The sequence below is a fragment of the Agelaius tricolor genome, unplaced genomic scaffold, assembly GCF_023055355.1.
Source record: "Agelaius tricolor isolate 1412-34295 unplaced genomic scaffold, bAgeTri1.0.p SCAF_1, whole genome shotgun sequence".
In the NCBI taxonomy this organism is placed as follows: domain Eukaryota; kingdom Metazoa; phylum Chordata; class Aves; order Passeriformes; family Icteridae; genus Agelaius; species Agelaius tricolor.
The window spans coordinates 72,085,188-72,229,366 of NW_027269261.1; the positions used below are offsets into that span (position 1 = coordinate 72,085,188).

A 144,179-nucleotide genomic window follows, 5' to 3' on the forward strand; every position below is an offset into this window, starting at 1 on the left:
AATTTGGTTAGAGTCCTCCCGAAATATCTTGAGATTTCTTCAGCTCTGAGCAGTAGACAGTGCTTTTACACCCAAGCATAGTTAGGAAAAACCTCTGCTTGATAAAACATATTAAGGTCATGCTGCCATGACCTAAACAGGACCTGTCTTAAGCCTTATGGTTGCTCCACTCCACAGACTTCAATCTATATGTCTCATTACTCTCTGGTGTTTAGACTTTCCTGTGGCTTGGACATCTAAAGGAGAGTTGAGAAACCAGAGAGATCTGAGTCTGGGCCTTTGTTTCCATCAGTGGACCAGACTAAGAGCAGAGCCACAGCAGCCCAGAGCCACCTTCTCCCAGGCAAGTGCCCCAACTCCTGTGTCATTTCAAATGAGCACAATGACTACACAGCCAACACACTCAGTGCAGCAGATCTCACAGGGCATTTGGATGCAGAGAGTTTCTTCAGTTATTCACAGTTTTGAATCTTTAATATCCAATACTGGCCATTGCTATATACTCAAGAGACATGTAAGCACCTCTGAAGTAAGGCTGAGAATCATAAATAGGAGATTTAAGATGCGCTGATCCTTTCCCTACCTACACACTAAAATTGTCTGGTGTTTGTTATCCCCCTGCATGCCTGAATTCCCTTCCTCTGTTCTTTTAATATTTGTCCTGTCTGCTGAACTTGATGGTCAGTCTCTCTGAGTGGTGGCCAGGCACTAGACACAATACCATTTCATGATGTCATGCCCAAACAAAGCTGCAGAGATGGAGTTTTTCCCTGCTTTTTCTCCCCACCAGCTCTGAAATGGGCAGAAAAAACACACTGCTGTCCTTTCAGGCACGTTGGAAATGTTCCATTTGCAGAGCACCCCAACACTCCCATGACCTGCAAAGAGGATGAAGGAGTGATTGCAGCCATGACTTTGATAGGGTGTTGGCACTCAGATCCAGAAAATGAAGCCTGAGGAAGCAGTATCTGCAAAGAAACACCTCATAACCAGGTTAATGCTCTGGTTCCAGCAGTCATGGAACCAGAGCATGTAACCCTGTTATCATGCTAGCCTTCCTGGGGGACTCAGAGGTGGCTGTCAGCCCTCATCCTGCTTTTGTTTTGAATGCCTGATCCAAACAGACTGGAGGGCTTTCACAGACCTTGGGGAGGCAGGACAGCTCCTCACTAACAATATTCCTCTGCCACACCATCAGTCTCCATGAGAGAGGAGTGGCTGGAGAGGTTCCATCCCTGAGTGGTGGCAAAGTGCTCCATGCACACCAGCTTCCCCCATCCTGCCAGTCTCTCACAGCCCCAAAACCTGCTTTGGACACAAGATGTCCTTTTTCCTCTCTGAGCTCAGTGACTGATGGCTACAAACTCCAGCAAGCAGTGATGGACCCTGGTCCCACCGAGGGCCTCCAGTGAGTTGGTCAGCATGGTGCCAGGGAAGTGAACTCAGGATTTCTGCTTCTCAACTCTTAAATAAAAGGAAAATCTCCTGTGACGACTTTCATAACAAGCCACTTTCAATTAATTAGGACAGCTACTGCTCAGGGACAGAAGTCTCACCCCATGGGCAGGGCCATCACTTGAAGAGGGTATTGATAGCTCAGGGTATTGATAGCTCAGGTCATTGATAGCTCAGGGCATTGATAGGGTACTGATCAGGGTACTGATCGCCCTATGCTGTTTCTGGGTTGCTCTATCACCATCGTGTGGGCCAGAGCACACTCTGCACTTAGCCCATGGAAGACACTCAGTGTCACACATTATACATTTAGCAGGAGCTGTCCAGACCATCTAATACCCCTTTCATATCACTTACATCAAGACCTTCTCTGAATTTGTACCTGATCCAGAAGGAAGAATGTAATTCAGAAACCCCCTATGCTAATTAAAAATTTCACATAGAAACAATCACACGTTAATTTCTTCCAATCCCTAATTTTTGCTGTTATTGAAAAAGTCTAGTTTTATGTCCAGCCTGACTTGTAGAAATGTGTTAGAATAGCTTGATATGAATTAGAAATGGCCCAAATCAAAATGGCACATTCTGAAACTATTTACTCCTTCATCCTTTCACTGGAGGAGATCTGTGTGGGTGTATTAGACATAAACACTGACTGCTCTCACTGCTGCTTTTGCTTTTCAATGGCAATTTACAGTAAGGAAGTAAATATAATTAGTTCACATTCAAATGGCATTTTTCCATCCTGGAAAACTGAGCATATTTCATTGCCAGTGTATAAATAAATCTGTGGTAAATCACATCCCACTGGTTGGCCATACAGCTCCACCACACCAAGAAGAAATGAGATTATTCTTTTTGGAAGGTAGAGAGGACTTATTCCTCACCAGAAAATTTTTTATTGCTGAAAGTTATCATCAGTCAGGGGCTGTGTACAAATCACAAGCGGGACGGGACCGCTGAGGAATGCGTCTTGAGCTGGTTTATTTTCCAGCATCAGTCTCATTACTTGGTTATGACAGTAGGAAGATGCCATCAGCCCACATCCCAGGCAGCAGACCAAGAACTTAATGTTACAACTTACTTTCAAAGTTTTTTGACCAATCACACAAAGCAAAAGCATATTGACAGTAGTTCTATCCAACCACTATAAGGACACGTACCTTTGGTTAAAACAATGCTTGCTTATTTCAAATACAAAACCTGCTTGTAAGCCTTAAAGCACAATGCACAGAGCTCTATTATTAAGTTTGGACTTCTTAATATCTCACTAGATAAACTTTTCTGCAGCTTAGGGAGTTTTTCTAGACAAGCGTTAATACACAGACCATTCTATTTGTCCTTACTTTTCCACTCCTTACATAATTTTTCTGCTGACCAATCTCATGGCTACTGCTTAGCTCTAATCACAGTTCTGTTGTCTCTGAGGCTTGCCTTTTTGCAGTTCTCCCAAAACCTTTGATTTTAAGGATTCCCACAAAAGTGGCTTATGTTCTGGAAATAAAACTTTGAGGCTTGAGCTTTCATCCAAAAGGAACAAGCAACCTAGTGGAGACTGTGCCATGGCCTATGTCACCAGGCAAAGAAGCCTCCAGAAGGAGGGCTATAGCTGGGAGGGGTTTTGGAATGCTCGATGTTGGGGAGAGGGACCTGGGAAGCAGAGTGCTTAGATTCAACAAGTTCTCTGCTTTCTCAGACCTCTCCTCTCCTCTCCTCTCCGCACCTCACCAGCAAGCCAGAGTCCATTCCCTGGAGGCCCCCAGCCCTCAGCAAGATCTGGCAGAGGTTCCTCCTCACCAGCCTCATCCCTGCCTGTGCTGCTGCTGTTTGTCCTCCCTGGTGCACAAGGGATCAGCACGTCTGGGGCTGCAGCCCTGACCACAGATCCAGGCACAAGAGCCTGCTGAGATGCTGATTTACTACAGGATGGATCAGGGGAGTATCCACAAGCACTCCAAGATTGTGAGTGGCAGCTTTCAGGGTCTTGTCAGACAGCATTAAACTTTCCTTCCCAGGAAAAGCATCCTCTGGAGCTGCTGTTTGGGGAAATGTATTGTCTTCAAGGCACTATCAGTAGCAATTACTTTTTCTGCTTTTTCAGTCAGTTCTCAGAAGAAAACTTGTCATTGCCAGACCACTTCCAGTTCCAGGAGAAAAATCCTGCATTGGTTTGGATGCAAAGTCACCCGTTCTGACTCACATTGGTTTGCTTGATCCCGCTTGAACTTTTTCTCTTAAATTGTCCTTTTAAAAGATGCTAGGAATGCACAGATACATTACTGGTGCTGTAATCACTTTGGGAGCTTGGACACCCAGGAGACCTGTGGCCTGAAACAGCAACACACAGAGGTCCAGTTGGGTCTGCTACTTCAGAGCAGCCAGCAACAAAAGAAATTAATACAAAGAACAATTCTGAAAAACCATCAGATGCCTCTGAACTCTGCTGATCATGGGTGGTCTAGAGGCTTCAAAAATGTAGGAGGAAAGAGAACTACTTCTGTCCCTTCTAAACAATCCATTCATTTAAAAAATCCCCTCACACCAGAAATGAGGAGAGGACCATTCCTCATAAAAGGGAATTTCAAAGACTTTTACAAGAAATGGAATGTACAAATTACTGCCTTTTCAAAAGCCAAAGGATGTTTTTCCAGCATGGCACTGCATCCCCATAAAGTGCCTGGGGGAGTTTTGGTTTCACTCATGATACAGAGTAACATCAGACTCCAAACACCACCAGAAAATAAACAAGCCAAATGAATGCTCTGTCAGAAACTGTAAAAAAAGATATTCAGATGTCCCATTTCAGGGCTGTTAAATGCCAATTTCCATCCATCCTTATAGCTCATATTTCTTCATGAAGTCATAATGCAAAGGGAAAGGTGTTTGCATATAGCTCAAAGAAAAAGGAACTTGACTTTTCTCCCCATCCGCTGTCACTCTTTGTCCTCAGAAAGTTTTTGCTTCAGAAACATAAACTTATTATGCAGGAGAAATGACTGAAGGTGCCAAAGGGGCAATGATTGCATTTGGCAAAGGACACAAAGCTTGGCAGAAACAGGTTCCCCCCAAGACTGCATTTCCCCTGTTCAAGCTCAGAGGATTTCCTCTCCTTCTCAGCCACCCAGCTTTGCTCAGAACGATGTCCTTCATTAGAAAAAAATATCCAAATCCAAGTTTTGATTTTTTCCCTTCCACCACCACCCCTGCCCCCAGTCCACATGTTTTTCGACAGAAAAGTGGCAGATGAACTATCAAAAGCCAAGCTCCATCCCAGTGCCATAACTCAATGTTTCCTCAGCAGCTGGCAGAAAACAGGTAGCACAGGATCCCAGCCACCTAGGAAAAGTAAAGGATGAAAAATCAGCCACAGGAATGTGGTCTGCCACAAATTACAGCCCTAGCCATACCTGGGCAATCTAGGGGTGAGATGAGAGAAGGACTCTAAGAGGTTGCTCAGGAAAGGAGTAACATAGGAGGGACTGGGACACGTAAAATTAAAAATACTTCCAAAGAATGGTGGATTGGGCACTAACACAGTAGCATACCCCTCTCTACTGATCAGAAGTTCCTCTAGTAGTACAGCTGATAATAAAACATCATATACTCTTCAAAGAAATCTCTTTTAAAATGAATGCCTTTAAATCAAAAAGAATAAAAATCCCCACAGGAATACTTTTCCAAGCACTTTATTTAGATTCTATTATTGTAGAATGAAATAAAATAAAATACACTTGCATTGGCTTGAACCTTGGGAGGGATCCTGAGGCTTTAGTTTTACCAATTCATTTCTTCATTAGGGTAGAAGGTGAAAAGACAAAGCAGGTGTAACAAAATATAAAATCAGGTGGTGAATTTCTGGAATTAAAAATGTATCCATATTGGTGAAGGCTCTCAGTCTAGGAGGAGCAGCAGAGGTCACTTGGTCTGTTCAGCCTGGAGAAGAGGAGACTGAGGGGAGGCCTCACTGCAGCTACAACTTCCTCAAGAGGGGAAGAGGAGGGGCAGGCACTGATCTCTGCTTTGTGATGACAGTGGCAGGACACAAGGGAATGGCCTGAAGTTTTGGCAGCGGATGTTTAGGGTGGTCATTGGGAAAAGGTTTTTCACCCAGAGGGTGGCTGGGGACTGGAACAGGCTCCCCAGGGCAGTGGTCACAGCACCAGCCTGACCGAGCTCAAGTGTTTGGACATCACTCTCAGGCATAGGGTGTGACTTGTGGGTGTCCTGTGCAGAGCCAGGAATGAGGCTTTGATGATCCTTGAGTCCCTTGCAACTCAAGATATTCTATGATTCTATGACTTTGAAATGTTTTCTGGATGATTCTGACAGTCCTGGGTGGTTTGGGAAGCAGCCACATGTTTGCAAGTGCCCATGTGCAGTGTGAAGCCATCACTGACACATACATGTAGGTGGGCAACTTACCACCAGTCTACTCCCACCCCCCAAATTAGTGTCTTCTCTAGCAGACACTTCTCTTAGCACCAAAAAATCAGACTGTCCCTCCTGTCCCTCAGGACCTGGTCCCAGAGGAGCAGGCCAGGAAACCTTGCCATTTTTGGCAGGTTGCAGTAGGAGTGGTGGGTGTCACATTTGCCTGGCCATGCCCATGGTCCTGACCTCAGTGCCCAGTACTGTGTCAACAGCCTTTGGTCATCAAAGAGTGGCCCCTTTCCCCTGGCTCCTGGTGAAGCCTCAGCCCCAGGGAGCCTTGTTTGGGGGTTACAGGTGTGGTAAATCAGCAGCAGGAGTCCCCTGTCCTTCACTCCCAACCATCAAGGGGTCTCATCAGAGGTTCAGTGTGGAGAACATTGGTGCAGCACGTCCCTCCTTCTGGGGACCTTCCTGAGCTCCCCACCAGTGATCAGACAGAGGGAAAAGAGAATCAGTGTTGATATCCATTAAACCTGACTCTGGAGGAGTTCTGTCCATATTTCCAGGAACCTGAACAAGGAATGTATCTTACCCCTCCTCTCAGCAAACACAGACCTCCCAAGGGAAATCATGGGCCAGTTGCACTTGAGTTTATTTTGAGGACAAAGCCATCCATCCTTCTGGAGAGATCCACCTGGGGAACTGGCCGGCTCTCATGATATGAGCAAGTGTGCCCCTAGAGCACCCATGGCACACACCCCTTCAGGCAGCTTCCCTGGTCATGGTTCAGCCCACACATCATTCCCAGGGACATCACCCCACTCCCTGGTGACAGGGATCCAAATGGTGACATTATATCACTGTCACTGGAATAGATCCATTCAGTGCCCCGCAACTGAAAACCCCCAAAGCAACTGATTTGCCTAAATATTTGTTTAAATACTACTAAACCACCACATCACTCAGAGTAAGACAGGCCCTTCAGCTCAGGGGTGTAGGAAAGCAAACAATGGTGAGCTCCCCTGTGAGGAACCAAAACCATTTCTGACTTTTGGATTGGTTGTGTTTAACTGAGAGTCCTTTAGACAACCACAAAAAATAGAGGAAATTGTGTGAAGGAGCAAGCTGCATCACTTCTAATGAGTGTACAAGCAAAGGCAAGCAACACTGGGAATTTTTTTTTTGGGGTATCTAAGGACAGTAGAAATTCAGATCAGATTATTAAAACCTCACTGTGAAAAAACCTCCACAATGCTTCTGAGCAGAAGGATTTCTGGGCCAGTCTTAGATGATTAATTGCTTGTGACACCTCCAGAAACTTGAGATGCTCCATGCAATACAAAAGGAAATTCAGATTCCCTGCAGCACCACAGGCATATGCTGTACATCCTGGCAGCACCATGGCTCAGGGAGCTCATTTTATTTGTGTAGCCCCTGGGGTGCTGGGAAGGATGGCAGGCAAGGGGTTAAGTAGTGGCACCGTGGTTTCTGGAGGGGAAAGGCATGCCTCATTAACCAGCTGGAATTCATCGAGGGTATGAACACCAGGGTGGACATGGGAAAGGCAGCAAACACCACATTACTGAGATTTTCAGGGTACATTGAACACAGGTCCTCATAGGAGGTCAGTGCCCATGGCCGGATGGTGGCAGGAAGGGAAAACGGCCCTGAGAAGTCAGGAGCCATGGGAAGAGAGTGGACACCAGGGTGGTTGGAGCAACCTTCACTCTGCCACCTCTCCATGCACAGCCATGGCTTCTGTAACCATTTGCTCCACCAGACAGGAGGACAATGAACGTGCAGTTGAGGCTCTGAAAACCTGACTCATCTCTTCCAGGAGTGCAACCCTCAGATTTCCAGCCCATCATACTCATTCACTAAGGTAACATGGTACAACTGCATGGCTCTGTGGTTACTAATCCAAGTATCCTGCAGCTCCAAAGAGGTGTGAAAGAGTTCAGCACAGGCACTTCACTGCTCAAGGCTCACCTGCCCCAAGCCTTGGGTCCAGCAGACAGCATGTGGACAGCAGCTGCAATGCTGCTCCTTTAAATATAATGTCATGTGTTTCCCACTATGATCAAGTCCAGGATTGCTCTATTATCCCCATTATAAAATTCTACAGTTAAACTGAGGCACAAAAACCAGATCCACATGGAAAATGAATTCAGCATCTCTTTACCCAAAATGTAAATTAGGAATTTCATTCAGAAAAGAGGAAAAATTTATTTCAACTCCTTTATCTGTCCTGGTGAATTTGAAGAGTGTTATTCTGGAAATAATATTTTATTTTAATGTAAAAAATCAATTTAGCATGGAAGGAGGAGAGCAGAGCTATGCATAACCTCCTACAAGAGGGATTCACAGTAGCACAGTAGGCTTGTAGAAAAGCAATTGTTCTCTGTTCCCTGGCTCTATGAGTGATTTAATGTTCACATGGCACATTGAGCACAACAATGAAGGTGGAAACCAAACAAGTCCAAACCTCCATGTGCTTAAGAAATTCTTTTGCAGGGTAAGAAATACAGATTTGACCCCACCCCCAGTGAATCCAGCTCTTCCATATTCCAGGAGACTGATTTTGCTCCATTGCTGGAGCTAAAGACAAACCATCAAACTCTTGCCCCATGAATTTTGGTTGTTTTGTTCCCCAGACAAACTATTGAGCACTTCTGATACAAACTGAGAAATAGTTACCCAATGACTTAAAGTCTTTTCCATAGCTCCAAGAATTGCAGTTTTTCTTTTTTTTTAGTCAAAGTTTTCTTAGAAGTGCAAGTCCCTGACACAAAATAGGAGCTAGAAAGTACGTGAAGGTATTGCTCATGGAGTGAAGACAGTGAGACTACTTGTATTACATTTTTTTACCTAGGGCAAGGCTATGATGGGTTTGTCTGCTCAACCCTGCTCCTTTTTATTTCAAACTTCATCTGGAAGATTTACAGCAGCACTAGCAATGCTAAGGGAAAACTGTTCATCCATTTACAACTCAAGTTTGGCTGTGATTTACATTTGAAGCAGATATTTTAATCCCACAGTTGCATATCAGGTATACTTAGATTTACCACAGTTGTTCTTTCCTCTGGTCAAACAAAAAGTCATTTGGGAAAATCATACACATAAATCCATTCATTTATAACATTTTCAAAATCAGTTTTGCGAGCTATGTCCCAGGACAGAGCATTCTAAATCTGAAAACATGCTGTCCTTGAATCACCAGGGTTGAGGGACTGTGTCATTGTAGGGGAAAACACACGGCCAACAGAACTGACCCCTCTGACCTCACCCTGTCTTTGCTCCTCAACACCCTCATCAGAGTGTGTTCAACATTCCAGCTAAAGCACCTGGATTGGGACCTGCCTCTTGCTTTATTTCTACATATTAGATGCAAAAATAATATTCCATTCCAACACTGAGCCTTTTCATTCAAATCTTCACAAGACCAGACCAAATAAACACTCCACAGGGCTCAAATTGCCTTCCCAGGTGAAGCCTCCTCTGACCAGCCAGCCTGACCTCAGACAGTGCCAGTGCCACCAGCTGCAGGTACTCAGCTTTGCTCTCACCCTGCAAGAGCCACGAGGAGTATTTAGGGTACTCCCAAACACTTTTCCTCATTAAGGGAAAAGTCCCAGTGATCCCAAAGAGTGCCAGGAAGGCCCCAAGTGCCAGGGGTTTGTCCCACCATGCAGCTGTTTGGCACAGCACACCATCCCTCATAACATCCTGTCATCTTGTGGGCAGGTCCACCCATTTCCACCTCTCCTTAAAGCTTGGGAAAAGCTCTGGGTAGTTAGAGCTTTTGATCTTTATTTTCCTTGCAAACCCTTAAGATTCTGGAACTAATATTTCCATGCCTAAATGACAGAGGAGCAGACCCCACAGCCATGCAGGCTACAGCAGAGCCATGCAGATGTGAGAAACACCAAGTTCTTCAGCTGAGGTGATGTGAACTGCTGCTTGGGGAGTGAAGAGGGTGGTGACATCCCATTAAAAACTCCAGGGTATGACTGAAGAAGCACTAAAACATTTAAAACATTGCACCTTTTCTTCCACACTTTTTTTTCCCCAGTTCATTTAACATTTGCTTCTGGCCCAGGTATGATGTGAGTGCGGGGACAGACTCAAAGCATCATGATATCACGTTGAGGTGACCCCTTGAGTAACCAACACGTTGCTCAGCTCTCCTGCCCATGTGCACCACACAAGTTGACAGATGGGCTGCAGCTGAAAAAAAAGGTGCTGCCAGTTCCCCGCATGCAGAAAACATCAGCCTTGATTGCTTGCAGAGGTGTGCCACTCTTCCAGAGATCTCCCTCAAGCAACACCTATGCCAAAAGTGAGGATGCAAATTCAATTGTATTGAAGGAAACCAGAGTTTATTTAGCATTTATTACCCATTTTGTTGTCAGACATGGCTTCTTCTGTGTTGGTTTTCCTCTGGTAAACACAGAATTTTTTTAAATTTTATTTTTTTAATAAAATATATAAAACATTGTGCATTGCTATCCATAGGAAAACTGTAGTTTAACAACAACAACAACAACAAAAAAGAATAAGGCACATTCCTGTGCAGCATCTTCAAATATATATATATATATATATTTAAAACAAAAAGAAAACCTTTTTCAACCTCTTTGAGGTTGTTAACTTCTCACTAGTGACTGACACATCTCTTATATTACCAGAATTTCACTGTTGGAGATGGGTTGGGTTGTGTTTGACAGGGGCCAGCAGGGAGAGCAGACTCAAAAAAATAATAGGATTTTATCCCTGAGGTGTCAGTAAAAAAATTAACTGTTCCCATTGAAAAGGAAGATGAAAAGACAGCCATAAATAACTGAACACACTATGGCAAACATCCAAGCACCGAGATGATTTCACGATGGAAGAATCCCCCTCCCTCCCATCCCCCAGTACTTAACAAGTCCTATTTGCTGTTGGGTTGTAATTAGGTTAATCTCATGGCTTCTGAAGTCACAAGACAATCAGTCAGGATGCACCTCCCCCAAATCATCTTTCCAGAGTTGTCATTTTGTTCACAATTCTCCCGCAGTCCTCGGGAAAGGGAAACCAAAAAACCCTAAATGAAGGCTCCTGGAGAGCCTCCTTGTCCAGCCAAGAAAGGAGCACTCACACCAGGATGTGCCCAATGCCACATCCCACACGGGAGAGCTGCCATTGTCTCCTCCCTGCCTGCTGCTCGGAAATGAAGTTGGCAAGTTGGCACTCACTTCTTTGAAACCAGAAAGTGTCCAGGAAGAGGGGTGATACCAATATGTCAGGGAGAGATCTGGGGAATCATCACGGCTGTCCATCCACGCACTCCAGGTGGCACGCCTGATGGGAAAAGGGGAGATGCCGGTGTTGTATTGTCCCCTCCCTCTCCTCCCCGAGGTGTGGGGCAGCCCCGGGGAGCAGGGCAGGAGCACGGAGCCCCCATGGCTCAGTAGTAGCGGTTGAGGCTCCTGGTGCCGGGAATGTCGGGCTGCCCGTTCATCCAGATCTCGCGGATGATGCGCTCCCGCTCCTCCAGCCGCTGCGCCCGCTCCAGCTCCTCCGCCGAGGTGAACACGTTCATGTTCAAAGTCCTCTCGAACCTGCGGTGCCTGCGGGCGGACAGGTCCGACGTGGTGTCCGAGTCGTCGTCACTGTCGCTGCTGTCGCTGTCGCTCTCCCGCTCCCGGGGAGGTTTTTTGGAGGAGGAGCGCTTGCAGTCCGTCCGGCAGGACACCCGGAGCACCAGGGCCAGCAGGGTCAGCACGAGTCCAATGCACACTCCGGACACGAAATACAGCGCAGCCCGCTCGGGGTTTTCTGCAGGGAGAAGGGAAATGATGGAAGAAAAGAACCCTTTAAAGAGCAGAACACACGCGGCCCCTCCGTGCACACACCACAACACTTTCTGGAGGGGCCGAGTTTCCAATGGCTGCTTTTACTTCCATGCCCTCCTCTCTCCTCCCCCCAGGGCAATCAGGAATTTAAACCCTGGAATTGCTGCCAAGGCATTTGCCCACATGGAGAATGTGGGTTTGCTGCAGTTGTGTTTTGAAGTTGTCGGGAAGGGAAGGGAAGGGAAGGGAAGGGAAGGGAAGGGAAGGGAAGGGAAGGGAAGGGAAGGGAAGGGAGCAGCCCCCAGAATTAAATCTGATTCCCACGGGGTTGCTGCACAGCCAGCTGCCGGTAAGTGCATCTTACTGTGGCATCCTCTGCCTGCACACCAGGCATAAGGATGATTGCAAAACTTTATGTGCCCTGTGCTATGGCCCAGCTGAAATGGAAGGCTTGGCAGCATGGCAAAAATGCACATTATTTATTCATAGACTTCATTTGCTTATCTAAGGCAAGAGTGCTGGCTCCCTGCCCAGACCACCAAAATATCTACCTGTGCTCCACAGGCAGAACTGGAGTCAGTGCACCAACAGGATGAGTCCTGCACAGCCACATTTCTGAGGTGATATAACGAGACTCCAAAGGATCCACAATGCCTTTCAAACTAGGTCATCTTGTTTATGTACCACCTCCTTAATTTTTTTTTAGCTTTTTTTTTGGTTCATGGGACTACTTAGATGTGTAATTATGATAAATGGTGTTACTGCCATTCCCCTGGGCTGAATCATCCTAGTTTATTGGTGCACTAAATGAGTAAAGGTGAACTGAGCAGAAGTGTCAAGGCCAGCTCTACTCTGCAGTGTCTGCTGAGTGTCTTGAGCTCAAGGATGGAGTCAGTTCCTCAGATGAGTTTTACTCCCTTGAACCCAGAGATGGATCTGTAACAGCTTCTGCCAGCTGAGACCCTGACATTTGACCCAAAAGATCTCTGTAGCTAAAAGGCTTCACTTCTCTGCACTGTGCTTTTAGAAGTGCCCTTTCCAGCCAATCTCCTAAAGCAAAGTTTGTCAAAGGTGAACTGGAAACTATTTGGAGATGTTCAAAACTCAACAGGGAAAGACCCTGCTCTAATTTCAAAGCTGGCTCTAAATTAGAAGTTAGCCATGCTCTGACCAGGGGATTGGACCTGGTGACCTGCAGAGGCTTTTTCCAATCTAAATTATTCTTTGACTACATGGTCAGAGCCCAAACACTGGCTTGTGCTGTTCTAAACCAGCCTGTAGTTCCAGGCCTGTAGGTGCTCATGGAGCAGTTAAAGAGATTAAATGCCTTTGTGCTCTTCACTTCTCTTCCAAATGAATCTCAGAGGTGACTGATGAGCCAAAGTGGAAGAAGATGTCAAGACAGTCTGAAAATTGGCTATTAAATCATTAGACTGATCCAAAAGTGGTTGGTGTGGATGATATGGGGAAAAAATCAGGCTGAAGACAGGACAAAGAAAGATAAGGAAAGTGCAGCAGATAAGTAAAAAAAAAAAAAAAAAGAAAAGGGTGGACCAGCCTCCTGCAAACTCAGCTGTAATGCAAAGAACAAGCAGGACACTGAACTGAATGTGCCAGTGGGCCCATGACAGGGGGTTAAAACTGATGGCCTTCAGGTCTTCAGATGGTCTGTAAGGTATCTTCCAGCCAAATATTCTACAAAATGCAGCAGTAGTTGGAAGGTCATGTAAGACCAAAGCCACAGGCTTTAAGCTAAGATATTTTGACAAAAGACAGCAAAATTCCAAAGGTAAAAAAGATACTGGAGCAGGCATGGAGAATGTGCCAATGGCCCTTGCAGCAGCCTGGCTGAGTGGAATCCTGCCTCCATTGGAAGCAATGGCTACTCTGAATGCAAGGGTCAAGACTCAAATTAAAACTGCAGCCTCCTTTGTGCAGTAGGAGGAAAAAGCAAAAGATGCTGCTGTCCATCCAGTCCTATGTAAACAGTAAAGAAAAAAAAAAAAAAACAGGAAAAGCAGAGTCCCTACCTGATAACACTTTTACCTCTATGTGCAATTTAACTGAGGACAGTAATCACCCAGCTCCCCTTGTGGGCAGCCCTAAGGGCTCTGGGGCCACCTGGATCATGGGAGTGTGAGCAAATGAGCAGAACTGGGGTGTTTGTCCTGGAAGGCACTGGGTGCAGTCTGCCTTGGCTCTGCCTGGCTGAGAGGATGCCATGAGCACTTCCCTGAGCACCAGTCCTGCACACACATGGGCTTGATTTGGTTGCATTAGTTCCACTGCTCGCTCCTTTAGAGCAACTCATAAAAAAAACATAGATTGGAGCCTGAGACACAGACACATGTGGATTCTCTGCCCCCAATTTTGCCCTTGTCTTGCCTTTCCTTTCTCCTCTACACTCCTTTTTTCATGCTACTGTATCCAGTACATGAACAATTTTACCTCCATTGCTCCTTAAGCAACCATTTTTCTTCCTCTGCCTGTGCTCATCCGTTCAGCCCTTCATGCAGTGCAAGAGCTGTAATTGAATTTTTGGGCTCCAGTGGCATTTATGAGCTCCTACAGCTACTCTGTCAACATGTGAGACACTGAGTGGACTTCCTCACAGAGATGTAACCCTGTGTTCAGCTGCAGTCTTGACATTTATCGTACATACAATCCACTTGCACAGCAGCATCTCTTTTTTTTTTTTTTCACAGCAAAAGAGCAACTTAAGCTAAAAACCACAGGCTCTGCTTTTTCTCACTTAAAGTAGCCAAGTCAGCAATAGCCTAGCTTTGGGGGTTTGATGGCTGATTGGTGATTTTGAGAGCCTAACCCAGTGCATGTTCTACTTGTAAAGACCAAAACCAGGCACCTTCTTCAGCAAATGGATGCTCAGCAACTTCCAAAAGCTTGAAGGTGGCCCAGATTCATCACATCAACAGGGAAGCTTCTCAAAACACTCATTATACTGGGAAAAGAAGTTCTTTTAATGTGTATTGGCATGAGTATCAGGAGTTAGCACAATTTTGATATGCATTCTTGTGTGCTTATGTGTGTTTACACTCATTAAAACATAGATTTTGACCACTGAAGCTTTTTCTTCCAATGCTGTAGATGACAGCTCCCAGCTTCCAGCAGAACCCAGTCTCTGCCAATCTCTTTGGCTGGGGCTACGTTTTTCCTTCCTTGTATTTCTCTCTCTGGAGTGGAAGGATTGATAAAAATGTCACTGATTTAACCCTAAAATTAGTCCATGCAGACAAAAGATATATGCTCTACATAACCCTCTACACAAAAGCCACTATTTTCTAGGTACTCAAACTGGACAAAAAATTAAAAACACATTTTATTTTATTTTTCCAACCAAACCAGCAGCAATTATGGAGCTTGTTTCCTGAGGTCTAGCAATCTGCTGGGAGCATCAGCCCAGACTGCCATTAATTCCCCAGGAAATGCCCCAGGCCAAGGCTGTTATTGCTATTATAATAAATTGTTTCAATAAATAAAAAACAATCTAGGCATTAACACTGCTGGCTTCCTGTAATGGCTTCATGCATTCTGTGGGGAGGAAAATTTCAGAGGGCCCCCAGTAAAAGGTTCAGCACTAAGCATGGCCAGACAAACAGTAGGAGCAATATCTTCTAGGGAATTTGCAGTCAGCCCCACAGGCTGCTGAAATCCCCTGACAGAACAGAGGAAGCTCTCCAGGAGCCCCTTATTAATAAGGCTCAGGCCAACCAGTCTAAAATTTGGAATGATCTCCCCTGGGCTGTATTTTGGAAGGCCCTTGTTAATAACTTGGCAGCAAAGCTTTGCTTATGAAAGAAGAATAAAACAGGAATTTCTGGAGGTCTCCCTCCAACTGCTTCATCCTAAATGCAGTGTCAAAAACTGGATAAGTCTCCTGTCCAAAAGGAGGCACTGGAAGAGCTCTGATACATTTTGAATGTTTAATATTTATATAATCATGAGGGACATTTCTGGTCTTGATAGTCTGTGACTGCAAGGACAGTTCCAGCTGTCACTGAGACTGGTGAAGACTTTCCAAACACTCAGGAACAGGACCACAACAAATTACAGGTCTGAGGTTTGTAGGCAGAGATAGCCTCTAATTAAAAACCTAATTTTATAAAGAAAATCAGCTTTCAAATAAAGAGTGTCTCTGAGTCTTTTGCAAGACTAAGCTCTAAATAATATTTATCTGTTGGATCAGCTACTAATTTCATTCCTCATTGACATTATTCACACTTTCTCCCTGTTTCTGAAGAAATAGGTTCTGGAATCTGTGATGAGACTGACACCTAACCGGCTCTGATACTTAACCATGACAGCTGCAAATCAGGACTCTTTTGCTTCCTGCTGTGATTTTTACTATTCAGCTGTCCATAGGAAGATTCCCAGCTCTTATGTGGGAATATCAGTCCAAAAGAGGGTGGAAATGAGCACAGAGGCTTTTGCTAATACTGGCACTTCTCTGTGCACTGCAAGACTCTGCATGTGTGAGTGACTGAGTCTGCACACTCTTCACCTGCAGCTGCCCACCCAAAAACTGCCATTTTGTGCACAAAATTTGAACACCGTTGAGCATAGAAGGGATTCCACTATTTGTGGATGCTCTCCCCAGGCTAAAAAACACCCTGCTGCCAGGAGAGAGGAAAGGCAATAGAGAGGATCATCCTTTCAAGCCTGCACTTTACCCATGAAATAGCAAAAACCCACAGCTTCATTTCCCTGCAGTGGACCTGAGAGTACCCACCACCCTCTGCCCAAGAGAAAAAACACTTTTTTATATTGCCCCTGCCTATTTACAATTTTCTTTTGCAAACTCCTATTCTGAGACAGCTCATCAGCACAGGAAAGCCCCGAACGCAGCACTTTCAGTCTGCAGAGAGCACCTGAGGGATGTTGTCAGTGTCATGGAACAGAGCAGCTCTTGCACTGCTGTTTCTCTTTGGCACCAGACTGTGGTCAGGAGCAGTGGGAAGATGTGTGACCCAGAACCAGCCCTCCCTGGCTGCTCAATACCTTGACTTTCCTGAGCCACTATAATGGATCTTCTATGGACATCAGCTGTGGCTTGAGCTGCCTTCAGGGCCCCAAACTCAGGCAGGCACAAAAATAAAAAAAAATTCAACTGCTTTGCTGTTCAAAAAATGCATTATGAAGAGGGATGGCTTAGCAGTGCTCTAGTTTTATGTAAATTATATTTGTGTCCTGTGACACAGTTTGTCTTTGAAGTCATAAGCTGAAACATCTCCATACTCACATATAACAAAATAAATCATGACAAATCCATCATTTCAACTAAAAGCAGAGGCTAAATTGCATGCAGCAGATAAAGATGGTTTAGGACATCTGCTGTTTCAATCCATGGGTCAGTCATCAAATATTTTTATAATAAATCACAAACTGGACATATATGTCACTGAGACTGAAACCCATCTAACAGCCATGGTGAGGAACATGGGAACCAGCTGATCCTTAAGGGCTCTTCCAACTAAAACATTCTATGGTTCCATGATACATATTGGAAAACATAAGTCCTGAACTCAGCATGTGAAACCAAAGTCTTGAGATCTGAGTTTACCTATTTGACATCCAGTGGACATGAACACCACACAAGGAAACCATGCAAAGACAGGGCAGACAAATCCCAGAGCAACAGGACAGTTGAAGCTGTTTGTGCTGCAGTAAAATCTGGAGGCTTCTGCCAAGGCTGACACCTTGTGACAGGGATGAATCAACACTTTGTGCCCCAAAACCAACATAGAGTCAAAGAGCTCTGCTATGGTCAGTGGAAGCAAGGTCCATGGAGCATTGTCAGCAGCCCTGAATCACAGTTCCAAATATCCTGGACCATTAATCCTACAGCTTTCTCTGCCCATTACTGTTCAGATGGGGAACACAATATTAACAGCATTTTGTTTTATAGTAGGGATAGGAAGGTAGGTATTCTCATGTTAAAACTGGTAGCTGTAGGTAAGGGGGAAGAAGTGGGATAGACAAAAGACTCCTTTAAAGCCTGTTTGTTTAACTTTTCCTTGGAGATACCCATGCAAGAAAACAAATCTATCCTACTCAGCTATCTTCTGTGAAGAACTCTACTAATTCCATTTAATCTGCCTGACTCTGAGGGCTGTCATGAAAAAATGCATCCTGATGACAGCACTGGATATGTAGAAGAGCAGAAATTTGTATAACCTTTCATGGTCCTTTTAGAAGAATCCTTTACTAAATAATATGCAGAAACACTCTTATTAATCTACTCAGTGGTTCCAAAGCGCAAAGCCCAAGTTAGCTGCTTCAAATCCAAATACTTGGATTAGCAGCATGGGGGCATCTCAGCAAGAGCAAGAGCATGGCAGCAAGAATGCACACTGTTTAATGAATTAGCAAAACTGAATGAGCTGGCAGACATGAAAAAGTAGCTCACAAATTCTGGAGTTTTAGTTAATATGGCCTTGAACACTTCCAGGAATGGGGCAGCCACAACCTCTCTGGGCCACCTGTGCCAGTGTCTCACCATCCTCACAGTAAAGAATTTCTTTCTAATATCTAATCTAAACCCATTCTCTTTCAGTTTAAAGGCATTCCCCCTGGTTCTGTCACTTTTCATTCACCTTTTAACGTGAATTTTTTTAGAAGACTGCTCCCCGTTACTTGAAAGATACACGTGGGTGAAAGATAAACTGTGATCCAAGGAAATCTCACTCTAAAGTAGATTTAAATGTACAATTAAGTAGACTCTCAAGTTACTTCATCTTCACACTTCTACTGAAGATAAGCCAAATTCTCTTAAGCAGTGTAAAGATTTGAGTGCTGCTTATTTTCCAAATTACAGGACAACAAACTTGCCTCCCTAATGAGCCAGGCTTTGATCTCCAGGAAAATGAAGCATTAGGAATAATACCACATGTAAGATTACATTGTGTTTAACTGCAGATGAGAGCAGAGCCAGTGGAAAGCAGTGCACAATAAACTCAGTTATACACTGCCTGCTAGAGCTGCCCCGGTCAGGCCTTCCAAGGGAGAATTCACTGAGAGAAGAATGAAATACACAAACAGTTCAGAGAGGCAGATTTATCCCCGGGTACCTGTGAAAGGAGGGTCTACAAAAAGCTTGCAGGAGCTCAGGGAGGTGTGAGACACCAGACAAACAGTACCTGTGATGAAGGCATAGGCTGCCAGGATGTTGCTGAGCAGGGCCATCTCCGTGCCGACGCCCACGGGCTCCATGCTGCTGCTGCTGCTGCTGCTGCTGCTGAGCCCCGGCGGTTCTGTCTCATCCACAGGGAGCAGGAGGGGAGTGTTGTCTACAGGGTAGAAAGTGGCTGACCTCCCCTTCTTCTTCTCTGCTTTGACACAGAAAGGGAATGAGGAATGAGGAATGTAGAACGTGACCCAGTCCGACCTCGCCTTATCCCCAGGTCAGCATCTGTGTTCAGAAATTTGGAGCTGCTCGACAGGGAGCCACCCAAATTTGCCCCTTTTTGGGGGGTAACTAAACCTTCTCAAGCAGCTTCAGCTGAGCACATACCTCCTCTGCATCCAGGCATCATCATCTCTCCCCCATCTCCTGCTCTTTCATGTCACCGCTTAAACACACCCACCTATGCTACAGCAAATATATAATCAGGTTTCTTTTCTCTTATGTAAATCAAAGGAGCCTTTATCAACAGTGGGTTCAGCTAAGCTTGTAAGGAGGACTGGAAAACACAGGCAGGGCCCACAACCCTTTGCTGGTGTGGTGCTGTAGTGATCCATCCACAGCTGGCAAACAGACGTGCTTTCTCTCCAACCTTGGTGGGGAAGGGCAGACCTGAGTTTATGACTTCCTTCAGAAGCCTGCTCGTATTGTGTTTCACCCAGACACCATTTCCGCTCTGGAGAGGTGAATGAACATGGGTTAATGATTTGATTTTATTTGTTGAGGACTAGAGCTAAGGAGGCAGTTCATTCCAGGAGGCTCAAAGAGACCCTTTCAGACCTTATCAGCTCGCTGTTGAGGGCTCCCCACACCTTGATCTGCAGGCAGACACCCCCACTACTCACAGAAGAGTAATTGTTTTCAACACAGGAAAAAGTCAATGCACAGGATCCAGCTCCATCATCCATGTGAGTTTTTAACTGTAGCTATTATAGATTTCCAGGCTCCCTTCTCTGGGTGTCTAGCTCTGGCCAAAAGCAAGCACCACTCTGTAAAATCACAGACTTGCACCTGGCTTCTGCTTATCTGCAGGTATTAAATTCAGAACACTGCCAGCTCCATCTCCAATGATGCCACCAGTGCCATGCAGCAAAGGCATTCTGTCAGGAGTGGTGATGTGAGATGGTCTCTGTTCCTTGGCTGCTTGATCCATCTCCTTTCCCTGCAAAACCAGCAGAGTGAGACATCGCCTTCAGCTTCCCGATGTGGGTGCCAGGAAGCAGCTCAGCCCAAGGAAGCAGTAACAGAAAGTGAGGGGTGTCAAAGAGAACAGGTAATACTGGATGGAGAGGGACTGAGGGCAGGAATGTGTGTGCAGTGATGCCAACTCCTGATCTGCCTGGAGGAGAACCAGCGGGGATGGATGTCCAGGTGTCACTGTGAGGGACCAGCCCCAAGGAATGTGGGCACAGCTGCACCTCTGCCACTGCATAGCTGCATGGCCTTGGGAAAGCCACATGTTCAAGGTTACCACGGTGTTAATGACTGGACTCCAAGCAAAGTGTTTAAACATGAGTGCTTGGGTGTCATATCCCAAAGAGTAAGATATCCCAAGAGCCTCTTGCTTTAGGAGAATAGAGGTTACTGCAGACCCCTTGTGCAAAATGGACACAGAAGGTCCAAGGGCACATTTGGCAGGAAATCAATAGCAACATTTCACAATATTTTTTAGTTCAGAATTTTTTAAAATTCACATTAACATGCCCTCTAATATCTCCTTTATCCTCCCTGTCTGGTAAATCTGCCTGTACAAGTGTTAGAATTTTTCCCTACTGCTGTTCCAAGGAAATCCAGAGATGCATGGTAAATATTTAACTTCCAAAAACTGAACCTAAAACTTGGATATTTCAGAGCATCTCAAGTAGCACCATGGATCTAAACTAAGGCAAGAGAATCCTGCTATTAGTTGATGGATAGCAGAGAGTCATTCAGCTCTCCCCACAGCAAACACTTGAAGCTCAATGTATTTGCTCATACAAAAACATCTAAGACACCCCAGGGCCAGGAGGACATCCATGCAAAGTTGGCAGGTATGAGAAGGGATGGAAGGGAAATGCCCACCCTTCTAGAAGCCAGGTGAACACCGCAGGTGATCACAAATGACACATTTGTATGGGGGTAACGGAATCCTGCCCGAGATGTCTCTGACTGAGGTCTAGCTCTGAGCTAGTTAATGTAAGATCCCTTCACAATTGAGGAAAATGAAGGGCACCACCAGGAAATAATCTCATACATATTTCCGATGTCAGAGGGACACCACTCTGTTGGGTGTGGAGCAGCCCTTGTAAACCATGTGCCACAGCGGTGTCTTCAGGAGGCAGAGTAAGGGATAACTCCTCTCGAGATGTGAGGTATAAGAAGAATCCCTTTTTTTTTTTTTTTCTCTTCTAACTTGTCAAATGAACAGATGCAATCAAACATGTTTTTAAATTAATAGTGGCCTGCATACCCTAAACTCCAGCAAAGAGCACCACAAAACCACAGAACTGGTTTTATCATTGGCAGGATTGTACAAGCACAGACACAGAAGGCAGAAAATGACTGGACTTATGCAGGAAGGAAAAAACAAACACACACAATTTCTCAAGGGCCATGTGTTACTACACTATGGGGTTCCCTGGTCTGCCATTTCTTTAAGGATCATACTAAAAGATATTCCCTTTCCTCCCGGCTGGCTTTGGAGACTTTTCAATGCCTAATCAGCTCGCTACTACTGGTTTTCTCCTTACCACCCTTTCTTAGCTGTTGCCAGTTACCTGAATGATTTCTCTGTGAGTTTACACCAAAGCTGAACAAAATTCTTTCAGCCAGCAGTAAATTTGCCCAACACCACAGTATAAGCACAGGAGAGGTTATTCATGATACCAGGCTGACGTTAGCAAATAGTTTTAACAAAAGAAATAAAACAGGAAAAGAGATTACAGAAATTTTCAAGTATTTTGTTATTTTTGAAACATTCTTCTAGGTTTTAATTTCAAAATGACATCTTCGTTTGAAAAGTGGTGCATATTTTGAAAGTGAATGAATAAACTATGTGAAAACTAAACAAAAGGTGTCATTAGTACAAGTTAAAATGTTTAGATGAGTGGAAATGAGTTCAGGATATTTTTCCTTGCTTAAAAGAATCTCCAGGATCACAATATTTATTTGGAGCTAACTTAAAACTCTTTTCCTTGACAGTTTTTCAGTAAGACCTCCAAACTGACAAACCTGTTATTGCCAGTTCTTGTTTATTTTTGAATTGACTATCCAAGCTGTAGATTAACTTTGCCAGAAGTGTAGACAAAGACAAGCTCTGCCCATACCCACCCTCAAGCTGAATCTCTGGGAGCACAGACTGGGATTTTCAGTAGTGTCATAAACCATCTCCTGCATATTGGGAAACAACACAAAACCACAGAGGAATCCAACACGTGCTCACCTGTTCTTTTCCTTTATTCATACACCACCCCTTCCTCCTACTCACCTATCCCTAGAGATGGCTAAGATCTGACTTCATTCATATCTTTTCACTTTGCATTTTATGAAAATAGCATTGTATTTCAAAGCTCAGTTGAAAACTTCTCTGTCACATGAGGCAGATCTACTGCCTGTTTTTTTTTTTTTTCCTTTGCCACTAGACAGGTCTGGAAAGTATTTCTGTGATGAGTTTGAACAGGCATGGCCATGACTGCTATCCCAAGAAACCCAGTGTTTCTTGAACAGTTCCACTTCAGCCCATTGCTGGTCACACCTTGAAGCTGTCACAACCCTTTCTGACTGTGACATGGATGGGATTTAGGAGCAATACAGAAATCCAGAAAAGAGGAGATGGGAAGGAACAGTTAACACAACACCCTTAGGTTTGGCCAACATGACAATGGTCACAGCTACCTGGGAGAGCTGGCTCTATGTTGGAAGGAGAGACATCCGAAAGGAGCACGCCGTCCTCTATAACATTGGGGTCAAACACTCTTGGCTGCAGTGGAAAATGTGGCTTCTGATGCCCTTGTTGATTGGTTGGTCCTGCCTGAGTTTCATGCAGAAGCTTCTTGGGAACTGAAAGAGAGGAGCAAGAAGAGCACAGTTGTTAGAGTGAGTTATTTCAGCTGGTCAGAATAAGAATTGTCACGTCATGCTACAGGCTCAGCTGATAGTTAATTATACCACGTGCAGCCCAAACAGACACTGATTTTCCACTATGATGAATGCTCTCCAAATGCCAGCACAGAGACATTCAATGAGAGAATGCTGGAAACCATAAAGTGATTAAGATACAGTTTATTTACAATTAAGCCTTGAGACTAGGCTAAGGATCAGATTCAGATGTTCTATTTAGACACTCATCTCAGAAACTGAAACAGAGGTTAGTAAGCCAGGCTTTGGCCTCAGTTCTAGGCTTCAAAGCACTCCAGTTAGAGCTCTCTGCTCCTACCATGACAGCAGGCTGGACAGGATGCCCTATAGCAATGGGAGCTATAGCCATGCCTGAAATCCTGCCTCTCTCGGCCATCAAGCTGCTGGCTCAAGACTGAACATCAGAAGTTTTTGTCCACTCCACATTCACAAAACCAAACTCTAGAGGATGCTGTTCATGTAAAATCATAAAGCTTAAACAATCCACCACAAAAATAAGTTCCTGCTGTAAGAAGCCCTCCCCACTCTGTGAGATCCAAAATACACTGTTTCCCATTGAGTTGTAGGCTGTAAGATGGGAAAGGCCCATTCCCACCATCCCGAGGAACATGAAGACTCAGCTAACCCCTACTGCTCTCTGTTTTGTCAGCCACAGCATGAGCAATATGCAGGTGGAATGATGCGTTAATATTTGACAGATTTTTTAGACATCTCTAGTCTCTTCTTTGGACCAAAGCATGCCCTAATAACAGGAGTGTTTTCTCCTCCTTACTGGCCAGTTCTTCAGCTGTATAACCAGGTAAAGAAATCAAAGCTGGTGTAGCTATCTCAGTGTACACCCACTGAAGGTGAATCCACACAGTGAATTCACTAATTTCCCCTGTAGGGACAAAGAATGGAGTCATCTATGAAGCTGAACCAGTTCTCTTCCTCAGCCACAGCCAACACCTCAGGCTATTTCAGAGCAAAGTGCTTCTCCATACAAAGAGAAGAAATATGTATACAGGTCATTCTCTTCAGAAAGTAGAGGAATTGAGTGACGAAAGACAAAAATAAATTAAAATTTCCACAGGAGAAAGATTTATTTTTCCTGTCAGTGACTATACATTAATGCCTAGCAGACAACCAAGACTTTAGGGTTCTTAAGACACAGACTGTTGAGCACTAGGCACAAGTTCAGAAGACTCACATGAGCTTCAAGAGAAGATTTCTAGGATGCCCATTTCCCCTTTCTCCAAGTCTAAGGCCACCTTCCTCTCTCATTTCAAGCAGGCTTCCCCCTCTTAGTGCCTCAGTTTCCCCAGGGCTCCACTTGGGATCATGCTATCTCTCATCTCCACCCTCACAGGGGCGTGAAGAAACACAATTAAAAATGCAAAGCACTTTGAGATGTTTGGCAGAAGTTTGAAGGAGAACTTGGAAAGAGGGCAACTCTGGATCAGAAAGGAAATTCCTGCCTGCCCCCTGCAGCTAATCAGCTGCCAGACTGGAACAGGAGATTTAATCACATCCATTAAATTTGCCTGCATCACCCACCACATTACTGGTGGGTGAAGTGATCCAACCACTTTGTTTACATTATGTTTGACTTACTGTCTTTGCTGAGGCAAAGAAAATTGTAACTAGATTTACAGACTGACCTCCTGTATTAGGCTGCCAGGACATCAGCACTGAAGGTCTTGCATTATTAGAAGAGTCATGCTAGGTCAAGAAACACACAGAAAACCCCTCAGCTTCTGAATATCAAAGAGCCGGCACAGAGGTTTCTAGTGAAACCTGAACTGGCAACAGTTGGAAGGCAGCAAAAAAACACATCCCCTGGTAGGAACCAGACAGGAATGAGGGGGATACCTGTGCCAGGGAAATATCAGAAAGTCTGGAGAGGGGGTGAGTAGAACAGACATTATCCTGCAAACCACAGCCAGGGAGAACTGCAGCTCTGGGTGATGAATTTGAGGCACCCAAAAGGACGCAGAGCACATAGGGCTCAGCACCCTCCAAAAATAAAGTCCTATTGCTGTATCTCAGACTCAGGACCTGATAAGTATTTAAAAGACACAGGACATTTTCCTTTATAAACTTTTCACACAAACTGCATCCTAATAACCTGTTGATAAGCATCCAGTGAAGAAAATGAAGCAAAAAGCTTTCATGTTTCAGACTTACTCTTCTTCATAAATATCTCTTTTACCTCTCAGCATTCACGACCATCTCCAGGGCATAAGACAGGCTGGATGAACCTGCATCTTTCATAGAAAAAGTGACACTACCCAACACTTGAACATTTGAGTGAAGCAGGGGAAAGAAACACCATCATCTCTGGGTGCTCCTAAGCACGCTCAGAGAACTGAGATATGGCTTTTCCATCTTGGCATCTGTGCCACCACCACCTGAATGCTACCTACAGGACCAGGGGAGGAGCCAGGTAAAGCAAACTATTGCTAAATCAGTCAGCAACTGGTCAACAGTATCCCAAGGAAGAGCAAAGATGGAGAAGTATTCAAGGAGAAGCATTGATAGAGAGTATTATTGTCACAGCACCTTATGGAGTAGGGCTGTGCTGTTACCTCTTTGGGGTGGCTGAGGACATAAGAACACTATCAGGTAGTCATTTGGTGCCTTAAAACAGAGGTGGCTGTGAGATTCCCAAAGGCAGGCACGTGCTTAACACCTGTGACTAGCACACACTTTGGTACTTTGGAAAATTCCAAGAGGTGCTTTTCTTCACATCGGCAAGCAAATACCTTTAAAACTCTGGAAGCAACTTAGAGCAGCACAGGATGTCTACAGCACACAAACTTGGATTTTTCCACTTCAAGGGATCATTTTTCTCTGTGGACTCCATAAACATCTCGAGTACACTTTGCCAGGAAAGGCCCATCTTTGCAATGAGTACACAGAGAGATAGCACGCAGCAATTCTGCTCTTTTTCTAGTTTATATGATGCTCAGCCGATACACAGCTTTCTTTTGATTTAGAAAGACTGTGAAATGGAAAGCATTTCTCAAGTGTAAAATACCTCACAATTTCCAGTTAGCTCCTGTGTGGCAGCCAACTCCACAAGAAAGATTAAACATCTGGTTCCTTTGAAATGCCCTCCTTAAATTCTCCGGAGAGGAGTGCATCTGACACAAAGCATGGCATGAGTTGAAGCAAAGTGTCAAGGAAAGTTATTTATTATTAAAACCATCAGAAAAGAAGTACCAAGGATTTTAGTCTTATCTCAATATTAAGCACAGAAATCCTGGCAGGGAAGGGTTGGCACTTGTCCTGCTCCATGCAATCGAGCAGAGAAGTTAAAGCAACTCAGTCAGCAGAATGAGTGATGGATCAAGAGGGGAAGAAACAGCTTCAATAAAAGTGTTCACACACCTCATAGTCAGGAACCCTGCACTTAAAAATGCACATGAGAAATGAGCTTGGATCATCTGCAAGAGAGGAGATGAGTTGCTCTGGGGACCTCTAAGGACTTTCAGTCTCTCAGGGGGTAGTAGTCAGTGTTGAAATGTGGGTATTTATCCAAATTATAAAACTCTATAGCAACTTGGGCTGTGCATCTGAGAAGCACAGGCAGAGCTGTAACTTTTTAGATGGCAAGTCTTGCTCAGCCACTCACCCTGGGGTTCAACTCAAATATCACCACATGGATTCCATGCCAGCCAGGACTTGATCTGGAGACAAAGTGTCACCATCTCTGTGACACTCCATGAAGGTACCTGCAGAAGTTGGTTCTAGGTTATAAATCTGCAATTCTTTTGGATCAGCAGGTTCATTCCTCTTCCATTACAGGCTTTCAAGTCTTTACATAACCCCTCTGTGTCTGCTTTAAAAGCAATCCCAGCTCCCACTGCTCATCTGTCTGAATCAACATCATGCTAGCAATAATTTATACCAGTTCCCAACCCAAGAGCTGCATTACCCATTTGCAATGAATTAATGGCACCCATCTCACAATAAAACATCTCCTCTGCTGCCTGGCAGCCTCCCCACACTGCAGAAACAGAGGTGAAGGAAAATCAAAGCCAGAGTGTGCTCTCATGGGCAGAGCAGATCCATCAGAGTCGGCAGGAGCAGCCAGCAGGACAGTGTGAAAAGGCACATGCTGGTGCTGCTGACAGTATCCTTATTTGTACTCGGTGGAGACGCCTTCTGCTGGAATTTTCACACAAGCAGTTTCTTGTGTGGCCAGAAAAGCCAGGGCTAATGAAAAGAAAAAGTTACTGTGTCTACAAGCAGCAACATTCTGAATTGCAGTGCTAAGAGATGGAAAAGGCCAGTCAATACCTCTCCACTGTTCATTAAGGGCAGAGAAACTCAGACTGGTTTGGGTTGGGAGGGTTAAAGACCATCTTGTTCCAAGTCCCCTCTCCTGGCCAGGGACACCTTCACCAAGCCCAGATTATTCCAAGCCCCATCCAACCTGGCCTTGAACACTTACAGGGATGGGGCAGCCACAGCAACTCTGAGCAACCTGTGCCAGTGCCTCACCACCCTCACAATCAAGAATTTCTTCCTAATACCCAGTCTAAACCTACTCTTTTTCAGTTTAAAGCCATTCCTCCTTGGCCTGTCATTACATGCCCATGTTCCTCCTCAGGTTTCTTGCAGGCGTTCTTCAGGTATGAAAAGACCATAATGAGATAATTTGCTGTGTTTCCTATGTTGATCTCTCTAGTTTTAAACACTCCAGTCCTGGGGGTTCAACCAGTTGCCACAATATATTATTTTCAGACGAATACTGCTCTTTCTGTGTAATTATTTTCCAGCATTGCTGAGTGTTTCAATTTAAACACATATATTACTCCCCTAATCCAAACAGTTGATGCTATAGCCCCCATATTTTATGGATGGGGAATTGGCTCAGGGACAAAGTTTTGAAAGTGTTTAAATATCAAAATTATTTGTCCAATCTCACAGAGGGAGTCTGTGCCAAAGAAAGGAAACAAGCTCAGCCTTGCACTGAAACCATTCCCTCTTTTTGCTAATTTGATCATTTGGTGTTTTCTGATGCTTGTTCTGTCCTAAACAGGCTTAAAGACTTCCACTCCCAGGAAGCAATTATCCCCTGACCTCCATCTTCACTGGATATACACATCAGTCAGCTGGAGGGGATCAATGAAAGCTCAGTGTTTAAAACACACAGACAAGGGGCTTGTCATTTTCCAGTCCTCTGCTCTATATTCTCCTGTGCATTTGCTCCCAAAGCTCAGCATGATTAAAGCAAATCTGCAGGACCTTCAGCAAACTCTCCTGAGCATGCTTGAAGCAGAGTGCAGTTTGAACAAAAACATTACTCCCTCACCAAGGAAAATTACAACCAAGCCTTTTATCTGGGCACGTTGGGGCCAGGAACTGTTGGTGCTCAACATATTTTTAAAATAATAATAATAAAAAAAATACTCCTGTGAGTAAACACCCAATATAAAATACTGCATGTTTTTAGAGGTAGCATCTCTGAAGTATTCTTTTTTGAGACTTAAGAATTCACAGAATTCAGCCTGAAATAGGATCATTCATGACTCCAAGTTGTTATAAGAAAGCAATTCCTTAGTAAACATGTACATGGCTCTGTCAAACTGCAGAACTAACAGTGGGTTTTATGCAGTAAAACCTAAATTCACTAAGCAGTCAGTCAACAATACCTATTAAAATAATGGATTTTGGCTGTGCCAGACCATAAAGTATCACAGAACAGTCAGAGAGCAAGAAGGAAAAATCCCTTACAAGAGAAGGCTCTGTGCCTGGTGACAACAGTAACACCACTGTGGAGCTGGAAACACGGGGGTGGGAAGATGATAATTTGATTAACAAAAATAAATTGAGGCACAGCCTACCTTTATCCCAAGGGCCTCAGACATGGCCAAGGAACAAGTTGAAACCTTTTCCAGCTATCCATGCTACATCTAGCTCAGGGCCTCACATGGAAAGAGGTTTTGCCTCTTCTCATGATCACATCTGTTGTGTCAGACATCCAAAGCCTACCTTCAAGTCCTGCCCGCCACCAGACATGCTGGATTTTTGGTCAGATAGGAGTACAGTCACCTGATAGGAGATCATCAGATCCTGCAGCTCTCAAATGTCTCCATGAGCCTTGGAAAAGGCTGAGCACCCTTGACATCCCCTCTGTACCTTGGCTGCAAAGGTATGTCATACCATCCCATATTTTATTTAGAGTGAAGGTACAATACCATTTAAACAGCAAGGGTAAATTGTCCCAGGAGACAACATGAGACATGAAGGGACTTTCTGCAACAGACCATAAGTCTGAAAGTTGGGATTTCATCAACAAACTGCCAAGAAAAGTGTTCACTATCATAAAAAACACCCCAAACACCAGATCAGAGATTTAACAAATGCAAGTGGTCCAAACCTCAGCTTCCATCTCCTTCAGTTATTTTGAAAAAAACGTTTTTTCACTCAGCATGGATATAGGCTGCAATCCTGAAACTGAATGCAAAGCCCAAGAGCAAGAAGGAGTTCCTCAGCCTGCTGCAGCCGTGTTTTCACTCCATGGTGTTCCAAACCACCAATAACAAGGAAGTGACTCATGCCAATTACAGTGAGGCCACTTCCAAGCACCATGCAGAAAGCAAGGAGACTGACTGGGAAACGAGCTCTGTCACAACCAAAGCCACCTACACCTCCCCGAGCCCGCAGCCTGCACCAGGGCCCTCCCCCCAGACTCTGCCCAAAGCAGGAATCTCTCTGTTCTGCTGGTGATATGGGAGTGGTGGGAAGTGGTACAAGCTGGGATGTCTAACACAACCCATAAAAACTTTCAGATCACTCTGCCAAGACTCCTCTTGAGACAGCCCAGATGCTTTGCCTTTTACTGTATCTCCTAGCAGCAGCCTGCTAGAGAATTGTTGTGCAATAAGAATATAAATATAATGCAGACAACCCTTTCTCTTATTTGCCCTCCACAGAAAAGGACATGCTTATCCTTTCCTCATGCAGCTGCAATCACAGAAGCAATTTCCAAAGTGGAAGCAATTGCAGTCCAGGAACAAAGCCTGTGGAACACAAATTAACTCAATCTCACCACTGCTCCCAGTGAAATCTCTCACAGGTGAAAGGCCCAGTGATGTCAGAGGCTTTGGGAGATGAAGGAGATTTAGGAAACGCTTAACATCCATCTGAGACTCCATGGGGAAGAGACAAACAGGAGCACCATCCCTCCCAGGCTCTCCTCCTCCTGCACAGGGCAACAGATCACTTTTCTCTGACTCCTCTGACTTCTGCCTGCCCAGAAATGCAATAACGTTATTAGAAGATCCAATTCACCTAATCTGGGAACTCAACCCATGCCCTGTAGGTACCTAAGGAAGAAGTCCTCCTTAAATAAGCTATGTTCCTAAGCTCCTTGTATCATCAACAGTGAACGGTGGGTGCCTTTGAAAGCCTCCAGGGAAGATTCTGTCTACTTAAATTTAGGAGCCCAATTAGGGATAGTTAATGAATCATAATGTTACCTTTGGATTTATTCTCCTGAGTATATCTGAGTTGAAATCTTACTAACTGCCTTACATCTTTTACTCAGATATTTTTCTGCTATCTTGAACTTTCCAAATCTGAACTTGAAGCTATAAAACACCTTAATTTCTATCCAGTGATGCATGTGCTCAATCTGTCCACAGGCAGTTTTCCTACTGCTTTCACAGCCATGAAAGTCGGTTGTTCTTCTTTCATCATCTGAAATGTAATAACAGAATATGAAGCATCTATTGCCAGCAACTCATAAATCTCCTGCTTGATGTGGCTTTTGGTCTCCAAAGGGCACAGGGGAAAGCATCGCATGCGCCAGTCTGCTCCCTACACGTTCTATTTGGAAAGAAAAATGGATCAAAAGGAAGAAAGCCTTGTAAGAGATACCTGCAGATACAAAGAGTTACTTTCATCTGGTAAATTTCTGCCTTCTCCCAAAGTCAGGAGAGTTCTGCATTTTCACAAGATAACGCATCTTGAGGAGGATGAGACTCAAGCTGATTCTTGTCCAAATTCCAGCATGCTCAGCTACATCCCACCATGGCACCTTGCTGGTAGTACAGCTGCATCTCATCTCCACCAGGCCCAGAACAATCAGACTAACAAGGAAGTCAGGCTCATTCTGCCAGTCTATTTCCCCTCTTTGGGCTGCATTTGTTACATACTTTCATTGGTACTTTGCAAACCAGCCCTGGCTTTCTTAGGCATTTAGGGAATATTGTTTGTTGGTTTCTTCAGAGAGACTTATTACAAACTGGAATTTTATGCAATGCTCTGAATATATCCACTCCACTTTGGATCAGAGTTACACCAATTTTTGGACTTGGACACACTCCTATTTTTTTTCATCATCTTCACTCATTTTAGTCAAACATTTAACGTTGCAAGACTTTAGCTGAGTTGGTCAGAGCCTGGTGCTAAAAATGCCAAGGTTGTGCCATTCACTTAAGAGCTGGACTTGGTGATCCTTGTGGGTCCCTTCCAACCCAGAGTACTGGGATTCCTCTTATAATACAGAACTGGTTTGACATTTAGGCTATAGGGCTTGGCAGAAATTCTTTTGTGCTGCTTATCTATTTTTCAGGAAATGTGTGGCACAATATGTGGCTCCCAGGAGAACACTGACAGAGCAGTGAGTATTGTGTGTTCAAGTGTGGCTGATCCAGAGTCAGGGCATTGCTCATGAGAGGAATTACTCACCAGCAAGGGAGAGTCTCTGTACTCAGGATGCCAGCCCGTACCCAAGTGGTTCCAGCCCTGCAAGTTATCAGGAATCAGCTGAGTCACAGCAACCAATTTTGTAAAACCTGGGCCAAAAGACACTCCCTTAAATTTCAGTGAAAGGTGTACACAAATACTGTCAGGGAAAGTGGCCCTTGGAGATCTTCATGACTGTGTACCCAGAAGCAGTGTTTGGGTGAGCATTATGTATCACTGTGAGTCACTTAAATGAGAGCCAGGGAAAGAATATCCAAGATAAAGTAGGGAGAAAGGGATGGAGTAAAGGGCCAGAGGTCCTGAAACCCTCTAGAGCTGATGGGAAGCCATGCCAGCCTCCATCAAGCACAGGAGAGGAGCAGCCAGGAAGCAGAACCCAGGCAGGAAAGGAAGGTACCAGGGAAAATAACATCTACAACTACATTGCACTGCCCAAATATTTTAATAAAGAAGCCTCATGCTTCAGTATTTGAGCCAACAATTAGCCTGGTATGATCCAATCATTATATTCCAAGAATTAGGAATATAATTTGTCCTCCAAGGCTACTGACCAAGATAGATATTTAGGGGATTTTCTGAGCCTAGCTATGTAGCAATGTCACCCACCCCATAGTCCACTGAGCACTGATGACCTCTGAGACACCAGAAGAGCAATCCAGAAAAGAAACTTAGTTCAAAGAGAAACCACAACCAGCACATGTCTGGAAGTTCCCCCATGTTTTGTCTCAGTGTCTGCTGGCAGGCACAGCTTGGAGATTCTTCCATCTGTTCTCCTTGCATAATTAAATTGTTGGTAATTACGGCAGCAAAACTATGCTGTGTACAAAAATATTTTCTTTCTATCTACGTGCTACTAACCCAAAAGTGTGTGCTAGTTCTTTATCAGTTCATCACCTTCTCCTCTCTGCAATCAAACAGCAGAGAACTAGGCAAGGGGCTAGAAGTTTCTCCCAAAAAGAGCAGTGTCTTGATAGCAGGAAATGAGGAATGTCATCAGAAAGCAGCTGGTAACCTCTGCCATTAAAGGCAGTGACTTATTCTGGTCACATGTTTGACTTAGTGTGGCAATTCTCAGGGTCCCATGAAATGCCTAAACTGGAAACCCTGCACAGGGAAAGGTTATCAATTGCATTGGAATAAAGATTAGGAGTGAATAAAACTGTGTAAGGCAGCTACAGGACTAAATGCTCCTCAATTATACACAGATGAATGCAGATCAGTATTTACTGAATGAAAACACAGCTTAGTTTGAGACCCAAAACTCAGTGTGGGGATCACTGGCTCCTCAGTGGTTCAGCACTTGGCTTATAGAAACCAGGCTACACTAACAAACTTGAAATCCAAGGATCTGTGAACAAAGTGGCAAAACTGTTTTCAATATAAATCCTTCCATTCACATGGTTATAACCTGTGAGACATCCCCCTTTGGGGCTGAGATTTCCTGAGCACAGTGGAAAGTTTGAGGAAAAATCCTATAGATGTTTTTTAATTATGAGTATTAAGCCTCCCCTGTTTTTTCAAAGTACATTTACAGGCAGAACCTCTCTGACACACAGCATCAGCTTTAAATAATCTGGCTTGGAGACTGTGAAAAGTTCTTTGCATGGTTTATGTATTTGATTTTATTTATTTTTCTGGTAGAAAAACACGTAGCATGCATCATCTTGCTTCCATGCATAGCCCAAGGGAGCAGTAAGGACTGCAAGCCCAAATCTTACTACAATTGCTACTGTGAGTAACTGCCAGTTTTGTGAAACAGCAAATTACAGTCACTTTCCTGACCCCACATAAAAGCAAATACACACCATGGAAAACAATGCCAGGGTTTTGTTACAGCCCAGTGAGGATGTTCCTGAGCACCTACCCCACGCTCTTATGCAACTTGCCCTGCAGCTACAGTCTGGGAGCACTGGGAAGAAACTGTGGGAATACTCAGTACTGGATTCTTGTGGCAGCTTTCCAGTACTTAATAGTGGGTTGTTTTTTTTTTTAAGAGAACACAAGGTTTTTTAAAGCTAAGTGTTTGTTTCTATTAGGCTTCATTAAATGTTCAGCAGGGACATTTCTTGCACACCAGTCTGCTCTTTCCCACTCTCCACACATGTTATTAAGATTCATTTATACGAATATCTTAAATGATACCTGGATTCACACCACCTAATTGAAGGTATTTTACTGGGATGGGAGGGGGTTAATTTGTCTCTCCATCAGTTGTTCAGATAGGCTGACTAATCCCTCAGTTTAATCCCTTCTGGTAAATACCTGCATTAGTGCACATAAAGCTTGGCAAGACTGAGCTGCAAGCTTGCACATTATGTATGGATATACATTCAGGCGTAGGACATTGCTGGGCAAAAAGCTTCTCTCATTTATTCCAAAGTTAACAGAGAACAATCCTGAATCAAATCCTGCCCATCTATTAGTACAGAAATTATTCCAGGACTGCCTGGGTCTCCCTTGAGACCTCTCTAACAGGCTGACAGGTCTCTGAGGACCCTGGCTACCTGCAATACTTGATTTACCAGGTTGCCACTGCAGCCAAGCCCCACGGATCATTCTGGGGAGGTCAGCAATGCTCCTCTGCTGGTGGCCTTTGCTAAGTACTGCCCAGTTTCTGCCTGTTTGGGTAGCAAGGCCCATCCACTGGCATTGCTCCCCTTTCAAAATTACTAAATTCAATCAGTTAAAACACGTAAATGGAGACACATCTTATCCTGCCATGTGTTTGAAAGTGTTTCTTATCACATATTCCAAAGGAAATGCAGGTTGTTAATTCAGCCAAGGAACTCCATACTGTGGAACCTCTATTTTTAGGCTTCCTTTTTGGGACTCTTAGAAAAAACATGACTTTAACACATACCTTTGCTGCTAGCAACTTGAACCCAGGGCAGAGCCTTTATCTGGCATGCACTCAGTTTAAGGTGCCACTTCTTTCAAGTGGAATATAATGCGCTGTACTGCAGTATTTGTTCCCTCCACTGGATATCTTGAGCCCACCAACCCTGATATCTCATCATCAGATAAAAGGATTAATCCAGCACAAAGAGGCTGTGAGCACCTTTTGAACAAGTAAACCTTTAACAAACAAATTTCCTGTACGGGAAGATAGACAGGGATGGTTTATGAGACCCTGTAAACAGCAGAGAAACTCATAAATACAGTCCTTCAAAGTACCTCTGTCCCATGCTGGGATGACCCCACCTCATACCACAGGAGCCACTGCCCATCTCTGTAAAGAGACATGCTGCAGGATTGGCTCAGCTCACAAATTGGAGCTGCCAAAGGAAAATTAATCCCTATCAATGCAACTGCACAGGATAAAATCTACCTCACAACCTGCTTGGGTTAGAGTGACAAGATGTTATTAATTGCAATTCCAATAACCATCCACATTACCTAAAATCTGAAGTAATCCACCTTAATTACCTTAACTCTAATAACTGCATGGGATCATAACAGCTAGAGGAGAAGAATAGTTGTTAACTTGTTGACTGCCAGATGCAGACTGCTGATAGGAGATATATCAAATATTATAGTATTAAAACTGACCTCAGCTTGGCAGGAGAAGGCTGTGATTCATGCCCATAACTCCTGGGCACAGGGGGAATACAACAAATAATTGAACGAGGATCAAAGCATTGGCTGTTTCAGTGGAATAAGACAGGAGATTAATCTCATTTACACTCAGGTAAACCTCCTTCCTAACTTTCTCCTAGTTCAGCAAGAACTGCAGCAAGTCCACTCTACAAGTCTGTTATATCACTGCCTTGTTTAGACCTCTGCCATTCCATTAAAATCAATGTTACAGCAGAGGGTGAGAACTGGATCACTATTCTGGCTGGTCTGGGCTTTCCACCTTTGAGTTGATTCAGACTTTTCTCTGTGATAAAATGAAGAACCTATCTTAAAAATCTGTATTTTTAAAAAAAATCTTGCATCAAAGCTATTTTTTTTCACCCTTGAGCAAATAACTCACTTCCAATTATGTTCCAGGTAATGGAAAGTCTAAGACAAATAGAGTTGAAAGTGAGGCTCATTGTGAAAGTGGCACACTAATTACAAACACTATATGGAGAAGAAATGGCATCTTTGTGCTTGTACAGCAGCTGGTGAAAGGAACTGCCTGCCCATTTCCCAACAGCAACCCAAACTCTGGAGGCACCCAAGTATCAGTTTGCAGACAAGTTTCACAGAGCTGGAAATCAAAATCCATCTTCAGGCTGGTCTCCCTACAGCAGGATGATAAAATGAGTGAAATGGCTGGGACATTATTCAAACTCAGGCATCTAATGGGACATATGAGCAGTAACTCTGATCTCTCACTTGTTTCCCAGGCTCTTCCAAGGGGAATCATAGCAGTTTGCACTGCAGGGTCTTGCACCAAGCTTCATGCAGCTCATACCACTCTGTAAATCTGCTGTCACAGGACTGAAAGGACAGTGGTGGGACGAATGGTCAGATGACTCTTCAAATAATCATAAAATGGTTTGGCTTGGAAGGGACCTTTAAAGGTCACCTAATGCAAACCCCTGGAATGAGCATGGACATGTACCTGACCTCGAAGACCCAGCCTCCCTGTTTCCCTGCAGGCCAAGCAGGCAGAGAAGTGGTTGGTGCTGCTTGTTATGCATGAAGACAATGTCCACTCTCAGATTTTGTATTTCCCCAGACCGTCTTCAGAGGCAGAAAATATTCTGCCTCAGTGGTGTCTTGATGTCATCTGAAGATGTGTTTTCTTAGCTTCTCCTGAAAAGTCAGAGACTAAATACCCAATACCTACAATTATCTACAGTTAACACACACCTGGCTGAGGAGGAAGGGGGATGCTGTGATCTGAAAAGGACTCCACACATAGGAGTGATGACCCTACTCACATCAGTGGACCCTAGCCTTCAAGCAAAGGTGCCTGAAATCATCCCACAATCACAGAAGCATCAAGATTGGAAAGGACTTTTGAGATGAATTAGTCCAACCATCAACCCAGTCCCACCATAATCACCCCTAAAACATATCCACATCCAGACACCTCTTGAACACTTCCAGAGAGTGATTCCACCACCTCCCTGGGCAACTTATTCCAATGCCCAACTGTCTTTCAGTGAATTTATTTTTTTTTCTAATATCTAATCCAAACCTCCCCTGGTGCAACTGAAAGTCATTTCTTCTTGTCCTTTCATTTGAGACATGGTAGAAAAGACTGGCGCTCACCTGGCTACAACCTCCTTTCAGGAAGTTGCAGGGAGCAGTGAGGTCCTCTCTGAGCTTTCACACTAAGCACCCCCAGCTCCCTCAGCCACTCCTCATAAGAAGTTTTCTAGACCCTTCACCAGCTTGATTGCCATAAACAATGAGGAAACCTGGGAAGGAAAATGTGTGTGGTCCTTCCAGCGTTCTGTTTAGACCTGTGAAGATTTTGTGATAGATAAAATAAGGATCACTTTATCCTTGACACTGTTTACAATGACACAAAGAGCATTAACTTCCACTCTTGATATGTTCTAGAAGTGGTAAACTGTGGTTGCTGTGATGCAAGAAAATTAAACACACCATTCACCTGGTACAGTGTAACCTTTGTGTCATTAAACTGTCTTCACACTCAAAACAAGGTGACTCCACCAAAATGCCTGCTGGGAACAGCATGTGGTCCCTGCTGACTTCTAAGCCATGTCCAGACTATGCAACATAAAAGGTCATTTCTGTAACTTAGCAGGAGGTCCAGTGTCATGGATCATAGAATTATGGAGTCATAAATGGCTTGGGCTGAAACAAACCCTAAAGACACCTAGTTCCAAGCCCCTGTCATGGCAGGGATGCCACCCATTAGATCAAGTTGCCAGGGCACCACCAGCCTCACCAAGGTGTCAAGAGCTGGGCTTTGGCACAATTTTGTTCATCAGTACAGAAGTGCTCAGTGAAGTCCAGAGGTCGAACACAAAGACTAAGCAGCTGCCCAAGCCTGGGAGGTCACTGCTGCTCCTCAGGGCTCAGAGCATGTGGGGCATCACATCACAGGTCTGTGGCAGCACAACAGACAAAGGACCCAGTGATGACCTGGAGATGTGTCAGGCCAAGCAAAGAGCTGAATTTGCTGCCTGTCCACAGCAAAGAAAGCTGGAAGAGCCCTGTGGGACTGTACCCAGACACAGGGCCGTGACACTTACTCAGCTCAGGGATGTTATCAGCTGTGTGTTATCTGAATGGACAGCCCTTTAGAAACACTGAATGCTGAACTGCTCCACAGGCAAAGAACATGGCTGAAAAAATTTGCCTGGACTCGTCTGAACTGTCCCTGCACATGTTCCAGCCACATCTGTGGCAAAAATACTGATTGTGTACAGAGGTGCCTGCTCCAACAGCCCATCTGTGCTGCACCATCTGCCCTCATGGAGCAGGACACATCCCTTCCACTTGTCAGAGCTCCATGGAGAGCAGCTCTCAGCCTCCTCCAAGGATGAAGGGATTGAACTCAGCCAACCCAAGCTGAACACTCTTATCAAACCAATTTTATCAAACCACTTTGTTAGCACAGCATAGAGCTGCCACTGCCCAGAAACAGGAAGGAAATGCATTACCACATCTTTCCCTAATGTCCTCTTGTCCTGTTAAACACAAGGAACACAAAGGTTGTGTTAGAGAGTTCAGCAGGCTCGTGTGATTGCAAAAGGATTTCATACTGGACATCTCATCCATCAAGGACACCAGCAGGGTTTAAGGGAAAGATGGTGGGATAAAATCGTCTCCTGGGTCAAATTTACCTCATAAATATTGCTCCTTTTCATGCCAAAGGGAAGTCTTTGACTTTTAATCTTTCCATATCTCAGTTAAATGATGCAAATGACAGAGAACTAAAACAAATGATAGATGCACAGCTAAACCTCCCCCATGTTCTTGGGTTCCCAAGATTTCTCTTTTAAATGCCACTACAACCCCTCTGTAAACTACAGTGGAACTTATTCTTAAGCCATGCTTGTATCAATCATTTGATTTAATGAGCAAAGATTGCTTCCCATTAGTGTTTTTTTCTTGTGATAGAGCAAACTGTAGAGATAAAAGATAACTTCCTATTCTCATACTCTCAGCCCACAAACATTTCCATCTAGACAAGGCTTCAGAGCCACACTTGGACAAAATGAACCATGACTGCATTTTTCCAAAAATGTGATGTTATGGTCAGATATTGAAAATCCTCTTCCCCCTCAGTTTGACTGAGTTTAAATAAAAGTCCATTTTCTGATGGAGCTCCCTCAGGCCAACACTTTGAGCTCTTGAAAGAAGAATGCCCTGCCTAAAGAGGGTAGATTTAAATTGGACACTAGGAAGAAATCCTTAACTGCGAGGGTGATGAAGCTCTGGCACAGATTGCCCTGAGAAGTTTTTGATGCCCTGTCCTTGGAAGTGCTCAAGACCAGGCTGGACAGGGTTTGGAGAACGTGGGACAGTGGAAGGTGTCCCTGCCTAGGGCAGGGGGTTGGAATGAGATGATCTTTAAAGTCCCTTCCAATACAAACCACTTTATGATTCTATGATGCAATGATGTTTTGATCTCTTACAGACATGTTTTGCATTTATTTATTTTCTTGTACTTCTATTGTTATTTATCAAGTGTTTTTCAGCACAGAAGACCCTGTTTGTACTCTCAATAAAAAATTTAAAAAAAAAACAAAAGAGAGGAAACAGTTCCTAGAGAAATAAGTCCCAGTCAGCACTGAGCATGTTGAGCCGACATAGAGCTCTAGCAAGGTGATTACCCACAGACACAACAAACTGCATCCTCCCACTTCCAAAACAGGCAGAGATTACAAGAACTGCAGCTCTCCTGAGACAGAAGCCTTCCACCCAAGCTAAATACAGGTACAGCTTACCATGGCTGTGCTCCCAGGCCTGGCTCCAACTCTTGAGAGCACAAACTCCTCTTAGAATAAATTATTAATGAAAGTCTTGCAAAGACACCTTGATAAAAAGCTCAATAGGATGTCTTATGCTGGCTTCTGCTACTGTTGGCACATGAACACAGATGGACATAAGCCACCATGAAAAATGGAATGTCAGGAGAGGGATTAAAAGCTGGCTGTGGCATTAGTCCTGACCCAGCCTTCTTCTCTGTTCTGTTCTCCAGCATTAGCACTAGTGGGAGCAAAGAGCTGTAAAAATACTGCTGATAAATGTGAGCCTTAATCAAACTAAGCACTTTAAATTATTTAATTAGGAAAAATTTTATTTTTACAAATATAGGGAAAATTCAAAATAGTTGAGCCCTTCTACATCCATAGGGTAGAAGTGACCACTGTGGCATTTGAACAGAGTTTGCTGAGGTTTCTGATTGCCAGTGATGCCCAGAAGATTTTTGCCTTTTCTTTTCTACACCTTTTATATAACTTCTATGTATCCTCAGTATTCTTAGCATGCATACTTGTAGTTCCTTAAGTCTGATAGTCAACTTAGCATAGCCCTAGTATTTGGTGAGGCCAGGAGCCCAAACATCCTAAAGGCCTTGTAGTAGGAGGCCAGAAAACCCTATGCTGCCTTGGGAAACCAAAGTGCTCTCTAGAACATATCCTGTAAACGAGAGATTTGGCTCATCCAGGGGGAATTCCTCAGATGGGGGAATATCACACCATTCCTCCAGGCCTCCCATTGGGGCATCCTTGTTAGATATGCTAATTTGCAGGGTCTATAAATTGTATACACAAGCTATTGTGTGTGTGCATTGCAGCACATCTCACCGGGCAAAGTGGTGCACCATAAGGATCCTTGTTAAAACACTGAGGTAAAAACCCCTTATCCTTTACCCCCTTATCCCTTACCTGTGTCTGGCTCTCAATTTTCTAAGACCAGGAAAAGGCATCACCAGGCCAGAGTGAGCCAGGCTGCATCCTGGCCTCTTGGGAGGAATGTTTGGATACAGGAATTGCTCTTTTCCCCAGGACACAACCAGTCAGGCATCAACAGATTGGGATTCAAGCACTACAGAGATGTCAGTCAAAAATATGCCAAAAAGGCAAAAGATTATGTTTGAGTGATGAATTAAGTGAAATGAATGTGCTACCCTTGTTTCAGCAGTCAGCAGGAAAAATCACAATTACCAACAACTCCAAGGGAAGACTTGTTGGCTGTCATGGTTTGAATACCAAACACATAATGAATGTCCCCTCTCCCCTGGGATGGCATGGCTCTTGTAGCCAGACATGGTCCTTCCAAAGCAAGCTTGTGACAGGGAGGTGATGTGTGAAGCTGACATGGCTGAGACTGTGTGATTTCTGCTGACAACCAGTGCATATCCACCCCAGGCTACAGGGCTGTCAGCTCCACAGCCTTCACTAGTCCCCATTTGTAAATCAAATGCTGAATGTTATAAACTGTTAGAGACTGGTCCTCTGTGGCTGCCTGCAACAGACTCAGAGAGTGTAGCAAAGAATACAAGCCAGTGACCCAAAAAAACTCAAGTAAATTTGATTTGCATATTAAATTAGAAGATTCATTCCAGTGCCATAGATGCACTACCACCAAATCTGACTGAATGTATCCTCTGTCAAGAAGAAAACATTTCCTTTTAAAGTCTTCAGACAGCCTTGGACCATAGCTGAAAATTACTAACTGTTTCTCCTCAAAAATGAACCCAACCAAAACATCTCCCAAATACATGGTACATTGAATCTACAGGCATGTTCCCCCCAGGGACCAGGTCTTAGAGGTGCACTGGCTCACATCACAAGTGCTGTCAGCTCTCAGAGCAACCACAAAAGATGGGGTTAGAGCTGGTACCCCACCTGTCTGGGTGCTCCCAGCTGAGAGTCTGGATACCTGGCCAAAGCCTTTGGAACACAGCACAGAGCTTTGTCATGAGTTTAGAAGAAGGTTTAAACACTGGATTTCTGGTGTGAGTCAATGCTGCATCAGCACAGGCTTCAGCTGAGTGACATGCTGTTCTGCCAGGATGGAACTCCAGCACATCATACAGAGCTCAGCTGCAGGGCCTTCCCAGCACTGAGCTCCCTGGTGTGCTGGCACTGCTGCTGTAGGTCCTCCTTGCAAACTAAGGAGGCCCAGGGCATTGGTCCAAGCACAGCAAATGATCATTTGTACTCTTTAAATGTTCAAACAGTGCTCAACAGCAACTTGGCCCATGCCAGTGAGCACTCTCCCCAGTCACAGCTGGCCATAGACTGGATCATTGCCCTCGGGCAGTTGGGATACGTGTGACTGCCCTGTTTTGAAGGAAAAACATCTGGCTAGATGTAAGTCCTGCTGTGCCACGCACCCCTAGGACAAGAGAAGCTTTGCTACATTTTATTTCATAGGACAAGTGCAGTCCCTGTGCTCTGAGCAGTGCCCATCCATCACCATTCATTAACAGCTAACTCCAGGAGTTTTGGTAAGGAGTAAGACCCCCAGCACAGATGCTCATACCTTCCCATTTGCACAAGAGAGAGCACGCCACAGCCTGAGCTGATTTAAATTGTCCTGAGAAATCTGGCAGGGGCTCCAGTGCTGTAGAGTGAAGCCAGCTGGAACGTAAGGCTTTCCACTCCACACTTTGCACCCAGCCAAAAATCACATGTGGGTAGCGTCACCGAAAACCAAACACCTTCTCCTGTCCTGCCTCAAGTTCTGTGTGAAAACAAACGTTCGCCTTCACGGCTGGAAAACTCATATTTCAAGGTAGAGTTTTGTGCTTCAGGAAAAAACATCCCAAAGTGAAAGAGCAGCATTAGCTTTGGCACTGCTGAGGAGAAGTCCACGGAGAGTTCGACTGGCAAACAGTCAGAGGAGAGGCAGAGCAAATCCTGGCCCTCTGAACAGCACACCGCGTGGGTTTGGGAAAGTCACTAGTTCAGCCTGAGGCAATTGCAAATTAGAGCTGAGTGTCACAGAGAAGCAGGGCTGGAAATGAGTTTGCTGGGCCATCTAGTCTACCCTTCTAGACCCGTAGCAGGATCCCATCTAGCTCGCTTTTAAATACCCTCAGTGATGTGTAGACCCAGTGACAACCATTCAGACTTTTTCAGAACATCTCTCTTTTCACCTCTATAACCTTTTTTTGAATATAGAGCTTGAATTCCTTTGCTACATTTTATGCTCTTATACGGGGTGCAGATGTTCAGGGACATCACACCATAACTAATATGATCCAGTGAAGCCAAATTTATTATTCCTAAAAAGACTATATTTATAATATGTCTCTACTGTCTACACATCTCTAGCTAATGATTGGCTAATCCTAGCTGTTCATGCATCTAAATTAGAATGCTGATTGGATCATCCAATTTTTTCACGCGTCTTGCTGTGATTGTTTGGCCCACCCATGGCTCACTTTCCCAAGCTTGCTGACAAACTTGCTGGGTCCTGATGACTCTTCTTCTAGTATCTTTTTCAAGACCTCATTTCTGAATATGTCCATAATTCATTGTTTGTGAAGGTGTCTACTGTCCATTATTACAAGCAGGCTGGATTGTGCCTCGGCTGAATATGGCTATTGTCTTACAAAAACTCCTCAACCTGCAAAATGCCTTCAACGCCCTTAGCCTCCCATGCAAGGTGATCAATAGGCCATCTCCACATCTCTGCCACAGCCTTTAATGTGTCTGAAAACTCCTTACCTACTCTCTTCCCAGACTTCTAATTTTAGATTAAATAACTGCAAACTGGGATTCATTTTACAAATGTACCCAAAGGCAAAAACAAGACTGATGTTCTCCCTGGAACCACATAAACACAGTTTAAGGGGGTTTCTCCTCCAAAATGTTTATAATTGACAGAAAATCAAGGGAAGATGAAGGCAAAAAGGTCAAAGTCCATGATTCCTATTTTAAAGGTAGGAACTTGGTACAGAGAGACACGTGTTTAGTCTTTTTGAGAACTCCCATAGCTGCAAAGGAATTTACAGAGGGTTTAATATCTAACCAAATTATTGCATTTGAAAATGGGGTTATTTCTGCTTCTACTGAGCTGCTAGATAAACTATTTTGAATTACAACTTGAAGATGTGTATGAATGTTCGTGACAGATCTGGGAAACACAAACCAGATCCTCCAAGAGCCCCTCCAAAGCCCTAATCTCAAAACCATTCTTCCTTGTGGGTGAAGCAGAGATGATTAATGGCATTTTTCAAAGCTCTCCAAAGACCATATTTTTTCTACAGGAGCTTGAGACAAAATGATCATTACTTGCCTGACACTTACATGCAAGGCAAACCCTAACAATGAATACAAGTTGAAAAGATTCTGCATATCAGATTTACTGGACATGCAAATTACCTTCAGGTAGAAATATTAATAATTGTCTGAATGGTAAAATTTGGAATTTTCCAAAAAGGCCTTCTGAGTTTGTACATGCATTACTTATTATGCAATTTCTTCACTGAGCAATCACCATTTGAATTTTTTTTTTTTTTTGGACGTTAGCACACACATAAATTCCCTGCTTGTTGTCATTTTATGCTTTAGCAACATTTTACATGCCCTGGACTGCCATGGTTTCAAATTCAAATAACTCACACAGGAGAAGCAAGTATAATTCCAGCATATCCACAGAATACCAGACTGTTTATGCAAATCTGGAGCAATATTAGAATTTATTAGACCCTGAATATATTGTAATAAATGTAAAGTTAATTCTAATGAACAGCAACAAAATAGCAAACCAGTAACAAAAACAAAACAAAACAAAAAACCAGGGAACAGAATGCTTCTAAATAAACATAAATACTACATAGTTGATTTTGTGGTGGGGTAGGAAGTTGCATGTGAGGATGGAGTTAGACAAACAACTTGATGAAAAAATCTGGTCCTAAAAGAACCTCAGGGGAAGCAATAAATCTTGAATTGTTCAGATATGAAATATCCAAATAGAAAATCTGTTGCTGGTCATTAGCCACAGGGTGTGCTTGGGTTGATGACCTCAGCCTGCTCGTGCCCACACAACTGTGGCAGCAAACCATCAGGCAGCAGAGCAGGAGGAGAGTCAAATTCTGCCCAAAGGATGGAGTTTTGCCTCACTGAAAGGGTGGTCAGGCACTGGAACAGGCTACCCATGGAGATGGCAAAATCATTCCTGGAAGTGTTAAAAAAGGTGTGCATATGGCACTCAGAGATATGGTTTAGTGGTGAACACAGTGGTGCTGGTTTAACAGATCTCAGGGGTCTTTCCCAACTTTAATGATTTTATGATTCTTGCAGTCCTTTTGCTTTAACTTGAAAAAAAGATGAATGAAGACACAGAGATGAGTTTGTTGTGTTGGTGCCTTAAGATTTTAGCCTTTATATTTTTCAAATCCTGTGCTGCAATAGTGCATAACTGTAAACTTAAGTGTTAACTACTGTCTTCCCACTTTGGTCAGACAAAGCAATTCCTCTGGGCCTGGAACCCAAGGACATCCTACAGCCTCAGGCTCCAAAAAGCATAAACAAAAGTGAATTGGGAGGAGCAAACTTGGGGAATATGACTTCATAACATGAAGCTGTAATTGGAGAATTAACCCCTGATATGCAAATAGACAAAATTTATATCTATCTGAAAAACTCATGACCATCATCCGTATTGGGTGTAGCCCCTCTCAGAGGCGTCTGACTTCCCAAGGTGTATCTATTGAAGGCCTTTAATAAACACTCACTTTATTCTCTTAACTTTGTCCAGCCTCTGTTCTAGGTAGCCACTCCAAGGCATCAATGTGATTCAAGACCTGAAAAAATGCTTAATGCTGGAAAATGAAAAGAGAATGCTGTTTACTGTATCAGCATGGAGTCTGTGAAAGATCCCTTGATGTATGAAGAGAAGGAAACTGCCAGCTTCCAGTGAACATATCAGTCATAGCACAGTCCCCAAATTATGGAAACACTGCAGGTCTTAAACAGTCAGGATCACTAATCTTTACTATCACTGCCACAGGTGCCTTGTCCTTCTTATGGATTCTCCAGACAAGGTCTAAACCCCAAGATGGGATGTGTTTATTGTACTGAGATTAGTATAAAGGTACATGGATAAGATGTAATTCGATTTGTATGTATTAGATCATGTTGGATGATCCCACAGTCTCTTCTGGCTTTTAAACTCCACAAATGAGCCCATGACCTTTATAAAGCACTGGATGTACTGGAGAAGATATTTAAATGTATGTGTAATGAGTTTCCCATTATGCTAAAGCATGCATCTTCAACTCTGCTTCTAACATCACTTAACCTCATGTTTTTCCAAACATGAACTATAGTCCTGTACTTTCAGCTTCTGCATTACTATTGCTATTTTTGTGCACACACAGATCGTGTTTCCTGTGATCTCAGCACCATCAGACTACTTTCTTTTCTGCTAGAATTGTCTGGTCCCCTCCCAGCTCTTCCCCTCATTCTCATGTAGCCAACACTCTTTCTTCTCCTGCTCCCCTGAGCTTGTTCCACCCTACTGTCCCTAAAGAATTCCCCAAATTAGACATCACCTCTTAAACTCTCAGTCTTGCTTTGGGCCAGTCCTCCAGGAACCATCTTTCTCCCAGTACACTTAGGGATGACCCCTCCTTAGCTTTTAATCCTCTCTCTTTTCCCACCCAGACCTCCCAGACAGACAATTTAGGGCATTTTGCACCAGTTGTGCTGTATCCATGTCCATGTGTAAAGTGGTAGCTGAATATGACTGTAGGGTAAGAGTTCAAAGCTCTTTAATTGTGGTTCAAACAAAAACATTTAATTTAAAACCAAACTGGGCCAAAGCTAAAGGCTGAGGTTTTCACTATGCAGAGAGAAAGGCTATATAACCATCTCAGCATTTGTCCTGTTTCCCAACATCCTATATGCTGCCTGCTGCAAATCCCTGAGCGACCCAGTCTGCCCTGCAGCTGATCCAGCTTTGAGCAGGAGGTAGGACCAGAGCCCTTCAGGGCTCCCTCCCAACCTGAATTACCATATGGCAAGTGATCCTATGATCCTATTTCATTGCCTGTTTGTGATGGAATTTTGCCTGCAGCCACTTGCAAGAATCAGGGTTTATTTTACCTGGTTTGGCTCTGGGTTTGTTTCTGTTCCAACACTGTGGATCACGTGCTTGGGGAATGAAAAATAAATTAGCAAAAAGGCAGGAAGGTCTACCTGACCAGGTATAGCATTTAAAGTAGGCAATGGACTCTTATGCATAGTTCTTTCTCCAAGATGAGCTAATAAAACCCTCTAACCTAAATAAATGCATTTTGCATGTGTTTATTTCATGTTGATACTCATTTCTCACATTCCTGACTCCTGAATGCTACTTAAAACCCTCCTGCACTTTCATCTGCCCCATGGAGACAATGTGTAAGTCAGTGTGTCTCACCCTGCCACCTCTGAAAGCTGTCCTGAGGCCCCTCAGACCCAGAGCCCTGTTTGTTCACTGCCCTGTCGTTTCCCTTCTTGCAGAGTGAATGGTTAATGGCAATCACATGTGAGAGGGGGTGTGTAATCTCCCCCCCAGCTCAGGCCTGCCTGGGATTTATCACCCTCCACTTCCTGGCACTCGAGGCAGCCCAACATCTGGTTGTGACTAGTGCCCCATTTTGGCCTCTTTCCTTTTCTGAGAGCACTGAGAACCAGCAACGAGAGAAGGGGCAAACCACCCCACACTGTGCTGGGACAGGGTTTGAGTCTTCCCAAAAGCAAGTGGGGAGCAACTTTCAGCAATGTGCAGCTACAAAACACGGTCTGTTTAATTCCTGTTTACAGCTTTATACGCCCAGACTCTGCTCGATGTCCTGCTGACACTCAAGATGTGGTTTGCAAAGCACTCAGGAATGGCTTGTTAAGGAAAACTTATTTTTATCCTCTTCACCTTTAAAAATTTGAGGAGCTTCCCAGCCTGCTTTCACAGCATGCAGATGGCTTGGAAAATAACAACCTACATGGCAGAGGGTTAGATTAGAGTGCCCATTTTCACTGTCCAACTCAGATATCCTAATTATCATGAAATCTAAATTCAAGATGATGATGAGCAATTCAGAGAATTGCCAGAGGCTTAGGGCTTGGCTCATAACATCGTTAACAGCAAAAAATAATCACTGATTCTATGCTGGAAACCTGTAACAAGCAGACCTCATAATTGCCAATCAATCAGAAGTGTGAAAAAATCAACCCTTAATCAACATCATGGAGCTGGTAAATCTTGAGGGTGGGCCAGTTCCTGTTGGAGCTGCTAAGGACATTTCAGAAAGTTTTTTAATTGGCAATGATCAACATGAGGACTTAAGAGAGACCTGTCTGTGAACTTTCAGAAGTATCATCTGGAAAAAAAACAAATATCCCAATACATTTCCACCCTGCTCCATGATGTAATTACCATGGTAGTTCATATGCCTCATTAAAGGTGCTGGTGTGACAGAGCAGGTGCTGTTTCATAGGCCCATTTCAGGACCATTACTGCACAAAGCCAGAAGAAAAGCAGTTTCATCCCTAGTCTGGAGACCTGAAATGGCCTCTCAAGGCAAGAACTGACAGACAATGCTGACAGCTCCAGTACAAGAAATGACAGCCTGGGAACAGCAGGCCAGTGACTGAGGGTACTTTTAACACACCTGAACTCCAAACAGAAACCACTCTTCTGATGAAATGTTTCCCACTGAGGTATCCTTTGTAGCTCAGGGAGAGTTATTCTCTGTTTCACGTTTTGACTTTGAATGCTTCCCCAGACCACCCTCCTGACCTGACAGAAACACTTCAGAACAACAAGCCTGAAATCCAAGCAACAGAACAAGAAGCAATGGGCAGAAACTGATGCCCAGGAAGTTCCACAGGGATATGAAGAATTTCTATCCAGTGCAGTGACCAAGCACTGGAACAGGTTGCTCCTGGCTTACTGGAGATATTACAGACCCATCAGGACATGATGACCAACCCTCTGAGGTCCCTTCCAACTTGATCCTGTGATTCTATGATATCTACAAAAGAGAGTTGCAAAGAAATCTGGTGTATAAAACAAACTAAAAACCACTCAAGGTATGTTAACAGGAGTCCAATCATAGAATCATATAATGGTTTGGGTTGGAAGAGACCTTAAAGATCATCTAAATCCAACCCCCCTGACATGGGGGCTGAGGTCAGGTTGCTCAAAGCCCCATCTAACCTTACCTTGAACACTTCCAGTGATGGGGCATCCACATCTTCTCTGGACAACCAGGTCCAGTGTATCATCACCCTCATAAGAGATTTTTTTTTTCTTATACCTAACCCCATCTACCCTCTTTCAGCTTAAAACCATTTTCCCTTGTCCTGTCCATGGACCTTGGAAAAAACTCTTTCTCTGTTTTTAACACTGCAAGTCCACATTGCTGGCTTGCATCCAGTTTGCATCCCCACATCTTTCTCCACAGGGCTGCTCTCAATCCCTTCACCCTCTCTCTAGTCATTAATGACACTGGAGATTACGCAGGTGTGGGACCTGGAACTTGGCCTTGCTGAAGTTCATGGAGACTGCCAAGGTCCCTTTGGGTGGCACCCCTTCCCTCAAGCTCCTCAGCTGCATTGCTCATCTTGGTATCATCCACTGGCTGACAAAAACCAGGCACAATATCCAAGATGTCTGGTGTGGGACTGTGTGGTGACCAATGGCTTTTAGCAAGAAGAAATGCTTCTGCTAATCAGTATTTGCATCATTCAAAGTACCAAATGTTAGCTCCACTACAGAACGGATAGAAACCCGGGTTGAGACTAAGCATACAGAAATGTCAGGCTTCATCTTTGTCTTGACTTTTTAATGTTAATAATTAATGTGAACTGGTCCAATATCAGGCTTTATCCAATATCAGTCTAAGATTAAAAGATTAGTTTAAACTAGATGATGAAATCCCCTATGTCACTAACAGGTGGAGGCAATTCACCTTCCCTAGGCAATTCAACCCATCCTGCAATAGGTGCTATTGATTCTTGGCCTGACTGATTCTTTGAAGTCACCTACCCTTCTCCATCACCTAGAAAAGTAAGTGTTCACCAAAAGAGTAAAGCCAATTAAGAGTCTATTGTTACCAGAAGGAAGGGGCTTAACTTACCCTCAACTCTGTCCTGCTTTTCACTCCTTCTGATTCCATCCCTTTGCCTACTTCTAGCTATCCCCACACCCACACTTGACCTCTTCCCCTGCCCAGTCAAAAGCAAGCTGGTTTTACTTGCAAATCCAAGCAGTCACTTTTTTGCCTTTTTAATTTTCTACCATTTCAGTGAATTGAATGAGCCAATTTAGCAAACAGTGTGCAGGAGCAATCAGCCAGGTTTGTCCTGCTTTTGTGCTCAAGAGTTTGTAATTAGCACCAGTCATGGCATGAAGCACATGTGTAAGCATCCTTGTACATTCAGCTGCTCACAGAATAAATTTAATGAGTCAAAAATCCAAACAAAAAACTTGTCTTTCTCTTCCTCCACACCATAAATTAGATATCAATGAAAAAAAAATTATTTTGAAGACAAATCCATGGCTCACAAAGTGCTAAGCCTCAATCACAAAAGAGCCTTTGTCCAAACAAATTCAGCCATATGTGAGTGGTCGTGAAACTCACCTATGTGCAAGTATTAGCATCTGGACTTAGAAACAAACCTGGCAGAAGCACAAGGGGAAGGAAACCCTGCAAATAAATGAAAATGTTATTGAACTATTCTGTACCTTTACGTACAATGCAAGAGTTCTGCAGCCTCTATGTCTCTGCTTATAAATAAGACAGGTCAAGGCTCATTCTCTGACCCCCAGGGCAACAGGCACAGCACAGATTGTGTCCATATGGCTAAACTTTCTCCCTTACACCCTCCCACATGGTATGGCTTCATTCTTATTGCTCACAGGGAAGAGCCATGCTGGCTCCCAAACCACGTGTGGATGAAGGTTATGTCGCAGGGGGCAAAGCCAGGGCAAAGAGCACAGAAACAATTAAACCATTTGGATGATGCTTGAACCCACACCTTGGACCTGTGCAGTTTGGTGATATGGATGCAGCCAGTGAGAGCGGTCAGAAACACAGGCAAAAAGTTTGTGTCTGTATATTTTCAATGAATAGTTTGATCAGAAGTGAGCTAAAGTCAGAATCTGTGATGCAAACAACATAGAAAGAAAATTAATTTTTATTCCTCTTCTAGCTAATGCACTTGCACTATAAAAAAATCCTAACAGCAAATTCCTACTGAGCACCTATATTTATATGCAGTATCATAGAACTGCAGAATCATAGAATGGTTTGGGTTGGAAGGGACCTTAAAGATCATCGCATTCCAATCCCCTTTCCATGGGCAGAGATGCCATTCACTAGACCAGGTCACTCAGGGCACCATCAAACCTGGACTTGAACAATTCCAGGGATGTGGCATTCACAACCTCTCTGGGCATCCTGCTACAGTGTCTCACTGTGATATGAGTACAGAAATTCTTCCTGACATCTAATCTAAACCTGCTCTCTTTCAGTTTAAAACCATCATCCCTTGTCCTGTCACTGTCTGCATGTATAAAAGGTCCCTCTTCTCCTTTTCATAACCCCCTTTAGGGCACTGGAAGGATGCAATGAGTTTTCCCCAAAGCTTTTACATCTCCAGGCTGAACAACTCCAGCTCTCTCAGCCTGTCTTTGTAGGGAAGGTGCTGCTCTGATATCTTTGTGTCCCTTCTCTGGACCCACTCCAACAGGTCCACCACTTTCTTGTGCTGAGGACCCCAGACCTGGATGCAGTACTCTAGGGTGGAATTCATAATAAATTCTTCCTGGCTGTTTCTCATTTATTATTGTTGGTAAGTATCTGATTCTTATGTTTTAATCTAGAAAAATGTCTTTGCAAACCAGGACTTGCCAATTCTGCAAGTAAAATCTATTTTCCAGGCAAAGGCTGGCTGCTGACTTCCAACTGTGCAGCTCTTCAGAAAGGTGTGGGAACACCAACACTCATTCTAGACAGTATTTCCCTGTCTTGGGAAAGGTGTTTTGGAGAGGGAAAAATTCATGTGCCTCTAGTAGGAAAGTCAGTGAAATGTTCTGAAAGATGCACTGTCTGCCTTGCAGCATCAAATGCTGTGTGGTCTTGAGAACTGTGCTGCTGCTCAGAAAATGAGGAGGAAAAATGAACAGTAGCCTTCAGAGTGCCCACTGTGTGTTCTAGCATTTCATTTATGGTCTGCCTTCACCAGAGGATTAATTTACTGCTAATCTGAACCTTCCCTATTCAGAGGCTCCACATCAGCAGTGCTCTGGAAAGAACAGTGTCTCTCAGGACCTTCTCATAATCAAACTACAGAAGCACAGTGTATTCTTAAGGCAGGAATCAAACTAGCTGGAAAAGTGTTTATGTAGTTATCAAGGATTCATTTCTCACAGTGAAAGGATACATCAAGCAGGGTTTTGCAGAGGTCAGTCCTAGATCCAGTTCTAATGAAAATATTTTCGTTTTCCTGAACACAGAGTACCTGGATGAATACCAGGATGCTGGAATATAGATAATGTTTATTACATTTTCAGATGATACCACACTAGGAAGGACTCCAATAAAATGAGAGGGAGAGGATTCAAACGTGATCTTGAGGGACTGGAGATACAGGCAAGTCCAAGATACCAAAATCAGCCAGGAACATTCCTCAAGGAAGATACAGGATGAAAATCAGCTTTCTGCATAGCTGTCCTGCAGATCAGAATGGTGAACAACAACCAGTGATGTCAAGTGGCTGATGGACCTCAGACCAGAAGATCTAAACCCTTTTCTTTTGCTCAGCAGTAGGTAGAGTCCTCTGCCTGGTCTGGTGTTCTGGAATGCAATCATGGAGCTCCATGAGAGACTCCAGAGGAAAGAGAAAGAACAATCACAAATTTTAGGCAGCACTGATACTGTCACTATAACAGCAGGAGACTGAGGAGGAACCTGGGAGACATAAAAACAGCCTTCAAAAATACAGAGGTTGCTAGACAGCAAAAAGAAAAAATCTGTTTTCTGTACTCATTTGGACATGTGACAAGTCATGGGCTAAGAAGTTACATCAGGAAAACCTTGATTACTCACTAGGAAAACACTTCTAATGGAAAGGAAAGCAAAGCATGGATGTGCATTGCCAGAAGAGTCTCCCCTGACTGAATGTCTGGCAGGAGTGGTCAGTGTCCACCCTGCTTGGTGACTAATAGGCTTCTAAGAGGAGCTCACAGTGCTCACTGAATGACTCAGGAGTGAGCACTTTCCTCTCCACATGAACCAGAAGATGCTGACAAAGCCCACCTGCATCAGCAGTCTTTAACTGTCTGCTGGTCATAGACACAGTACTATTAAAATCATTATTGGTTTCCCAGTCACTTTCCCCAGATCTCCAGAGCCTTCCAGACTTAATCCAGACTAATTCAGTCAAAGTTGCTTGCTTGAACATCAAATCCCTTTACCTGGATGTGACAACTGAGTTTTGGTCACCTCAGTTTCAGGTGGCAATGCCAAAGTCTGTAATAAGTCACTAGGGTGTCATGTTCCCAGCTGACCAGGAGCTCTTCCCAAACCATGATTTGGGAATAGGAGCTTCCACAATGCAGCATTTCTAAAATCATCACCTAAGTGTTGCAGAGAGACAAAGCCTGAAATAACTGAGCATTCAGGGAGTGACCAGCAGTGACCTGATTCTGGCAGCCAGTGGTGTTGTTCTAGCAGAGGATGTTGCTTGACACCTAACCCAAATAAATACATCATCCTGGCAAAACAAGCAGAAAAAGAAGAGAGGCAGACAAGGTGGCCTTTTTCTGTAGACACCACAACTGACAGAGGAGAGCTCCAGAGCTGTGACCACTGGCGTAAAGGATTTTGTTGGTGTTATATCAGCCCTAGCAAAGACAAAGCCCTAAGGTTGGGCTCTGCCTGCTTTTTCTTTGCCCTCATTTTATTTCTCACCCTGGGAGTACCACTGGAAGTAGGATTCATGACACAGCAAGCAGGCTGAGGATTTCACTTCAGGGAGAAGGAAAGTGCTTAACACTAACAAAATGAGTCACAAAAAAAATACTGACTTCCTGCCCAGGCACCTCACTAAATTCCCTCACACCTAGGCTTACTTTGACATCTAAGGCTGGCATCCTCTGCACATGCCTGGAAATGCCACTGGCTCAGATACTCGCTCCTGAAGGACTCATCTTCTCCAGCAGGATCTTGTCACAGTGACAGCCCCAGCTTCAGAGCAAAGCCCAGCAGTCACAGCCACTCTCCATCAAACAAGTGCACATAAAAGCCACCTTCTGCAACACTGCCAGTGGAGCTCAGGGGACAAGGGCTGCACTTCCAAACCTCACCTCAGCCTCAGGAGGGCTTGATAATTTCCACATCCTGAAGGGAGCAGAGAGCCCTGCTGAAGGAGTTGCCTTCTCCTCCTGGGGAAGCTCAGCTCTGCACAGCCCTGAGCCCCAAAGGCACGGGGCAGAGCCTTGCTGCGAAGGTTCATCACCACATGGCTGGATTTGATTTTGGCAACTCCAGTGAGGATGGGCTGTGTCCCTGACAGCAGCCACAGTGATACACAGTGCTGCCCTTCTCTCAGTAACAAGAGCCTGGCCATCCTGGTCATCCCATCTGAGTAAATATGAGGAACTGTTCCTTGCTTCAGACATCGGCCACACAAGGCAGACAACTACTCAGTGCCTCCAGTGGGCCTTGATCAGGGAGGCAGAAAAATTGCTGCCAGCATGGAATTTGGCTCCTGCAGCCTTCAAGATGGGATTGGGAGAATGGGTGTGTGGTCCCAATTGCTGGCTCATGCACACAAGCACCTAAGAGCTCATGTGGGTCAGGATTTACACCTCTCCTGGCCTCAGTCCTGCATTCAGCACCTCTGTGGGGCACTGAGGGCTGACATCAAGATTTTCAGGGACAGTGAGTGGGACCCATACATTGCCCTCACAGACAGGTATAGCCTTTCCCATTGCAATCACCACAAGAGGAAACAAGTTAAACCATGTCCATGTTCTTTCCAACCTCCTTAGTGAAGGTTTCTAGCTGGAGGAGTTCTCATAGCAAGAATCCAAAAGCATCCTGAGGAAAGAGGAACTACAGCTCCTACAGCCCCATCATGCTCTCAGGACTGTATCATGATTTCACTGGCCCCCACTACAGCGTTTTTATGGTTTTCTTGCTTTCCTTTCTGCTCTTTTTCATGGTCCCCCTGAGTTTCAATCAAAGTTGCATTTCTCTGCTTCTTGCCCCCCCGCCAGCCCCTTGCATTCCTGGAAGGAAAACAAGGACAGGACGGAGCTGCCTGGCTGTAAAAAGCTGTTCTTACAATGAAAGCAGTGATTTCCAATAAAAGTTGAACAACCTGGCTGCACTGCCTGTGCTCTGCTTCCCTGCTTTAGGGCACATCTGCAAAGATAGAGCAACCTCAGATGGGTGACATAAATAATACAGAATCATTCTTAATAATCAAGCAATGTCAGCCTTGCCAAAAAAGTAGCCAATACACCCAATCCAACGACTGCACACTTATAAATATGTTGATCTCCAGAGCCCCCCTTCCCCCAGCTTATGACTGAGCCAATCCCAAGCTTGATTTTTCTTTTAGTTGGGTTGTTTATTGCCAAATTCCAAAACAAAACTAAGCAAAACACATACACACAAAAAAGTCACTTTTCAAACATGATTTACGAAGTGTCTCTAAGTAAATGCATGCATCACACATAAGAACACCCAGGGCTGGGGTTCCAGCTGCACGGGAAGAGCAGCAGCAGGAACTTTCAGTGCATAATAAACTACCTGAGCAAGCCCTTTGCTTTGCCTGTGAAGGCTTGGGGACAGATCTTCAGGGAGAGGCGTAACTGCAGCACTTCATTACCTTCCTTCAAGCTGTGAAATTATGTCTTTTTTGTTTCACTCTGAAAAGCTCCTTTTATACAAGAAAGGCAACTATCAGCCTTCAGTCAGGTCACACTACACCATTCCTGCATGTCCACATAGTTTAACATCCCTAACTTTAAGCCTTTACCAGCATCTCTTCTGTCATAGAAGAGAAAGGCTGCCTAATTTTATTTTAAAGGAGGAAAAGCACATTAATCTTCAGCCCGTCTTTGGTTAACAGCAGTGCTGTGTACTCTGTCCCAAAGCACTGTCCAAGATACTCTCACAGCTATTGGCAGAGCAGAGGCTCTTATATCACTCTTGTAAACTCAGTATGTAAGCCACTGAGCTGCAAAACAGGGTTTTCAGCAAGGACAGAGGTCATTTGCTGTAACTTTCATGCTCTGAGTGGCCAAATTGAGCAAAACATTATGAAGCCCATGACACACCCCGTGGTAGTTCCTGGTCCAACAAAGGTGTTGCAGCAAAGTGTTGGAGACCTGCAGCCCTTGCTCAAGAGGTCTGTGCTCTGTGCTTTACCCTGGCTCCTGCTCTCCTCCCCAGGCCTGTGGAAGTTCAGATATTTTTATCCATTTACCATGAGTGAAGGAATGTCTTTTCCAAAGTTACCTCATTCCTGAGGGCAGCTCTGCCAAGACAAACAGGTCCTAAGTGTGATTGCTCCAACTGCAGCCAGGGGAGAGAGCTCACACCACAGTAATGTGCATGCTCAAGTCCTAAGTACTTGGAACTATTAGTATTTATGGTGCATGAAATTACATTCCTCACTTCCTCACCTGGCCACACAGATAGGAGGGGGAGGCAATTTCAGATCCTTCCTGCCCTTACGTGGCTGAGCACTTCTGAAAGCAAAGGGGCAGCCCTGAGAGCCCCAAGACAGATGAACAGTGGGATTTATCATGGGATGCTCTCTGGACTGTCAGGAATACATGCCAAAAGGAAAGCCAGAGGCCAATAGCAACTCAATTTCTCACCTGGGGAACTCTGTTCTACCCCAGGCTTGTTTTGTTAATCACACACTCACCTCCATATGCCTTTACTCTCATCTCCTTACGGCCATCCCAAAAGCACACAGCAATTAACACCCTCCAGAGCAAAGGGACCAAGAAGTCAGTGAAAAAACCCTATGGAAAACTATTGTCCCTCAAAAACCAACTAATTAATTCTCAGAAACACCGTAAATGTTTTAAAAGCAGCATAGCATTTACCTCTCACAAGTGAGAAAGTGGAACCATGGAACTTAATTGACTTGCCTGTGGCCACCAAGGTAAATCTGTGTCGTGGTAAAAAGCCAGCAAAGTTGCTTCCTCACTCTGCCCACACTGCTGTGTGATCACAGGGCTGAGAACAGGACTGCTCTGCTTCTGAGGGCTTTCAGCAAACCCCTTCAAGATGTTCAGACACAACTTTACCTGCAGATACCACATAATGATGGCAACTACTTGGAATTCTGGGCTTATGCACTCCAGCTGTACCAAGTGGGCAGATTTAGATATTAAAAACTCCAGCTATCTACCACTTTATCTGTTTTTTAAAAAATATCTAGCCCCACCCCCAGAAATATAAGAACAGCTAGCTCAGTGCACAGAGTGATAGTTCTCATGTTATCCACCACTAGCAGGAGATACCTGTTCCATAGGGAATTAGTAAACAAATAGGCTTAAGATGGGGAAAATATTGATATGCAGTCCCTCCCTGCTTTATCCATTTTGGCCACTGCCTCAGAATCACCAAGCACCCTTCAGCCACAGCCTTAGAGCTGCTCTGCACTGCCCAGGTTGTTGCACTGTGAGCATTTGCTGGCTTTTCATTAACAAAAATTGTAATCCAGGTGATGATGGGCAAAGAGACAACAACATCCACCCCCCAGCAGGGACATGAGTTGCTCATGGTGGGTCTCATGCACAGCATTTATCATCCTCTCAGCAATGACAAACTCAGGAACAACAACAATAACAACAACAGCCAAAAGGCTTAATCCCTTTCCAGGGAGTTCTTGTCTGTAAAATCCTCCTTATGAAAGACAGATGTGAACCTGCCAGTCCAGTCAGATGCAGAAAACCCTGGTAAATGCAGGAATGAACATTCTCACACACAAAATTGGCAAGGAATAATAGGGAGATTCAAACAATGAAAGAAGTAAATCATTTCAATATGACAGGCTGGATTTGAGAACAATTTCAGGACTGTGGACATAGAAATCAAAGATCGTCATCTCTGGCAATCCCAAAGGAAAACAATCCTTTCCTTTCCCCAGAAAGTAAAGTTAGAAGTGAAGGTGAAGCAAATTGAGACTAAGGAAGGGAATGATCCCGATCCAGCAAGGCACATTGCAATTATCAAAGCACACACATTATTGATGATATAATTTAAAGCAGAGATCAAATTCTACAAAGCAAGGAAAAGAAAAAAAAATAGTAAAGGAATTCTATGAGCAGCAGGAAACCTCAGCACTGACAGGGCTTTGCTGAGCATTACACAAACCATACAGCACAAACTGCACCTGAGAGGACCTTTCCTATTGCACAAGTGTTCAAACTCCCTGCCAGACTGTGAGTGTGATTTCACTCTGCTTTTCATTAGCCAAGATCAAGATCCAGCATCTAATGAAAACTCTAAGTCTCTCTAACCAGCAGGAATAAGAGAGATGCCAGCTGAATTTCCTGGATTAAGACAAAACAACAGGAAAGCTTGGGAGGTCTGAGTTTTATCTTGGACTCCTGGCAGCAAAGTGGGACAGCACCACATCTGCTTCCTGCATCAAAGATAATGCCCAAGCCCACTTTTAGGGTGATGTGAACAGCACCTTCCCAAACTAAAAAAAATCACCATTGCTCAGAAATCCAGAGCACCCAGGTAAAACCAGGGAGGTGACAAGAGGCAGCTCAGCCAAGCTCAGCCCATTGCTGGACATCACAATGCAGGCACACCAACCCTGCGGATCACTCACTCATGGGGGGAAACTCCCCACTCTCAGAAATGCCTGTTTGGGGGGTGACCTGAAAAGCCTGAAAAATGCACTAGGATGGAGAACTCCAGTCCCAAAGTAATGGTATCTTCTTCCACCAAATGTCCCATTCCTGCTTACCACCACTCCAGAGATAGGAGATACAGGTTGTATTGATTCTCAGCCTCCATGTCTTGCCTTTTTTTTAAACAATTTGAAACCATGTCCCAGTTCTCCCCTCAAACAGATTATTAGTTCAATTATTTTCTTGTTTCTTTCATTCATGTTATAGTGTTCCCAAACTCTAACCAAAATAATAGCAATTGATTTAGAAATCTTGATTTGTAGGTGACTAAGGTCCATTCAACCTCTCTGACCTGCAAGCTAACCAGTTTTGACTTCACAATACTTGTGGTAAATCTGGAGCAGATTTTAGGGAGGGATATTGTGATTAAGAAAGCAGAAAATATGTATAGCATTGTTTGCTATTCTTCTACCACCTCAAAATCATTTTGGACTTACGTAGCATTTCTACACTGGTATTCTTTGCATCAATTTTCATGTCTGGGGATGTAACACTTTTTCAGTCTTCCAGTTGATTTTCTCCCCAGAAAGATGACAAACCTTTTTTGCAAGCTGTGGGGATGTCCTCACAAGTTTCTAATCATGAGGGTTTCTGCTGTGGGTCACTGCAAGTGACAATTTGAACTATGCAAGTCCTGTCCCAATACAAGACCAGCTGCTGCTGCTTGGGACATGGCCACTGCTCAGCAGAGCACAAACACCCTGTGCCTTCCTGGGAAAAGCAAGAGGGAAAGTCATTTGTGCAGGATGTGAAACATTAGGTAAAGCTGGGGGATTTACAGGTGAAGAAGAGATGGTGTTTCTAGCACCATCAGCTTGGCCATCAGTGCAGTACTGACTCCTGCAATGACCCCCACAGCTCTTCCTTAATGCTCTCTTCCTTCTTTAACCCCTATGAATTCCCTGGTGAGAAAAAAATCCAGGAATTGGCTTGCTGAAACAATAGAGGCTCTACTGCAAATTGCCTTTTTTCAGGGTTTTTTCTTTGTTTGTTTGCTTGTTTGTTTGTTTTTTTAATAAGGATGGTAAAATATTGGCACAGGTTGCCCAGAAATGTGGTAGATGCCCCATCCCCAGAAACATTCAAAGTCAGGTTGGACAGGACTCTGAGTAACCTGGTCTAGCAGAAGATGTCCCTGCTTATTGCAGACAGCTTGGACATCATGACCTTTAAGTTCCCTTTCAATGCAAACTATCCTTTAATTCTATGACTCTGTTCCAAAAACAATACCTGTTCTCACCCTTCCACCCAGGGGGGTCCCACACACCTGCAGGCTGCCATAGCTAAAAGGAAAGCACAGGTACCTTCACATAATTTCTCTCTTTTCATAGTTCTTGTTCACCCGCTCCCAGTTTCCCATATTTATCACTGTAAAGTCAAGTTGCATATTTGAAAATATATATCAACTGTCTGACATTTAAAAATCTATTTACAGCACTTTTCTTCCCATTACCTTGTTTACTTTACAACTTTGATTTTATTGAAATGCCATTTTGGAATATTGATTTCACTTGAGTTGCAAATAAAAATGGGCTTTCTTGGAGAAAATTAAATATATATTTCATATGCAACAGACAGGAAAATCTCTCTGAGTCACTCTTGCATAGAGAAATAATTGGCCTATTTAAGAGGGTTGTGTAATGTTGTGTAACTCAAGAGACTGAGGGCTAAATGCTGGTGTGCTGGGCAAATTGGGGGTTTAAAACCTGCGTACAGTCCAGCATCATCAGACCCATTTATTCAGTTTGTATTTCCACCTTTCACTCTCCCAACAAGGAAAATCTCTGCAGCAAAACTTGGCATTGGACTCATTCTGTTCTCTACTGCAGCTATCAGCTGCTCTGCAGCTCTCTCTATAAAGCTTTCAGTAAAAGGTGGGTGAGCAGGAATGGGGAAGGTACGTGACATTGGCTCCTTCTGTACATAAACAATTTGCCAGTAACACTTTGTCCATGAGATGTGTGAAAAATGGCACAGCTGACAGGGCTATGCAAACAGAGCAGCTCATGCTGGGGCCAGGTACTCTATTTGCTGCTTAATCTCTCCTTCTAAGCAATAGAGTTAAACAAAAAAAAAAAAAATTGTCAGAGACTAGCTTTGTCTTTACTGGGAAAATGTATTAATAGAGTTTGGTTGATAGAGTTGTAAATCAAGTTAAGTAAAGCAACCCCTGCATTTGAGGAGGAAGAAAAAAGTGTCATTACAAAGGATGTGCTCGTCGTAGGGCTGTGAACAGCCACGAGAGATGGATCCAGCTTTCTACCAGAGGGAACTCCTAAAATCCTCTGTGATGTGGTCCAAGTGCCTTCCCACCCCAAATGGAGGCTTATTAGGAGCTAAACCTTGCATATCAACCCTTGCCCTACCACAGGGGAGAGTGTCCATGCATTCAAAGGACAGACCTTTGCAAGCCCTTCATATATCGAGCATTCCCATGCAGATTTTTGCTTAAGAAAAAAACGAACATCCATGAGAACTGTTACAGAAAGAATCAGACCTTGGAAACCTAAAGGGAAGAATTTCAGACTCAGGAGAGTCTTCTACATCAAAGAAAATGGGACAATTGGAAATGCAGAAGCAACCCAAACTTGCCACAAAGGGGTCTCTGCAACTTGCTGCAAAGCTGACAGACATCTGCATTCCCTTGTGCTCCTCCTGTGCTTAACAACAAAATAAATCAATAGCTGTAGTTATCTGTGTCCTGAAAGAACAGCCACATCATGTGGCAAGTCCCCCAAGATGTCAGGACTGAAACTGGGCCCCAGAGAGCCCAAAAGAGCACAACTTCACCCCTCAGGCTGAAGAACCAGCAGTCCCTTTCCATCCCACAAGCAGAGCTGATCCATGGGGTGCCAGGCTGTGGTGACAGAATGGCTTCAGGGGAGCCAACCTGCTCCCAGGCAGCTCAGCAGAGCTCCACTCACAGCTGCAGGGGAGGCTCCCAGGGCTGGGATGGCATGTGCTAGGATAGCATACCCCTGCAGGACCTCATGGATTTACATCTGGCCCCTACAGCAGGTGGGCTGGAGCCTCCAGCCAAATCTCCAGCTCAATGTCTTATTAATGCAAATCCCTACATAACCCTCCTAACTCATTGTGGCAGGTGCCATTTGCTGCTCACAAGAGAGACAACAGAAGCTTCTGGGTAGGAGGGTCCTCTAGATACAAAACTTGGTGGTAATGAGTGCTGTCTGACTGTTTCAAAAGAATATATATTACCAATGAGCCAAACACCAAGACGAGAAAAATTCTGAAAATTTTGATGCAGTTATTAATCTTAGAATCATTTAGAGGTTGGAAAAGACCTCTAAGATCATCAAGTCCAACCATTAACCTAGCATGGCTCTGCCCACTATTAAATCAGTCCCGAAGTAACACATCTATACATTTTCAATACTTCCAGGGAGTGATTCCATCACTTCCCTAGGCAATCTGTTCCAATGCCTGACCTCACTTTTTCCCTCATATTCAACCTAAACCTTATCTGGTGCAACCTGAGGCCATTTCCTTGTTTCCTGGGAGAAGAGACTGACTCCCACCTGTCTACAGCCTCCTTTCAGGCAGGTAAAGTCACCACTTAACTTACCAACAGCTACCAGAAAGACATGCAAGACAATTTCCCTTTTACAATTCCTATAGTAAACAATGTCCAATAGCCAAAGTTGCCTTTGAAGTGACAGACAGGATGTGCACATGAATCTCAATGTATACAACAGAAGGATCAGGGAACAGGTAGCCTACACTGCAGATACTTGCTTTGACAATGCTGTCATTGCACTGCTTGCACTGCCTCCTAATCCATCTGCAGGAAACCTTCAAATACAAAAAGTTATTAAATCCAGAAACAATAAATTATCTACCAGGAAAAGGGAGAAGAAGCAGCTCCTTTAATCTCCCAATAAAGAAGCAAAGGAAATTGCATCATCCCCAGATGGGAGAGCAGTGTGGCTGGCCAGGCAGACAGAGGGATCACTGCGTTGGCATCAGTGACACTGCTTGCACAGACACAGACAGACAGACAGCTCTAGAGGAGAGGGCTGAAGGGAAGGCCTAGACCCAGCTCCCTCCTGGCTATCTAAGATTCTTGATACAATCTTTGCATCTGGTTACTCTTTCTCGTAAAGAGCACATCAATTCCCCAGCCCTAATGCACGGGGGGAGTGAACTTTGCTGCTCAGACAGATTTCTGATGCGGTTCTCAAACAATGTGGGAAACACAAGTCGTAGTTCTCTTTGAGCAAGTGTAAAACCTACCAACTACAAAGAGAAACCTAGCTGAAAAACTACACTTGTCTTAATTTTCAGAGGAATGTAAAAAGAAATGAGAAACAGATTTTGACTGAGGTTTGTTTTTTGTTTTAGCAGAATTTTTTTAGGGGTTTTTTTTCTGATCCATTATCTCATCGGTAGCAACACAGTTTATTTTCTGGCCTCCTTCCACAAGCTCTCTGGGTCAGATAGAGGTATTTGTTTTAAAGTAATAAATATGGTTGTTAACCAAAAAGAGGCAGATGTTTATCCCCAGAATGTTCCCTACACGTTCTCAACCCCCTTTCACCGAGATTATTTCTTGTCTAAATTAAGTGCATTTAAAAACCTGTCTGAAGCAACTACTCCAGAGGCCAAAAATTACTGTTCCTTAGTGGAGAATGCTATCTTGTGGACTTCATTCCTTCTGGTCATGCCCCTCACTGTTTACACCTCCCCAGAGGAGAGTAAATGTTGACAAATTAGAGAAGCACCATTTCAGACTTGGTCTCAGAATCACAGAATGAGTTGGGCTGGAAGGGACCACAGTGATTCATCTGGTCCAACTCCCTGCTCAAGCAGGGTCAACCCAGAGCACAGGGCACAGGGTTGTGTCCAAATGGGTCTGGAATACCTCCAGTGAGGGAGACTTCACACCCTCTCTGGACTCTTTCTGTTCCAATGCTTGGTTACTGCACAGAAAAATTCTTCCTCACATTCAGGTGGAACTTCCTGGGCATCAGCTTCTGCTTCTTGTCCTATTGCTTGTCACCACCAAGCAGAGCTTGGCTTCATCCTCTGACACTCTCTCTTCATATACTTATATGCACTTATAAGTCTTTCCTTCTTAGTGCCAGTAAAGAGGTTTTTCTATGGCTCAGCCCCTCTTAATGTATGGAGACCCTTACAGCATTAGCCTTGACCCAGTTGTAGTGACTGTCCAAAAAAACAAAAAAGGAAAAAAAAAGTGCAGAAATCTAGAAGTCAGGTTCACAGCTGACTAAATCAAGGCAGATTAATCTGCCATTGCCTGAGATCTAGTAACAGCCAGTTACTACAGAGCCACTGAAAAGCAGCAACTATTGCTTGTCTGAGCCCTTGAAAGCCCTGATATTCCATCTGCTTATGCTCCATCAGTCATCCAAACTGAGCTTTGTGCTCACTGGGGACCATCCTACAGCTCTGACAGCTGAGGTGTTGCTGCTCACTCATACAAGATCCAGTTTAAGGCAGCAGCTCCTCATCTTGCCTAAACTGGACATTCCCAAGGATCTGATGGAAAGCTGAGTGCAAGATGAAAGCTGATGAAATCTAACCCCAGAGAAGCAGAATAGACATCAAAAGCACTGACAGGGAGCTCCAGATTTCAGCAGACTTCAGCATCTACCTATCAGCCTGAGTGACTCAACCAGGAAGAAGTCGACTCAAAGAACCACAGAAGGGGCAAAAACATTTTAATATAGAGGCAGGCACATTTTTCAGCTAAAAGAAAAACTTCCCCCTCCATTGGGATTTGCCTTGGTAAACACAACTCAACCAAATCGCCCGGCCAGCCCCTCACCCCACATCCAGCCAACACTCAGAGCCAGTCCCCTCTGCTCACTCCTGCAGGATGCTCTGCAGCTCCCCTCCTCTGAAGTTTGCTTACATTACTGCCTCCCTTTGCTGACATTGGCAGCTTTCTCAAGCCTTTGCATAACTATTTTTTCTTGGATGTACTTAATATATCTTATTTTTATCCCATCTGTGAGAAAGAGCGGCTGCAGCTCAAACCGATCTGCTCTGGCAGCGCCGCCAGCCCTGCAGATCCCATGGCCCCCTCGCCAGGCTGCTGCAATGATTTCTGCTTATCTGGTGCTGCTCTTGGGCACTCACCCATGTCCTGTCCCAAACGCACCAGGAATGTGCAAGTCCTCCTAAAGGCCTCTTTCAAGGTGAATTAACTGAGCCTCATGCATGCAATATTGCTGAGCGTGGACTTTCAGACTTTTCTTTTTCCATATAAAGTTCTAAATGGGTTTAGACTGCAGATTTTCCTGAGGGATCTCATGTGTTCTGCATACACAGGTCCTGCAAATGAAGTTGGATGGACTCCCTGGGAGAATCTACTACAGCTCGGGGGGTTCCCAGCAAGGATACAGGGACTACTAATGTCACATGTGCTGCTTCAGAGGGAAACAGGGCCAAGGGGAGAGACAGTAACAGCTTTACCCAGGTCAGCTGCTGGCAGTGGTGGAAATACCACTGCTAAGGATAGTACCACTTGAAAAGTAGGGGTGGTTGTGGTTGCCATGGGATTTAAGGCAAGGTAAGTCTGTGGCTGCTGTTATCCAGGAAGATGGGCTGAATGGTCTCACTAGTCCTTTTTGACCTTTTACTGAGGTACCTAAACAGCTGGGTTTGCCTACTTTGTGAGATGGTGTCCAGAAGGACGTGAGATGTACTTTGTGAGATGGTGGCCTGTGATGGGTGCTACACCCTGGACCTTGCTGGCTTGCCAAATACTGGAAAATTCTCCAGGGTGCAAGGAATCATACAACCATTTAAGCTGGAAGAGACCCTCAAGATCATCAAGTCCAGCCATTAACCCAGCACTGCCAAGCCCACCACTAAACCATATCCCTCAGAGCCACATCTACATGTCTCTTAAAAATCTCTCCAGGGATGGTCACCCCACCACTGCCCTGGGCAGCCTGATCCAATGATTGACAACTCTCTCTTTGAAGAAATGAAATTCTTCCTCATATCAAATCTAAACTGCCCTTTGTGCAACTTGATGTCTTTTCCCCTTGTCATCTCACTTGTTTTCTGGGAGAAGAGATCAACCCCCACATGGCTCCTGTCAGGGAGTTGTAGAGACTGAAAGAAAATGAGGCTGTTTCTCTCCTTCTGCCACCCAAGGTAGCACTGCATTGGTACTAAGCTTATGGTTTGGAATCATGAGCAATATGTCATTGTCACAACGAGATCTGCAAAACCACTTCAAGCAACTGTTTGTAAATCCATTTGGGCTTCTAGGTCCAAACACTTGTAAGTCCATTCCCACCAGCTGGGAATACATGGCTTAGTGACTATCTGAAAAATCTCCAGTTATACAGGAAGGCATAAAGACACCCTCCTTTTTTAAATCAATATTTTTAATCAAAATTTCCTGAAGTAAATGAGCAAAACAAAGATTTTTATAAAAGAACCCACCTAAGTACTTAACTCTCCTTTCCATTGTCCCCACTTCTGAATAAAGGAGCAGGACACAAAATGGTCTTTTTATTAACAAGGACCGACAGGTCAAATTATACTCTTCTATCACTCCACCATCTTATTTTAAAAAAATCTATATCCCACCTTGCACAACATTAGAAAATTATTTTTATTTGTACATAATTTGGTAAACTTTGACTATTTACCTCTTTACTTTTGTTTCCCCCTTTTTCTTCACTAGCTCACTGGCCAGCATAGAAATGTACAGGGATGGGTCTTCTTTTTTTGTTTGCAGAATGCCTCAGACTCAGGGATTAATCAATTCAAAAGACCAGAGTACGTGGAGTTCTTGGGGAGAGGGATGTAATTACTGCATTTGAAGTTCTCCAGGAAGAATGTTAAAGTGGCAATTTTTTTGGAGTTAATGTCTTTTCCTGCTGCTCATTCTAGCTGGAGGCATCCTCCTGTCTTTCCTGACTAGGATCCATCCATTCCTTACTGAAACACAGGAGATGCCTCCTGTGAGATTGGGTGGGGAAGAAGCTGTGGCCCACAGGTGAAGGAGGGAAACACAAAAGAACCTGGAATGCTCATTTTCCTAAGGATTTCACTTAATCAAATCATCACCAAACTGCAAGCCATTTCTAACCACTAATTACTCACTGCCTGGAAACTATTTTGAACAAATGTAAATGTACAAAATTTGGTTGATGATAGCCTTGAAATGTAGATTCTGGGAGGCCTGTGAACTTTAACAACTGTGGAGAAACAAAACCAGAGTTTCTTTTCATAACTTTGATCCTGTTCTAGGGGCAACGCACAGGCACACGTAACGGATCTTTCCTTCCTCTCTGTTTTCTTGCCAAGGATGGTCTTTGGAAACAGCACTGGAGCTGCTCCATACCATTTATCCTCCAGAATGTATCAGATGTTTAAATAAATGCATGCTAGAACTTTTCTACAGTGCCTCCTGGTAAACTGCAGCCATGAAGACCCTACATTCAGACTGAAGGGACCAAAAAAAGCTCAATTGAAGTCAAACAGAACAATTCCATCTCATCCTACAGCACCAGACTCTGCATGATGATATAACAGATTAAACACTTAGAAGAACTAATGACGGATCACAGGTGCTACCCCACAAACACTGCAGCCTCCCTTAGCACTGACTCCTTCTCCTTCTCCTTTGAGCCTCACGAGAATGACTTGACACTCACTGGGTATTGCACCACAGCAGTGCCACAGCTGTATCAATGAGCCAGGCATGCACCAAGGGGAAACAACCCCTCAGACATCCTCGAGTAGTCCATGGCCCAGTGGAAAACAAAGGTAGAACTAATTCCCCTAAAAGCCACGGAGATTTTATTTTAAGTTTTCCCATACTGAGTTTTTAATCTGAATGTCCTTATGGCCCTCTGCAGATTGAAATCATCAGGTTGTTTTCTGTAGACCCAAGTTCAAACCCTTGTGGAGGTTCACATTTTCCATGTAGCCATTTAGTCCCTACAGTCTCCATCACAAAATTTCTGCTCAAAAGCAAGACCCAAAGCTCAGGATTTCAATGAAAGAGAAGATGGAAGCACTGATGCAGCTCCTCAGCTGCCTACCTTGTGACCAGGTCTTGAAATTATAATTGCCCAGAAATAAAGTTTATGCAGATTCAGAAGATAAGCAGGACAAAACCATGACGCAGGCAAGCTGCATCCATTTATCAGTAAAGCAAAAACAAATACAGATGAAACCACAGATTTTTCTTCCTGAGCTTCTGTTTGGAATCTGCTTTTTCTTCCAGGGTCAACAAAACCTCCAGTTTCAAACTTTTGCATATATGCTTTAAGAATTAGCATGCTGTGAGGTCTCACAGCAGACAGCACGTGTTTTCTCAAGCAACATATGAAACAAAAAGTCATGGGGGTTTTTTCCACCCTTTCCTCCTTATTAACACTAGCAATCACATAGAGCTTTTCAGTTCTCCATGGTACCACAAGCAAGAAGGAATGAAACCTCTGACAGAAGTCTTTGAGGTAGCACCCCCACTTTGCAATTGGATAAAATGACCTTCCTCATGTCATAGATGTTGGACTGGGGGAGGTCACAGGCTTCCTTGCTCTTCCATCTGCACTTGGGCTCCTCCTCAGGTCCATAGTGGTCCTGTGTGGCAGATTGGGTCCCAACAAACCACTGAGACAGGGATATAATTTAGGGTGCTTGTGTCAAGCTGTGCTTTTTTGAAATAACTGTAGGCTGTCCAGGAGACATGAAAAGTCAACATAGGAGGTTTCATGTCCGCTTCATGAGCTTGCTTCTCTTTAGTAGGTGGGTTTCCTCATATCTTTGCCTGCATTACTGTATTTCACAAAAAATACCTACCTTCCTCCCTAGGTCAAGTTTTCTGTTGCTGGTTGCTGTAGGCTTTCCCTTCATCTCTGAGCTGATTCACACTATGTGATCTCTGCCATGAGGGGAAAGAATCAAAGGCCAAAAAAGCTCTAGTGGTCTTTATGTAGTAATGAGTTCTGTAGTAATGAACATTTCAGGTTCCAGAACTTTATCATCTATGCTATTAAACACATCTCTCACAAGGTTTGTTCTTGAGTATTAGAACAGGCTGCTGAGGGAATTGGTGGAATTTGCCAGTCCCTGAAGTATCCAAAAAGGGTGTAGATGTGGCACTAAGGGACATGGATAAGTGGTGAACACAGTGGTGTTGGGTTAATGGTTGGACTCAATGAAACTAGAGGTCTTTTCCAGCCCTGTGCTTCCATGATTCTGTGATTTTAGTCCAAGCCACCAGATAAGGCTCAGGAACCTGCATAGGTCAAGTGCATGAACCACTGGGGCCCTCAATGTCTTCAGGCACAGGTTCTTCAACCTTCCTAAAATTTTCCTCCAACATCCATTGTGGCCACCAGGCATCAGCACTTTGTCCTAAGCACCTGTCTCAGAGGGTGAGACAATAATTTAGTTATTCATCTCCCCACAAAAGTTTGCAACACAAACTCACTTCAGAGTTGGGAACCTATTTGTCTGATTCTGGAGTCAATACAATTTACACTTGCTTTAAGGACATTTTATATACTCAGGAGGGGGTGAAAGTAGCTTAATGTACCTGACAATTGGTTCCACAAAATCTCTACCTATCCTGTAACAGCTATTGTCACACAAAACAGAAACAGCAAATGTTTCAGAGAACAAACCATACCAGTTCAGGGCAAATGGGTGCAGAGACTTTATCATTGTTGCAGTGCCAGGAAAATGAACAAATTTGCCCTCTGGGTTGAAGCTAAAGAACAAAATTCTTGAGCCCTGCCTAAAATCACATGGGTCTGTTTGGCTCGTCTGATGTTGTTCCATGGTGATTCACAAGCATTGCTCTGCCTTGCTGTGTGATGCTTGGCAGCCAGCTGCACAGTCAGAGCTGTGCTGAGAGCAAACAAGGGCCCTGGTGCATACTTTTTTTTTCTTGCAAGAAAGCTCCTGCCTCAGAGACAACTCTAGAAAACTACAGGCAAGGTCTGGACAGAATCAGCAAGTATTTAGTGTTGTTGGAAAATAAAGCCAGATTGCACGGCCTGATAGCCACGTGATCCCCTTCTAACATGCATCATTTCTCTTAGTAACAGCAGGCAGTGCCTTACACACTGCTTTGCAAATAATGATTAAGGTCAAGAATACTTCCCCAGATTGTAGCCTGCCCTTTGCACCTGCAAAACCTGAGTTATGGAAAGTTGACTTGAGGCCACATTTAATAAAAGCCTTACCCACATGTCACAATAGTGAACCTCCAGCCACCCCACACAGCAGCATGACCTGGAGCACCTATTTTAAGCATTGAGGCATTCAGCAGAGTCAGAAGGAGTCAGGAGCACTGGATTTCTGAGGAGTGACTCAGAACCTGTACTGTACATGTAGGGTCCAAGGAGACAGGGGGTCTGGGAAGGGCAAATGGGTGTTCCCTTGTGTGCCCAGTGAGAAGCTGCTGAGAGCCAGCCAGCTGGAACACCAGGGATGTATCTGAACAGGCACCTGCCTCCTGGCTTGCCCCTCTCAGAAGTTGGCTGACATGGCACAGAAGCATTTCCTAAATATCAGCTGGAATTTCTCATGCATCCCTGGTGCATGAGATATTCACCACCTGGCCCAGCACCCTCCTGAAGGACAGGTGATGCAGAGCCATGCAGGGAAGCACAGCCTGAGGGTGGAGGTTGACTAAAATATGGCCAAGGTGTACTTCTGTCTCTCTAGGAAGGGTTTGTGCTGCAGTGATGCTGTCCTTCCATGAAACTCGTGTTTTGAAGCAGTTTGTCAGGAGGCATTAGCATGCTTGGCAGGTTTGCCTAGCTTGGGTTTCTTCAAATAAGGAAATGAAGGGAACGAAGGGAATTCCCAATTTTGCATGTTTAAACAGCAAGACTGAAAGCTATTTAGGATCCTGCTGACCGTATCTCAGATCTTGCAGGCTCAGTGCTGCTCAAGCCTCCTTAGCAGGCTGAAGAGCACCCTTCTGACTTCTGAATTGCAGCAGAGGAAGAAAACACTTACAGAGCTCTCTAAGAAAAAAAGGGAGGCCTTCAAGAAAAAAAAAAGGACTGACCTCTGACAATTGATCACTCTCTGCTTCCACCTCCTTCTTGTGGGACAGAGGTAAGGGATCTTCCCTACACCTTGGGCACATCTTTGCCCCTTCATTCCTGTGCACACCTGGCACCACACACTGCTGTGACATTCATGGCTCCCAGGAGAGCTTTTGGTACTTGCTCTGCCATCCAAATCCACTAAATACGCTTGAATCTAATTGTAACCATTGTATCAAGCAGAGGGAAAGAATTAAGAAACTTCAGCTTACAATGTGCCAACTATTCTAAAAATCAGATCATTGTGGATAATAAACAGTGAGAAACAACAAAACAGGAGTCAGAGGAATTGGAGTCTTTAATGGTCACTGATGTAGTAAATCAGCACTGCAGTTTAACACAGACAAATGTAGTGTAAAGTAATATATCTGAGGGAAAGGACTGGACTTGAAAGCACATATTTAAATGTGACATTCATGCAGTACCCTAGCCAGGAAAATGAGGCTGATTTCATTAAAGAAAAATAAATCTCTGAAGACTATACAGTCCATGGATACATCAATAAAAAAGAAGGGGAAAAAAAAGTAGTCCAAAAAGTAGTCCAAGCATAGTTTAGGCTATGTCAGAGGAGAATCACAGTGACTAGTAAAATAAAAGGAGCACAAGATAGATTTTATTAAGTTGGTGAAAAAAGCCTGGATGGGAAACTCCAAAAGACTGTCTTACAGGTAGTGTGAGAAGTACCAGTGAGGATTATAGGTCAGATTCAGCTGCTGTCTCCATCCTTAGCACTGGGTCTGAAGAAAACTCAAATTTTGTTAGTAAGCTCCCAGGATATATTTAAGATAACACTTGCATATTTAAATTATGGCAACTTCAGATGTTCTCAGCTTGTCACTGCACCAGTCCCTATGGAAACAACCCCAACTTCAAGGACAGGCAAAGAGAAGAGAGCAGAGAATAGTGGTCTTTCTATTGCCAATGGTCAGTGAAGGAGGAGAGCGCTGAATTATCGTGCTCACAGAGGAAATCAGAGGCCAGATCTGTGTTCTTTTCATAACCACAGAACACTTCTGAGAACTCTCCCCGGTGCAGGTACACAGACATATTCACTCCAGTGAAAACCAGCCTCTCCGTGGTGTGGCAGGGGACAGACTGCCCGTGCTCATAAGGTTAAGAGCAAACTAACTCTGGCCAAGGACACTGGAGGGAAACTCCTTGTTTTTAGGAAAGCTGTGGTTCTGCATGGGTGCAAATGGCCTGTGATGCACTCAGAGACCCAGTGAACTTCTGGAAACTTCCTTCAGGAAGATGAGGTCCAAACAGCTTGAGCTGTGATTTCCACCAATGGCTTTGTGGAAATCAGGTATCTCAGAGTGAGCACCACAATGCTGACCTTCCTCAGAAGCAAGATTTATTCTCAGCAAAGAAAGAAAACCTCTCACAGTTGCCAGATTAAGCTGATCAAGAACTAACAAGAACTGGAGGAGCAACAGGAGTGGCCTCCTCCACTCTGCCTCCAGAGAAAAATCTGGCTTTTATTACAAAATTCCAGCCTGGAGCTTCCTCCCACAGGATAGACCAAGGAGGCCCAGACTTGTATGAATTAACCAAAAATAACACTTCCAGGGAGGGAGAGGATGATTGAGGGAATTGCTGATGGGATACAGAGGCCTCTCACCTCCTTCTCACCAGTTCAAGTCCAGAAGTCAGGAGGAAGGAGAAAAAGCCTCTGACTTTGAGAAGTTTGTTGCCTTTAGCTGACTTACTGGGAAGCAAGTGACTGCCACAACCACCATCATGTCAGGTAGCCCCAAGCCAGTGGACAGAAGACCAAAAACTGTCCTTACCATTGCCACAATAATTCATTTTAAAGAGCTGTGTGTTGCATGTGGCAAGGCTCAGATTGACAGTGAGCTCCAGGCTCCACCAGCAAATATGTTTAAAAATAGTCAAAGCAAACAGGATTCTGTTTGGGGAGGGAAGGAGCCAGGCACCTTTTTGGCTGTGTTTGGCCAGCAGCAGGGATATGGTCTGGTTAATCCTGATCATCTCCACTACACATCCTCATTGCTATGGCAATGTCCCATAAACAGAGCAGGGATCAGCAGCTCCCTGGAGCAAGGAGGCAGCACTGTCCTCAGGTAGTGGCACTGCATTAGAAGAAGGAAAACAAGAAATTTGTGCAGGCGAGCTGAAGACTCACTAGAGCGTGTAAATGTTACCTAAATTTGTGCATCAGCATTTAAATACCACGAGAGCTGGAGCTGGAGCTGAGCAAGAGCAAAGCAGATGAACACCGAGTGTCTGATTCAGCGTGGGGAGATGGGGAAGCACAGGGAGCTGGGAAGCACCCACAAACTGGGCCAAGGCTACCCCAAATGCTGCTGCTGTTCCCCAGGAGAAGCTGAGAGAAACTGAAGCAGATGGCAGTCAACATGCTGGTGGGCAGCACAGAATCCTCAGAGCAACCTCAGGCAGGACAGGGAGCACCACACCAAGCTCAAGCACTGAAGCAGGAAAAAGCAGCTCAGAGAAAAGGACCACCAGCACCACAAGAAGCCACCAGTGATGGGAGATCTCTCCTGGGGATCTCAGTGGCCATCATGGGTTTGTGGAGCTGCAGAGGGGTCTGGCTCAGGGAGGAGAAGTCACAGAGACCTGATATTAAAAAGCAGGACTCGTTTGCCCTGCCTTTGCGCAAGATGAGAAAGGGGGAAGGGAAGCACATACCCACCCCACCTTCTTGCAGAGTCTTCACACCTTGTGGCCTCTTAGAACACTGGTTCCCCCACTGCAGTGGAGTGGCTGTCGAGAGAGGCTTTACTCACGGTAGTACTTTGGTGAGGTAATCTAAGACAACAGGATTAAACTGAAAGAGACAATTTATGTTGTGCAACAGGAAATATTTCCAGACAGTAAAGTCTGTTGGGCTCCAGAGCACTTTCCCAAGGTAAGCAGCAGAACTGGAATGGCCATCGCCTGGCTCATCTGTCAAGGCTACATGAACACTGTGTGGTGTGGAGAGCACGCTCACATAAGGAGAGAGACAGGACAGGGACCCTGGGTTTGCTGCTGTTACAGCATTCTGTGTAAAAATAGGGACCCAGCTTTTGCTCATGCACAGAACAAATTTCTATTGACAAAAGCAAAAGCTGAGATGTAGGGCAAGTAAGAAAGAAAAAAAAAAAAGTCAGAAAAGTCTTGGTGGTACTTTAGACCCTTCAGTTCCCATCATGATCTCACCCTGAGTGGGTTTTTCCTGTTTTGCTTTCTTCTTTGCAAGTGTCAGAAAAATATTAAGGGACTGATATTAAGGGACTGATTTTTACCTGCCCTCCACTGCTGTAAATCAAGAATAACATCACTGGAATCAGCAGGGTGATCTCAGCTTAAAATGAAGAGGGTTAACATTTAAATCCAAAAAAAATTAAGGATGAAATTATGTTCACCTCCCTGGCACAGAGGTAAAGTTTTGGGACAGTTTAGAAAGGCACTCCCAAAAACTGCACTGGAGACAGAGGTTCATCTCTTAACAGCTGTATATATGGGTGGATTTCCAAAGGCCTGGAGGTCATATCCCCCCTTCAAGCACCCAAAGCAGCCCCTGAAGCTCAGTCAGCCCCCTAGTCACCTTGCACAGGCAATGATTCCATTCACCTCAGAGCTGACTTGCCTGTTGAACCCCTGTGAAAATGCCAGTCTGTCACCCCGTTTCCTTTCACACACAGAATACAGAGCACAGCTCCAGGTAAATGCTGTTTCCTGGGCTCCTAGGAGGTGCTGAGAGCAATTCCTGCTACAGTTTCTCTCCTCCCTCTGTTACATGAGCTCATTACTCAATTTTGGCTATGTGTGTCTCTGCTAGTAAACTAACCCCTGCCAGAGCCCATTCTTCAGCCCTGAAGCCAATTGGCACAGCCTGACGCCTACATAGTATTAAACTCTCTTACACTCTGAAACAAGGTGACTACATCCAAACTGCCTTTGGAGTGTCCTGGCCCTTCCTGAACTCCAGCAACACCCAGAAGTTGTCTCAGATCAAGCCCTGTGTGTAGCACAGGTCCTCAAGACCACCTCACTAGTACATGTATAAGCCTGTTGTGAGAATGCTGAAAGTGAATACTTTTTGTTAAATCCTCCAGTAGCACAACACTCAGAAAGAGTCTGGGAGACTGGAAGACCCAAAAAAGGATTTCCTACTCAACTCAATTAAAAAAAAAAAAAGCCTTTCATGGAAGAGCTGTGAAAGAAACTTTGAGCTTTTACCTAGAAACTGGCTCCAGGCAAAGCTGTCAGTAAATGTCTCCTGGGTCCCCTATTGCTTATGGCAGCAAGACAAGGGGTGCCAAGGCTGGACAGGGGGCTTGAACTTTCCCCAGCCATGTGAGGAGATATGCCTTGGCTGGGGGCAGGGGAGAGCGACTGAAGTGCTCAGAGTGAGCCCAAAGCCCCTTTCCTACATACCCATCTTGTACCTTTTTCCACCACTTTCTCATTAGGGAAGGAGGGACAGAGAGAACTCTACTGCCAAACCAGCATAAAATGAGGGAGCTGAGAAAGCAACATGAATCAAGCAGTGACTGGGAGGTAAACACACCGTACACAACGCCTGGGGATCATTTCTCCTGGGGCCAACTCCAAGGTTTTTATTGCCCCACTTACAATTAGCTGGTAAATATTGTACATAAAATTGACCTTTCTAAATGCTGCTGGGTAGCTGGAGGTGTTGGGAGTTGATCCTGCCTGTGAAGACCTGGGGTTGTGCAGCACCGACTCTATCTGCCGGTGTGCAATGCTCTGCAAGTGCTTTTCTCCCTCGCTTAATGACACATTGAGATTTACTGCCCTGTGTCAGTGAGTTCAAGAAAGCCTTTTAACTCTGGAAGCTCCGGGAACCGGCTCCAGCACATGCTTCGGGATTTATCCGTCACTTTGTTATGCCTTATTTGTCCAAGAAACAGTCAAGACTGAACGAGTCAGGAATGACAGAAATAGTACATGAAGTCACAGTTGCTCCACTTTAAAGCACAAGCATTTGTGTCGTTTTCCTACCAAATATACGTGTGTTCTGCGAGCAAATAAGGCAATGGCAGAGGAAAGGCAACACAAGCAGGATTTTACAGGTGCCAGTTGAGTCGTGCCCGCTCCTCCAAGCGAGGGTAACACAGATTTCCACATGTATCAGCTTTTTCTGCTCAGAAAAGCAGTCCCCGGGACTGGACACACTCACAAACCCCGTGAACGCTACTGCAAGCCAGCCCTGGGAAAACCTGTGAGCACTAAACTGAAGCTGAAAGACAAACACGTAAGAGAAAAGGCTGAGCAGCCCCTGCTCTTTGCCTCACCTCCTCTCGCTGCCTGCCCGGCTTCCAAACATCCCCGTGCCGCTCTCCCCCTCTGTTCAACAGCCCTTTTTCCGTCACTCACATCAAGCCACCAGCCCAACAGCACCAATGCCAACCCTCACAGCTGACCTGTTCTACAGAGTGAGACGCACGGGGCTTCTGTCCCCTCCCCATCACGCCGCAGCCCCTCGCCCACCCAAACACCCAGCACCGGCATCCCCGGCCCCTCGCTCCCCATCTCCTGCACGGACAGCAGGAGCGGGCGAAGTTTGCGGGAGAAGGATGGGTTTGCTCTCACCGCCTCCGGTTCCCAGCAGCCTGGGACGCACCGCGAGCTGCGTGGAGAGAAGAAAGTTGCTCCAGCGTTCGGCTTCTTGGCGCTCCTGGCAGCGGGCTGGGAGCTGAGCCCGTGGGGACAGCAGGAGCAGGAATGCGGCTTGACAGGCGGGAGCGTGAGGTGTGCCCAGCGCTGTCACATCCTCCCCAAAAGCCGCCGGCCGGGAGGGAGGGAGGGAGGGAGGGAGGGAGGGCGGACGCCCTACGCGTCTGCGGGAGGGCTGGAGCGCGGAGCGAGTGTCGGGGAGGGCAGCAACAGGAAATGACACAGAAACTTCACCAGGCTCCAATCCAAACTTGGCCCCTGACATGAAAGAGAGGGGAGGCAACTGGGGGCGACTGGGGGGGAAGAGAAATTTTTCGCCCTCGTTAACCAGCGTAAAAATCTGCTGACTGGGAAAAAAAAAATCACTGTGACAAGTTTTATTAAAGCAAGGAATGAAGGGGGTAGGGGCGGGATTCCCATCAGAGTTTATTTACTTGAGCAGGAGTGGTGCGATGATGTTAGACACGAAGAGCAAAATGCCATTTTCAGCAGTTTCCTGGCTTTTCCAAGCTCTCGGATGCTCCAGCGTGTGCCTGAGGGCAGCAGGCAGGAGCGAGGTCCCCCCCGCATCCTGAGCGGCAGCTGCTGCCCCAGGAGCCGCTCCGAAATGCGGCACTGCCCGCAGCTCCCAGGGCAGGGGGGCGGGCCGGGCTCCTGGGGCTGTGTCCAGCCCGGACAGGAGCACACGGCCCGGGACAGGACAAGGGACAGCCCAGGCACCCGCGAGATGCGCCAGTGGCACGACTCACAGAGGCAGAAAATCACACTGTGTGGTCAAAGCTTTGCTTGGATAGATGAAAGAAACTGCCTTTACTGAACAAAGCTGGATGGATACCTCAGAATCATATAAAGTCATTAGGATTTTATGTCCCATGAGCATATACCTCAAGGTATTTCATACCTTGGTCTTTGAATTCTGAAGTCAGAAGGCTGAAAAAAAGAGTATTAGTAGGAAAAAAAAAATCACAGAATAATCACTCCAATGTAGTGATTACTAAGCAAGATACAGTAAAACTTTGTAATGGAAGGATGTCGCCATGGAATGGAATGTTGTAATGGAGATGTTGCCAAGTCCAAGTAACAACATGCTCACCACTAAACCATATCCCCAACTGTCACACCTACACATTTTGGGAACACTTCTGAAGATGGTGACTCCACCATGTCCCTGACCAACCTGTTCCAGTGCTTGACCAGCCTTCCAGTGAATAAATTTTTCCTGATATCCAAGCCAATGGATTTTCTAATAGCATCATTCCTAATCTATTTGGATTATTTTCCTAATATCCACTCTAACCTTCCAGCAAGGGAAACCCTCTGAACACCTCTCTACATGGTGGGTGCAAGGGCACAGCAGCTATTGAACTTGGTTGCAGTTTTAAAGTATCCTTTAAACTTAAAATGTGTCCTTCTCAGTCAGCCCAGACCTAGCCTGACTCTGGGCTCTCTGCAAATCCCACCTGCCCTAGCAGTAGGCAGTGCCATAAACTCTTTGACAGGAGCCCATGGGACTTTCTAAGGGGTCCTCATCTTCTAGATTTGGTTCCCACACCACAGCTGAAAGGTGGATGAGATTCCCACACAACCAGGTCACTGTAGATTGAACAGAAGGTCATATGTTGTTTGGAAGAAGTTGTATGACTCCTCATCCTACTGAAAGATGTCCTACCAGATATAGTAAACCACAGGGACAGTTGGTATCCACGTCTAAGCTCAGATTTAACTCTTTCCTGGAAAGCAAATATAAACATAGCCATTCTGCCTACAAATATGAAAGTGGTGAGAGATTTTTTTTCCTAAAAATTGACCTTCCTCAGGCTAAGGATGGCCTCACTGAGACATCTCCATTTACCAATCAGTTTTATAAGAATATAATATTCCCACTAAAACAAGAATATTTAAATATTCCTATTTAATAGGAATATTTCAAGGCCACGTGAGATCACTCATTTGATCATTTCCATCACCTGGCCTGATCACCTGCATAGCTGAGGCCACAGAATGGTGTCCCAAAGCAACACCTGAATCATTACAAATTATGGCACATCATGCAAGGACACATCCCCCCCAAATCAGAGGCTTTCAGGGAAGGACAATCCACCCCAGATAAGTTATTTCAGTGGCTATCACCCTGTCAAGAAGAAGGGCTGCCTTTCTGATTTGCATTTGTCTGGCCTCACTCTCCACCCTCAACCTTGGCCATCACTCACCAGTCTCTCCAGGAAGCTGCAGATCAGGCATGGACAGAGAAGGCTGAGCCCACCAAGGTACAGCCCATCCTCAGTTTACCCCCAGAACAGCAGGAATATTTCAAGCCTAGGTATAGCTGGGGACCCTCCAATATTTTGGTTGAAAGCAGCCAAGCCATGCAGCTCTGAGTGGAAACTGGAGCCTGCTGCTCCCTCTCCCTGCAAGCTCAGCTTTACAAAACCACAGACAAGTCATCTCATAACCTTGTCCTGAATAAATAAAAATAGCTGAGCTTTTTTAGTCTCTCACAGGCAGATTCATGGACAAACCACAAACTGTGCCTGTCACTCTTTCAAGATCCATTTCCATTGCATTAAAGTTCTTTTTCAAATGTGCCTACCAGACCTGGATGTGGTATTACCTCACCTATACTGTAAATTTTTAACAGACTTGGACTCCTATCCAGTTGCTCCATCAGATGCATCCCTCTCTTTGCTGTGCCTTTGTGAATGCAGTAGCGACCTAACAAGCTGAATTAGGGATTTATTGTTATAGTATCATTTTACTCCAAACTTCAACCTTAAACACAAAACACTTTCAGATTTGGCATTTATACAGTGTTCAACATATGCTTTGATCCAAACAAGGGCTTTGACCTGCCTAACCCTTGGTGTATTTCTTTCGCTCCTGTGAATGACTTGAGCACAATCGTACGGTATCGGTTGTCACTTCCCTAATGAGAGGTTATTTTCAATTAATCAAAGAAATATAAACAGAGCCTTGTATCAAGTTTAAATAAGCTCAGAATAGTCCTGCCCTTAAAACAGATGTCTAAAGCTGTGTTTCCTTTCAGATCAGAGCTAGTGCACTGTCAAGAAGAGATCTTGCAGATCTGTTTGCTCAACTAGCTCAAAAAACCAAGTATGAGCTCAAAATCCTGACACAGTCCAGTGTGGCCCATTGAATTCAGTGAATTGGGCAGCCCATGATGCAGATTAGGGTAACCAGGCCAAAATCAGATTTGTGAGGTCTTTACAGATTAGAGAGAACAGCAGAAGGGAATTAGATAGCACCACATTATTTCAAAGTAAGGCTAGCCCTGCATCAAGCCCAGCACACCATAGCTGCTTCCCCATGGTTCTGATCATGAAGAGGTCAAATAACAAAATGAGAAGAGGAAGAGATTAACTAAACAGGGTCAGGGCTGGTCTTTGGTCCCAGGGCCAGCAGGCACAGCCTCACATACAGGGGGGCTAAATGCCCTTAACCTCCAAAAAAGAATGGCCCCATGCAGACTTCCTGTTGGGAACAATCTCTGGGTCATGCTACTGGTCAAGCTATGCCAGAGACTTGGCACCCCACCCTGGGATAAACAGGGACCATGATAATATTTAACACCATAAAAGTTTTCCAGTGGCAGGGCCCCAGTGCTGTTTAATTAACTTAACCAGTAAACTAAATATAGCTAATTTCAGAATGACATGACTTTTTCTTCATCCTGAAGCCTTGGGTAAATACAGCCTTGCCCTGTGAGTCTCAGACCTTTCCACACAGATTTAACATCCTTATGTTTTGTATTTAAGACACTGGTTTTAGTCTGTAAGCTCTCCAAGGTAAGGAGCACATCTAGTCCTAAAGCTTGGTCCTTGCTTGTCATTCAAAAAACCAGTGTTTTAATCCATGGGGTGGGATGTATCTGCACTGTGCTTAGCCAGCTCAAGGGTAGATCTGAGCTAAATATCTGTAGTGACCCTCTCTAATTAATAGAGACTGGTCCTTGTGGAAGATAATTTGTTTTGTCCAAACACAGTTTAACACAGGTGAGATGAATCCCCTCTGGAGCTGACCCTCCTGCACCAGGGATTATTAGCCTAGCTAATTATTGCAATCTCTGAACCTAATTTTCTGTGTCTACCAAGGGGGTCAAAATAAAACATGTGTTTACCTGTTGGAGCAAAACATGGATTATTTTATATCTATAAAATAAATATTATAATAGTGTTGTCATGACTTTTGATGGCAGAAACAAGCCATCTTCTGTAGCCTCTAAGTGAGGTAAACTCTGATTAGGCCATTAAGTTTTCATGCAATTACCACTGGAGCCCAAGATGTACTAAAGTACATCTTCTCAGCAGGGATCCACTGTGGATTACAGGGTGTCAAGGGCGGGGGAAAGCCATCATGTATTTTATTAACTGACTGTCCTGAGAGTAATAAATTACTTTTCAAAAGGAATTCATCTGAGAGAGCTTCCTGTGCTTGTTTTTGTTGTACATATACATATATATCATTAAATATCTCTGCACTAGGTGTCATTTTCTCTTGCTAAAAATACTCGCTATAATCAGTCAGCTTTTCTGAAAGTGTGTTCTGATAATCTGAGCTCATTCACAAATAGCACCTGCAGCAACACCCAGTTGAGGTAGGGGAACACAACTGAGAGTATTCACTCAGCAACTTGTTTCCTTGAAAATGAACATCACATTTCCATTCTACCAAGGAATAAGAGCAGAGAAGGGAAATAGCTTGTTGCAAATGGATAGGTTTTGCCTGTTTATTTGTGAGGATGTGCAGCATGCAACTACTGAGATTCTAGCGTGGAACTTATGCATTTGGCTGCTATATAGAGGGAATTTATAAGGGTTTTCTTTTACTAGTTTGTCTTTGTTTTTCTTGCTTTTATTTCTTTTTTATTTTTTCAGTCCAAATGGCATCATGGTCTCTGGTGGAAACCAGTGGGACCTGTGGCTGAAGGACCTGCACAACCCTGGATAAGGATAAAGGAGGAGAACCAATCATTTTTTATCCTTTTGGCAGATCTATAACTAAAACCACAACATGAACCATGTGCCAAAATACTGGGTTTATTAACTATACTCTCACCTGGGGAAACTATTTCTGTTTGAAAGAGTACTTTAAACTGCTTACAGCAGCAGGATTAAGGTGTGGTGAATTCAAACAGAAGGAATAGTCTTATATAACTGGTTTTTTCCTTCAGTACCTTTAATTTCATTCTAGATTGTCTGAATCTCACAAGAAAAAATATAATGCATCAGAGATGTATTCTGGCTTTTGCAGTTTTCATATGTTAACATTAGATTATCTGCCATTTTATAAAAAAAAAAAAAAAAAGAATAATTTCCATACATATCTGCTCCTTCCCATGCTATTTTTGGCATTTATGAAGCCATCTACATAAACTTCAGGGGCAAATGACCTTTAAAAATGAATGAAGATCTGTAACATTTATGTAACATAACATCCTATGTATTTTACAAAAAGAGAAAAGCTGGTTTCTTCTTCTCCCCTCTCCCTGTTCCCCCTACCCTCAAACAGATAGGAATTGTTCCTCTCAAGTCTGTCTCTCTCCAGAAAAATCTGACCTACAAATGGCTTTCTCATAACTCAGCAGACTAGTTTAGTCCTCATATGGATTTATCATTAACCACATAAGCACATGTTGTCCATTTTGCCCAACCTAATGAATGTGCTATAAATAAAACTCTAAAAGCAGGTTTCACCATTCTTATCCAAGCTGTTGCTGCAACTCCTTGTAACTCCCAAACCCACTTACATTAGAAACATTAATCACATTATTATAATTCAAAGCATCAGCTCTCTACAGCTGAAACTCCCTAGCACTTGACTTTGGCTAGACCTCTAACCTCAACTTATCACTTTCAGGCGTACTCCACATTTTCTGCTCCAATCTGTCACTGATGTAGGAAAGACGTGGGAAGTTGCTTTCAGAAGGTATTTTTAACCTAGGAGTGTCTCATTAAAAAGAGAGCTTAGTATAGAAACTCTGAAACAAAACCTTTCCCACTTCACTAAGCACAGCAACCTGAAAGTACCAGAGGGGTATTTCACCACAACTCATGTCATTTTAAAAACCAAAGCAACATAAAGAAAAAGGAAGTTCTCGTGGAAAAGACACTGTTGAGTGTAATTCTTATCTACCCCACAAATATTTTATATGATCATAGGATTATCTGTAGAGCTTTGTATTTTCCATCTAGAATGAAGGAGGCTGAATCAAACCATCCATTATTCTGACTTGTCTGCTCATTCATTAGGAGTGTATTTGTACAGTTTGTGTTGTTTCTACTTATTTCAGCTGACAGCATGGAGATCATATTCCATCTTGACCAAAGGTTTTAAAAGGCAAGAGAAACAAAAGATTAATCTTAGGATATTATTTTTAAGCCTCATGTGCTTTAGTCTGGAAATAGAAAGACAAAGATAAAACTCCCAGAAGGACAGCTACAGCTAATGAGAGCCTGAGAGGAAATGATCACAGATTCTTAGTTCTTCTGATGGATGTCCTTCTAGCCTTATTAATCAGAACTTCATGATGCCGATAAATCACCAAAGTACGATAACAGATGAAGGTGAGTTTGGATGTAAAATGATCCATGGTGAAGGATTATAATAAAGGAGGAAAAGGAGGGGGAGCACAATACAGTTTTATAAACTGCATCCTCAGCTTGTAAGGACTTGTAGATAATAAATATCATTCCTTTTCCACATTATCTAGGAGATTAAGAATGTTTCTTGATGTATAACTGCTGGGAAGCCTCTGTAGCACCTTCTCCAGTTACCAGGAGGTTTATATTACATCAATTGCTTTAATTTTCCATCAATTATGATTTCATTTACAAAGAGGAACTTTAAAGTACCTTTCTTCCTTTAACCTCTTTTTGAGGAAGTAGGCTCCAGAGGCTGGAAAGGAGAATGCATGCAGAACATTGAGGGTTTTGATCTTGCAAGATTTGTCAGATCCTGCTTTGAGATTCCTGCAAGTTTTCTGGTATGACCTTATCCTGCTTGAATGATCCTATGTCACAGAGGTGTCAGCAAGGTCTCCACACCTCCAATCACTCTAGATACAGAGTTGTTGGTTTCTATATTCAGTAAAACCCACAAAAATCAATCCACATGTGTCACAGTTTGTGGTTTTCAAGGAAAGCATTTCCCAGAGCACTTGAGAAATAAATAAATGCATTGGAGATGCTATTACTGATGAATCAGTTCCACTCCCTGCTTTCTACCAGTGTTTTTTATGCTGTAGAATACAGCCCTGGCCATCTGAAGCAAACCAAAGCGATGCTTATGTCCTGCAAATTCAAAATAAAAGGTTATTAAAATGAGGTAGCTTGCCAATTAAGGCAAAATTTGCCTTAAGCCATGAGAGCCAGAGGTATAACAGACACCTAAGAAAGAGAGGACAGAAGTGCACTGAATGCCTTTGAGGATGCTCCCAAATGAAACACAAATTTGGATGCTGCCCTGTAGCTTTTATCTGGTTTGTGTCACAACACGAAGAGATCTCCAAGCTGATGCCCTACCAAGCTTTGCTAAGCCATGCTGCAGGACAGCACTTGGTAGGGAGATGAACCAGCTTGGTCCAGATGCAGTGAAATTATGGCAGGGACATCATCTGCTGAACTGCTGGACCCCATCCAGAGGCACATCAGCTTGGAGGTTCCATGGGTGTCAGTCCTACCCTGTGTGGAGCCAGCCCAAACATGTCCATACCATACTGTATTCTGTATTCTCTAGGAATATAAACAGGGATGTAGGGAATTTAAACAGGGATACGATCGAGTTTCATGGCACTTCTCAGAGCTTCCCTGGCTGGGATGACAGCTGAGGTGTCTCTGACACCATCTGCCCAAAACTCCCAATTCCAGGTTGCAGCAGCTCACAGAGAGATGGAAAAACTGGGCAGTCAGAGGGAGAGCTTTTGAAGTGATTAGATGTCCCTGAAGAAAATAAGGCGATTTTGTCCCTGTAATGCCTGCTTTTTACCCGCTGGAATAGTGAGGACAGCATTTCTGTTATCTCTCTTTTGCCAACATTTCTGCATGCTGCTGGTTAATGGGAAGTACTGAAAACACACATGAATGGACACTGAATTACAGAATATCACTTCAGGCTTTCTAAGCCATCACGAGCATGAACAGGAGACAAGTACATGTGAATATAAATTCTAAGCTGAGATGTGTCATTTTACCCATATAGAAAGTGGAGAAGAGAGAAAATTATGAACAAAAGACAATGAGGAAAGAAAAGAGAGGGGGGGAAAGCCCTATATATAGGCTTTAGCATCTGAGAAAAACCAAGCAGAATATCTGGTGCCCAGTGCTGCAGTCTGAGGTCTGCTGTGTATGGATGCATAAGTCTGTGGCATGGAAATGAGTCAGAATTTCTGTCCCAGGGAACACACTCCACTGGTACAGTCTAAACTCCTCTCAGGGGGTTATGTTGGGCTTACAGATTTGATTCTTGCCACATGATTCTTGCCAGATGTCTGGTCATAGACAATTGATCACCAGCAAATTATTTTAAAATAGACTTCAACTGAGACACATCACTTCCACCTCGAGAGCACTTAATTCTTAAAATTCAAATAATTGACTGCTTGAAATCAGCAAAAGACTATCCTTAAATTACAGTTTCATGCTGCAAAGCCTCTGTTCTTGAAATATGAAGGCAGCTCAAAGAAATCAAGGGTATCCAGGCCCTCTTTCCACTGCTCTTGAATGAAATATGGTATGGATTTCTAGACCTGGATTTAGGCCTGGAAGCACATCTGGAGGGTATCTATTCCCTGGATATGTTAGATTTGTGCTACATTAAAGAAATCATGGCTTCCACAAACATAAATGATGAAGAAAATTCCTGGCCTGAAACTAAATATTGTTGTATATTATGTCACATTGAAACTGACTCCTGCAAAGATGATGACACCACAGCCATGAAACGTCAGCTGCAGAGCCTTGGACTGCTATAGCAATGCTCCTGTGAAGGCAACTGATTGAAACTCCACCATCCTGAGCTAAGGCATCAACTCTTCCCAACCCACACAGTGACACCTATCAAACAGGAGTCACCTCACTGCAATATTCACCTTATCTGCTGGAGAGGAGGAACTGAGCACAAGAAAATGAGGAATCTTTGGCCACAGAGAACAAGACAAAGAACAAACACAGCCCTTCTCAGCAATCTCACCTAACTGGAGTTGGAGATAAAACACTGCTGGAAAAAACCTTCTTCTTCCTGGCATCGCATTTGTTAAGTTGAATGGCTAAAAACCCTTTAAAATTGGATGTGGAGCTACCTCTGGCCACAGGAACAGCCCTGTCTCCAGCAGCAGCACTGCTGCTAGGGAGCATTACATAAACCAGTTCATGTCAGGTCACAAGCAGAAGACAGGCAGAGGCAGAAACACTCCAGCAGGCATTATTTTTCCACAGCACAGCCAAAAGCAGGCAAATATTTAAGAACAGTAAAATGCCACTGTGTTTGCAGACGCCATTTATTAATAACAGGATGGATTTTCAGTCAGTTTGTACCACAGATACCAACATCTTCTTTGCTGCACTAAGTTGATGAAAGTGACATAAATTTTCAATGAACAATTATTTAAATCAAGGTGCAAAACTGACTGGGCAACCTGCAAAATTCTCCATGCTCTTGATTCCAAAGATCTGTTCCCAAATCCAAATCCATCCAGTAAATACTTAGCCATGAGTATGTCCCATGTGCTATAGAAGAAAACAGGAGATCAAGGATCCTGTTCTTGAAAATTGAAAAGGTAGGGACAGACAGAGGAGTGATTAAATCCTTCCTTCTCTTGCATTGCATTGCTGATGCTTTCTCATTTTTAATAGAGGTTATAGAAAGTGCAGATTGTGACCCAAGGGGCTCAGCAAGGAAAATGTTTACTCCCTACAGCACAAGAACAGGGGTTCCTAAACCAGGATGGATCCTGAGTCCCAAACTGAAAATGATCATAGACCTGGATGTGCAAAGGGAAACTGTACTGTGGTCGCAAAAAGGGTTTCAAAAATAGGAACCTTTGGGAATTGCTGATCTTAAGGAGTTTAGTTAGATGCCTATAGATGCCTATAATCATGTCATGTTAAGTTTTAATTGTTTTCAATATCTCAGAGTTGCATTTCTACCCTCAGGAAGGTGACGAATTTGAGCAAGGGGCTTACCATGTAAGCAAGCTGACAGAAATGGGGGAAAAAAAAAAAACCAAAAAAAACCCACAAATAAAATAATACACAAATAAAATAAAACACATCTAACCTCCCTGAAGCCTATAAATTTTGCCCCAATTTGTTATCAGTATGTATCAAAACTGGCCATTGCAAAGAAGCACAGTCATATTCTGTGAGAAATAACACAAATCTCTCCATTTATAATGCAGCTCTTCTTGGGTTTTAGCCATTAATCATTGGCACATCTGCATATCCAGAACTCAGCTTTGCCAACATGTTCCACACTCTGAGCTAAGATTCCTGAATCAAATATTCCCCCTTCCTAATTTATGCCATAGTAACACTTCAACCTGAAATCCCCAGTGCCTCAGAGAAGGAAGGTTTCCTTCCAACAGGCAGTAGTTGAGCTGACAGGGAATGCTGATGGTAAGCTCCCATCTCCTACTATTTTTGAGTAATATCTGTCATGTTAGGCTAGAGAGATGGATATATCCATGGGACAGGTATGGGCACAGAGATATTTGATACAAGAAATTCATCTGGCTGAGAGCATCATGGCACAGCAAATCCCTCCTCCACTGTCTATTCCAGCTTCCTGAAGAACTCTGGAATTCTGTGCCTGAACCTTGTGGTCTGCACTTAGGACATCTCCAAGACTTAGTCAAGGACCAGAAGAAGACAATGGTTAGCAACTATGATCTTCTGGATCAATGGAAAAGAAAAAAGGGTCTTATCAAAATGGTGGAATGAATTCCTGTAGGAACTGCAGACTACTTCAAATCCCATTCCCTTTCACTAAAGATACATGGTTCAATTCGTTTGCATCTGTTATGTGAAATAAAAGTGCAGCTACTGCTCTTAAAAAAACAATAAAAAATGTTTCTATAAATATATTACCAACCCAAGAAGAGTCAAGAATCTCCATCCTTTACTGGAAGCAGAGGAGAACATAATGACAAAGAATGAGGAAAAGGCAGAGGTATTTGCAAGGAGGTTATAGCAAGCTGGGATGAGTTTCTTCTCCCAGGTAACAAGTGATAGGACAGGAGAAAATGGCTTCAAGTTGCACCAGTGGAGGTTTAGATTGAATATTAGGAAAATTGTCTTCACTGAAAGGGTTGTCAAGCACGGGAAGAGGCTGCCCAGGGCAGCGGTGGAGTCTCCATCCCTGGAGATATTTGCAAGATGTGATGTGGCTTTGAGGGACATGGTTTAGTGGTGGGCTTGGCAGTGCTGGGTTAATGGCTGGACTTAATGACCTGAAAGGTCTTTTCCAACATTAATGATGCTGTGATTCTAAAAGATGTAAGAGGATACACATTTCATAAAAGTCAAACTGCCTTAAAATCCTAAGAAAATAATATGCTGCACTTCAAACACTCTTCCCCAGAGGAGAGGTTATAAAAACAATAGTTGAAAGATGTATGATCATTTTGACCAATGCACTACCAGAAGATGTTCCCATGCTCATCTGGTGGGTGCAGGAAAAGAATGGAAAATAACATAGTTGGGTTCAGACCAGGTCAGGTGATCTTCCCAAAGATTGCTCCTGTCTCTTTTCTCAAGAAGCACATACCCAAGAGATTCTGTATGCAAACAGATACTCAGAAGGGAGCATGATACAATAATAAAAACCAACAGACACATTTAGAATAATATTAAAAATTAAAATCCCCTAGTGAAATCCAGTAGCTGCTTGCTATGTATGTGTCCAACTCACTTCAACACAATGCTTCCCTGAAACTTGAGGAATATTTTAGGAGATAAATAAGTGGATGCTCTCCATACACCATACACATTAAAAAGGGATAATTAGGCCTGTCATCCTGGGCTTGTCTGCAGCACATCAATCACAGGCAAAATCCCAGAACATCCTGACAGGGCTCAACAAATAAATAATTAATATACATTAACAACGTGTAATGGAAAAGGAGTCTTATTAATTAATCCAGTCTCATGTTCTGATCAGGCTACAAATGAGCTTGATAAAAGTAATAGTGTTGAGGCAATGGGCTTTTGAAGAGCACCAAATTTGAATTCTTGAGTAATATACTTTGCTGGTTTAAAATAAACATAGTACAGTGTAGATTAATTGGAGACCAGCTGATAGCTTTCCAAATTAAATAATAAATGGCAAATGTTCACTCAGCAAGTGAACTTTCAGGCCCCTATAGATGTTATCTTACCAGTTGCTATTTAGTGTTTTTATTGCTGACACAGACGAAAAGGTTAGATTATTATTTAGTAAGTTTGTGGAATACAGAGGACAATAAAGCAAAACAATCCAGAGAGGAATTCAGTAAACTGAACACAAGCCAACAGTATGAATTTCAGTAAAGTCCTGAATGTAAGATTAACCAGTGGAGAACTTGCTTCTCAGGCATGAGAAAGGAGGCCAGAAGCAAACTGGAAAAAGCCTAGAAAGTGATAGAATCTAAGTGGTGTAACATAGACATCTTCAGCAGCATAATGCATGCACTAGAGATGTAATACCAAGTAGAAGAAGCAAAGAAATGCGATAACAACCCAAGCTGGCATTGGTGCAACTGCTGCTGCTATTCAGAGCCTATTCTAAAGGCTGCAGGTACTGAGGAACAAAAAATAATTGAGGGAAAAGACACAAGAATGAATAAAGAAATGGGAAATCTCATTATGGAGAAAGACATGAGAAGATTTTTAAGACATTTTAATTTTACAAAGAAAAGGCTGAGAGGTTTCTTAATCACAGACTATAAGTATTCAAAGAGAGAACTGGAATTAGCTAACAAAGTTCCTTCAACCTTAAAAGATCTCATACTGGCCAGCAGGTAGAAGTTAAATCTAGACATTCAGAACAGATATAAATCTGGTATCTTTGACAATTTTGTGGGATACTTACAGTCACTGGGAATCTTCAAACCAACTTCTTTTAATTTTCACTCCAGTTCAAACAGCAATTAATTTAGGGAGGTCTTATGCCCTCTTGGCCTCAGTAATTTATCAGTTAAGTGACAGGGCTTCAAATGCTTCTGTGGGAGGTTATTTTACAACATAATAAATGTCATCTTTGGGAAAAGTTTCATGGGATTCTGCATTTGTCTTTAATACACTACTAATGGAGTAACTGATTCCCTTGTTTTCTCTTCTCATCAAAGCACAATTAAAATAATGATCTTTCAGCAGATAATAACACCTTTTCTAATACTTGTAAAGAATAATCAGAGAATGAATCAAGCAATTAATTCTTAGTCCTTAGTCATACCTCCCACTCAAGACCCAAACCAATGTTCACTTAAGCACAGGAATATGTGAGGAATGTTTCCTTCAGCCAAGCACTAGAGAAAAAGAAGGAAATTTGGCATTTTTGACCCTAAGATTGCAGTATCTGTACCCAAACCAGAAGACTATGCAGAGAAAATGGAGATTCTTGCAGGGGTAGAAATAAATGTGCTCCTGTGGTTAACACTCACTCCTTCTCTCCATCTTTACTTGCTTTTTGGCTGTGGCTTGTCCCTTTGGTTGCTCATGCTTTAACTTCCTTCATAATCTCGCTCCTGCTACTCAGTGTCTAAACACCATGTCTATTTCCTTAAAACCACAAAAAATCATAAAATCATAAGAATTGCTTGGGTTGGAAGAGACTCTAAAGATCCTCTCATTCCAATCCCCTGCCATGGACAGGGACATCTTTCACTAGGCAAGGTTGCTCCAAGCCCTATCCAGCCTGGCCTTGAACATTTCCAGAGACGGGGCATCCACAGCTTCTCTGGAGAACTTGTTCCAGTTCCTCACCACACACACAATAAAGAGTTGTTTTTCTAATATCTGCTCAAAAAGAAGCACCTAAGGGGGCACCTGGAGTTGAACCAGGGACCTCTTGATCTGCAGTCAAATGCTCTACCACTGAGCTATACCCCCTTCCTGGGAATTGCTGCTCTGTAAATGAAACTCATTAGGACATTCTCTGCCCCAGGGACTTCATAATATGAATATGAGCCAGACTTGCAGAACTGGTCCCGCACAGACAACCTCACTGCATTTCTTCCTGAGCCTTGTACAAGACACACACAGGGGTGTAGGACTTCTGGGGTAGCTCAGCAATGTCTTATGAACAAATAAAAACTGAAGCTTACAGCTTGTGCTGGACAGTACCAGGCAATGAATTCCAAAATTATGGGAAAATTGCTCTGCGTTCCCTTTAACTCCATCCCTGCACTTCTTTTCAGATATGCAACAGGCTTACCTGTCCAGCTCCTTTGCCCAGATGTGCACAGCAAGGCCAGCTGCATTGCCCATCCCTTTTCTCAGCCAGCACCATGCCCTCGTCCCCTCAGCAGGGTAGCTGAACACCCACAATCAGAAGTAACAGTGGCCTGATGACTCCAGGGACTGAATCCCCATCTCAAAGCAATGGTGATAATTCCCAAAGGACAGTCCTGAAGTTCAGCTTTCACTGAGTAATTCCCAGGCCTCTGGAAACAGGCTGGAGAACAGTAAATTTAGTAAGGAAACAGAGATCCTATAGGTCCCTATTGCATCACCAGCCCTCTGTCTGAAATATTTATTAGTATCAAGATTCTTGCTGGAATCACAATATGTGTTCAAACACCAGGGCAGTGAAACAGCATGTCCATGGGGTCAGCCAGGAGGCTCTGGTTTGGAGAATCCAATGCAAGAAAAGTCAGACAAACACTAAATAAATAAATGGAAGAGGCTGAAGCCTAATAGAAACTAAGAGAATTTGTTTGCTCTAAATGGTGGACCACATGGACTGAGATTTCTGTAGAAAGCACCTACAGACAGGTACATTCACTGGGACTTTGGGTAAGGTCGCCAGACTGAACTTTTTGGCACCATTGTGATTTTGATTCATCCAACCAAAGTCTGCCACATCAAAAATTATTAGTATGAGGGCTTTGGAAAGGATGATGTCTCCCAAGATGAGCACCATCCCACAATGAGCTACCATAGCCAACCCTCCTTCCAAACCATAAATAGGGATCTTAAACAAAAGCAGTCTAACATTGTTCCCTTCTGTTCCCCTGAGGTATCTTCCACCAAGTCTTGGCATTTATTCATTGCTATGTGTTTCTGGTGCCTCCAGCCTGTTTTCAGTCTGCTTTATAATCCTCATCTCCAGTCAATTTAAATTAAATTTTCAGCTCAGTCTTCATGAAACAATACATTAATTGCCTCAGTACATGAATAGACATCTTATTTACACAGATTAAATGACCATATTTTTTTCATCTACTTGGCCTGCAGTTGGATCTTGGCCTAAGTGATTAAATTTTGTCTGGATTTCCTTCCTACAAATCAATGTGTGTGTCATCCATGTTCCTTTTCAATGGTGAAGTCAACATGTGTAGAGGGGCAGCATACTTCCTACATACTACTAAAGGAATCAAACTAATAACTAAGTGTGCTCTGAGTCACACAGAAAATTCAATAAACTCTTCTTCACCAGGGATGAGGTTTGCTTTAACTGCTTACAGATTTACTTTGTTTAGTCTTTTCTCCAGTATTCTATGACAACAAAATTCACCCCTTCTTTTTTCCATCATTTACATTCCATTTTGGCAACTCTCTTGAGGGTTCACTAATATACATATGGCTCCATATGAATGCATGGCACAGCAAATTCTTCTTCCTTCCTTATTTAGACTCCTTCACTAGACATGGAAGCCAAATGTATTGGATAGTTACTAACTCTTTTAATGACTGCTGCTCATTTGTAAAGATCAATACAACATATTTTCCTCTGTCCTCTGGTTCTCATTTGATTCTTCTGGTTTTCAGAGACAACTTTGTGAGCCAGCTCCTTGACTAATTGCATGACAAACACAGCAGGCAGATTTGGTTTCCGAAGTTTCGTTTCTAAGATTTTCCTGTTTCCCATATCCCTAAAAATTTGCCCCTTTCCTGATGTATTCAGTTAATGTTAGTGTCAGGATAGAGCACAGAGATTCAGTAAATCCAGCACTACTGACTTCAAGTTCTTATTCTGTGGGGCCTCCTAATGCTGTTAGACAGTTTGAGGTCTAAAATGGAATGAAAGGAGACAAGGCGAGGTAAATATGTCACTTCCACTCACGGCACTCTATGGATGTTCCCCAACTTGGTGAAAGCCAGCTAACCCACTAGAAGTGCAGTAAGGTATATTGGCATGTGAAAAAGTTTCTGTCTGTAGTGCCTACAGACACCCTTTGCACAGATCAGAACTCCTTTTCCACCATGGACATGGGGTCACCCCAGTACAAGAACAAGATTCTGTATCAGCTTCATGTCTAAACTCTTTATTTCTTTGTGTCATTCCACTAAACATAAATACAAATTTCCATCACCAGTCATGAAATAGCTGTTTCAACAGAGTTCTGGAAATTTGAAGACATACACACCCCAAAAAACAACCAAACATCTGAGCAGCAAAACTATGTAAATTGGACAAAATGAAGAGTCCTCTACGTGGGCCCTGCCCTTTCAAAGCACAAACATTTCCAAAAACTAATGCAGAAAGAAGCTTGTTCCAGCTGCTGTGTGACTCAGACTGGCATAAGGAACTGGCCAGGACAGTTCTGGGACAGCAAAGTGGGGAGAAAATAAAGGCCAAGTACTGCCTTGGTTCAGAAGATGTGAAACTTTCAAGTAACTGAACACCAGACTATTGAACATCCCTGGCTCCCACCAGTTCCAACATTCTGCTGCACACACAGGCCAGTGAAGCACAAGCAGTGGCCTATCAAAGTCAGGACTGTGTCTATAATGCTTCCATCTGAAGTGTCTAATACTTCCACCTCATCACTTACACGGGTTCTGAAAAGAGATGTGAACAAAGCTGAAGACACAGTGAAGATCTCCAAAATGGCCAGTTCTTTAGGAGTTTCAGGCCTGGGCTGTGGGTCGTAAGGAAGGATCTCCGGGAGACACAGTTGTGGAGTACAGCAATGATTGTTTGATGAGATCAGAAAAGCAAGGCAAAAAAGATCAAAATGGACTAAATAAGTCTCTTGGTATCAGCATCTGTGACTCGCTTGCTATCAGCATTGTGACATTGCATTACTTTCTCCTGTTGTCTTGCCTAAGACTTATTGAAATGAGAGCAGCACATCTCAGACAATTTGTTGAAATCACTTCAAGTCTCTGAGTGATGTTAATGATTAGTGACCAAGGGTAGAGTGCAGTGAGGTGAATGGCAGATGAATGGCATATAACAGCATCCACCTTCATGGAGAACTTTTATCTGAGCACTTCCTCTGATTCTGAATATATCTCATCACGTCCTACTCTTTATCTTACTTACCTTCATCACTCCTCTGCAAAGTATCCTCATATTTTATTTTTTAAATGCAGAGATGAACAAATGAGGGAGTAATTGACCTGTCTAAGGTCACCCAGGCCTGTCCAGGCTTCCCAGACTGGTTCAGACAGAGACCTCACTCGCACTTTTGGAACTGCAGACAAATCTTATGGGTGCTTGGTCCTTAAGGATGTGCTCGGAGCTCTGTTGCTCCCTCCCCTCACGACACCAGCACTGCAAAATCTGTAATGAGCTGGCAGAACAGTTAAGGGTATAAGTACCAGTGTCAGACCTTGGGAAGGTTCTTCAGGTTTGGTGCATGTGCTCTAGGAGCTGCCAAATTTAGAGAGACTCAAGAAGATTTTTGCAGAAGTATTCACAGAGACAGCCTGTCTCCACATGTCTATCAATAATGCTCAAGTGTCAACACTTCCAGGCTTGGATCTGAAGATGCCCTCACCTGCTATAGGTTTGCTAATGGCCATTATCTGGTTCATAAATGGGGAAATTCAGGCACAAAACAATAAAACAATTCTTCTGCAGTAACTCAGATCAGAGATGGAATATTAAAAAAAAAAAAAAGAAAAAAGAAAAAAGAAAAATTGAAATCCTGGCTCAAGTATCCTGTATTATCTACAGAGTGATTGAACTGCTCCTCTCAGAGTTTTCTCTTTCATTCCTTTTCCATCACTCCCACTCCTCTCCCATTGCCAACCATGTCTCTCATTGCCAGTTTCCTTCCTGGAGTCTTTTCCAACATTCTTACCCCAGTAATGATCCCTTCCTCCCAGTTCTGCTTCTTTGCTGCAGGTCTTTCCAAACACCATTTCATCAGGCCTGCTCCCTGGGACCAGAGTCACCTCTCTGGAGGGGAATGTGCAGCTGTTGGTGGCTGGAAAGCAGCCATAGGGCCCCCACTCCCCCCCAGCTATGCTGCAGGAGGATGCTGAGTGATGGCGTCAGCAAAGAGCAGTAAGAGGCCTTGGCTGCCTGTTCAATACCTGAAAGCAGCCCCTACTCACTGGAAAATGGATCTGAAGGGGGAAGGTTGCTTCCCCTGGCCTCAACCAAAGGATATTTCATCCAGCGTGAAGGAGATGTTGACAGAAGGGTCTGTGTCATCACAGATGAGGTATTTTGGCTGGTAGAGATGTGCCTCCACCAGTCATCTCCACTCCAGCAAGAGGCAGGACACTATCAGAAGCTCCTGCTTGCCCACAGCCAGAGGGGAATGCACAGTGTTCCAGTCTGCTCATAAAAAGGGCTGTCAGGTAGGGCAGAGGGAGGGCACAAGCAGGACAGCCAGCTCCTCTGGAGCTGTTATGTGTAAGGAGTCAGGGTTAGACATGGCTTTAATTAGGGCATTGCTGCTTTGATTTGAGAACACAGGGTTTTGAAAGCATACAGGTTTCATGTTAAATTCTTTTTGAACTCAGGAGAAAGGGTTGGACTTGCTATTTGTGAGCATCTCACTGATCTACTCCTTGGGTCTATCAATCCATGGTGTCTTCCTCCAGTGCGTGTCTCCCAGGATATACTTCATCAGTTCAACCCAACTACACACAATTTGCTCTCAGAACACACAATGGCCAAATAAAGGGACTAGTATGGCATGCAGCCACAACAAGGGGTTTGAGCAGAGCACAGGTACTCTCCAGGCCTGCCTTCCCAAGCAATGTGTCTCCAAGTGATGAAATGCAATGCTATCAAATATCATGACAGAAAGCGCAAATATATAAAACATGAGGGTGCCTCTTAAAAATAAATGTTGCTCCATGATCTTTTTCCCAGGAGAAGGAAGTTTCCAGAGTGCTGGCTCTCTGCGTGTGGTATCACATATTGCATGGCCTGTTCCCTATAAGCTCTCAACATATGCTACGAATCTGCCTCTGCACTACAAGTATTCTAAATCAGATGCTTATGCCTTCTTCTGATCTTTTGCAGTCACACGTACATACACTGGATTTTGCCACAGGCTATCCATCATTCCTCCCTTCCCAGCATCTGAAATGCATGACTCGCAATTTGGTTTTATGTGTGTTTTACTGTAGTTTCCATATAATCACACAGGAAACTTTAATTCTCACCTTATGAGCCCAAGTCTGCAGTTCTAATCCTTGTCTCTCACAAGTGTCATGACTGAATGTCTGATTTCCAACAGTCTGTATTTCCCACAAATGAAGGAAAAATCAAATTCAATTGCAATCAGAGCCTTGCTTCTCACAATCAGTTGATTACCCACATCATTTTTCACCTTCTATCCCAAAGTAACATCTAAAGCCCTTGGGCATTGCCACCTTCTGCCTCTGAGTTTTCTCATTTCAGTTGTGGGCTAAGCACAGTGGTGCTGCATGAGGTGGACATTTCCATCACCACAGGACAGACAGCTCTGCTAAGGCATCCATCACCCTCTAATGACCCAGATTTCCTGCAGGCATCAAGGGGAAGCTGCCTCATCCACTGCAGACCTGTCATGTCTCAAGACTGTGACTTGCCCACCCCTCATTCCTCCCTCTCCTTCCTTTCTACTCATTCATCAGGAATTCACCATGCCCATCCCAGACGGGAAGTGGCAGGCACAGCTGGTTGGCATCATCCACCTTTCAGCTGCCTCTTTTAAAGGTCATAAAAAGGAAAAGGGGCTGTAGGTCACCCCAGCCCCCAGCTTACCCCAACCCCTTACCAGCTGTACAAACCCTCCTGCCTCAAGGGCTGACATAATTTGGCACAGCCCTCACCAGAGCAGTGCTGTCTGTACAAATGCATGTCCAATACCTCACCAAGGAATCCTGATCCCAGAAGGGCTCACCCACCACCCTCTGACATCATGCTGTATGTGTCTCATCCCCTGCAATGACACACTTCTGTTTATGGTCAGGGAATGTCACTCTTCCAGGAGGGCATACCCCAGGCAGAGGGAGATTTCTAGCGCAAATTTGTTCTTGTTGGTTGGGTGAAAGAAGATGGAGGACTTTTTAGCTCTCTGGAAAGGAGCTAAGTGAGAAGGGTTGACAGAGAAGTGGTCTGGTAAGATGCCTGCCCTGTGCATGAAGCAGATGGCACAGACACATCAGAGAAGCCCTATAAACAACCAGTTAAGCTTCAGTCACAAGCCCTTTCATCTGCTTCAAATATAGGCTCTACCACCTTCCAGCTGGGGCTGGAAAACATCAGGTCTGCTCTGCCTGCAGGGCTTTGTGAGTTTGTATGTTCTGAACTCCTGCCAGGAGTAACTTTGGTGCTGGAGGGATCAATGTTGGGCCCTGTGCAATGCATCCATAATGCAGTGACTTATGCATGGAGGAGGGAAGCTGGGGAAATTCTCTCCCACTATAAACTATTTCTTGGCTCTTTGCATTAGTTGTCAGCCCTTGGGAGTATATTTTCCTCTGTTCCCATTTTTCTGTGGTCTGCATTATCATTTGCTAAATATTAGCGTGTGCTATTTATCATGAGGTCCACAACCCCTGTCCACTCCAGGGAGTTTGCAACTAAGTCACAGCAATAAATTTTCTGATATTCTATGGGCTTTACAGTGCTAAGAGGCACACAGCTGAAATCATTATCTCAGAGCCTTCATCCTCTAATCTTCCAGTGAAACACTCATCACCAAAGGCAGGGAGGATGCACACGAACACAGGTTGTTTATACTCACAGCAGATTCAGACTCAGGCTCCAAGTCCGGTTACTAATAATGATGATTACTGCAGCTCCTCTGGTTTTATGATGTGTTTGAAAGGCTCAGGGAAACCACATTATCTGGAACTCTCTTTCAACAGTATGTTAGGTTCACAGGATCTGCTGGGCTAGCAAAGGAAAGGGTGTGTTTGTGGACTGGGAATCTGTTATAATAATATCATGGTAACCAAAATGAGCACCGTGGTCTACAAGTCTACAATTACTGCTATGTTTATTGCAGAACAGAGTCACCCGAGACCTGACTCAAAACCTGTTGACTCCACTGGAAGTATTTTGCAGCAGGTCCTAGGAGCCACTTGGACAAGACATCATCTCTTACTGACTTTTTCTGCCCACTGTGTTTAGGGAGTTTGAACTTTCTCCCTGCAAGAGCTGTTATCTAAGAAGGGATTCAAACTTTGACTAGAAAGGTTACTTCAATATCTCCATATTTCTGATCCCAAAGCCCCTTTCAGAGTCATTTTTGGTTAATGACTAGAAATGTTCCAGCTTCTTTTGGCAATAGGATCTGATCCTAAGAACCTTCAAAGAAAACCAGAGTTCAGACTGAACTGGTAATATTTAATACAGATTTGGAGGGGTAATTAAAGAAATAAATTAAATGCTACTAGAAGGTACATGTCCAAAAGAAACACTGGTCTGAGAAGTCTGTATTTTTCAAAGTTATCAAATTAGCCCAGTTTAGTTTCCACTGCCTGTCTAAATAATGATGGATGTTGTCTAATCTCTCTTCCTTCCAAGGAGGCTGAGAAATCATGGACAAGGTCATTAGTGTGAGAGAAGAGGCATTCTCCGTCTCTGAATGTCCCAAACAGAGGTGCATGGAACAGCTGCTCCTTTCTCAGAGAGGGAGAACAGCAAAAGGAGAAGAGGAAACTTGAGCAGCCAAGTGGCCGTGTCCTGTGGACAGAAGGAACAACTAGCATTAGCTGGTTTTGCTTTGCCAACCATATGGCAACAAAAATGAGAGAAAGAACTGGACAAAAATATTTGATAACAGCCTAAGAACAAAAAATGGGGCAGCATCCCCTGCAGTGGCAGGGCACAGCCCTCACCTCTGCTCCTCTCTTGCTCTCTAACTATGATGGGAGCCAAGTTCAGGGTTCACTGGCCATTCCTTGGCCAATGCCAGACTCACTCTCTAGCTCACAGGGCAGTCTCAATATTTCCCCCATATTTTTTGCAGCCCCATAGCCTTTTCTGACAGTAAAGCTGTGTTGATCTGTAGCAGGGATGTTTTTTAGCATGCCAGGATAATGAATGTCATAGCCTGTTATCCCAGAAAGACTGAAGAATAAACAAAGAGGGACAGGAAGAATAAAGATGAATAAAACTCCTTGATCTGAACTTCAAATCCAGGAGATATATATATATATATATATATATATATATAGATATAGATATAGATATATATATATATATATAGATATAGATATAGATATATATATATTAATAAACTAAAGGGCTCAAGCACTGGCTTGGAATTGTACACATATTGTAACTCATAAAATTTCCAGAGGAATTTTGGTCTGTTCTCTGCCATGGAATGGTGCAGGGGACAGCAGAGCTTTTCACTGCAGCTAGTTTGGGTATAGAGATTTCCTCTGTTCAGACATGAGCTATGCCTTGCCACTTGCCCTTAGGGCCAGGGAACATTTTAATTGTACAATTGTAGCCCATGGGGATTCTCTCCAAAACACAGTTAAATCTCCAATCTGGCTGCCCAGTATCAGGGATGCCTGGCAGGTCATAGCTGCCTCCTTGATGTATTCAGACTCATTCCCTGCCCCCTCTGTTGCTTGGGAGACACCAAGTGCACAGGAGATGCTGGGAGCTGCAAGTTGGGGAACTCACCCCGGCACAGGGATTTCCCACCAGTAGGCACCAAACCAACGCCAGTAACTCCCAGGACACCTCCATGGGGCAGGGACAGTGGAGTGGCCAAGCTGCAAGACTGGCTGATGGTGCTGATGGCTTTGGAGCCAGCTGGAGAAGGCCCTAATCAGGCTGTGTTGGCTTTTGCCAAGATTAGGACTGGGTAGTTCCTGGTATAGCCTCACAAACCACTGGACCTAGTTGGAAGCTGCGTGCACCAAATGCTCTGCTTAGAATGGAGAGTTTCCCTGTGTTTCTGGAGGTGTTCACCTCATTGCAGGGGCCTGGTCCCTTCTCCAGGTGACACAGGTTGTCCAAGCAAGCAGTTCCTTGCAGGCTTGGCTGCAGCATATCCTTGAGCCAGACAGAACCTCCCCTGCAGAGCTGGGCACGCAGGATGGCTGGACAGCCAGGAAGCAGGAGGGTTTGGAAGTGGTGTCAGCCCAGCTGCTTCCATGAGGACAAACACCACACAGAGCTAGTGAAACTGGATCTAGGACAAACACCACACAGAGCTAGTGAAACAGAATGCAGGAGCATTCTGCCTGATACAGTGCATAAACACACCAGGAGCTTTGACTGTGGGATAAACTGCTATTCTTGTGCTGGTTCAAGGCATTTCTGGTTGAGAATTCTCATGTTTTCAATGTTACAAACTCTAGCCCTAACAGCAAACTCCTGCTTCTGAGTTGGGTAAGCTTCCACTGAAACAAAAGACTGGGAAAGGTTTTCTTTTTTCATGAACTGGGAAAAGGAAATGCATTTCAGAAGGACATGGATTCCTTTGATGTCCCAAAACAGAAAAGAGAATCTTTGCTTTTCTGTGCTGTAAGAAGGACATCATTGCCATGTCCATTTTTGGGATTCACTGTTTTCAAAGATGGGTAAAAACAAGAAATAAATAGCAACATGCCTCTCTCCTGCATTCTTGTGTCCTTCACAGGAACAGCTGCCAGAGCAAGGAAACTATATTAAGACCACTGCATCCTTCAAAGATAAACTCTTCCCAAGGTTTCATCTTTGCACAGTGACAAGAAGCTGGGAAGTGAAAATGTAACTGTCCACATGGGCATTCCGTGTGTGAGAACCCATTATTGTCAGCACTGATCCAAGAATAATCCAGCTGGTCCAATACCCATGATCCAGTTAAATATGACTGTTGAGTGCTTTTGAACAGCCTTAGGCTGAAGCATCAAAGACAGATTGTGCAAATATTAGGCAGGATCTATAAATAAACCAAATTTTCTAAAATATCACTTTATGAGTATATATGGGCTACTGAGCTCTATGTATCTAGTCAGTACAAAAACAAATTTCCTTGGCTACAGCAAGAGCTGCGAAACCTCTAGACAGTTACATTCAGAATCATAATGAAAACCTGAATCCCATCCTGCAAAATGTGGTTCAAACCCACTGAAGACTAAGAATTCTTCAGAAGAGATGTTATTTACACAAAGCAGATATTATTTAACTATGCACTAATTTTCTACTTGTCTGGTAATAAGATGTGAAACTGTCAAAGACTAATATGTTTAAAAAAAGAGAGATTATTTGAAGCAATTTAGTAAAATTGTAATCAACAATGTGCTTGAAGATAATTTAGACATCATGAGGTTTGAAGACAGGAAAGTAATGAGAAATAATTATTGAAAATAGACAATTTTCTAGAAAACATATTCAAGATAAGAACTATCTGGCATAACTTCAGATGTCAACAATGCAGATATTCACATCTGGTCCAGTCACCATGGGTTCCTCTAAAAATGAGAGAGAAACAAGCACTTGTAAGGGGTACCTGAGATATCTACTTGAAAATGAGATGAGCTGCAACCTAGAAATGCCTTTTTCTTTTCATATACTGACTACAAAGGGAAGCCAAGGTATCTAGTCCATATGTAGCTGATTATACCATAGACAGCTACATCTGGTCAGCATTAGAGCGTGTTTAATAACACACCTATTTGCAAATGCATTCCTATTCAGATCAATATGTCTGTGCACTCAGTACTCCAGCCTTCTACTTAGACTCCAGGTTGCTAGTCCAAACCTTAGTCTTGAACTTCAAAGTGGGTTGGACCCAGCTACACTGAGAACTACAACTTGCTAAGTAAGGTCCCTCAGGAAAACCCAATTCTCCAAGCCAGGATGAGACCCCTGAGACACAGAGACACAGAAATCCCTTCAGGAAGCCTGCAGAAGAGCATTTACAGAGAAACAGGGATCATTAAAAGTCCCTCTACACAGGAAAATATTCTTGCCATAACCAAAATGTCAATGCTAATGGTTAAATATATTTTCTTGAATAAAATCTGCCCAAGACTTCAGGAAAAACATGTATGAAGAGCAGTCAGAAAGTAAAGCAGTTTGTATGATCCTAGGTTCAACAGCCCCACACATGTAAAGAGCTGGTGAACCTTTGCACAGCCTGGGACAGGTAAATAATTTTTTGCACCAGTCTGGCTTGAGAGTCCAAAAGCCTGGCTCAGCCGTGAGTGTGTCGGCATCCCGGGTGTGGGGTGCAGTTTCTTGGCCAGCTGCAAAAAGAAGGTAACTCAGTCAGCCAGCCAGATCCATAAAGCAGCAGCTCACACTGTTATTAGAGGCCTGCCTCCCCATCTGGAAATTAAATGCAAACATATGCATAGGCCTAAGTGTTGCTTAAGAGAAAATCACTACCCTGACAACGCTGAACAGGACAGGGAGAAAAGAAAAACAGAAAGTACAAACCAGTATCTGTGCCTTCCCCATTTAATTTTCTGTACTGTCAGAGGAACCCTCATATCTAATTCAGCACAACTTAAAGGACAAAGAATTATGAGGTGAGGAAGGAAAGTAAATCCATTTGTTTGTTAGTACTGTAACAAGCTAAGAAATATCTGACAGAAAATTTACTTTACATGTGCTCCAACTCCAATTTTCTGGGTGGTTCAATCCTCCCAAAAGATGGCCACAGCATTGCACCAACATCCTATACTTCATTCTTCATTGATACTCAAAGCATCTGCAGAAGGTTTTGATCATCTCTAATAGCACAGAGGAGAAAATTTGCCTTTCCTCCTTATGGGAATCAGATACAGCTTTCACACAGCAGAAGTCAGACCCTTTGATCACTATGTAGCATGTTAAAAAACGTGTGTTAGTATGTAATCCTGAGTTATATCCCTAGTGATTTTTTTCACTGGGGAAAACGTAAAGAGGAAGAGAATTTATTGGTTCTTTCTCATAGTAATAAAAATAACAATAAGAAACAATAACAAAAGAAACAATAACAATAAGAAACAATAATAAAAAAGTGAGATAAATGTGAGACTGTCATTGAATTCATGACTGAGTGAATGATCGTGACAGCAATGGACATGTGAGGCAGGAGCTTAACACCCAATCATTCTGAAGCTTCATGTCAATAAAGTTCACCAGCAACTGTAGGCACTGAAAGCCGAGACTCCTCACATCTGTGTGATCATGTCTGCACTCGATGCATAAACCAAAACACCAGGGAGGTGGGGAGGCTGCTGCTCTCTCTGCCAGATGCTGAGCAAACAGCCCCAGGGTGTAACCACACCAGGCAGGAGGAAGCACAGTGACTGCCCAAGGAGCTGATGATTGATCAGGGTTAAGCAGAAAACCTCTTGCCCTTAGGCCAGCACCCCTCCACTGGGCCATGCTGGCTACCATGCCTGGGGAAGAGATGTAGTAGAGGGTTGCCCTTTTGTAACCTGTTATTTTCTTTCTAATTTTTCATGGACCCTGTTAAAAAAGGCATTTCTTGTCCATTCCAAGAAGTGGGGGTTTTTTTTCTTCTAAAGAAAATACTTTGAGAATTTCATCAAAGTTTGAAGCAAATACATATGATCCGGGACTAAATAGTGCAATCCTCATTTACAGGTTGGTCCTTGGTACACACTCCTGGGTCCCTGCAAGCTATGAGCTTATCCAGGCTGGGGCAACTTTTGACCCAAAGCAGGTTTGTTGGACTCCAAATGAAGCTGCATACCAGTTTTCTGCCTCTCCCTGAGGCTTTGGCTTGAACCAAAATGGAGTGACACCCATTAACAAAGAGACCTCCAAGACTCTGCCCTCCCACCCTTGCTCCTTCCCCTCCAGGCACAGACGCCAAGGTCCATCTGCTGGGATTAACCAGCTTCAGAGTCTTTGCAGGCAGCTGTGAGATGGCTTTCAAAGATAAGAGATGGCCCAGGGTGGGCTCAAGGGTAAGGAATTTAGTAAAATATCTGTGGAAGGGATCTAGTAGGATTTGCTTCCTTGTTTATATTATGCAGTATCAGTCATCCTTAAGACCCCAGGCCTGTGTGTCAGTAAAGCTGGAAACACAACCAGCCAGCAAAGGATCCTGATACTGCTCCTCAAGATCCTGTCCTCCCCATGCAGAAATGCTTCCCTCCTCTGACATTCAGAAACTCCTGCATTTTTTGGCTCATTTCACCTAAACAAGAAATAATAAGTGAAATACTGAGCAGCAGGATACTTGGGACTGAAACTGCAGAGAGTCAGCTTTTCTTCCCAGGTAATGGTGCTGCTGCTGCCCAATGCTGAAACACAAGTCATGGCTAATATATGGCAAAGAGATTGTAAGTCTCTGCTGGCCCCCAGGGAGAAAATAATCATAAGCCTGCTCAGTGTTTGTTAAAAGATACAGGTAATTGTGGAAAAAAACAACAAAAAGACAATTGAGTGGCTGGGCAGGTTGATTTATGAGAGAAGATTAAAGGAGCTGACCATGAATGGCTTAGCTAAACAGTGACTAAAACAGGACATGAAAAGTAGCCCCTGTCAACAGTATTTGAAGTGTCTCTCTGAAGGGGCATTAACTGTTTGGGTGTGGATATTTTGAATAAATGGAGGTCTTGAAAAGGAGGTCGGAAATGCAAGTGCCAGATGAATGTTAAGGAAACTTTCCTGAAGAACAAAATTTCCATGGCAATCTCCTCCCCATTCTAAGGTGGGATGCCCCCCAAAAAGTCATCTGTGCTGAACAGACATGACCTAAGGAAATTCTGGGAGGTGTCTACTTTAAATGCCTCACTGGCATCCCCATCTCTAAGCACCAGGGCAGAGACAACCAGACAGCATGACAATAAAAGCCGATTCCAAAACTTTCCTACAAATAGAAGATAAAATACCCATACCTTGGGCTTCAGAGATCAAGCAGAAAAGGAAGAAAATGTCCAAAGTGAGGAGAAGGAGTGATTCTCTGGAGTTCTCTTATAGTACTGAAGGATGATGTAGGGCTGGGTTTTAACACAGGTAGTGAGAAGACTCATAAATGTCAGTCTCTACACTCTGCCATTATTTGGCCTCTCCCAAACAAGAACCTGAACTAGAATAAGGGAAATTATTTTTAGTAACACTAAAGAGACCCAGGTTGGTCATCATTCAGCTGTTATAAATCACATAATTCACACAAGGCACAGCACCCTCCTCTCTGCCTAGTCCACACAGGACTAGTGGTTTGACCATGGAGAGCCACACCTCAGGTTCAAAACAGCAGTGAATTAGAAATTAACTTGCCATATCCTACTGCTTTCTTTTCTTTCATGTAATCAAAGACTGGGCAGCAAACACTGCATGGTGAGAATTCCACCTGGAGAACAAAGCATGTATCTACTCATCTAACAATGAATATACTTTGAATATATATATTGCACAGAATATACATTGGTAAGAGAGTTGACAGTTCTTTGGTTCATCTGCCATGACACAACCCCTGTGTAAATGTTCTCCACACCCAAAATGAGACTACCACTTTCTCCCAAAGTTTGGCTGGCCCTGCCTGTGTAACATCACCCACAGCAGGAAATGCTTCTTAGGGACTGAGTACATTGCACAACAATCCTTGCTGATTCTTGTAGCTGTGGTAACATTCATTAGTGAACTTCCCAGCAATTAAATTACACGTTTGATCATAGAATCATTTAGCTTGGAAAAGGCTGTAAGATTGACTTCAATCATTAACCCAGACAAGTTCACCAGTAAACCACATCCCTCAAATGTACCCATGCCCATGTAGCTCTCATCAATGGGCTATAGACACCCCTGAGTGCCTATTATATTGATTTTCTATTACAGCAACAGCACACAAACCTCCATTGTACCAAGACACCACTACAGAATTTGCATCTTTGGTAACTTTCAAAAAACTGCTATTTTTTATTCTTCTCGCTGTCCTGGTCTTCGAATTCTCTTTTCATGGTCAGGAACAAATTTTCCAAATTTTCATTTTCCAAATCCCAGAAGATTTCCTATTTGTTTCACATTAAAGTGGAGAGAGGGCAGTAGAAACCAGCAGGGCAGTGGTAGGTGCACAGCAGACAAATGTGCATGTGCTGGCAGTAGGGCACCGGCCATGAATCCTTCTATAAAGGGTGGAAGGAAATGTCATTGTCTTGATACATTTTAAAAAAGAGAAGGCAAATATACATAAATGCAAATATATCTTAATTGGTCATGGTGTCAAATGTTCCCTTTACATTTAATCTAATGTGTGTTTCACTGAGCTGTCAGCAATCTCCACTAGCCTCCAGGCACTAATGAGTGAGCATCAAGGTGTCAGTGCTTCTGGCATTAACCTCAATTAGGAGGAGTTAGGGTGATCACTGAATCAAGGGTCAGCCATTCATTGCTGACACATTCCTCTGGCTGCAGCTTGCAGTCTCCTGCTTGAAAAGGGCTGGCAGACTGGCTGCCAAACTCCTCACCAGTAAAAAAGTCTCATACCTGCCAACATTACAGTTAATTACTATATTTGAAATCTGCACAGGTCTTAGCAGTCATGGAGACACAAGAGTAACCCTATTTATGAGGCTATTCAATGTGGTTCCCAGGTAAAAAAAAAATAACCTGTGGTATTAAAATTATAAATATCTACCACTTACTCATGGTCAGAATTTTAAAGCATCATTAAAGGCATCGATATGACAAAGAATAGAAAGTCTCTACAGCAGGGTTAAGCTTACAGGGAAAAAAAAATCACCACAGAAACAATATAACTTTAATTCTGCTCCACTTCTCTCTCTCCAGAGTTTCTGAGAGATTTCCTTTAGACATATGACATTCAGATGTCATCTTGCACAATCATTCTCAGGTAGAACTGCTTTTCTGGGGTGAAATCATGGGTGGATCATGAGTCATTTTGAGACTGCACCCCTCCTATTCAAGCATGGAGATCTCAAGACAGCCAGGCAGAACCCTCCAGATCCACCCCAGGCCTGAAATCTACTCTCTAGATGGCAGATTGCTGTTCAGCCTCAAGGACTCGGGCATATTTATGCCAGAGGAAATCATTCCATGAGAAAATCTATTTAGTAACCTCAAAGTTGTGTCAGCCACCATAAAACCTTGGTTACATTACAGTTTAGCATTACAGTTATTACAGTGGAAACTACAGGTCCATTATAAAACATTTCTCAAATTTCTAAATTTATAAAATATATGAATAATACCAGAATGAAAAACTAAAGTCCCACCTGCCTCTTTCTTATCACCACTTCACTACAACAGACTGACCCTTCTTCCCTTCTGTCTTCCCCTGTGACTTTTAGGCCACAGGCCTTACCAAATGAAACAAAACAAATTAAAACATATGAAACACAGAGATAAAAGGATTAAAGGTCTCAGGTGCACACACCTCATGAACAATGGAGCTCAGGGGTTGCAGAGTAATTTAGCTAACTCTTTATGGGACTCTTTCCATAGCAGAAGCTCTCCCAGAGTTGATGGACCACAGCAGGCTTGAAAACCTTCCCTAATTGTAAGGTAGCACTTGTTTTACAGCTCATTCTGCTTAAGATCATCATAAAAAGTGTCCTTTGAAGTCCCTCTCTGCTTCCTCCAGACCCATCTTCTTTCCTCCCCATTCCCAAGGCAATGATCTTTATCTCCAAGCCTCCATTTCTTCTCTGCAGGAATCAAAGGGGTTTCAAGCCTTTCCCTTGAGGTGACAGCATTACCTGTTCCTCCTCCACCTGAGATGCAGAGCTCTGCTTCCTCAGAATATTCATTTACCCTAATCTGCATCAGACACAGGCTCATTCTGCCCTGGTAATGAAGACTTGCTGTGTCTGGGCCAGCCAGGCCAGGCGTGTTCGGACTCTCCTGGGTTGATTCATATCAAGCTACAGTGAGCTGTGCAGCAAGAAAAGACAAACAGGAGCAGCACAATGACAGTTTTCAATTACCTGATTTACCAACCTTCATCTTAAAACTAATGAGGCTGTTTGTGTCAAGTTTCACATCCCAGTGCAATCACTACTGTTAACCATAAACAGCTCTTTGTCCCTGTAGCATGTTCCTCCTTGGTGCAGGATGGCAGAGCTGCTGTGGCCTGTTATGAGCAGGTACCTCCAAGCCCATTCGTAAAACATGTGCCCCACTCACTTCAGCACTGGCAAGCAAAAGAGATGGCATCTTGCCTTTACCCTCAAGTAATCCATGAACTCCAACAGATCCATGCCATGAATCCAGATTATGAGTCTTGCTAACTGAGGGGTTTTCTCTTTGCTTTTCACTGAGATGCAGGAAACTGCGTCCACTAAAATTGTTAAGTCATCACCAAAGGTGATAAAATCACAGCCTCAGAAGTCAGAAAACATCAGCCTTGAGCTATCTGGTCACCTATCATGGTGCAGTTTTTAGTTACGCCACAGCTTTTTTAACAGGGTCTGTTGAAGTATGAGTAATTCTGAATGTGAGGTCTAAGTTTCTGAAAAGAAAACAAGTTCTTTTCTTTTTCTTCACCTGGATGGAAACATGCAGAAGGAGGAGGGTCAACAAATCCATTTGTTTGCAGAACCTGGTAACAAATGTTACATCACCAGGGAACATCTACTCTGCCCCCTCTGCCATACCACCAGATGCACTCCTTGACAGTTTAGAACAAATCTGACCTCGAGAACAAAAGTCCAAAAGAACAATCAGCCAGTCAAAGAAGTCAGCAAATATATTGATCCCATCCTAACTCCTGGAAACATTTAGGGAATTAAAAAAGATAAAATGCAGAAAATTGACCTCAGTCCCATTCAAAACCAGTTAATAGGAAAACCCCTCTCCAAACCTACATGTAGAGATTGATATAACCATGAGCTGAGGTGCAAGAGACCAAGCTGCTGTTTGAGAACTTTTTCAGCATTAACACTCATGGCTAGAGGTAATTTCTCAAGAACTTAAATAAACATTATGTTCCTCTCTTACCTGGATGCATCTTTAAGTGTTGGAGATCTGTCAAAGAGTGGGAGTGGAAACCAATAAATAAGGACAAAACAGTGGTATTATTATTATGTAGAAATGATAATTTTGACCAAAAAAACATTTGCATAAGAACACGGTGGCTGAAAGCATCTAACCAGGTCATGAATCCATGGAATCACTGAATGGTTTGGATAGGAAAGGATCTCAAAGTTCATCCAGTTCCAACCCCACCTCCCCGCCATGGGTAGGGACATCTTCTACCAGAGCAGGCTGCTCAAAGCCCTATCCAACTTGGCTTTGAACACTTCCAGGGGTGAGTGGATGTAGATGTAGACATCTGCATTGTAGAGGTTCTACATGTAGATAACTATACTCCAGCTAAGCACCAGGAACCCCATTTACAGTCAGTACAGGAGAACTGTCACTTCAAATACGCAGTTCATCTCTTTCAGGCACTTACTTTAGGATGAGATGATTTGTGCCTCAAAAGCAGCTGCTTCTCCACATTATCTGTAAAAGGAGTTTTTCTCAGAAGGTGATGTACACACTATAAATCTCTATGGTTTATATGTCTACACTTGGTCAAATGAATCCCACCTCATGAATATTTCAATATTTGTAGTCATTACATGAAGATTGGATAGCTTTTTTAAAAATACTCTATAGCTTGAAGAGAAGCATAGGCTTGATACAAAAATTGCTTGACAAACCTCTATTAACTTAGGAAAATATGACAAAGGATTTGAATAGATGTCCTAAACTATATCTGAACTCAGTGTCTTGACAATGAAAGTAGCCACATGGAATTATATCATATCATTATTCTGTTCTTTGTTTATTTCATAGGTCAAACCTATGTGGCCATGCATTTCAAATCTACATGTTTCTGAGTTCTGTTTCACAGCATTATACAAGAAACCCAGTTAAACAAACATTATCAGACATTATACATTCAGTGGAACATCCCTAGAGGTAGATTGCCTAAAATGTTTATTTGTTTGTAAACAGAAATTTTATTTCAACTTTGGAAGAAAGAAAGTCTGCATTACACATTCTGTGTGTCTTTCCCTAGCAAGACCCTGCCTGCATTGCCCTGTTTCAAAGGGGTGTAAAAGGCTTTTGTTTTTTCCTTGGAAGTCTGGAGTTGCTCCTTTTCTATTTTATGTAGGTCTTGGAATTGAGTTTTATAGCAACAGAAAGCGCTTTTTGCAGTGATAAAAATACATTTTCTATATTCATGAATTCATAAATTTTAAGAGGAAAAGGAACCATTACATTCATCCAGCCTGAGGCATTGATAGATTTACTGCACAGGAGCTAATGGACCAGAGCACAGTCTCTTTGAGATGACAGGAGAGAATTTGTGAAGCTTTTTTCCTTTCCTCCTCATCATCATCATGAGGGCAACCACCTCAGAGCTGCCTTGTTCAACAAAGACCCTGCCTCTAGTCCAGCTTGAAAGAACATTTCTCTAAACACATTTTAGAGAAAGCCAGGCTGCTTTCCCAAGCACTCAGAGAAAGCAAAGGTCAGCACCCCCCCCCATTGCCCCAGAGCACCTCAGCCACCTCTCCTTGACCCCATCTGGTCTCCCAGCAGCACCAGACACCCCAAAGCAACAGTAGCTGCTGCTCCTGTGCTCAGGCTTTGTTCTTTACCTGCACAATTCTCTCGTTGGGATGTGCAGCATTGGCCCCTGGGACTCAGCTTATTGCCTCATAAAGCAGGATGGCAGGATTATTAATGTGGCAGAACTGCAGGGTTTTCCAAGCAATTTATGAGTTACCATGGCAGTTCATTAGCTCTCAGCCCAATGACCCCTTCCTGGCAAGCATGAATCAAGCAGGAGGCACGTACACATCTAAATGTAAGACAGATATTCACATCAAAAACACATCCAAGGCCATATTTCCTCCATTTTGTTCAGCACATGTCCAACTGCAGCACTAAAAAGTCACCAGTTATCAGGACTGATAACCAACCCACTGAAGCATATCTAGACACAAAGAAATTCACAATCCCCCTTCTTTTATTTTCTTTTATTCTCATCAAACCGTTTCTGATGGATGCCTGCATTTAAAGAACAGCAGGTCCTTAGCAGAGGGTTTATATTTGCAGCCTGCATGGAATGCACAGGGAGGCAGGTCTGGCAGTGGGGACAGTGGGCTCTCTGAATGGCTCCCTTGACTTTCAGAATAAGGTTTCACTTTACACACAGACAGGTCCCTCATCCCCACTCAAGGAAGAATTTGAGAAAATATTTAACTTTCATGGTAATTATCCGTAGGTCCTAAAATAAAGCACACACTTCAAGGCTTCCTTGAGTCCAAGTGGCACTGTGTGTGTGAAAAAATTCCACAGGTTTTAATGCAGTGCTCAGTTAGGACTTCAGCACAGGCAAAAAAAACTAATCTAGCAAAGTAGAGAGGAAAGAGATATAGAGAATTAAAGAGTGACTTTGAAGTTAATAACTGGACAATTAAGAAAATGAAAAGATTGTGAGCACAGTAAGTTTTATCAGTAAGTACAAAACCACTACCAAGCTACTCACAGTTATTACAAAAAATTACAATGTTTTATGCAGAGACAAAGGAAGAAGTTTGGGGGAAGAGGAAACAAGGAGAGAAAGACTTCTAGTAAGTCTTTATTGTATTATTTTTCTCACTTGCATAATTGCTTTTTTATTTTCTTTTCCACTCTAAGGGTATTTTAAAGAAAAGCCAGAACTAAAATTTTTACATTTGCCTCTATTACAGCTGCCACACTCAGAGCTCAACCTCACCAGGCCTTATGTGCTTCCCAGAATGAACTTGTCTTTTTCTTTTGAAAAAGTAATTAATGTATTTATTAGTGCAGTAATGGGACCCACATACTGGAAAATCCCACCTTCCATACCATTTCATTAGCTAAATGTGGCTTTGGGCCAAATATTTGTATTTCAGCTCCTGCCAAGGTTCAGGTTTGGAATGTTTTTATGTTGGAGGTTTTTTCATCTGTTTCCTTGGCTGGGCTAATGGGACCCTAATGCACATGAGAGATCTCTATCACACCATGCTGCTGGGTGCTTGTTTGCTTCAATCACCTCATACATACACACAAACTGGTGGCATTTCCCTCTCAGCTAGGTGATGCCAACAGACCTTGAGCCCACAGCGCAAAGGGATATAATTTGATATGGAGAACTGCTGACTTGAGCCATTCCCACTGGCTGGAGTAATTACAACCAATATTTTTAAAATATACAGCTGGGCAAGAAGTTAGATGGCACCTTTATTTAAGAACAGATTCATCTGGCAAAATTGTGTGTGTCTGGCAGGGATTTTCATGTCCAATAAAACATGGAAGCTGGAGGAATGAACCTTCAAGAAATATGGATATGGCTTAAAGAAAGCAAAGTTCCTGCCTCATCCATTTACCTCTTGGAGATCTGGAATAGGGCCCAGGTCCTTCTGTCAGGCTAGAGAAGAACAGTGGACACGATGAGCCGAGAGACCCTACAGATGTTCTCCTGCCAGGACTGGGAGATAAGACACCTCACCAGCTCTTCACTAGGCCTTGGTCTACATAAACACTACCAATCTCTCACAGGGTCCATCTCAGCTGTGATTTCTGCTAACAGCTCATGAGCTTTTCATTAATATTACCTTTTGTCACCTCATAAATTACTCAGCAGACTTTTTTTCATTAGTTGCTATCAGAAGAAGAAATATTGGTCTCCTTCCAGTCCTTCCCATGCTTTAGCACCAGAAGCCAAGTTCAGCTGCTCTGTCCCTATAGATACTGAAGTTCCTCACAAAGGAAATGTCTGCATAAAGACTCTCCCACCCACAGCCACCTCCATCACAGTTCTTGCTCTCACCAACTCTTCTGAAGCAGCGCAGCAGGTCAGCAGCACTGGCCAAGGACACAGGGCAGTTTTTCTCACAGGTAAGACCAGTGACACATGGCAGGACATCTCTACCCCAGTTGGGCAGGCAGGGAGTGACAGAGAGGAGCAGACTGACTGCACTGCCTGACCTCAGAGAGTAATGGGGTCACTTACTTGAAGCAGCAGCAAAAAGCATTGAAGTGGTGCTTGGAGAAACCCATTTGTACACCCATCACATTTCCCAAGTATGCCAGGGTCACTGCATCTTTCACAGATCTCCAGACAACAACAGCAAGAGACAACATGTTTCCAAGTGCAAGAGGTGGGAAACAGGGATATGTATTGAGATACAGGCAACAGGGAAGTGCAGTCATGCCCATTTATCCCAGCCTGTCCCCTTTCACTCCCACAGTTTTGATGAAAGTAGGAGAGCACTATGCCAGGAGCCATAATGTGTACAGCTTTAAGGAAACCTGAAACAAAGAGACAGCCAGCAGGAGGTTTTCTACACTGGTATCATTCTTTAGGTCATGAGAATACCAAAATGTTTGGTTTTATCATTTCTTCTAAAAGAATTCCAGGACTTAGTTCTGTCTGGCACAAGCACATGAAACTGGAATTTGATTTCTTGTTTATTTCATTTTCACATGTTGAAGGACTTTGCTATTTGAGGCGAGAAATATGTGTCTGTTGATCACAAAATCCAGTTCAGAGACATGTCTGAGATCATGGTTTTGAAAAGGAGCCATGGCCACCTTCAAAGGATGAGGCAGATTTTACTCACAGAAAAGCAAAACATGCCATTTTGTGCTCTCAAGTGTGACTCATTTCCTGATGCAGTTAGGCTTGGACTAGAGAGTTAAGGTCAGATTAAGAGATCATTAGTGCTTTTTATAGTGGACTTTGAGACCAGGACCACAATTCTAGAATAAGGCCCTGCAGGCCTTTGAAGGAGAAATCCTCTTGGAAATACATCATGGGGCTCTGTTTGTTTTCCCTGGATTTTTGAGGGATGGAGCTCCTGTTTTGACTTCTACATTACCTTTGTTTCTGTCAAATCCCCATGAGGATAAGCTTCTCCCCAGCCTTTTTATGAGAAAAGTGATATTAAAACATCACCTTCCTGACTAGAAATCTCATAGGGCTTTGCAAGGATAGCTTTGCTACTTCTTGCTGCATCACTTCAAGCAAAACCCAAACTTCCTGCCAAATGAAACAACAGCCAGACAAGCTGAGAGCCTGATACTCCTGCATCAATGTCTCTGCTCCTCAGGGTGCTGCACAGCCACCATGCTGTAGCCACTACACAACATGTTACAGTGACTGCATCTCAAATGCTTTCTGTCACACTCAGCATGCTGCAGTTACACACAGAGTGACCCACAGACCCTTTGCTGTCTTAGGGCACAGACAGCTTCTCTTTCACTACATGAGCCACTGTCTGCTCAGCACATTCAGTACAGCACCAAAATTTGCACTTCCAGATGGATGCAGAAAGGAACACTGAGAGAGAGAGAGACTGAGCTGATCCTAGTGACAGCTATGTAAGCAAAACCCTGAAGGAAATATTTTAAAATATGTCAGCTACAAATGACCAAAATGTCATCACAGTATGAAGACAGATGTTGTTTTTTATACTACAGAGCTCAGACAGGAACAATTTTTCCTCTGTTGCAAAATAAGATGACTAGTCAGGTAACAGCAGAGTGTCTGCTCAATGTAATGACCTAAGCTCCCAACTGAGAGCAAACTGTTTATTTTTTGTTTAATAATAGTATTTCGTTAAAAAAAAATTGTTGCAATGTTTACCTGAGGATTTTGGGAGTGATTTTCTACTAACACAGTGAATGAGTATGGTTTGGTAATCACCTGATTCTATGGTACAAAATGAAATAAATACAGAATAAAATAATAAGGATCCTACTGATAACCACAGCTTTGCTGCAGGATGCCAACATTCAGTGTGTAAACGTCCACTGAGCAGATTGACTTCACTGCCAGATTTTCCTGCCTTGAAGAAGCAGATGAATGGGTTAATAATTTCCACATTTTTTGCTTTTTCTATAGAGCCAATGAGTACAAAAAGCCAATGAGAATTAAACTACTCTGGTGATCCAAAGCTTTTCCAAAGCTTGTCACCCAAATATGAATCACCATGAGCCAACTGGAAGTTCAACAACTTTTTGCATCTCTTATTCTCCACACACCACTGCTCAACAAACATAGAGCCCAGTGAGAGTTAGAGAAGTTTGTAACTTACCACAGGTGTAGATGACATTAAGATGCTTTTGGATGCCTGGGTAACAAGGATCTCCAAATTCATAGGTGCTGGCATATATGCTGCAGCTTCTTTTCCCATGACAGCGCTTGATCATGAGCTGCAGAGCAGTAGCTGACTGACACTCTAAAAGGGAAAAACAATACCTATCATGAATATTTGTCCATTCACAACAGAAATCACCTAAAAATAATTTACCAGTTGCAGACTGTGAGAGTACATACAAGATTTCCATGTTTAAAAGTCTTTATGTTTACATGAGAAAGTGCATCTGACTCTAACACACCTCTAATAAATTGAAAGAACATTGAAGAATCACACATCCATAAAAAGAAGGCTGAGAATAAAAGATGTTTCGTCTTTGTAACAACCACAAGAGGTGTCTCAAATCCCCCTCTCTGACCCCTGTTGAATACAAAGGTGATCAGTGTCTCTGCTCTTTGAAGTTACATTTCTAAATCTAATGAAAATTAGTATGAGGTGTAATAATTATAATATTATCATCTACCATGTAAGCAGAAATATTGTTTTAATCACATTCATTCCATGCAAGTAAAACATTTTTCATATTAGAAATTTAGAATATGGGAAGTTCCAAAATTGTTTTCCCATATATTTTTCTCTACCAGGTGGTTTTGCCTGTTTTCTTACCTAGGGTGAGAACAATTTGCACAGATAAAGTCCTGAGCTTTAAGGTGCAAGACTGACAGTTTGCTTTCACTGTCCAGCCAGAACCAAGCTGAGGGGGAAACTTGCAAGGAGACATTTCTTCAACATCAAATCACTGCTAAAAGGAACAGGACAGCTACAGAGAATGGAATACAAACTGCTCTTGGTCACTAATTAGGAGGAAGGGAAATGAAAAATGGACCTCAAAAGGTACTGAATGCTAGAACCAGCATAACAATAAAAGCCATGAGAGACACGGGAAAGCCACAGAAAACCAAGCCTACAGGGTAACATGCCTTTTTTCTCAAATCAAAGGCAGCATTTTATTTCACATGCTGCAAATGACAAAAGAAGAAGGCTCCATGTGAACATTTTCATACTGAATGACCCAAACTTCCTTAGGGGATTTCTGATCCAATGAGTGTCAGAGGTTTCAGTGGAAACATCTGGCATGCAGCAATCCTGATTCATTGTCTTTTTGCAAACGTCCAGCTAGAGAAACTCAGCAAATCTAAATGCTGCAGAGGATTTCTTGGAGGGTGCCTATTCTTTTTATTTGTTATTGTTCTCACACATAACAGAGAACATCCCACAGCTGTCTGCTTAGTGGCCTTGCCCTGTGGCACAGGAGCATACTGTATCCATGGGGAATTACACATTGCTGGTCCTGTGAGAGTCCCAGCAAGGCTTTTGCATCCAGCATCCCCAGAGATGGGCAGCCTTTGGGACCTTCCTCATTTAGGAATATGTATGCACTAAACTACAGACTCTGCTCTCCACCTTAACAGATCAAATTGACTCTTCAGGTGCCAAAGCTGCAGATTCATCAGACTGAAAATGCTTCTAGGAGTTTTATTTGTCATACACTCTCACACTAACATTGACAGCTTTTTTAGCCTTCACTAGTCATGTCCTGGTATTGATGGCCTCCTTCCTCCCAAGCAGTTCTGAATAGGCCATGGTCTCCACCCAAACTGACATTATCAGCAGCATCTGTATCAGGAAACCAAAGAGGGCTAAATTATGGACACACCTTTACCCCCTTTGTTTAAGTGATACCCTATACCTTAGAATGATCTTGCCAGCTAGCATTACTCCAAACAGGTAATACAGCCTGATATATAACAGGGCTAGTGCTAATAGTCAATTTGCAGAAGGCCCCCACTGTATTTTTGGGGCTTTGAGCAACCTGGTCTAGTGGCAGGTGCTCCTGCCCATGGTAGGGGGATTGGAACAAGATGATCTTTAAGAACCCTTCCAACTCAAACCATTCCAGAATTCTATGAGCTTCTGGACTGCCTGGGAGAGTTATCTAGGCCAAGACCACAAGCCATGGACCATGCTGCAGTTTCACAGTACAGATCTATTTCCAGTACCTGTGCCACTGATACTACTCAATTACCAGTACACATATAACCCCAGACACCCAAGTTCTTTGGGCACAAACACCCTTAGTGAAGTCCTCAACTCTCCAACTGCCAGGCTGCTCCAGCTCAAGCTACACCAGCCACAATGAGCAGAAGAGTAGAAGGAGTTCTCTATGCTTCAATTACAGCTGAAGATGAAAGCCCCTCACACAGAAAATAGGGCATCAAGATTGTAAAAGGTTCTTTTACATGGACTTTTTGCAAACCATAGCATGAAAAAATATGTTTGGGGAAAACGTCACCTGCTGGGACTGCAGCACATAAACCATCCCATAATTTAGCTGAAAGCAATATCTGGATCCTATCCACTCCAACCTCCTGCCCAAAGAACAGCCAGCTTTGATGTTACATCAGGTTGCTCAGGAATTCGCCCAGGCAAGTTTTGAAAATCTCCACAGAGAAATATTTCCCAAACTCCTTGGACACTTGATCCGGGGCTAAGCCCCTCTCCAGGTGAAGAATTTTTTCATTGTGTATAATCAGGTTTCTATTGGTGCAACTCATGTTCATTGCTTTTGGTGTTCAACTGCTGTTTCCTTCTGTGTGTTCCCAAAAAGAATCTTCTGTAGAACCACCTATTCCTTAGTAAAAAACAGAAATAATATCCCACCCAAAGCTTTCTCATCTGAAAACTGAACAGCCCTGTATCCCTCAGTATTCCCCCATATGCTATATGCTCCAAGCCCCTGACCAGCTTGGTGGAGCTCCATTGGACCTGCTCCTGTTTTCCAACATCTCTTCTTACCTGGAGAACCCCAAACCAGACACTAGTGTTCTAGTTAAGCTGTAACAAGTCCTGCCCAATTTGGTACCACCTACAAACCCTGTCCCAGGTCATTACTGAAGATTTCAAGCAATCTCTGACTGCTTTTTTAAGTGGTTGCCAGTGTGACTTCAATATAGCACAGTGGAGGTTTCTTGTAGTGCTCCATTTCCTTGGCTCTTGCTGCAAACAGACACAATTTAGGAAAGTCTTACTGTTTTCCCTCACCTCCAGACCCAATGAACACCAGAATCTGGTGAATGCAGAAGTGGCAGAAAGTCGTCTGAGTTACAAGATCCAGCTAAACTCTACTGGAGCAACAGTCTCCCACATGGTAAATTCAAATACTCTTCCCATTTTCCCCATGGAAAGACCTGAGCAATTCTCATGGAAACAGTCATATTTTTCTAGCCCTGAAAAAACAGAAATGCAGTCTAGGCACAAATTCTGACCAAGTGTTCACTTCAAAGACTTCCTTTTGCTTACAACAGGGAATTTTCCCTGGTTTTTCCTCCATACAATTTCTATGCAAAAGTGCCTAGTACATTCCCATAAGGGCCAGGGCAAGCAGCTTTCAGTGTTTTGAGGGAGGACTACACCAACACTGAAATTAGCTTTGTCTCCCATCTTGAATTTCTTTGTCTGTCAGCATGTTCATCTTCCACATAACATATTGAACTCGAAAATGTAAGAGCAGCAATCACAACCTCCAAATGGGACCATTTTCCATACACACTTCAAAGGGTTTCTGACAAGGAGTTCATTTAGCTGCTTGCCAAAATGTCGTATTCAAGCATCTTTATTCCCTCACTAATGGGCACTGAAGATGTCAATAGTACATCTGAGAGGTGGCTGAATGATAGATGAGACTACAGCACCTTCATAAATCACAGTCACCACCATGGCATTTGGAGCTCTAGAAGGGACAACATGGTATTTTCTTTTACCCCTGTGTCTTGGGCTTATAAAAACAGTGAATTCACTCTTGTTAGATGTTATGAAGTGCACATAGGTAATTTAAGTTCCAAATGTAGATAAATCCTTGGGGAGATCATTGAAGTGAAAGCTCCAGTTATATTAATACCTCTTCAGAACGTGATTTTAGGTCAGAAATCTTCACCTCCAGGTGCCCATCCTCAGAGCTCAGACAGGCAAGAAAACAGAGGGGTTTTATCCATAAATCATGCATTTATCCTGCCAAAAAGATGCGGGGAAGCCAAGCCCAGCAATGTGGTGCAGCAGAGTTGGGCTGTGGTCCCCTTCAGTGGGCCAAATTCATTTTTTCCAGGTCTTCAGAAGTGGGAGACTAGACATGGCACTTATTGTACCAGATGTCATGCTCATTCAGGACAGTTGGATTAGATGATCTTAAGGTCTTTTCCAACCTTAATGATTTTATATTCCACAATCTCCTTTCTTCTGCTGCTTGTTTGCTTGCTAAATGCAAATTCCAAATGTTTTATGAAATACCACCCTGGCACCAGTAACAAACAAGTGACTCCATGTGTCAGAGATGTGGGAAGGATGCTCACAAACGCCAACACCGTATCACTAAGTCTGAGGTAAGCACTGCTAAGCAGAGCCAGGGCCCTGTCGAGAACCTCCTAAAGCAATAAAAACTGCTTTAAGACCTCATAGATGATAGAGAGCCCTCTAGGAGAGGTTGGGCCAGAGTTACCCTTGGCTTTCATTAGTCTTGGATTGCTTGAGTACACTGCCAGAGAGCACATACGAATCCTGGCTATGTGAAACTTTCACATGTGAAAGCATTTAAAAGTATCATCTGTGCTTTTCAAATATGGCATTTTCAGCTAAAACTGGGGCTGTGGGGGAGTGGGATCAGCTCACTTTATTCTCTTTACCTCTGGCCCCAATTTCTAGAAGTTGCACATCCCTCCAGCCTTGCTCCTGGTGCAAGGTGAATTCCCTTTCCCAGGATCACTTCACAAATGCAGACCACTGGCCAGTAGGATTTCACAACCATCTAAGTCCTCAGTGAGTAATTCACCTTACCAGTAATTCACCTTACTTACTCCATCAGCCCAGCCTCTGTCAGGGTAAAAACCCAAACCAGGGCAACAGAGATGATGGAGGATTTTACCAGCCGCAGCTTGCAGACCATGTTGGCTTTAAAACTGGAATTGGTCTCGGTGATGTAATGTCCATATCATCAAGCTCACCACAATGAATGGATTTTAGTCAGTCTAAGGCTGCTTCCCAGCATGAATATTTCTTTATTCATGGTAAAAAAATAAAATAAAATAAACTGGAGCCAATGCCTATTATTCATATCCTTAATTTTGGTTACTCCCTGTTACTTGTTTTTCTCCAGTAAGGGTGATACATCCAAATCTGAATTCCGAGCCATGCTTTGCTGCTTTGATTGCACAACCTATCTGGGTTTGAAAGAATGTTTCCAAACTCTTTAATTTTTGCATTTTGGTAACACTTAAATGCCCTATTGGAGATTGGAGCCTCTTCCAAGGCAGCAGCCATCACAGATGGATTCACAAACAGATTTAAACCCTGAGTTTTGAGAAGGGTGACTAATCCCACAGTGAAGTTGGGCATATTGCAGATGTTCAAGAACATCTGTTTATCTGTTCATGATCAGACTCACCTGTCACAGCCCTGCTGAACCTGCAAAGGTGGGTTCCTGCACAAATGAGACAGGCTGTCCAGAGCAAGTAGGACAACACACAGCTGGTCAGGTGAATCTGTTAGCATGCTGTGAAGCTGCCAGGCAGGAGTTTTCCACAGGCTGTCCATGGATCTGGAGAGGCAGCAGGACATGGAACTAAACCCAATATTAACATGCACACACTTTAAAAAGAAAGAAAACTGGAGCCTGAGAAAAAACTCCACCCACTCATAAGTGGATGAGTCAGACTCTTGAGTCTGTGAATTTTCAAGAAAAATGGGGCACTCATATTACTTTTTTCAGCCAAGAAAATATAAGACCTTGAGGTGTCAAAAGGACCAAATGGTTGGCCACAATTAAAGACCTCAGAAAGGGGATTACTGCCTTAAAATACTATTTCCAGCAGTACACAGGAAGTAAATGTTTAGGAACTGGAACAGGACTGGTGGTAGCTGATCAAGAGACAAATTCTCTGGGATGCTTTGGCTCAGTGTAAAGGCATCAGGAGCAGACCCAAATCTCAAAATTAAATCATCAGCAGAACCTTAGCTTTCCTTGCTGTCTTTTGAGGAGCAGGTGAAAGGATCAACTTAAGATAAATTTTCCTGTAAGGGATGTAATTTACAAACAATTGACAGCTTGAGGAGGACACTCCTCAAGCAGAGGACAGGATTTTCCCCTAAAACAGCCAGCCTGATTTCCTGCTTGAGAACAAAAGAGGAAAGGTTACTTGCTGGGAGCTATGAATGTGAGAGGACAGAATGAAAGATGGAAGGAGTCAGTTAACTAAGAGGAGAGAAATTTCGTTCCTGCAAAGAAAGCTGACAGATGTCTGAATCAGTGTTGTGGTTATCCACTTATCTGCCAAAAGAGAAAGCAAATTTCAATAGAATGGCAGGAAGGACACAAGCAGGAAGTAACTCCAACCTTTCAGGTGAGGCAACTGCCTAAATTCCTTCATGTTTTACCTAGGAGTGACTGCCTCAATCTGAAAAAGAACCTCCTTCATAAGTAGGGGGGAAGAAAGCTCTCCTGGTTTTGGGCAGTTTCTCATCCATTCTCAAGATGTTCCATTAGCTCTAGTTGATACAAACATCAGCTACTTCACAGAGGGGCCGCTGCTAGAGGTGCCTAAGCCTCAGCTTCAGCCAAAAATTAGCCATCCAGCAGCCTGTGAAGGATGTCTTCACGGAATATCAATGAGCCAGTCTGCACTCTGTGCAGTACATCAAACCCCAGGCATTTTCGACTAAGGCCATACCCATTAAGTTTAATGTTCTCTTTAAAAGCCAGTGCAGAAGACTGTTAATAAAGATGGATTTTGTCCACTTTCTCTCTCATTTAGCAGCCTGGGGAATTAATTTCTTTATCAGTTTAAAGTTGTCAGTTTCAGCTGGGGGCAACTGAAATACAGCGGATTTCTCTTCCCTGCCATGGCACACAAGTCTCAATAGAGGACAAAAGAAGTGAATTGGGTCTAGATACACAAGACAAGAGGGAGAAAACCAAACTTCAAATATTTAAGTATCCTTAAGACCAACCAATGTGAAGTTCAGCCAATAGAAACCAAAAACTGCCCTTAAACAAAAAAGGTACAGAAGCAGAAGTGTATTTACATAAACAGAAGAAGCTCAGGAGCAGGAACCCAAAACAATTAAAAGGTGAAGTTCCTTGCTGGTATTTGTAGAATGATAAATGGTCATCATCATATTACAAATAGCAGCAGAGAATTTCACATTGATACAGCTATATATAGAAAATATTACTTGCACAGTGTCACTGAATAGGCTAGAAAGGAAATCTATATCCAAACATTAGAAGGATATGCAGAGAACGCCAACTTTACATTAAAAAAGTATGTTTTACAGAAAGAGAGAGAAAAATTAGTCACTATACAGTTCATAAAACTTTGGAAACTTCAGCAGTAGGTCAGAAAAGAGAAAATTATCTCAAAAGAAACCAATCACATTTACAGACTGCAACTGAAGGATTGATTACAGATTTAATTACAGATCCTGTAGTTACATTTAGAAACACTTGGTTTAGTAATGTGAACTTAAATCATCTTATCACCCGTGGATCTGGAACCAGAAATCACATAAAATATACGAGCCTCCAGTTTTGCAGGGAGTGATTCAGAGTTTGTAAAGTTGATCAAATTAATAACATTTCTCGGGTTTAGGGGCTGAAGTGAGAATCCAAGGACAGCTTCAAACGTGGCTCCAAGAAGTCTCAGAGAACAAAAAAGATTTGCTGTGGCAAATCACTTAAACAGTTAAATTTTATTGTTTAATTTGCAGCAGAGTAGATCGTGGGCTGTAAGACATTCAAGAAAAGAAGCAAAGAAGGTAACAGTTTTAGCATCACTCAGAAGATATCAGAATAAAGAGATAGTGCTTTCAATGTATCTACTCTCTGTGAAGTCCTTGAGTTCATTTCTCCTTCCTATTCATTATAGCCCAAAAAAAGTCTTTTCCTGAATATGGGGATATTCAACAAGTGCCTAGACCTAGTCTGAAGCAAGGTCTGAACTTCACAAGCTGCAGGACTGGCCCATTTTCTAAAGAGATTACCCAGCTAACACAGCCTGCAAGTCACTTCTTGCCCTTGGTCCCTAAAATAAAGCATGGCATGCCTGCAAACTCCCAGGTTTCACATTACCTTTGTTTCTCAGGCTCTCACTGTGGCAATTTTGCAATATTCTTGAGTGACATCTGAATTAGTTTAAGAGGAACTTTATCAGTTTTGAACAAGTTACACTGGTTTTCATTCAAAGCAACTCCATGGAAACCAACTGAGATGCTACACATTTAAATCTCTTGAACTTTGCCCTTTTATTGTTAGGATTATATTTTGGGGCTGCTTTTAACTAACAGTTGGGCAATAAGCAACTTTTATAATATCAGCCACTAAAGAAGTTGATATTACTGACACAAATACTTTACTTCTTCAAATACCATCACAGAGCCTGCTAGTGCTATTTCAATTACTAGTTTCAGATTTTTTAATTACAATCACTCTGTGGGGTCATACTGCACTGTAAACAGCATTTCAAAACCAACTTGAACCTTGGTTTAGAGAAAGATCTTGTCCAGACTCACATTTGAATGTACTTTTTAATTATTTTTTTTTAAATAGCTATTGTGTGCATATAAAAACAATTTCATATAAATCATTTTTATGGCTCTATGGAATCCAACAATAGTTGGAGTCTTCTAGAAACAGCTGTAAAGTGATTTTAATTACCTCCTGCTGTTTTGAAACAAAAAGTGAAACATATAAAGTATCTAAAATTGAACAACTTTCTGAAAGCAGGCTTTGTCCCACTTTAACTCAGCATTCTAAATGGGAACTGCATTTCAATTTAAATTTAACAAGGTATGATATGTGAATTAAAAAGCAACTGATATTGATTTAGCCTTCAGATTTGGTTTTATTACATACAAACAGATTGGCCTCTAAAAACATGTTCTTAATTATGAGCTATACACATAATAAAGTAGTTTCTGCCCTGAATGTAAATGAAGCATACACAGAGTCACACCTACAGCAGGGGTGCTTTGGAAGCCTGGTGTGCTCCGTAGAGAGGAATGGCAGGGTCTGAGCCCCCCAGCTGCTGCTCATCCCACAGACCCAGTACTGCAGCTGCTTTAAAGGCCAGACAGGGAAACCAGGATGAAGCACAAGAGTCTTTCAGCCACTTGGATCTGCTGAAGGTCAGCTGTGCTACATAGCATTGTCTGGCCATCGCAGATTTCTGTGGATATCCCATTCCTTCCTGCAGTCCCAGCCATCCTCTGCTTCCCCCAGTAGTGTCAGGGGTTACTACTCCTCATTGTCCAGCTCAACACTTTTATTTTTAAGCATTTGACTTAAGACTAAGATTAGAGCACAGCCACAACCTTGTCCTGATGGAAACAGGATAGAAAATGGTCATAGATGGTAAAGCAGAAGAGAGCCAGAAATGCACAGCTGGAGGGGCAGCAGTCTCTTAAAGCCAGCTCTTCTGCTGGCAGGAACATGTACCCTGGAATAGAATGGAGTTTTTACTGCATGTAATTCATATTCATTCACATGCTAGATCTGGTCACAGATAAACAAACTAGAAAGATCCATTATTTATATGATGTAATAAATATTTATATGAGGACTCTGCTTCAAGTCTTATATACATCTACATTAAGAGAGGGAAATCAAAACAAACTGGGTTGGATCACCTTCTGTCACTGCATTAGAATGAAAAATGCCAGGGAATGAGCACCTAAAGCACGGGCTTATTTGCTGAACTCCTTCCTGTGCTCTTCCATTATCAGATCCCATGAGTCAGAGAGTGCCACTGACCATCTGAGCTTCCTCAGGGATTTGTAAACACATTCATCTTTCCCCTTTACAGGGGCACAGGAGACAACTTGTATGTTAAGTGACAAGGATGTTTCAGTCTCAGCAGTCTCAGATTAATCCACACCCCAGGACCCAGAGCAAGGCTGAGGAGCCAGGGTTCCCACGATCTTGCTGCGACTCCAAAACCAAGCCCAGATTCCTTCTACCCAGGATGAGCCCTTAAATTGCTTTGGGCTTTTTGTATACATGATGGAGAAAGACAGGGTACTTGAGAAGGAGTCCTGGATCCTGTGTCAGAAGTCAGCTGAACACGTCCGTCTCACTCCCTGTGGTTCAGGGGGAGAGACACTGTAAAAATGAATAATGTGAACGAGTCAGGTGTCCTGAACATGAGCAAAGATATTCCTGCACTAAGCAACAAAAAGGTTAATCATTTTACATCCAAGATCTTCCTCCTCAGCCTCCTAATTAGATCGCTACCTTGCACTCAGACACATGTAGAAAAAGGCCATTTTTTAAATTACTTCTCTCAGAATAAACAAGCCACTTGGAGATGCAGGCAGAGGCAGCTGTAAACAGCAGGAAAAGGGGGCAAAGGGCTCACTTGGCTGAGGGATATTAATGGTTCATTGCTTGTAAATAGCCCTTTCCCCAGAGACCTCTCCATGCTCTGTGTATGCTCACTGCACATGCTGGCAGCAAAGTGGAGGCTTTATTAAGAGAGTTACAAATAAGGTCAAATTCTTTTAGGAGCTTTTCAGAGTTCCCAAGGCATTCAAGGAGGGCTCCAGCTGTTTGCAGGGGTTTCCCATTACGGACAGAGACGCAAGTTTCAGCATGCTTCCAGTTAAAAGAGGATCCTGACAGATTTTCACTTTAACATGACAGCAATAAGATGGAGTTCTCCACCATGACTTTCTCCTCATACATGCTAAGCACATTCACATAGACATTAGACAAAGAGAAAGCATGTGTCTGGCATGGCATGGCAAGTCAAGGGTGACTTGGGGATCTTTCATCACCCAAAAAGCAGCACAGCAATAGCTGGGTTAAAATGACTGCGACACCAGGATACCTCAGAAATCAGCTGAGCACCTAATGTAGAATCCAGGAAATTCAGGTAGTAGACTTTTTCTCCTCAACACTTCCACAGGAGTACAAGGCAGAAACAACACAAATTGAATTGGTTTACCTTACATATGCAATGCTCTATTAGGCCATCTCTCCTGCCCATCTTAGACCTCAGTTCTTTAAAATCCTCACCTGTAGAAGCTGTATATTTCGAAATTCAATCCAAATGTGCATTTTGTCCACAGAAAGAAAAATGGAACCAAATTTTCTGAACTGCTTTTCATTAGGAGAGGAAGAACACATAATCTTCACTGCTTTTGAGGCAAGTTTGACTTCTTCACTCATCAAGTAGCTCAGGCTGCACGGATAAAAATAATCACTGCAAACTTGTGCAGGTCCTACTTCCAGCAAAATGCCCTTTGCTAAGGTTCAGACTTGACACAAATCATCATACCCATGAAATTCAAACAAAATAAATCTCCCATGTACAGAACATAGCTGGGTTCTGCCTTACAGGAACTGGATGTTGCTGCAAAGTCTGACTCATACAGTCATGTTTGTAAGATCAGCTTGTTGTGAATGTCTGGGATCAAAGTCTGCCACGGAGGAGCCCTCCCCACATTGCAGGGCTGTGGAAACGTGCAGGGAAATGTTCTCCAGCTAGCAAAGCTTTGATTTATAAATTGTGATGTTTCCACCTGCTCCTGAAGGAACAGAGCTGCCTGCTGGGCTAGGCAGGCCTGTTAGAAGAGCAGTTCTGAAGCAGGCTGGGGGACCCTGAGTGCTGCTCCCACAATCACTCCTGGCAGCTGGGAGCACAACCTGCACTTGCCCCTGGAGACAGGAATGGGAGGGTTGCAGGGTGCCATGGGGAAGCACAGTGTGAATGTGATTTTTGCTGATTTGGGTTGGAGGAGGATCCTAAAGTTTCTCCTGTGGGGCCAAGAGAAGTGCAAACTACAGCCAGAGCTCACCTTCCCATTCCTGCAGCACTGGAGCTCTGCCCCACTGGGTCAGCTCACACAGGCAGATGAAGGGAAGGCTGTGATAAGCAGAGACTGACTCGTGCCAAGGGGATCCCTGAGCTGTAGCTGAGGAAACCTAAAAAACACTCCCAAACATGACTGGGATTTAAGGGCTGGAGCACGGTGAATTGGCAATGACCATCTGCTCACCTCCAATTTTCTTTTAGTTAAGCTCACCCTGCCCCCACAATTTGATCAGGATTTCATCATTCAAGGAAACATCAACAGCCATAGTCTGTCTTTCACCCCACACACACAGAGCCCAAGTGGCAGGCAAGGCCTGGGGAAGTCACTGCTCCATGGTGAGTTCCTCACATCTCCTCCCCAGCCCTGCAGGGCATGCAGCCAGCAGACATTCCAGACCCCTTCCCACCCTCCCTTTGCTCTTATGGATAGGACATACCAACTCCCACAGCACCCCAGGAGCACCAGACTGACTTAAGATACTTGAGACCTCTGCAATTCCAAACATGTGGATATTTGCCCCTGTACAACAACTTTGTCATTTTTAGCATCTGTTCACAGCTTAAAACCTTGAGCTGGTTTTTTAGTGTAAAGTTTCCTCAGCATTCCCACCCCTGACTTGGCATTACACTGAGCCTGCTCATGTAAGTAATTTCATTTAGGAGCTGACACTTGAGGAAGGCCCTGCCTCATCCCAGCAGCAGACTGAGTGCTGCACTCTAGGATCTGACACCTCATTTCCTTGGGCAAACATCCCAATTTGTAGAGCTCACAAGCCCAGTTTGAGAACAGCAGGGCATACAGGTGCTAGAGATCATATGGCACATGCAGCCCTGCTGTCAGACCCCACTGCTTGTTGTCCCTGTTTGTGCCTGCTGTCCCATTTTCTGGTCCCTCATACCCTGCTCTCAGCCAGTACCAGTTTCATGATTTTGCAGCTGGGAAAAGAAGAATAAAACTTTACCCTTTGTGGCTTCACACAGAGTTTTGTTTCATGCTGGCATTGAAGAGTGGGTCCCTGTGCTGGTGCCTTGTCACTGGCAAGTGCCTGTTCCTGCCCTCTCAGCAAGGACAACATGATGGGGTGCTCAGGTCTACTCCAGAAACCCATCCTGTTTCACTGACTCGGCAAGTTCTCACCCAGCAGCCCAACCACCACAGCACCCAGGGCACAGACAGCCCACCCCAAAGACCACAGCAAAGAGGTCCAGGGTAACCTGCCACACACATCTGTTTTGGCTTCTGGCAACTGAGGGACTTCAGGAGCACATCCAGGAACACTGGTCACCTCAGGAGACCCTGCACAACTCATCTGTGCTACAAGTGCTCAGATTTGCACAGCCACACAAGCAAGACACTCACCACGCTGCACAAATAACCTGACTGGCCTCATTCCACCTGTGGGTTTCTACTGACACCCATCATCTGAATATCATATTGCTCACTTGACATGCTTCCATTTGAACAGCATTTAACTCCTTAAGGGCACTGGATCAGCAGCTGTGAAGCCAAACATCCTCAGATACAGCTGAATAGATCCCAGCACGGGCAATAGCAGCGGATCAAGGTTCCCTGCGCAGTCTCCTCTGAAGCCTTTCCCTCTCTGGAGGCAATTCCTTTGGGAAACCTGTTCATTCCCTCTCAGCTCTGCAAAGAATTTTGACAAATGCTGAGCACAGGATTTTGTACTGTGACTGTTGCTTTCTCTGCCACAGCCTAAAATATTCAAAGTCATTTCACATCAGCTCAAGTTCCAGTGAATGTTTTTCAATTATTTATCTTTAACTCATGACTGTAAGAGACCCTGATAGTCTGAGAGTAAAGAAGATATTTGAAGGTACTGTAAGCCAATCATAATATGATGAAACTTAACAACTTGCTTTTTGAATTTGCTTTCACTTCAGTAAAAGTTTAAATGCAATGTCAAGGCTTCAGTGGCTGTAGATGGTACATGACATCCCCAGATAATATGTTCCTCCAAATTACAGGCAGCGGCTCAGTGGATGAACCACCACAAAGACAGAAGATTGAACAATAAATTCAAGCACCTTCAATCATACAATCAGATGAATCTGTGAAAAGCCTGTGGCCTGGGAACTCAGCTAGGACAAATAGTTGCACCTCATTTGGTGCTCATGATGAAGCTCACTGATGGTTGACAAGGTACCACACATCAGGAGCACCACCATGGCAGGTTGCACCTCCCAGTCCTGCTTTTCTGACCAGGGTCTGTGCCAGTTCTGCCCACATCAGTGTGTCATCAAGCCATTCCCCTGCTTACCAATCATGGGCATCCCTAGGTTTTGGTATGGGCACTCCAGGCTGCCTCCTTGTGTCCTCCCAAAGATAGCAGAGTAAATGGCTATCACCATGCTCTTCTTACAGCTCAGCCTCAGCTTGTCATCTTCGCAGGCTACTTTACTCTTGTATTCATCTGGAAGCAAACAAACACTTCATTATTCAGCTGATCCAGGGTGGGCTCAGGGATATACCTCAGCTCCCAGCACAGCCCCAGCCTCAGCACAGCCTCAGCCTCAGCACTGCATTTGCTACAGGAGCACTGATCTCTCCCATTACACATTCCCTCTGTGGCATTATTAACACATTTAAAAATGTATTTTAACCCAGCACATGTCAGTTCTGTTAAATAGCCTATATTTTCGTTTAACAGACAGATAAGTGAAGAGGCATGGCATTTGAGTGTTTTCTACATGGTAATATGGAAAGGGAAGGTAAAAGCCCATCTTTAGGAACCTATCTTATCCATGAAGCAGCCCTTTATGTGCCAGACATTTATTCTATATCACAGCAGCTCAAATGCAAACATAATCATGCTCCATGACTTGTTTTTCACAGCAGTTCTTCCATGACAGATCCAATAGAAGTTATACTAAATTTAATAATTATGGAAGTTATACTAAATTTAATAATTTCAGAAGCTGCTCCTGCCTGTTGCAAACACAGATATGCAGAAGCTTGTCCCCAAATCCTTCTTGAAATGGGCACTCTTGCTCTTGTAAAGCTGGTACACACAGAACAATCACTCAGTTTACATCTTTCAAGGACACTGGATGGTCATTTCATAAGAAATCACATGTCATTCCCTTGTCTTTATTATTTGGTTTATGGGAACCTCTAGAGGTCCCAACCTAGAACAGGCCCTTCCCACGTGTGCCTGCCAATATACCACAGAAAACAAAAACTATTTTGAAAAGCTGAGTTTTTAAAGCAAGACACTTACACATATGAAAGAAAGAGGCTAAGATAATGCAAGTGGCATAAAGAGACTACAAGAACTGAAGTGGCTTGTCTATGGACACCGCAGGCAACTCAGGACACAGACTGGAATATAACTTCAACTTCCCCAGCCTCTGTAGAGTGACCTTCCACTTCCTTGTGTTATTTACCATTTGAAATGTAGCCACAACAGCATCCAGATTGCTAAATGGGAAGGCTTTGTGCCCATGGTAAAATCCCAGGCATGAGCAGTCATTTCCTCTTGAATGCTTCCACTTGTACCAGGTCAAAGTGGGGTCATAGAGCACATGAGCATCATCCAGTGCCTGGGGATGCCCCTGGCCCTGCATCACTTACTGGCATAGACATGGTTTTTGTCCTTCCCTTACACAGTTCTCTGTGTGTAATATCACACACATATATATCTATCTATATATCTATCTATATGTAAATAAATAAATATATATATGTAAATATATATATATAATATATCTATATGAGAACTTATGCAAAGTTCATATGCATAAAACTACTCAACAACTGAGAACACTAGCTAATAATTTGTTTATAAGTTAATACTTAAGTCTTTAGACCATGGCATTCAGCACTTAATGTGACATTTTTTACTGTATTGTAACTCTCAGTTCAAGAATCATTTTTGCTTATTAGAGATCAAGGGTGATCTTTCCAAGCTGAATCATAGAATTTAGGTTGGAGAACTTTTCAGGAGGTCATCTGGTTGACTCCATGTGCAAAGAAGGGCTAATTTCTACCTTAGATTGTATTTTTTCAGAAGAAACTGTATGGAGAAAACATGTATTATACCAAAACAGAGGCATACTGATTTAAAAGAAACATCTGAGAACAAAATGACTTTTCATGCTCAGCTTGAAAGTTCCTACTTGAAGCCAAAAAATACCCTCCTCAAAATAGCCAATTACCTGGTGATGAGAGTATCAACTGGAATGTGAAAACCCTGTTCTGAACCTTCAGTCCAGCTGAGAAGCTTAACCTTGGACCCTATTCCAGTACATCATTTTTCTTCACACTTTGCAGCCTTTTTACAAAATTCTCTGAACATTTCTAGTTTTTATCCTGCTGCAGAGAAACTTTCAAACCTCTAAAATATTTAGTGAATGTGAAAACACTTTCTGATCCACCTCTCTAGATGAAGCAATTAAGGCCTCACTCTTTCATGGGAGAGTCTGTGCAAAGAGCAGACATCCCTCAGCAGCAGCTACAGGGATAAACCCACAACCACTGAGTGTACAAAACAGTGGCTGGAATCAGAAATAGAAGTTTGCACCTTCAAAGTAAAGAGAAAGAAACCTCATACACCTGTGAAGAATTAATGGTGGACTTGATAGCGTCAGGTTAATTGCTGGACTTGATGATTTTAGAGGGCTTTTCTAATCCAAATAGTTCTATTATTCTATGTCCATTTTATCTATGTAGGTATTTCATCCAAAATCACCATGAAAGCATCTGAAATGTATACTGAAAACACCAAGGGGTTTTCATCTTCACCTATGATTGTCTCCCACAGGAATTTCATTTCTTCTGTGAGGAAAATTAAATAAAAGCTTTAACCTTCCTATACAGTAGAAAACTTAACAGAGTATAATAAAACTTTATCCATTTAACAGAATTTATTTTTTCCTTAGAGAAAAAACATGGATTCAAGCTAAAAGCAGAAAGACACAAACTCTACAATAAGACAAGTTATATATAATTTATGTTAAACCACTGTCCCAGAAAAGAATACTTATGTCTGGCTGAAGTGGTTGAAAAATGAAATAGGTAATTAAGTTTAGAAAAATAATCATTTTTAAGTCTCTGATGAGAGGGTCCACTGTGAGTGTCTCATTTCTTACAGGCACTAACTCAATTTTCTCTCTCAATTTGGTTATTACTAGCTACATCTCCCAATTAACAGTATAACTGCTTAACCACCCATCCTATGGTCTCATTTAAGGCCGTTAGAATATTTATTAAAGTCTGCTGACCATTCAGAGTCAAGACTTGTCATTTGGAAACTTGCCTGGGATTTAAAAACAGAGAATATTTCATTGAGCACAGTAAACACTGGGATGGACAGACATTCACACCTTTGCTGAAGATCTGTCCAGCAGTCATGAGACAATCAACAACAATTTGCTCCAGTTCCTAAAGGGGCTACAAGAGAGGTGGAGAGGGACTTTTCACAAGGACGTGTATGAAGGGACAAGGGGGAATGGCCTTAAGCTGGAGGAAGGCAGGTTTATGTTGGATGTTAGGAAAAAATTATTTACTGTGAGGGACTGGAACTGAGAAGCTGTGCCTGTCCCATCCCTGGAAGTGCTCAAGTCCAGGCTGGATAGGCCTGTGAGCAACCTGGGATAGTGGAAGGTGTCTCTGATAATAGCAAGTGAGTTGGAACTAGATGGTCTTTAAAGTCCTTTCCAACCCAAACTGTTCTATGATTCCACGATCCTATGAACAACAAAACACTGCCTCTCATAATCACAGCTCTTATCCTCATAGCCACTCTGGGAAGTCATGTTCAGGCTTATGGGGAAAGCTGCCTGATGGAAAGCTCAAGAAATCAGGCTGGGGAGGTGAAGCCGAGTGTAGATTCCTTGGAAACAAGGAATGTGGGTGATGTGTTCCTGGCACACTGCAGTGTGGAATAAGAGGGCTGTGCCACCTGAAACATGTATCACCTCCCAGTCACGGAATTCTGTCCCAGGAAACACCTCCTGGAGCTGCCAGTCCAAAGGCTCTGGCTGAGTCCAAACTGGCTAGGGTTGCATTTGCCTGGGCAGGCACAGAAAGAAGACACTGCTTTGTTAAAAGGGAAAAAAGAAAGCATGAAATGCACAGTAGCATTTCAGTCTCCCAAAAGATTTTCTTAAGCTTGACCACTGGAAAACAGGGCGTCTCAGTGTTTCTGGGCAACCTGATAGAAATCTGCATAAACACACAGGTGGGAAGTGATGCAATGGAGGACACAAGTCCCTGAAAGTATTTTGTACTTCATAGCATTGTCACCTCCATTTTAGCCAGGATGAACCCAAGTCAGACACTCATGGCTCCCAGGCACTGGATGACAGTAAGGATTGATATTTAAAAAATACAGAGCTAAGCATCATCCATATATTTACTGGTACTTAACCCCATGATAGCCTCACATAAATATTGAAAAGAAGCAAGGCAGCGTAAGTGACATAAGAGAGCTGGGACCGGGAACAAAAATGCATTTTTCTCTCTCACTCTCCCAAGCAGAACTGGCCTCCTACAGATCACTCACAATCTGGTCCTAAGCCTGCTCTAACTGTTACAGTCTGGATATAATTCAGGCCAAATGCAAACATTTGTATTAGTGGGTTTCATGTTTCACCCTGAAAAATTAAACACGCTTAAATGGCCTCGGAAAGGTGGCAGTGATATTCAGCAAATGGCTTACTCCACTCTAATCCCCCATGCAGTCATTTGTAGGGCAACAGAGATTTACCATGATTAAGATATTTGCTAAGGATAATATCCCTTTTATTACTGCCTGGTTTCAGAGACACTGGCTTAAATATAACTCGGTAGAGAGAACCCAAGGAGGGAACAGCTGCAGGCTTTTCTAGACATGTTTTTAAAGGTCATTATATGACACAATTGTAACTTATCTCAGACAATTACAGGAAAACAATTATAAATGTTTCTAATAGAAAAATGGTCTCTCTCAAACAATAAAGTCAATAAGAAGACCTTTAGTAATTATTGGATGTGTACAATAATATTAACCTGTATGACCATTAGCAATTACATTTAGACAGTACCTTAAGAATGATTTCCCTTTTGGCTCACAAGAATTTTCTGAATTATCTTGATTTGGAATCTCAAAACAAAATGTCAATTGCCTCAATCTCTGTGAGACCTTAGACACAAAAGCTCCTAAAGATATTTTGCTTCTAACAAAATGATGAAATGCATCAATGCCAGAGGTTCACCTTGCCTAAAATTATAATTTTGAACAGAACTTGTGGAAAAAATTATGAAATTTGCTATTCCAAGTATGCATACTTCACTTAATCAGTGCATAATAGCTGACCCTATTTCCCAGATCAAAGAGCTGGAAATACATGTAAAGAGAAATCTGTTTTCCTCACAAAATCCTAAAGGATATAAATCTTAGAATTGAGCATCTGAGCAAAGTGAATTTGTAGGAAACAGAGATGTTTTTCCCCAATTCTTTATCAGGTCAGGATTGTTTCCCATAGAAGACTTTCTTATATAGGTTATAACTGTTAAATTAACATGACTGCACCCAAAGTGTCACTTCAGAACCAAACTGGACATCATCTTAGCCAGTAATTTCTCTTTAACCCAATTTTTGCCTCACTCACATTCATCCCAGCTTTGTTATATGTTCCTCTTCATGCCACCCAAAAGAAAGAACACTTTTTGCCTTGAAACTCATAACTCTTCATTGATATGGATGTAGCTATTTGTGACCATTCCACCATCACCTAATTCCCTTCAGCTGACAAATAGCTACATTTAACTGCTGGATGGTGGTTTGTGCTGGTCTGTGAAAAAGAACATAGGGAGAACTCCCTTCCAGCCACTCTCTCCACAAGTAATGGTGGGCACACCTCCAATGCTTGATGTCACTCTTCCCTCCTCCAGCTCCTACTGCACCTGTCAGGCATGGATTGATTTTAAAGTGGAACAGCTGAGATGCACAAGTGGAATACACAACCTTTTAGCCATCAGTTAAATTTCAACAAATTTTTATGGACACTGGAAACCATCCTCAAATAATAAAGATGGTGATAACGCATGTGGTGAGATTTTGGTGATTTCAGCACATGCCTGGGCAGAATACTTACATGGCAAAGCCACCACATCAATTTTTTTGTGTCAGCCTAAAGAGAGAAGCCAAAGTAAGGGTTAAACATAGAAATTTGAACTTTTTACTGCGTCACTCCAGACCATAATTCACTGAGTCACTGAGAACACAAAGCACCCCTGGAGAATGTCTGGGCCAACCCCCATGTTCAGACCAGAGCAAACTGGAGCAGCAAGTGGCTGAATGCCATATCCATTCAAGCTTTTAACATTTGCAAGGACTGAGACTTCACAACTTCCTTGGGCAAGTTGTTCCAGCAATCCTGTTAATCATGTGAGAGATGAGTATAGTGAGAACCTGCTTACATCTCTTCTGTGGGAAGTGGAAAAATGAGTGTCCAAGACAGTAAACCTATTAAAAACTAGGACAAACACCTTTAAGCAGCATCCTTGAATAAGAGTGCTGTGCACAGGACTGCCCATGAACAACTCATCCTGGAGATACCAATCCAGTGCCCTTCCTAGTAACCTGTGACCCCTGTTTTTATATTTTCTTTTTCTCCACAATCAGCTAATTTCCAGGAACTTTTGTAAAACATAGAGAATAATTTTAGGGTTAAGTAGAACTAAGTCCATCCCAAAACTAAAATAAGGGAGTGCATCTCAAAGCAGTGAGAGAAAAAGTGCCTTGGACAGCATTCACTGCTACGACACCCTGCAGAGAAGAAAAAATTGTATTAAAGAATATTTTCCAGTCAATGCACCACTTCAAAGCTTTTCCCCATGCTTCTATTCCTACATTATATATTTACTTATTTTTCATTTGAAGAAAGCATTTATTATTCTAGTATTTCATCCTCTTTTGAGCTTTGAAAGACATAAGCAGGTTCTGGCCTTCAAGACCCTGAATGTAAATCATAGATTCATAGGTTCATAAAATGGTTTGGCTTGGAAGGGACCTTAAAGATCATCCCATTCCAACTCCCTGCCATGGGCAGGGACACCTTCCACTATCCCAGTTTGCTCCAAGCTCCATCCAACCTGGCCTTGGACACTTCCAGGAATGGGGCAGCCACAGCTTCTCTGGGCAACCTGTGCCAGTGTCTCAACACACTCAGTGTGAAGGATTTTCTCCCAATACCCAATCTGAATTTACCCTCCTTTAAAGAGTAGACTTAAATTAGATCTGTGGTTTAAAGCCATTCCCCCTCATCTTTTCAGGGGACAGTCAACAAAAGTCAGAAGTTTCTCCCAATGACAAAAAGCCTACATTTAGACCAGTTCACATTGCTATGGCTCCCTTCTTTTCTGTTTTCTTCTAATTTTACTTATGATATGCACTTCATATCCTGATTTCCAGAGCTTCCTCCAATTCCATGTGACCCTGCTACTAATGAGAACTTTCTGTTCATATCAGGATTTGAATAAATCCATATCAATCCAGTCAGCATTCCCTTAGGCAGGGCTGGATGGAGAAAACCTTTCCAGGACAAAAAAGTCTCCAGAGTCCTGGAGTACAGCCCTCTCTACCACCCCCCCACAAGCATTTTACTGTGGGCTATCAGGTGACTCCTTCATTTCAAAGGAATCTAAAAAGGATTTTACCTTTATTTAGAGCATTAAAAAAGTCAGTGTCACAAATTCATATATTTCCATGCAGATATCTTTTAACATTATTTCAGTTCAATTTTTCCTTAAGAAAATTTTTGTGAAGATGGTCTCATATAATTTTTAAGAACTGAAGTTCACCACCCTCGGCAGCCTGGCGTGCACCACTTACTTCTACAGGAGATAATCTGAAATTCTGAAAGATACAATTCAGATGACAGTCCAAAATTATATTAAACAGGCAGCCTGCCAACTTCAAAAGTACCCTGAAAACTCAAGAGTGCCAAGTTTTGGAGGTCTGAAACCCTTTTGACAAGTAAGAAGATTGTTCTTTGCAAACGACCTTGTCAGATTCCCTTAAAATTACACTCCTGATGCACCTATCCAATTTGCAGTGTTTAAAAGGCACCTCTCCCCACTGTCACTTTCATTAGCCTGAAGTAGTTGTCCTTTTATATTCTGCTGTGAAAAGGCTGGCAGTGCTGCAAATTAACTGCTACACTTCATTTCCAAAGTAGAGTTCAGATGCACCTAGTTGCACTTTCCTGTTGGACAAAGAGAGGTATATGTTTATCTAAGGAGGGGAAAAAAAAGGAAAAAATCAAAATATGTGCACTAGACTATGAGGTAGGAGTTAAAAATAACACCTGGGAGCCCAGGACAAATTTAATTCTCTTCCTATTTCTTCCATTACTGAAATTGGGCTGATTTTCTGAAGCAGCTATGGCTTACTGGTGCTCTGCTGCCTAAGCCTCTGCTTCACCATTTGTTAGTTCTGCTTCCAAAGACCTGCTGGCCAAAGTTCAGTGAGATTTGACAGAAACATCGAGATGACAAATGTAGTGAAGTCCCTGTACATTTTTTAAGAGCTGGTAGCCAATTTCAGAAGAGAGCCAAACCAGTGCCAAAGCTGGTTGTATTCATTGCACTGTCCCACCAGTCAACCAGCATGGATTTATGACCTGTAAAGCAGCCAATTAATAAACTGTAAACTGTAAACTTGGCCAGCTATCATGGACTTAAATCAGGACTACCAACATTATAGGAGGCAACATGGGAAGCACAGCCAAAATTTTGTACTCCAATGAAAAGATGAGAGAGATGCAATAAGGGAAAGTAGCTTAAAGATACATAAGGAAAAAGACTTAATTAGCACCACTGCTCACAGCAGTTTTGTTCTGCTCTTCCAGTGATTGTATAAATCTGGAGTAATGCTGCTAAAGTCATTATTAAAATAGCTGAAAGGGAGAACACAGTCTTATATCATTAAAATAGTCTTCTCCAGACGTTAAAATAATGGTGATAATAATTCTGACACAGGAACATTAAAAGGACACCTGATTGATATTTTTACATATAACCCACTGGGTTGCCTAGAGAATACAATATGGAAAAATGAGGTCTACTAGATTAAAAGCCAATTCACTACTGTCCTAAATAATTAACTACACAGTATTCCCTCAATGGCTTTGCCTAGAAAGGAAAAAAGAATGTAGCTGAGAGAAATACAGTAACCAAATTTCCAGAATTCATCATGGATGCTTTAGAGGTCGCAGTTCACAGATACATGAATAGGTGACAACCTCCAGTGCCTTTGAAGTAGTCAGAAAAATCAGTGTGCAAGTTAGAAGAGCTTGATACACCATTAGTATGATAAAACATTCAAACTATCAGGAGATACTTGTTTTAAAAAATATGTAGTCAATTTGCAAACCAAGTGTAGGACAGATATTGAAAAAATAATGAGGAAATGCACAGTAATGGAAAGAGTTTATAACCATGACAATACCCCAGAGATTTACTCTTCTCTGCCTTTTTTCTTTTGCTTTTTTTTTTTTTTTTGCCTCTTTTTTTTTCCCTAAAAGACATTTATTTGAGGAGAACAATTGGTCCATATTTTCAGTCTTGAATTAGTCCATATATAGGACATCCTGCAGGAGTGCTGTATAAATTTACTACTCTGTTCTGTGAGTCCTACACTCACAGGTTAATCTGTGGAGTAATACAACAGACCCAAACTTCCACAGAAGTTAACTTTTGCAGCATCGCAGTTTGCTTTTAAGAATATGGTTTCTGGAGCAAGTTGTTCATCTCAGTTCTTCACCAGTGCACCAGAAAATTCTGAAATCTGTCATTCAGAGCTTGCAAACCTCTACCATAGTAGAACTCTGCTGGGATATAGACTTATGGGCTCTGTTTTCACTACTTGGTTTCCTTGTGTTCCAGTTAATCGCTCCAAGAACACTCCTGGATCTTCTGAGAAGACTCCCTGATCACTTTGCCCCTGCCAGCAGCCAGTGCCATTTCTGACACCTGCAGGACCAGCCACCACACAGCCTCTGCCCTCAGCACAGAAAGGCACCACGGGTGCCACAGTGCCCAAGGATGGGCTGGATCTCCTGAGGAACACGGGGAGCTCCTCCTGGCACTGCTGTGGACTCACCTATCCCAGCACTGAAAGTCTAACCCTTCCTTTTCCTCCACTTAAAATTCATGGCTTAGAAAAAGGTATTGTTATCCCTGGTTTGTGGGGGTTTTTTCCCCAACCCACAGAAAACTTAAATGACAATGGGCAAAGAGGATCTGTAAAAGTCACAGCTCAGAAATTTCTACAATTTAGGCAGATTTCAGAATTTGTCTTTTTTAGTGGTTCACATCTGGACACTGGAGACCTGATCTAGCAAAGGGAATCCTTATATCTACATAGTAGGAAACACCATGGTTTTCACTGCCTCCTTATTATGGGGCTGACTATTACGTTTGAAAGCAAAATGGGATTTTTTTTTTTTTTTTTTTTACTTTCCAAGGTCCAGCAGCAGTTTCATTCTCTGCAGGAGCAGGAAATTATGATTATAATAAAAATACTGTAATATAATTACATTAGTGATAATATAATATTTCCATTTATTATATTAGTTAATATATTGTATTAATATTGCAATCATATTTATAATTAAACTGACAACAATCTCTGCATTTGCTGACACTGGAATCACATATTCCTGTTAATCCTCCTTCTGGCAGTCGAGTGATTAATGTGCTACAGAGATAGGGCTATTTGACAGCTCCTGAAAATCTCTGTGCATCAACAGCTTAAAACAGTATTAATCATTAGCATTAGCATTTCTCTGGCCACAATTGTGGGCTGATAGATCTGACCTCTGTTATTTACACCATTCCTTTATTTACACCTTTTCATCACCACAGCGGTTGCTGCCTGAGGTTTTATTGCCCTTATAAATTTCCACTCCCTGCATCACCTTAACAGTTTTGAAATAATACAGATAAGCAAGAGAGAGCTGGTGAATGCAGGAGGCAAAAGGCTCTTTCTGTTGCCTCAGTGGCTGGGCCAGGGGGATGTGCCCATTAAACATCCCTAAACTCCATCATGCTGCTTTGGGAAGCCTGGCCCACCAAAAAGCAATGCAGCAAACAATACAGTGAACTTCTCTTGCCACCAATAAACCTGTCTGATGAAGGAGATTAATGCTTTTCTGAAAGGGTTGATGACCACTGAATTAGCAATCTATTCCAGCACTAGAATCAATCACCAGCATTAAAGCAACCAGGAATACATTTAGGTCCTTCTTTGGTCTCATCTTAAACTTCCACAAAACCTCTATACTTTCTATAGCCTTCTGCTCTTCTCACAGCATTTGACAAATTCTGTCTAGGGAATGCAAGCCTTGAAGATGTGTGATGAGATGTGGCTTTTCAGGCTGTGTTCACTGAATTTAACAGAAAAAATGCAATACCCAGCCAAGCAAAGCCAAAGGCAAAGCCCACACAAGATTCAATACTGAAGGAATGGGCTGTAGGAAAATTAAAAGTTGAACAAGAGGCACTCACTGCAAGCTTAGGTGGTCCTTCTGGAATGTCCTTTCTATACTTTTCAGCCAATTCAGCTGAAATCTGATGAGCAGACCTGACCATTTTACCAAAAGACATGAAATCACAACATGGAACAGGACTCTTCACTGTTCTTTGATAGCTGGAATGGCTCTGGCAACACTGATGCCATTCTGCTGTTTGCCCTGGCAAAAAAACTTGCACATCTTCACCATAAGGCAGACACTTCTGGGATACAGAATGGCAGTGCTGTCACTGTATGATAGAGAGCAGAATTTTGAAGATGACACTTTTATCAGAAGGTGATCTAAATGGGATTAATTCCTAATTGTTTTGTAAATTCATTTGCTTTCTAGTTAAAGCTGCCTAGGGCTGTTAAGAAAAATAAAGTTGTCTGAGTAAGATTTTGGTAAGGACTTCAGGATGGTCATTCCCATGTTTGAAAAACAGTCATTGACTTTTCACAAGAATTAACTGGGCTTCTTACATTTGTATCTTACATTTTATCAAATCTATGGTGAAGAGAATTAAAGCCTGCTCTCCTCAAAACATGTGTCCAGTCGATTCTCAGCCCAAAGGTTTTCCAGTAAATCAAAGCTACATGTTCCAAACCAGGACAAAGTGACCTCCCTCACCCCCTTTCCTCCTCCTAACTCCTCACAAACTTTTGGCACTTCACCCTTTGCCAGCAAACGTTTCCTTCCCAGATATGTTTCTCAGAGCCTTGATGTTCCTTTCCCAAATAAGTTTTTGTATTGTTACAGAGGGATTTGAGCTGAAATTGGAGCCTAGGCTCCACAATCCAGTCTTTCTGAAACTTCAAAGGCTTCAGGCTTACATTTGTGAATAGAACTTAGAGGAGCAAAGTTTGGATTTACACTTTGTTACATCACTGGGATGATTAGTACAGAGGAGCTTCATATTCACCATCCTTCAATTACCACATCCAGCTGCTTCACTCAGCATTTTAAAATGAAATAAAAATAATTTTTAAAAAATGGATGTAGACTATCCCTCCCAGAATCCTTGAAGTCATAAGCTAAAGTAGTAACTGCCCAAGAGAAATATGGGAAAATATCACTGTAGCATTTTATGGGAAGCTACAGCTTTAGGCTCTTCAGAGCTGAGAAGGAATCATTCCATCCAGGACAGTGTGGCAATGGCAAAGAAGGACACAAAAGAAAGGCACTACGTGGAGATCTCATGGAGTAAGTCAAATAAATAAGGTAGAAGCCATCTCCTTTCTTGACAGCACTGCCTGAAATGGCCACTCAGACAACACATCTCACCCTAAGTATTTCCTCTGCAGAGCAGGACAAACATTTATGTCCCTATTTTGTTCAGGAGCAGTGACAATTTTGAAACAGCAAAGCCAAAAAATAATCAAACAACCAAAAAGCCATAATGGGCAAAGAGCTGCTGTGCAGGGGCAGATGGATCTCTGCTGGTGCAATAGCCCAGAGCAGCAACCAAACCAAATAAAATCAGCTGCAGTGGTATTGCTGGGATGCAGAGAGGTGAAGTTATTTCTTCAGCATGACTTGGGCAGCTCCAGAGATCCTGTTGCCAGCCAGGATTAGATCACACAGCCCCTCTAGAAAGTCTGGCACACGGAGCAAATATTTCCTAGCTTACAATAACACACAATCTTACACAGTTCTCTGTCTCTGAAGTGAGGGGGATGAACAAACACTGAATTGTTTGAATAATATTGGTGAATCCAGATTTCAGTTAGAGGGAATTCATCTTAGTCCAATTAAATAGTATGTCAATTCCCTCTAATTATCTGTTCCTGCAGCCCACCCGGTAATTACACTTAATGGGTCTAAATCAAATCAGCATGTTACCTGGGAAATAATTGGATTTATGTGCTATTTTTTAATGATCCTGAAAGGTACCCTGGAGATTTAAGTCCCCTGTGTGTTCAGGGCTTGATCCTAGGCTTCAATGCACTTTGGATGTGGATCTCAGGATACATTGGCCCTGATAAATTGAATGGGCCCATTCCCTGGCACCGAGGCCCACTGTTGTTGGACCACCATTCTCATCAACTTTTTTAGCTTCTAAAACAAGGTGCCCATACCCAGACTTCCCACTGGAAACCATCTCTGGCCAGTGCTAAATTCCAAACTAAACCTACACTAGGAGAGAACAATTCCAGGTTTCAGTGCTGCAGCAGCACATGCCCACCCTGAGCTGCAGGGAGCCTGCAGGGGCTCTGCTGAGACTGTGGACAGCAGGAGATTTGCAGAGGCACCTCCAAGGGAAGAAGCACAAGTTGTGCTCTGCTGAGACCTGTACTGTGCCTCTGACCATCCCCCCAAAGGGTGGCACACATTAGAAACTAAGACACACATGATATAGAAAAAGAAAATAAACCATAATAAATCAATAACCAATAAATCATTGAGGTTGGAAGAGACCAAGATCATAGAGTCCAAGCTTTGATCAAACACCACCACGTCAGCTGAAAATAAAATCTAAGCTTCTCTACACTTTGATGGACCTTGGCCCTCAAGACACTTGGTAGTTGTAAGTAAATCCCCCTTGCCCCAAACTGAGACAGAACAGAGTATTTTATTGATCATTTCTGATCTCCTTACACATCCTAAACTTTTAAAAGTACACACATATATTTATTTGTTTACAGACACAGAGAATTCACTGGACTGCCAAACTCCTGACACTTAAAAGCGGTTCCTTGCACATATCTGAGTCCTGTACATGCAAGATGAGTGCCCATTAGATCCCAGGTCCATCTATTGGATCATAGGAGACCATGAATAGCACAAGGCTTCCAAAAAACACACAAGCAAATTCCTTTCTCACTGCTTCTAGTTAAGCATGCACTTCTCTGAATTATTTATTTTAATTTCTAGAGGAGGTGAGCTGCAACACCTCTGCACAAGTTTTCCCTGCATCCAGCAAGAGCAGTCTGTGAGGGATGACTACAGGAGACATCCCCTCATTGCTCTGCCCCCCAGAGCCCCATCATCTTTGAATGATGAACAAAGAAAAATCTTTTTCTTTCAGTTTCAGCTTGATTTACTGTCCTCCATCTCCTTGAAATTCTGCCCAAAAATAGCACCTTGCCTTGTGCATGAACCCCACAGAGCACCGAGCATCGGAACCACTTGATTTCAAACGCAGGGGAATGTCAGGGAGACAAAGCTGCAGTGACAGTGGCTCGAGGGGATGACTGCACCATCTCTTAATCCCTCAGCAAAGGTACAAGCAAATGCCACTAACTTCAGTTTTGCTTTCTTTCAAGGAAGTCTTTCTCTTTGGATAACTACCTCTGATCAGAGGCCTTCTGAGGCTTCAGCATGACTCTGGCAATGGAGGAGCTTGGGTATCCTTATTTTATATTAAAGATGTCCTGTCCAAATTCTGCAGGCCACTTCCCAAAGTGCCTCTAACACCTGTATACAAGAAAATTCACTCACCTGTATACAAGAAAATACACTCATTTTACCTAGTAGGTGCTTAACCAAAACACCTACTTCAGAGACATGATCATAACAGGCTCCCTCAATAAGCAACAAAAAGAAACAGATATCAATATCAATTCAAGACAACTCAGACCTTAAATAGCTTCTTATTAAAGTATTTCTCTTATGTCTGCTGTTAAGAAAGACAAATTTAGAAACAGAACACAAAAGATTATATTTGACTTTTGGTAAATTTAGGATCAAATTCTGTGCCAGGCAGTGAGCTCTTCACAAGGACTCTGATTACAACTCTGTGTGCTCACACTTTCTGGAACAGCTCAAAACTTCATAGGACCACAGTCTTGGGGTTCAGTTCTTAAGCATATATTTACTTACAGCTCATAAACAATACTCAAATGGTCAATAACCCAAAAAGCCCACCAAAATTTCTCATTGTCCTGTATTTCGCATTTTATGAATGCATCATTCCTCAGTCCCCTCATTAGTCTTCTCCCTATAGATAGGTGGAAAGGCTTATTGAACTCACAACAGCACCAGATAATGTTTGTGAGACTCAAAATTAACATTTTGAATCACCAGGGAAAGGCTGACTATGACCTGGTATCACTGGGCTAATTCTCACATATTTCAAACATTGTTAGTAATCTAGTGGGCTCCGATTAAAAGTT

The 144,179-nt window shown here is 43.2% G+C and overlaps 1 protein-coding gene and 1 non-coding gene across 2 annotated transcripts; both read right to left on the reverse strand.

Annotated features, from left to right (window-relative positions):
• Window positions 1-9,930: 9,930 nt before the first annotated feature.
• Window positions 9,931-114,740, reverse strand: EVA1A (eva-1 homolog A, regulator of programmed cell death). Its single transcript, XM_071439605.1, has 4 exons — window positions 114,626-114,740; window positions 22,732-22,896; window positions 18,815-19,003; window positions 9,931-11,643 (listed from the first exon to the last, which is right to left on the reverse strand). Exons 1-4 carry the CDS (start codon window positions 114,738-114,740, stop codon window positions 11,273-11,275), a joined length of 840 nt encoding a protein of 279 aa, XP_071295706.1. The 3' UTR covers window positions 9,931-11,272.
• TRNAC-GCA (transfer RNA cysteine (anticodon GCA)) lies at window positions 90,269-90,340 on the reverse strand. The gene has a single exon. It is a non-coding gene; the product is annotated as a tRNA-Cys (tRNA).
• Window positions 114,741-144,179: the final 29,439 nt, after the last annotated feature.

Bases quoted from the DNA above. Each gene is read 5' to 3' on its own strand.
- EVA1A (XM_071439605.1), bottom strand. From the start codon at position 114,740: ATGATCAAGCGCTGTCATGGGAAAAGAAGCTGCAGCATATATGCCAGC. The intron at 19,004-22,731 runs GTAGCTGTGACC...GTGTCAAAGCAG, and splicing joins CATAGAGCCAGCTCTCCCAG to AGAAGAAGAAGGGGAGGTCA. The intron at 11,644-18,814 runs GTACTGTTTGTC...TTCTCCCTGCAG, and splicing joins AGCCTATGCCTTCATCACAG to AAAACCCCGAGCGGGCTGCG.